This window comes from Ornithorhynchus anatinus, chromosome 4, assembly GCF_004115215.2.
Source record: "Ornithorhynchus anatinus isolate Pmale09 chromosome 4, mOrnAna1.pri.v4, whole genome shotgun sequence".
NCBI lineage: Eukaryota > Metazoa > Chordata > Mammalia > Monotremata > Ornithorhynchidae > Ornithorhynchus > Ornithorhynchus anatinus.
In genome coordinates, this window is record NC_041731.1 from 14,915,827 (window position 1) to 15,052,996 (window position 137,170).

The following is a 137,170-nucleotide window of genomic DNA, read 5'->3' on the forward strand; positions in this document are numbered from 1 at the left end:
CTGGTGCTTGGCACATAGTAAACACTTAATAAATGCCACCATTATATTATTCACTGACTAAAGACCTTGGTGCACATGGCTGAATTTAGTAAATGAAGGTGATGATGTGCCTTAATTTTGTTTTCCTTCACATGCCCATTCTTTTACACTATCACTTACTCCACCAGATAATTCTTTGGTGAAGGTCCCTGGGTAGTATAACAGACTGAGGTGATAAATCTTGAACGATCAATCAATCATATTTATTGAGCACTTATTGTGTGCAGGGCACTCTACTAAACACTTGGGGAAGTACAATATAACAATACAACAGAGTTGGTGGACATGTGACCTGCTGATGAGGATCAAAAGAAGCAAATTTTCTTTAGAAGGACCGGGCCTAGTGCTGTTCAGCTGGGCCCAAGGTAGCTGAAGCCACTCGAATCACACACAACCATTTATCAAGAACTTAAAGGAAAAGATGAAAATTTCTACAGACAAGGGCTCCCACCACAATGCTTTTGTAAAACTTCCCAGGAAGGAAACCCTGTCAACTTTTCTAAGTTCCTCATCCATCCAGACATTTCAGTTAGAGCTGTGTTTTTGTGTATAATAAATTGCTTCTAGTTGGCTGAAAATCATTTTTTAGCCCTTATCTCTGTGATCGGTTACCTCTGCGGTTCTTTAATGGTCTTCACCTCATTATGCGACTAGTCATTAAAAGCTTAGTACCCAGTACAATGGTATCTTATGTAAAGTGATCTATGAGAGCTTTATATAGGCTTACCAGCCTCAGCCTTAATTTTACTCATTCGTCTTAATTTTTTGTAATCATTTTTTGTAAAGAGGGTATAATGTCAGGCATACTTCCCTGCTACTGACAGATCCAATCTAACAGATAATTACCATAAGGAAATTGATGCTTTAGTGTGCAGGAGAGAATTTAATTTACTCAGACATCCCACAGTACAATGCATTCCAAAAGATATGAGGATTTAAGTTTTTAAGAAATTAAATTTTACTATTTAACATGACTACTTATGTTGAACACCATTAACTAGCTTATTTAACTGTTGGATATCATTACAAGCACACTGATTTCACCTAAAATCCAAAGTTTTCTTTAAATTCGGGTTAAAGATCCAGGAAATAGAAAAGAGACACTAGGTCCATTTTTCTACTCGGGAAACCGCATTTGAAATCCGATAGAGATGGACTGTGGAGTTGCATTCTTTGAAATATAGGGCCTTTTCCTCCAGGATGTTTCAGTAGATGCTCTCTCCTAAGTTATTCCGTTTCACTGGTCTGGGGAACAAAAACCAAAAAAACAACCAGTATTGTCAAATGCCAGAGGATCTTGCCAAAGAAGGCAGAATGGCAGAAATTCAATCAGTCAACCAGTCAGTGGTATTTATTGGGCACTTATTTTGTGCAGGGCACTGTACTATGTGCTTGGGAAGCTGCAATACAACAGAGCTGGTGGGTGGAGAAGATATTTGCAGGATCTTGAAGGACTGCCTGGTAGGAATTTTTAGGGGAGACTGCTGGCAGAACCTGACTGTAACACTGTGCAGGCTTCTACTGAAGGCAGAGCTGGGGCCAAGGGACTGAAGTAGGAAACTCTTTGAGAACCACTTTGTCCAGAAGATAAAGACCTATACTTCCTTGAGTTACCAGTAAATTAGAGCCAATCGAAATTGATGATTGTGTTTTTTTAATAGGGGAGAGGGAATTCTTTGGAACTCCCTCTGGTTCTTTCTGCTTCTCATTCATTTGGGTGAACTTCTTTTGGCTCTGGGCATAGAGTTAGTGCTGCAGGCTGTAAGATTGTTGTGGACAGGGAATGCGTTTATCAACTCTCTGGTACTGCACTCTCCCAAGAGCTTACTAGGCACATAGTAAGTTCTCAGTAAATAACCTTGATGACGATGTAGAAGATCCTACTGTGTCGGTGAATATACGAGTTCAGAATAGGGTCTGTTTAGCTAAGGAACTTTGCATGTACAAGTTATATAATTATTATTAATAGAAACCAGTATATCTAAAGGTTTGTAGATATTTGGAGCTGGTTCAGTTTAACCCTCCTCAGTGAATCAATCTGTTAATTATATCAATTTGCACCTTTTATTCACCCCACCCTCAGCCCCACAGCACTTATGCACACATCTGTAATTTATTTATATTAATATCTGTCCCCCCTCTAGACTTTAAGCTCTTTGTGGGCAGGGACTGTGCCTATCAACTCTGTTACATTAGACTCTCCCAAGTTTTTGGTACAGTGCTTTGCTCACAGTAAGAGCTCATTAAATATGCTTAATTGGTTGATTGATTGATTGATTGATTGATTGATCTACTGAGCACTTGCTCTGCTTGGGAGAGTACAAAAGAGTTCATAGACCCTGGGAATTTATAATTCAGTTGGGGAGACAGATGGTAAAATAAATTGCAGGTGGAGGGAAGCAACCAAGTATATACATATGTGCATAAGTGCTAGAGGGAGGAGGAGGGGATAGGGTAAGTACCTACACCCTTAGCGGGTGAGGACTCAAATGCATAGCGGAGGGGGAGATGTTGAAGAAGCAGCTGAGAAAGGAAATGGGGTGGGGAAATGAGATTAGCCAGAGCAGGCCTAAACCGACCTCACACACTTCAAATTTATCCTTTCCTGCCTTAACTCTGCCCTCTCCTCCGCCAGGCAAAGCTTCTTCTCCTCCCTCATTGACACCCACGCCCGTCACCCCCGCCGATTGTTCCGGACCTTTAACTCTCTCCTTAGGCCCCCTGTTCCTCCCCCTCCCCCATCTCTCACCCCCAATGATCTGGCCACCGATTTCCTCACGAAAATCAACACGATCAGTTCTGAGCTCCCCAAAGTCACCCCTGCTCCTCTCCCCTCCCCCCCACCAACCCCCTCCCCTACTTTCCCATCCTTCCCTGCAGTATCCTCAGAGGAGATCTCCTCCCTCCTCGCAAATGCCACCCCCTCCACCTGCGCCTCGGACCCCATTCCCTCTCACCTTATTAAAACCATCGCCCCTGCCCTCCTACCTTCCTTAACTTCTATTTTATTTTATCTTTATTATTATCCCTGTGTGATAATACTCATTATCTGGTGTATACACTGCAGCATTCTCCAAGGGCTCCTTCCCCTCTGCCTTCAAACATGCCCACGTCTCCCCCATCCTAAAAAAACCCGCTCTCGACCCCACTTCCCCCTCCAGTTATCGGCCTATCTCCCTACTACCCTTCCTTTCCAAAATCCTAGAACGAGTCGTCTACAATCGATGCTTAGAATTCCTTAACTCCCATTCTCTCCTAGATCCCCTCCGATCTGGCTTCCGTCCCCTCCACTCTACAGAGACTGCTCTCTCTAAGATCACCCGTGACCTCCTTCTTGCCAAATCCAATGGCTCCTACTCCATTCTGATCCTCCTTGACCTCTCTGCTGCCTTTGACACTGTCGACCATCCCCTCCTCCTCCATACCTTATCTCACCTTGGCTTCACAGACTCTGTCCTCTCCTGGTTCTCCTCTTACCTCTCTGGCCGGTCATTCTCAGTCTCCTTCGCTGGAGCCTCCTCCCCCTCCCATCCTTTAACTGTTGGAGTTCCTCAAGGGTCAGTTCTTGGCCCTCTTCTGTTCTCCATTTACACTCACTCCCTCGGTGAACTCATTCGCTCTCACGGCTTTGACTACCATCTCTACGCAGATGACACACAGATCTACATCTCCGCCCCTGTCCTCTCCCCCTCCCTTCAGGCTCGCATCTCCTCCTGCCTCCAGGACGTCTCCACCTGGATGTCGGCCCGCCACCTAAAACTCAACATGAGCGAGACTGAGCTCCTCATCTTCCCTCCCAAACCCGGTCCTCTCCCAGACTTCTCTATCACCGTGGATGGCACGACCATCCTTCCCGTCTCTCGGGCCCGCAATCTCGGTGTCATCCTTGACTCGTCTCTCTCGTTCACCCCACACATCCTATCCGTTACCGAGACCTGCTGGTTTCACCTCTACAATATCGCCAAGATCCGCCCTTTCCTCTCCACCCAAACTGCTACCTTACTGTTACGGGCTCTCGTTATATCCCGGCTAGACTACTGTGTCAGCCTTCTCTCTGACCTCCCTTCCTCCTCTCTTGCCCCGCTCCGGTCTATTCTTCACTCCGCTGCCTGGCTCATCTTCCTGCAGAAACGATCTGGGCATGTCACTCCCCTTCTTAAACAACTCCAGTGGTTGCCTATCAACCTCCGCTCCAAACAAAAACTCCTCACTCTAGGCTTCAAGGCTCTCCATCACCTTGCCCCTTCCTACCTCTCCTCCCTTCTCTCTTTCTACCACCCACCCTGCATGCTCCGCTCCTCTGCCGCCCACCTCCTCACCTTCCCTCGGTTTCACCTATCCCGCCATCGACCCCTGGGTCACGTCCTCCCGCGGTCCTGGAACGCCCTCCCTCCTCACCTCCGCCAAACTGATTCTCTTTCCCTCTTCAAAACCCTACTTAAAACTCACCTCCTCCAAGAGGCCTTCCCAGACTGAGCTCCTCTTCTCCCTCTACTCCCTCTGCCATCCCCCCTTTACCTCTCCGCAGCTTAACCCTCTTTTTCCCCTTTTCCCTCTGCTCCTCCACCTCTCCCTTCCCATCCCCACAGCACTGTACTCGTCCGCTCAACTGTATATATTTTCGTTACCCTATTTATTTTGTTAATGAATTGTACATCGCCTCGATTCTATTCAGTTGCCATTGTTTTTACGAGATGTTCTTCCCCTTGACTCTATTTATTGCCATTGTTCTTGTCTGTCCGTCTCCCCCGATTAGACTGTAAGCCCGTCAAACGGCAGGGACTGTCTCTATCTGTTGCCGACTTGTTCATCCCAAGCGCTTAGTACAGTGCTCTGCACATAGTAAGTGCTCAATAAATACTATTGAATGAATGAATGAAAGGCCTCCTGGAGATGTGATTTTAGAGAGGTTTTGAAGATTGAGGAGAGCAGTATGGCTTAGTGGCAAGAGCACGGGCTTGGGAGGCAGAAGTTGTGGGTTCTAATTCTGGCTCTGCCACTAATCAGCTGTGTGACTTTGAGCAAGTCACCTTACTTCTCTGTGTCTCAGTTATCTCATCTGTAAAATAGGGATTTAGACTGTTAGCCCCACGAAGGACAACCTGATCACCTTGTATTTACCCCAGCGCTTAGAACAGTGCTTGGCACATTGTAAGCGCTTCACGATATCATTATTATTGTCATCCAAGCAAGAGGGAGAGTATGAACCAAAGGTCAAAGGCAAAAAAGCATGAATGAGGCCCAGCGAGAGTCAGTTATCTTTAGAGGAGAGAAGTGTGTAAGCTGGGTTGTAGTGCGAGAGGAGCGGGGCTAAGTGGAGGGGAAAGAACTAATTGAGAGTTTGATGCGGAGAGGAACTGGCAACGATTTCTCATCCTCTGTCTCATTTCTGATAGTTACCAAATGACTGGAGATATCATGGATTTCTCTGAAGATCAACTCATGGTTACACTAATGAGGTAAGGAGTGTGACTACAGTCCTGTGGCTTTGAATCAAGACCTGAGATATCTTAAAGAATTTGGAATTTCACACATTTCAAGACTGAAGGGACAAAAGAAAATGTTTCATGAGTTTTGGTAAAATTTTTGCCTCCCGCAGATATACAGCTTTGCTTTACTGCTGATAGTCATGGTCAAGGTGGGGTAAAAAGACTGTCCAGATAGATGATCTGAGTGTATAAGACAGGTGTAGGTCTTTAGCATTTATGGCAGGGTGGCTGTCTGTGTACTGGCAGAAAGATAATAGTAATAGTGTCAGTGATAGCCATGCTAATATATATTGTGCCTGCTATGTACAGAACAAGAGATGTAGCGTGGCCTATTGTCAAGAGCACAGGCCTGGGAGTTAGAAGGATCTGGATTCTAATTTCAGCTCTGCCAATTCCTTGCTGTGTGACCCTGAGCAAGTCACTTCATTTCTCTGAGCCTCAGTTTTCTCAACTGTAAAATGGGGATTAAACACCTATTCTCCCTCCTAACATAAACTCCATGTGGGACAAGCATCGGCCTAATTAATCGGTACGTACCCCGGGGCTTAGAACAGTGTTTGATGCTTAGTGAACACTGAACAGATACCATAAAAAACTCCAACACACTATACTATGTACTGGAAAAAAATACACAGGAAAAAGGGGAGAAAAGGGACAGGGCAGTCTCAAAGCAGGCTGCAGATCAGCCCCAGTCATTTATCATTCGTTCATTTATTCATTCATTCATTCATTCACCACAGTCCCCCTCCAGGGACCTTACTCAGCCCTGGCCCTGCCCAGGCCCTCACCTGCACCCAGAACACTAATTGTCCCCAGTGGGTCAGCCGGGGTGAAGGTTGAGAAAGCGGGAATGTCTCTCCAACCGCAGGGTCATTCGTTGTAGGCTTGTTTGCTTTTAAGGTGTAAATTTAGATGACCAAATTCCGGTGCGCCTCTCGAGCCCTTCCTAGAGATGAAGTGAAACATTTCTGATGGAAAATTTCTGGGCAAAGATTGCCCAGAACTTCCGTTTATCCAACTGTCTCTACCCAATAAGGTTTCCTAAGTGGGGGTATTTCAAAAAAGGCCCTCGCTAGCCCGTGTGCGTGGCTGATCCTGTGATAGCTTGGCTAAGAGCTGGGGATTTCCCTCGTGTCCTTGTTCAAATTCCCCCTCTCCTTCCTGTGGTGCAGCTGAGGGCTGCTGCCTTTGATCCCTGATAGGGGGCCCTATTTCTATGAGACTTCAGAAAAAAGATTAAACTATATTTCCCGATTTGACCTTCTTCCCTCCATGTTTTAAAATTTCTTATCTCACCCAGATCGATTCTTCCAAAACAAGTATGAGGGGCGGCCCTAGTCTTCCAGGACAGAAAGAATGTTTTGAATGTCATTATTAGTCCTTGCTTTGGCCATTTCAGTCTGACCCACTGAGTTACCCAGCTAGGATATTTTTAAGGAATAAGAAAGAAAACGGGAAGCAAAATCTCAGGCAATATGAAAATGCAACTAATAGAGCAGCTAGGTTTGAAGTGTTCAAGGTTGAATAACCCTAGTGCTGAAATATGGGGATATTTACTACAAATTGTTACTACTCAGTCAATCAGTGGTATTTATTGAGCACCTACTATGTGCAGAGTTCTGGCCTAAGAGCTTGGGAGATCACAATACAACAGAATTAACAAGCACGTTCCCTGCCTATTAAAAAACTTACTGTCTAGAGGAGGAGACTGATATTGATGTGAATAAATAATAATTTATAAAATATAATTTAAGGATATGTACATAGCGCTTTGGGTTGTGGCGGGGGCACAAATATGACAATTTATTCCCAAATTTCAAGTCGTATAGATAGTTTTGTCATTGAAAAGTTACTTCAGTCAATTTTATTTTTAAGACAAATAGAGAAATCCAGTGTGTTCTTTTTAGCTGCTTCTTTTCCTGATTTTCTCCTGTTTGAGCAAACACCTACTCTGCCACTCTTGCACACCCCTGTGCCCTGCTCATGAGCCCACCCTCCCACCCCCAGCCTCAACCACACAAGCACAATCCGAACTTCCTCTTCTGCCGCTATATCCTCCTCTCGGAATGTGGTCTCCTCACTTCTGTGATCATGGACGTTTCTGTTGGTCTGACACTCGGTGTTAACCATCGCCTTGCTGCTTTTCTACCTCAGTCACACTGGCCAGAGATGGTATCTTTGACCAAAACCACTAACTGCCTGAAAATCTGCAGTATTTCTCATCTGTCTTAAGTTCGATTTTGGCTGAGCTTTGACTTTTATCGGAGTGCTGCCTGGACACTGAGAGCATTCTTCAGGATACAAATCATCTCATCTTCTTTAGGAGAAAGGAAGGCATTGTGTCTACTGACTCTGCTATCCTGTAATCAATCAATGGATCAATCGAATTTACTGAGCGCTTCCTGTGCAGAACACTTTACTAAGCACTTGAGAGAGTACAATATGACAATTTAACAGATGAGTTTCCTACCCACAATGACCTTGCAGTCTAGAGGGGGAAGGAGATATTAATATAAATGAATAAATTACAAATATGTATATAAGTGCCTTGGGGCTGGGAGGGGGAATTAATTAGGGAATAAGTCAGGGCCCAGAAGGCACTGGGAGAAGAGGAAAAGGGGGCTTATTCAGGGAAGGCCTCTTGGAAGAGATATGCCTTCAGTAAGGTTCTGAAGTTGGGGGAGAGTAATTGTCTGGTGGATTTGAGAAGAGCGGGTGTGCCAGGCCAGAGGCAGGACATGGATGAGAGGTTGGTGGCGAGAGAGGCGAGACTGAGGTACAGTGAGTAGGTTGGCATTAGAGAAGGAAATTGTGCAGTCTGGGTTTTAGCTGGAAAATAGTAAGATGAAGTGGGATGGGTCCAGGTGATTGAGTACTTTGTACTTTCTTACTTTGTACTTTTGTGTACTTTCCCAAGTGCTTAAGGGGTGTTCTGCACACAGTAAGCACTGAATAAATACCCATTAATTGACCGATTAACTGCTGTTCAAGGAGAGGAGAGTCCATCGATTTCCTGTTTGTGGTTCTAAGCATCAGAAAGAATGACTGGTACGCAGATGTTGATGGTTTGTTTCATTTTCTACCGGCATGATCAAATTTTTGGTTGTTTTTACATTCACGTCATGCAGCGTAAAACATTTGACCAGAAATACGGTGCAACGTTTTCTAGTGAAAACATTATGGAGAGTATAGTAAGAGGTTGGCTCTGACACACAGACACACACTTTAAATATTCATTCATTCAATAGTATTTATTGAGCGCTTACTATGTGCAGAGCACTGTACTAAGCGCTTGCAATGTACAAGTCGGCAACAGGTAGAGACAGTCCCTGTCCTCTGATGGGCTTACAGTCTAATTGGGGGAGACAGGCAGACATGAACAATGGCAATAAATAGAGTCAAGGGGAAGAACATCTCATAAAAACAATGGCAAATAAATAGAATCAAGGTGATGTACATCTCATTAAACAAAATAAACAAAATAAATAGGGTGATGTAGATATATACAGTTGAGTGGACGAGTACAGTGCTGAGGGCGTGGGATGGGAGTGGAGTGGGGAGGAGGAGAGGGAAAGGGGGGAGAAGAGGGTTTAGTTGCGGAGAGGTGAAGGGGGGGTAGAGGGAGCAGAGGGAAAAAAAGGGGGGAGCTCAGTCTGGGAAGGCCTCTTGGAGGAGGTGAGCTTTAAGTAGGGATTTGAAGAAGGGAAGAGAATTAAATTGTCGGAGGTGAGGAGGGAGGGCATTCCGGGACCACGGGAGGACGTGGCCCAGGCGTTGACGGCGGGATAGGCGAGACCGAGGGGCGGAGAGGAGGTGGGCGGCAGAGGAGCGGAGCGTGCGGGGTGGACAGTAGAAAGAGAGAAGGGAGGATAGGTAGGAAGGGGCAAGGTGATGGAGAGCCTCGAAGCCTAGAGTGAGGAGTTTTTGTTTGGAGCAGAGGTCGATAGGAGGTGTTTAAGAAGGGGAGTGACATGCCCAGAACGTTTCTGCAGGAAGATGAGCTGGGCAGCGGAGTGAAGAATAGACTGGAGCGAGGCGAGAGAGGAGGAAGGGAGATCAGAGAGAATGTATATAATGTATATGTATAGATGTATACATACATATGAATGTATGAATGTATAAATACATATAGAATGCATAGATATTAAATACATAAATGCATAAATATGCATGTTTATATGTATATATATATTCTCTTTACATATATATTGTATATATGGAGAGAGAGAGTAAGAGAGAGAGAGAGAGAGAGAGAGAGAAAGTGAAAGGATGGAGCAAGGGGGAATTCAGGATACAGTTGAGTTGAGCTCCATGCTGGCCTGAGGAGGCTGGGCTGCTCTAAATTGCTTATTCTGAGCTGGGCTTTCTCCCTCAGGATCCACCTCCCCCCGAATCCAGGAGGGCAGGGTACCTCCTGGTGAGGACGCTTACTTGGAACAGAAGAGTCTGCAGGAACCTGGGAAACTAGAAGCCAGGAGGGGCTAGGGAAGACAAACGATAACCGCTCAATAACTATGACTAACTGACCAACCGTCCCCCTCGACGCTGGCCTGGTCTTCTCAGCCATCGTGGGGTCCTTCTGCTTTGGCAGGGTATCATACAGTCCTCCTGCTCAGGTTCACCCCTGCCGCCCTCCCCACCCCCGGGGCACCATTTCCTCTGGCCTGACCGACACCACTGATTCAAACTGCTGAACGTGAAGCAACTTCTGTTTTCTAGCCAGCTAGAGTCCCTTGAATCCTATCACAAGAATACACTTCAGCTACTCTGAACTTAGTGCGTTCAATCTGATTTTGTCTGGTTCCTTGCATTTTAAATGAATGAGGTTTGATTGTTTTTATTACTATTCAAAAAAATTTAATATTCTAAATGCATCGCTGGCTTTCAAAGTGATAGGGGCATTTTTTGAAATCACAGTAATGAAGGAATAAATACCAATAAGTAACCAGTAAGGGCTATAATGCTTTTTTTTTTTTTTTTTGAAAATCACTATGCCTGTCTCTTTTGCTTTGGATGCACCCCAATTAACCGAAAGGGTGGTCATTTGTCCAGTTTACTACTGGACAGTCAGTATTTCAGCAGGTCTATCCCATACCATACTGATTCGGCCCTGGGTGTGTTTTTGTCAGAAATATCTATTTAGACACTAACCAAGAGTACAGATTGTTGGATTTTCCAGATAGAACCTTTTCCTGTGGACCCCAACGATGTCCTTACTTAGGCAAAGTTATATTACATCTGTTGCTTGTACTATAATGAATGAGAGGGGTTGTCTTGTGACTTGCAGAGAAAAAACTTTTGAATGTTGCCAGGAAAGGACAAGATGGACAATACTAGTTCTTCAAAAGGTAAATACACACTGGTTTACATTTTGGATATTTTTAATCAACCAGTGGTATTTATTGAGTACTTACTCTGTGTTAAAATTGTACTCTCCCATGCGCTTAGTACAGTGTTCTACACACAGTAAGCACTCCATAAAAAGCATTGATTGATTAATATAATAAAAATGGGGTGGGTGTTGGCTCTTATTGCCGCCTGTGACTGACATGTTTAACCATGCCATCCACTTTGACCCTCTATCCTTATGCTGTTCCTCTTAGAAGATAAAACAAGCAAAATCCATCCTGAGTTCCAAAACATACACACATGCACAATATGTCCTTGAAAAATAAGACCAAGAGGAGGGACAGAGTAGATGGCTCATTGCTTTCCATTAAACAAAGTTTCTGTTTCTTACTGTTTACTATGCACTTGGGAGAGCACAATCTAACCGAGTTGGTAGACATGTTCCTCGCCCACAAGGAGTTTTCAGTTTAGATGGGGTTGTCCTCTAAAGTCTGGGCATGTACACCAGTGCTTATTTACATTAAATAATGTTGTTTGTTAAGTGCTTTATTATGTGCCAAGTCCCTATCCCACAGGAGGCTCACAGGCTATGGGGGGGAGGGGAACAGTAACACCCCCATTTTACAGATTAGGAAACTGAGGCACAGAGAAGTAAAGTGACTTGCCCCAGTTCACAAAGCAGGCAAGTGGCAGAGCCAAAATAAGAATCTAGGTCTCAATCCTATTCATTGAGCGCTTACTGCATGCAGAGCACTGTACCACGTTCCCTGCCCACAGTGAGATTTCCTGATTTCCTATCATGTGCTCTTTCCAATAGGCCACCTTGTTTCTCACGACTTCTACTTGATTCGATCACAGAGAATATGCCATTGGGACCTCTCATAGTTCACGCCCAACAAGCTGGAAATCGAAAGTTTGGTCCCAGCTGCAGAAGAGATCAGGACATAAGAAGTCAGCTCTGTCTCACTCCGCCCCTCCCCAGCTCCATTGCACTCTGGCTACTCCCAGCCCATATCTTTCCCTGATTCCCCAACTGCATTTCTAGCCTCCCCCTTAGTCTCTCTTGTCGACCCAAATGGAAGAATGTTTGGGATGTGAGCATTTGAGTGTCATATGCTGGGGAGCTGTGTCCGAGGTGATCTGGGTGTGGGCCTTGGAATCTGTCTCAGCTGAGAGTATATATGAGAGTGTCGAGGATATCTGTTGATGGACATCACAGTGTGTGAGCTTGTGGGTTTCTGAGTGTTCATTAGTATGTGCATGAGTGTAAAATTCAATTAAAAAATATCAATTCCTCCCAATACATCAGCTTTTTATTTGTGTGTTTTCAGAACAGATATTCTCACGTACTACAACTATTTGATTGTCAATATTTGGGGAGCTTTGATCATTTTAAATAATAAGGAACAGTGTTCCTTTATTTCATTTTGCAGCTAACAACTCAAAGGACTGAACATAAAGACTGAAGACTCACTTTTCCTGAGAGATAAAGGTCATATTGGAAGCTTTAATTTATTAAAGTTGAAAAACAATCCAGCAGACTCAATGAAAATATTAACTTCTCTTTTAAACTGCACTTCATTGATCTCTTTGTGGAATTTCAAATTCACATCCTGAAATTAACTATGGACAAACACCGCTAAGGATTCTAGAAAGATAGACGAAATTAGTTTAACCAAATGTTGATCATCCAAACTGCAAATAAATGGGGCTCAAAGTCTTGATTCCCATTTTACAGATGAGGGAACTGGGCCCCAGAGAAGTTAAGTGACTTGTCCAAAGTCACGCAGCAGACAAGTGGAGGAGCCGGGATCAGAATCCAGTTCCTTCTGATTTCCAGGCCCATGCTCTATCCACTAGGCCATGTGGCTTCTTCTGACTTCCTAAATGAAGTGGAGCATTTAGCAAACACAAATGGAGTTTGCCCACGAAGAGCTGAACTTAACAAGATAGCAACCTGATAGGCTCAGTTTCAGGGTCAGGGTTTGGTTCAGGGTTAGGGTCAGGGTCAGGGATAGGTGTAGACTTGATTTGCCTCATCTTCTCCAAAGTTCAAACATCCCCACGTATAAGCAGCACGATACTGTGCAGAAGCAGCATGATATAGTGGATTTAGCAAGGACCGGGGAGTCAGAATGTCATGGGTTCTAATTCCGGCTCCACCACTTGTGTGCTGCGGAACCTTGGGCAAATCACTTTACTTCTCTGTGCCTCAGCTACCTCATCTGTAAAATGGAGATTGAGACTATGAGCCGCACATGGGACGGGCACTGTGTCCAACCCAATTTGCTTGTATCCCACCCCAGTGCTTAGTACAGTGACTGTCACATAGTAAGCGCTTACCATATATACCATAATTATTATTTTTAATTATTATAATGGGACATCTAGATTCACATTTACTTTGTAATATAGGAGAGCAATAAGTGAAGTTTGCAGTGTACTTGCAAGACATTAAATCTCGATCAGACATCAGATGGATAAATTGATGCAAATTGGGATTGGGTTGTATTAAATGAGAGATCTGGGCATCAAAAGGAACTACTGCTGTTAGTTTTGGCATGTTAATTTATACCACACTTAGTTCAGAAATCTCCACCCTTGTTCTTCTATTGTGAAACTTTCAAATCATCCTTTAAGCCTGTACACGCCTTACTGTTTTCTCAAGCGCTTTTCTTGGTTTGATTCACGTGCAACTGCCAGTAGTGTTTTAACGTAAACAGCTGGCAACATTTAAATGTAAATGTACAGCTCCGCAGTTTTGAGGCATTATGGGCCTTCATTTAAAAGAGGTGTCTACACAGATCTTTTACCTGGCTTCATAAGTGCTGCCCTTTGCCTCTGCTGGAACTAGTCTCCCCCACTGTTTACAGGGTTATGGGAAATGGATTTACAACTTTGAATAATATATTTTCATTGTTAAATTTACCAGGTTGGAAAGATTAGGTCCCATAGAGGATTTCTTTTCTCTGGCTCTCTCTCTCTCTCTACATATGAAAGATCCCATAGAGGACCATGTACATATTTTTCTTTTTATCAGACCAGTTTATCACATTCGGTTCAAATCATTTTCACCACGTCAGATCAGAAAGGCACAATCCCATCCTTCTCCACCCTGCCCGCTTTGCAATTGTTTCTGTGTGTGGTTTATAGACTCTTTTCCTATTGTTAAATTCATTATGAAATAATTCTGTGAGAAGATACAGGCCACTGATTTTTTGCAATTTGCATCACCACACTTTAACTTATGTTGAAAGCTGAATTTTTTGGTCCTTTTGCTTCATAAGGACATTAATATTTCTGTGACCTTTACAGGATGGCAGCTGAGGAGCATTAAATAACCCAACAAACCTAAGAAAGTCAATAATTTAAGATGCATATTCTGATCTGGGTCTTAAAAAAGTCCCAGAGGAAGTGATTCCTTTCCAAAAGGAAAGATAGGGTGGCTACAACATTTACTTATGGCACCCTGACACTTATAGGTTCCTCTTGTTCAACTTCCCTTTACATGAAATCTAAGTGCTGAGAACACCCCGGTGGCTTGGGCAGTGCTGGGGTAGGGGACGGGAAGGATGCTGTCTTTCTGGCTTGGCTACTGAGCTGATTATGCCCCTGCTGGGACCAAGGTGATAAACATTGAAATCAGGTGGGGTCTTCTGCTTCCTCTGGAATGAGCAGGGAGACGCGGGAGGGGCAGAGGCCCCTATTTCCATTCTTTGGAGCAGCGTCAGCTACAGGCAGTATCTGAAGGCCTACACATTCCACTGTTCAGGTGACAGACTGTCCCTTGGGTGGCTTTGACGCAGGGAGGTCTGCATGGCTGGTGTTGTGATTCTGAGTGGGTGATGGCTGGGTGATGGGGAAGGTATGGGCAGTGGATGGGGCCGGGGGTGGCATCCTGGCCACTGTCAGTCTGTGGGCCGACCTCTGCCCAGCTGAACCACACTGGATCAGCTCCACTGCCCTGTCTGTTTCTGACGACCATCGGATCTGGCTCTGGGCAGGCAGTGAAGTAAACTGCCTAAACTGTAAACTCTTTGAGGACAAGGGATCATATCTACCAAGCACTAAGGGCAGTGCTCTGCACACAGTAAGCACTCAATGAATACCAGTAATTGATCAATCAGTCAATCAATCAATCGTATTTATTGAGCACTTACTGCATGCAGAGCATCAACTTTTGGATTCTGCCCTATAGCTCAAGACCTCTGTAGTATTTTATTTTGTGTATCTGTTTTTTACGTTGCCTTGATGTTTTGCTTCCTTCTCCCATGTGTCTGTCACCAGATCCTTCTCCCCCTTTATCGTCTTAGATTGTGAGCTCTCGAAGTGGCCAGAGACCATGTCTAATTCCCACATGTGTATGCTTTCTCAACATTTAGTACCGTGTCGTGCATGCAATAAGCTTAATAAATACTACAGCTATCACTATATACAGTTACTACTACTGAGAAGCAGCATGATTGAGTGGGAAGCACAGGGGCCTGAGAGTAAGAGGACCTGGGTTCTAATCCTTGCTCTGCCAAGTCATTGAACTTCTCTTTGCCTTAGTTTCCTCATCTGTAAAACAGGGATTCAACACCCATTGTCCCTCCCCTTAGACCTAGGACTCTTTGCAGGCCAGCAAATGTATCTGATTATCTTAAAGGCCAGGTTTAGTACAGTGCTTGGTGCACACCATGACCATATAACAAATATTGCCATTATTTGTATTATTATTATTAGTATTACTACAGTGGAAAGGATGAGTGTTTCCAAGTGCTTTCTATATCCATGTGGAAAACCCTTTTGGCATGATTCAGCTTTTGCCGCAACTCAAAAGGATGAAAACTTTCTAGTTGACTGGTTCATCTGTCTGGTTGTCCATGGGACAGACCCCGGACTGGACTAGGCAGCAGGGTTTGCCTGGAGGGACAATGCTGAGGAAAATTTGCCCAGGCTCACACGTAAGGGGCAAGGGGAGGGAGTGGGGAAAGAAACATGCTTCCCCCTGGATTAAACAATGGAGGTCTTCCCTACGTGACTTTATGACTGGCCAGTGGATACAACACGGACTTGACTTGGGAATCAGAAGGAGCTGGGTTCTAAATCTGGCTCTGCTGTGTGACCTTGAGCAAGACACTTAACTTCTTTGTGCCTCAGTGTCCTCAACTTTAAAATGGAGATTGAGATTGGAAGCCCTATGTGGGACAGGGACTGTGTCCAACCCAACTATCTTCGATCTACCCCGGTGCTTAGTACAGTGCCTGGCACAGAGTAAGCACTTAAGAAATACCACAAATATTATTATTATCAATATTATTACTGGAGCCTTTCTTTGCCATAGTGGGGAGAGTTGGGCCCACTGGGTGATATTACTTATAAAACCCTAAGTTGTACATCCCAATAGACCTCAGTTGACTTTCTTAAGAGTAATGATTTTTTGACAAAACAACATTTGTATCAAGAAATGGAATTTGTGAAAGAAATAGAATCTATCCCAAGAGTATGCAGAGTTGCCGTATATATTTAAAGCTAAAATATGCTCACAGTGACAGGGAAATGATTTTATACTGAGTGACTTCGGGTTAATTCATTTTCCAAGGGTACATGTAAAGCACTAAAACTGCCACTGCAAGTTATATGTGGAATGACTTTTCCTTTTTGTTCTTTGAAAGAACAGTTTTAAAATGCTCATGAATAAACTAAGGCCAGACAATTTTACCCAGGAAACCCACTCTGGCTAAAGCAGCATTGTTTTTCAGACATTGACTACACACAGGAAGCCAGCTCTGTTCCTCCTGTACATCTATAATCAGTAGGTAGAAAGAACGGGTCTAAGGGTGACTTTTCAGTGGCAGAAAATTTCAGTGGTTTATAAGCAGCACAAATTTATTTGGGTTGGAATGGAACTCGCTTTGACAATAGTTATTTGGGAATATTCTCAGATGGTAGGTATAAATGACATATAAATGTGTCACAAAAGAAGAGTATGGGTCTTTTTGAGGGTCTTTTTGATAGCAACACGTAGAAACTGCTGTGAAGCGAGGTCAGAAAACAGCACCCAAAACTCCGGCCATCCATTGAGAACAAATAGGTTTACTTTCAGAAAATATCAAAATAAATTAATCGGCTGATTTTTAAACAAAAAATACTACCAAATGGCATTACTATAGAAATAAGATTTAAGGTTTTCTTCTGTGACGGTTTCTAATGAGCAGAGTTCAACTGTCCTTTGCCTACGTACTTATGGTTGTATATGCATGCACCATTTTATAATCAGGTTAAAAATGACTTTGGCTATTTAAGTGCAATTGTTTATTTTTTTATTTAAATGAGAGTAAGCTTCAACTTGAAATTTAGTTTCTCTATTTGTCTTTTAGGATAAGACAGGATGGATCTTTAGAGCTAAATAGCTGGTAAAATATTGAAGTGTAATTTTGCAGTCCACCTAAATTAATCTTTTATTCAAAAGCCAAGTTGTTGCTGTTGTTTTTTAACATTTCCTCCACTTTGTTCTTTCCTATTTGGAGCATTTTATCATCCTTAGGAAAAAAAAATGTTTAATCCCCTGAGTCTGAACTAATCAGTGATTAGTGATAACCTCCTTGTACTGTAAATCTCACTGTCTAGAATTCATGAAATACTGAATCGGTTTACAGTTTGGAAGAAAGAATTCCGGACCACCTAATCTGTGTTGTTTATGACATATCAGGTGTTCCCCACTAATTCAATGAATGTTCTAAGGATAGTGGATTTGTTTTCAAAGTTAGGGTCTAGGAGTGCAGAGACCCACTCTTGCGATTGCTACCTTCTGCTTGACTTAGAGTGGAAGTGTCCCCTTTTGTGTATGAGGGACCCATTTGCTTTTACTTCATAGTGTATATCATGCAGGGAAATGTGTTTAATGGACTGCTTTTTGACCCAACGGTAAAATCGCAAGTCACTAAGTTTTAAGACCCCTTGTGTTTGCTGGCTTGCAAATATCCTTAAGAAACATTAAGCTCTATTTGGAATTATATAAAAAAAAATCTATTGTTTTCCTGGTGGAAGGTACAATGTAGCTGGGACTGTGGGTTCTGATTGGTGGAGTGGATGGAGCATGGGCCTGGGAGTCAGAAGGCCATGGGTACTAATTCCGGCTCCACCACTTGTCTGCTGGATGTCCTTAGGCAAGTCACTTCATTTCTCTGGGCCTCGGTTACCTCATCTGTAAAATGGTGATTGAAACTGTGAGTCCCATATGGGACAGGGATTGTTTCCACTCTGATTTGCTTTATATCCACCCCAGTGCTTAGTACAGTGCTTGGCACATAGAAAGTGCTTCACAAAAAACATAACAGTTATTATTATTATTTGACCTTTTCAGTCAGAGACAGGTACTCACACTTTCTCTCTCCCTCTCCCTCCATCCCTCAGGTTTCACTCTCCTAAACACTTAGTACAGTGCTCTGCACATAGTAAGCACTCAATAAATACCACTGCTTGATTGACTGAGTGAACCTCACTCCAGGGGTGTCTTCTTCAAAGATGGAAGGACAAAGAGAGAGAGAGAGAGCATGAGATCACTGTGGTAAAAGGCTTCTATGAGGAAACATCAACAAGAGCTGGATCTGTGAATAAATGCAATGTAGTGACAAGAGGACATCAGAGGAAGGGAAATTTTCCAACCATCTTTCTCCAAACACTTTTTCTTTATAATGGATGAGGGCTGATTATAGGGATGGGATAATTTCAGTGCTTGTGATGGCAACCTTGGCTAATCTGTGTTTAATAATTTGCCACTCCCAGGTCCTCCTCATGCAAAAGATACATGGGATGGTAAATTAGGCACTTTTGGAAGGTGCCTTAAACTCTTTCAAGCCGGCTGGTTCCTGACATTCTAAAGTGGTAAATAACTCACCAAATAGTTCTCAAAGCCATGACCGAAAAACCACAAAATAGTTTAACCCCCGGGAGAATCTGAGCCAATGACGAACAATTAATTGCTACTAATTACATGATGTGACAGATCTTTTCTCACACACAAAAACATTGCAGGCTGCTTTTACTTTAGTTCACATACCCCATCCATTTGCTTCTTCATTCTCTTTCCAGAGCCTTTCTGAAATTGAGGAGATAGGCTTATTTTAAAAGTCAACAGATTCTTTAAGGTATACCTTATTTAAGGTATATTCATTCAATTGTAGTTATTGAGTGCTTACTGTGTGCAGAACACTGTACTAAGAGCATGGAATGTTCAATCTGGCAATTGATAGAGACAATCCCTGCCCAACATCGGGCTCCCAGATTAGGGAGAGCCTTTTTCTCAATTCCACTTAAGGTTCTGTAATGCTGGGAAGAAAGCAGTTAATAAATAGTAATAAAATTCTCATAACCACTCCATGAGGTAATGATTTTGTTCTACAGGTGCATGCATAATGGCAAACATCATCAAATAAAGTGACAGTCATTAACTGCTTATACTCTATGCTAAGCGTTGGGGTAGAGATGAGTTCATCAGAATGGACAGAGTTCCTGTCCCCTACGGAGTTCAATCAAGCAGTCCATCAATGGTATTTTTTTGAGTGCCTAGTTTATGTAAAGCACTGAATTAAACACTTGGGAGAGGAGGAGCAAGAAGACACGATCTCCCTTAAGAGCTTTTTATCCTCAATTTACAAAGGAGAAATGGGAGATTCAGAGAAGATTAGAGATTTTCCCAAGGTCATTCAGCAGACCAGTGGCAGAGCTGGAACTAAAACTGGGTTCTAGTCCTGTGTTCCAGCTACCTGCACTTTCCACTAGGCAACTCTTCCTAATCCCTCTTCCTATGACCTCTGGAGGTGTCCAGGGAAGTTGGCAGGCCACGGTCCACTCTGAGAATCTCCTCTTTGGGCACTCTATGCCTGGCTGGGGGGAAAACCCTGAGAGAGATACTGAATGAGCAGCTTTGGGAAGAGAAGTAAAGATATGTCCACAGAGCTGCCCAACAGACTTCAACAGTCCTACCCAGCCAGTTCCAGGACCCTGCACACACTAAGTGCTCAATAAATACTTCTGATGATGATGGCCTAGTGGCAAGAGCATCAAGGCCTAGTGACAAGAGCAAGAGTATGGGAGTCAGAGGACATGGGTTCTAATCCCGGCTCTGCCACTTGTCTGTTCTGTGACTTTGGGCAAGTCACTTACCTTCTCTGTGCCTCTGTTACCTCCTCCGTAAAATGGGGATTAAGACTGTGAGCCCCGGGTGGGACAGGGACTTTGTCCAGCCTGATTATCTTCTATCTACCCCAGTGCTCAGAACAGTGTTTGGTACATAGGAAGCACTTAACAAATACCATACTTATTATTACATGCTATCCTTTTCCTGAGCCTGGGTGGCAGCCGCATATGATTTGCTGAGTTAATAATAATTGTAGATTTATTAAGCACTTATTCTGTGCCAAGCACTTTATTCAGGTCTGGGGTAGACATGAGATTATGCAATTAGCAACAGTCCCTGTCCCTCAGGGGGTTCACAGTCTAAGTAAGAAGGTGGGGGACAGGTCTTGAATCTCCATTTTGCAGATGAGGAAAATGAGACTGAGAGAAGTCAAGTGACTTTATAATAATTATGGCCCTTGATAAGCACTTACTATGTGTCAAACACTGTTCTAAGCACTCAGGTAGGTACAAATTAATCAGGTTGGACACAGTCCCTGTCCCACATAGGGCTCAAACTCTTAATCCCCATTCTATCGATGAATCTCAGAAAAGTTAAGCGACTTGCCCAAGGTCAAACAGCAGACTTGTGGCAAAGCTGAGATTAGAACCCAGGTCCTTCCGACTCCCAGGTGCGTGCTCTATCCACTAAGCCATATTGCTTCTCTGCTAGAGGATTAGATAGTGAATCAAAGAAGCCGGGTTGTAAACAATATTAAGTACTACTGATAACAATTCCACCCACAGAACACAGGTCCGTATTTATTCAATGCGTGGGATAAATGGTCACCCAGTGGCTCTCTTGGAACATGATTACTAACCCCACATTTAAATATGTTTACCCATACCTCATTTAAAGAATTAAGCCCAGTTTTCAAGTGATTTTAACAAAAAATACTCCTAAATTTTCAGAGCTCAAGAGTATTTTTTTTAAAAACCAATATACAAATTCTCTATTCAAATTAAAGGAACATTACATTTGTTTTTGAGTATTGTCAGGTGAATCTCTCCATGAGTTTTTGACCTAAATTCTGTTCACATAATATTAAGAATGACCGAACCCTCTTTAAGTTAAATGTAATTACCCCCAAGTAAAAATGAAATTCCGGTAGGTATTGCCTGATGTCACTTCTTTAAATTCCAATGAATAAATCACCTGACAACCCCAAAGTGCTTCAGACATCATCAAAGGACTGAGGAACTCAGATCTTTATTGGCCAGAAGACCTGGTAGGAGGAAGCTCTTTTGACATTTAGATTATCGAGCCTGGAGCTAAAAAACTTTTCTAAAAATATCCAAAAGTCACCTATTGGGGAGTTGAAAAGTAACAGAAATCAGTGACTGAAGGGGGAACCTGAAACTGCCCCATAAAGGTCTCAACGTGGTAAAAGACCCTCGTGCATCAAAAAGACTAAGCACAGCAATACTGAGTCCACTTCCACATCTTGATTAGAGTGTTCTAACTCAGCAGGGTGATTTTCTTTGTTAACCTTTCTTTTCACAGTTCATTAAGTGCTATCTCACTGTAAAGCACCACTATTTTTGAACAGTTTCACTGTCAGAAATCCAAAGCAATTTTTAGAATGCTGAATAGGTTCTAATTGTTAGAAAGGTGGGAGTTAAGTCCAGATCTCCAAACTGGGTTGCAGTAGGCTATGAATGCGGTAGGAAGGAATAAAGACGACTTATTCAGAGGGTGCTGGGTAAAATTCTTTGGAACTCTTAGATGGAAGGAACAAAATGCAGCATATAAAGAATGATTCAAAATTTTGAAACGATACGTGATTCTGGAATTTCACTTCCTTTGGAAAGCCTAGATCCCTTTTTTCGAGTATGAGAAACCTGTTCCTGTTAAAACTTGACAAAGTAGTTTTCTGTAAAATAGGTGAAAAAAATTCCAACTCTGCATACATAAAATTTTCAGTAGTTTTTCTTCAGATACTTCTCCATAACGAATAACTTTTAAAAATTGGATTCTGGGACATTCTTACTGAATTATTTTATTTCTGCACAATGTTATAACAACATTAAATGATTAGTAAATTCACAGCTCCGAATCCTGCACCTAAATCCTGTCTCTTGAAATCTTCTACTGATGCGCTGCTCCTAAGAGATCTTTCTAAAGACTCATTTGTAGTTTGTGTGGGACAGTTAAAAAAGCAACTTGGATTTAGAGCTAATGGTTGAGTTCCACTCAGTCTAGAAAACACCAAAATCTTTCTTATTTTTCAGTTCCTTTCTCCTACTTCTGTTCAGATTATCTACAGCCTGCATAACATGCAAACAACTAGTTCACTTATATTCAACTACAGTTTGATCCTCTAATCAAGAATCTAGGAGGGTCTCAGAGAGACAGAAAGAAATTCAGGCATTTAAATTCCACGGTAAAAAGCGGGGCGGGGGGGAGGGGGTGTTCAGACGACTTTCTACAGTGAAGCCCTTGTAATATCTGCAGTGGAGCTGAATGTATCGTATATAGTGCTTCGCACACAGTAAGCGCTCAATAAATACGATTGAATGAATGAATAATTGCAGTACTTGTTAAGCACTTACTATATGCCAAGCAGTGTTCTAAATTGCTGGGGTAGATACAAGCTAATCAGGTTGGACATAATCCCTGTCCTACAAAGGGCTCATACTCTTTATCCCCATTTTACAGATGAGGTAACTGAGGCCCAGAGAAGTTAAGTGACATGCACAAGGTCACACAGCAGACACATGGGTCTATTACAGCCATGCCATTGACCAAACAGGATTAGCAGCTGGGAAGCCTGATTTTTCTGAAGGTTGTAGCCTTCTAAGGGCAGGTCATAGATATGTTTATTTATTTGTACACTCAATTATTGATCTTGACTCCTCTATTTGGAAAGAGGTTCTGTCTATCTCCCCTTTACAGTGGACGCTCCTTGTGGAAAGAGAACATGTCCTTTCTTTGTAATTACCCAAGCACATAGAAACTGCTAACCATATGCTTTAAGGTGCTCAATCAGCTCTCTCTCATAATCCTGGCCTTGCCACTTTGCTGTGTGGCTTTGGGCAAGTCATTTCATTTCTCTGTGCCTCAGTTACCTCATCTGTAAAATGGGGATGAAGGTCACTCAGCAGAGAAATGGCAGAGCCAGGATTAGAACCCATGACCTTCTGACTTCCCTGGCCTGTGCTCTGTCCAATATGCCATGCTGCTTTTCCTACTGTGACCATAAATATTGCTATTACTCTACACTGTCGATACAAACATCCTCCCAAATTGAAGCGGACAGTTAGAGGTGGAAACCTTTTAAAGAAAAGAAAATTTCTTGAGTAGCAAACCCCTGACTCTGAAGGTTGTATCCTTCAGTCCCATTTTTATTCTGACCCCCAGTCAGAACACGAGACCCAGGTATCCATCCCCTCCCCTTGGGGATGTGGCTTTCAAACCTTCCAAATTCCCCCCTCAAGACTGGAATTTTGCCTTGAAATGGGCATGATTTGTTTTTGTACTTTAGAAAGTGATTTGTTTACAAAAATATAAAGTGATTTGGTTTCATATCAGAGTTAAATATTGTGCATCGGTGCTAAATGTGTTAGCTCATGCAAAATAATGAGAGTAAGCAAGAAGGAGGCCAATCTGAAAAAGCATGAACATCCTAGAATTATTACTTTCCTCCCACATTATCTTTCCTTTTTGGTAAAATTAACAAAAATGTGAGCAAACTGATATTCCTTCTGCGCAACAGAAATAGAGTTAGCCCTTTTTGTTAAAGAGCTCAACTCAACTGTTCTTTTGAAAGCCAACGAAAAGAAAGTCATTCTTAATATTAATTGTTTAATGAAATAACAGTAATTAGGATTTTTCCTCTAATCTCACTGAACAAATTGAGTAATACACTTCACACTTACTGATGCCGTTCTGGAATTGTTGATGGGGTTGTTGACGGAAGATTAGAATTTTCTGGGTGGGTGGCTGTGAAATGAACCTTCCCCATATATCCAGGAATATGTGGAGTGCTGAAGGGAAAAAAGGGAAAAGAGGAAGATGGGAGAAATTAGAAGAATTGTGGTGGCTCACTGGTAATAAATAAAATGGTTGTGCTTTGTGGTTTCCATCACAAAGTTGGGACAAGGGCATCTGACTGACTAAAAAAATGTGAGCATGTGATATGATACTCTAAACAACATCAGGATTCTGGGTCAAAATAATGACTTTCAATATCCTAATATTTCTTTTTGTTTTTAAATTTGAATAGCAGATCATTCACAGAGGTACCTGTGGTTTATTAGACAGAAGTCATATAGAATTCTGGAAAGTAAATTTGAATGCGTCCTTAGCAACTTATGTTTTCATGTTTCATTGTTTATCAAATTGCTGCAGGGTCAAACTGCAAATTCTCTTCTATTTAGTACAGGCAATTTCAGATAATCTCCCATAATGTAACACAATAATTTGATTTTTGAATAAAGAAGCATATGATTACATATTGTTGAGTTTAACTTAATCTCATTTAATCCTCCACACCAAAAAGAAAATAAATTGGGTTGTATGCTGGTACAACCCAATTTCTTTCATTAAAGATTTGTCATTTGACTTCTTTAGTTCATCCTAAAGAATCATCTGAATAGTAGTTCAAAGAGTAGATGGAAGAGTAATAGATGAAATTCCACAGGACTTCAAAGAGGAAATAATAGTAATAATATTTATTAAGCTCTTACTATGTGTCAACTACTGTTCTAAATGCTTGGGTAGATAGAAGGTAATTATTTTCAACAGAATCCCTGTCCCAGATAGGGCTCACAGTCTAAATAGAAGGAAGAACAAGTATTGAATACCCATTTTACAATTGAGGAGACTGAGGCCCAAAGAAGTTACGCGACTTCATTTATTCATTCAATCGTATTTATTAAGTGCTTACTGTGTGCAGAGCACTGTACTAAGTGCTTGGGAAAATATGATACAGCATTAAAGAGTGACAATCCCTGCACACAACGAGCTCACAGTCTGGGGGCTGGGGGAGACAGACATCAGTACAAGTAAACAGACATTAATATAAATAAATAAAATTACAGATATATACATAAGTGCTGTGGGGAGGGGGTGGGAAGAGCAAAGGGAGTAAGTCAGAGTGATGTAGAAGGGAGTGGGAGATGAGGAAAAGTGGGACTTAGTCTGGGCAAGCCTCTTGGAAGAGATGTGCCTTCAGTAAGACTCTGAGCGGGGCAGAGTAACTGTCTGATGGATTTGAGCAGGGAGGGTGTTCCAGGCCAGAGGTAGGACGTGGGCCAGGGCGGAGAGACAGGCAAGATGGAGGCACATCAAGAAGGTTAGTACCAGAGGAGTGAAGTGTGTGGGCTGGGTTGTAGAAGGAGAGAAATGAGGTGAGGTAGGAGGGGGTGAGGTGATGGAGTGCTTTAAAGCCAATGGTGAGGAGTTTTTGTTTGCTATGGAGGTGGATAGGCAACCACTGGAGATTTTTGAGGAGTGGTGTGACATGTACTGAACGTTTCTGTAGAAAGATGATCCGGGCAGCAGAGTGAAGTTTGGACTGGAGTCAGGAGAGGCAGGAGGTTAGGAGATCAGCAAGGAGGCTGATGCAGCAATCTAGGTGGGATAGGATGAGTGATTGCCCAAGGTCACACAGCAAGCCAAGTCCTCCGACTCCTAGGCCCGGGCTCTTTCCGCGAGGCATGCCATCAATAGTATTTATTACCGGCAGAGCAATATTTGGGGTTAGTCACATAGAATAGAAATGGTCTCTGCACTCGAGAAATTTACAAATTTCAAGAAAAAGGAGAAGTGAATGTGGAAATGTCACAGATATTTCACTGGTCTCCATTGCCAATAAGATCCTAGCAAGAGACCTTCTAGTCCAGCTATTAAAGATGATCATCAACCAGGCCCTGGCTGCCATCAAAAATGTGGTTACAGACCAATATATCTTCATCACCCTATTTATTTTGTTAATGAGATGTACATCACCTTGATTCTATTTATTTGCTATTGTTTTAATGAGACGTTCATCCCCTTGATTCTATTTATTGCTATTGTTCTTGTCTGTCTGTCTCCCCCGATTAGACTGTAAGCCCATCAAAGGGCAGGGACTGTCTCTATCTGTTGCCGATTTGTACATTCCAAGCGCTTAGTACAGTGCTCTGCACATAGTAAGCGCTCAATAAATAATATTGAGTGAATGAATAAAAGACAAGTTCTTCACAGCACCTCAGAATCCAAGATGAGTCCAGGGAGTAAGCCCAAGACCTTAATACACTACCTTTGACCCCATCAGCAGAAAATTGTTCTGGACATTCCTAAGGATATTTGGCAGGATGGCAGATTCAAACTGATTGAGAGTTGAAGGTACCCAATCTGATCCTTTCCCAGACCGTGAGTCCGTTCTGGGTGGGGATTGCCTCTCTTTATTGCTGTGCTGTACTATCTATGTGCCTAGTGCTGTGCTCTGCACATAGTAGGTGCTCAATAAATACAACTGAATGAGAGAATAAATGAATGAATCACCACTCGAATAAGGCAGTCCCTTTAAATTTATTTATAGTACTATACTAAAAACACGAGGATCCCGGGAGTTGGTGTCTGAAGAGCAAAAGGAGTCTACTGGGGAACTTTTCAAATCCTACAGGCAGCATCGAAAGTCTTTGAAACCATCATTCAGGCATAGTTATACTGGTGCTTTGGAGGTAAGCTACTGACAAATCCTGCAGATTCTTCCTACCTAATATTTCCTGTATCCATCTCTTCCACTCTACCCAAACAGCTACCAAAGACAGCTATCACCAGGCCCAAGCCCCAGTCCCCTATCACAACTAGATTGTTGCATCAGCCTCCTTGTCAGTCTCCCTGCCTCTGGCCTCTCCCCTTTCCTCCAATACTCCACACTGGTGCACGAATCATCGCCTCGAAATGTCACTCAGCACACATCTCTTCACTTCTCCAAAACCTGAACTGGCTTCCCCTTACAACCTGCATCAGACAAAAATTTCTCAAAACTGGCTTCAAGGTATCCACTAATTCTATCCATCTTACTCATCCGCTCCCTCCACCAGCTCCTCCCCAGCAGCCTTAGCTCCTTCTCAAGCTAACCACCTACCTGCGTTTCATTCTCCGCTCTCCGTCTTGTCGCTCGTGAAGCTTTCCTACCTTGGCTCTCCACACTCAATCTGACAGACCACCCACAGCTCTCCCATGCCTAGAGTCCTCCCCAGATCCCACCTCCTACAAAAGAGTCCCAAGCTTTGCTCCTAGCAATTTAAATCATATCATCTCACAAGTCACCTCTAGCACCAATGTCATTATTCCCATCCCCAGCACTTGTGTATACATTAATTCAACTGGCTATTCAATGATTTATTCTGGTTACTCCGTATGTAAATACCTCTACGTCCGTCTCCGCCATTAGATCGCAAGCTCCTTTTGGGCAGGGAACTTGTGGCCTTGTGGAAAGAACACGGGCCTGGAAGTAAGAGGAACTGGGTCCTAATCCTGGATTTGATGCTTGCCTGCTATTTGATGTTGGGCGAGTCACTTCACTTCTCTGTGCCTCAGTTCCCTCATTGGCCAAATGGGGATTGAGACTGTGAGCCTCACATGGAACAAGGGACTGTATCCAACCCAATTTGCTTGTATAAATCCCAGTGCTTAGTACAGTGCCTGGCACATAATAAGTGATTTACAAATACCGTAATAATAATTATTATTGTTATTAATGCCCAGCTAGATGAAGCAGTAGAAAATAGTTATGCCCTTTGGGGGATTGATAGACAGTTATGCCCTTTGGTGGCAATAGGACATCATTCTTCCTACCAAACTGAAAGTGGTGGTGTCTACAGCTGTGAGACTTGAACTCTACTGCTCCTCCTGCAACTTCTTCAGCTATTACCTAGGAAGTCTTGGGATCCAGTCAGCTCACCACCACTGAGACAATGCACAACCCAAAGCAGCATCGTTAGATGGGCCATGTAAGAAGAATAAATAGTAGCATCTTTTGTAGGCGGAAATGAAATGGGGTAGGCCCAGAGAACAAATCTAAAACAGTGAAGAAGAAGCACAGAGTGGAGAAGCAATTCTAGCAGAAAGATCAGCCCACATCAGAACAATCGAGAGAGGGACTGCTGTCTTTGAAGAGAGACAACCTGCAACTTCCTTCGGTGGGTCGAACTGATGGATGCCCACAACTCTATTTAATCATGTCTGCAACCATGAATAGGCTCCTCCATAGATCAGTCATCTTCAAATGTGAAGGACTGATAGATCGAAATTGTGATTTCTCTCTACAGTGTAAGAGAAAAATAGTACCCCTACCCAAAATAATGGTATTTGCTAAATTCTATGCAAAACTAATTACATTTGTAAAGCATTTACTGTGTGCCAAGCATTAGGGTAGGTACAGTTGGATCAAGCAGTACCTGTCCCATCTGATCGTCACAGTCTAAGGGGAGGGAGAATAGGTATTTATTTAATCCCCATTTTACAAGGGGATGTGACAGAAAGGAGAAGTCAAGTGGCTTGTCCAAGGATGCACAGCAGGCAAGTGGTAGAACCAAGATTTAGAACTCAGCTCCTCTGACTCCCAGGCTCAGGTTTTTTCTGCTAGGCCACACTGCTCCTCTCTGCCAAGGATTGGGTTAATTGACTGTAAGCCCGTCAAAGGGCAGGGACTGTCTCTATCTGTTACCGATTTGTATATTCCAAGTGCTTAGTACAGTGCTCTGCAGATAGTAAGCCCCCCAATAAATACTATTGAATGAATGCATAATACAAGATATGCGATAGATCAGACACAGCTTCTGCCCCTCACGGACTCACCCTCTAAGAGGGAGTGAAAACACTTGGGGGAGACGTGGGCATGTTTGAAGGCAGAGGGGAAGGAGCCCTTGGAGATTGAGTGGTTAAAAATAGAAGTTAAGGAAGGGAGGAGGGCAGGGGCGATGGTTTTAAGAAGGTGAGAGGGAATGGGGTCCGAGGCGCAGGTGGAGGGGGTGGCACTTGCGAGGAGGGAGGAGATCTCCTCTGAGGATACTGCAGGAAAGGATGGGAAAGTAGGGGAGGGGGTTGTTGGGGGGGAGGGGAGAGGCGGAGGGGTGACTTTGGGGAGCTCAGACCTGATCGTGTTGATTTTCGTGAGGAAATAGGTGGTCAGATCATTAGGGGTGAGAGATGGGGGAGGGGGAGGAACCGGGGGCCTAAGGAGAGAGTTAAAGGTCCGGAACAATCGGCGGGGGTGACGGGCATGGGTGTCGATGAGGGAGGAGAAGAAGCTTTGCCTGGCGGAGGAGAGGGCAGAGTTAAGGCAGGAAAGGATAAATTTGAAGTGTGTGAGGTCGGCTCGGTGCTTGGACTTTCGCCAGCAGCGCTCAGCAGCTCGAGCATAGGAGCGTAGGAGGCGGACGGAGGAGGTGATCCAGGCCTGTGGGTTAGTGGAGCGAGAGCGGCGGAGGGAAAGGGGGGCGAGAGAGTCGAGATGAGTAGAGAGGGTGGAGTTGAGAGCGGAGACCTGATCGTCGAGAGTGGGAAGAGAGGACAGGGCGGCAAGGTGAGGAGAGATGCTATTGGAAAGACGGATGGGATCGAGAGAGCGGAGGTCTCTGTGGGGCCGTAGCGAAGATTTGCAGGGGGAGGGAGTGTGAGAGATGAGGCAGGTGAGAAGGTTATGGTCAGAGAGAGGGATTTCAGAGTTGGTGAGTGAGGAGATAGTGCAGTGGTAGGAGATGACGAGATCGAGGGTGTGACCGAGTCGGTGAGTGGGCGCGGTATGGTGGAGGAGGAGGTCGGCAGAGTCGAGGAGGGATAGCAGGCGGGCGGTAGAGGAGTCGTCGGGTACATCCGTATGGATGTTGAAGTCTCCAAGGATCAGAGTGGGCAGAGAGAAGGAGAGGAGGAAGGTGAGAAAGGGGTCAAGGTGGTTGAAGAAGTCGGAGGTGGGACCGGGAGGGCGGTAGATGACGGCGACAAGTAACTGGAGTGGGTGGTAGAGGCGAATGATATGGGCTTCGAAAGAGGGGAAGGAGAGGGAGGGGGGAGGAGGGATAGTGCGGAAGCGGCATCGGGGCGAGAGGAGGAAGCCGACTCCTCCTCCCTTACCGGTGAGTCTGGGGGAGTGGGAGAAGGAGAGACCTCCGCTGAAGAGAGCGGCGGCGGAGACCGTGTCTTCGGGAGAGAGCCACGTTTCCGAAAGGGCGAGGAGGAGGAGAGAGCGGGAGAGGACAAGGTCAGAGAAGGCTGACACAGTAGTCTAGCCGGGATATAACGAGAGCCCGTAATAGTAAGGTAGCCGTTTGGGTGGAGAGGAAAGGGCGGATCTTGGCGATATTGTAGAGGTGAAACCGGCAGGTCTTGGTAACGGATAGGATGTGTGGGGTGAACGAGAGGGACGAGTCAAGGATGACACCGAGATTGCGGGCCTGCGGGACGGGAAGGATGGTCGTGCCATCCACGGTGATGGAGAAGTCTGGGAGCGGACCGGGTTTGGGAGGGAAGATGAGGAGCTCAGTCTTGCTCATGTTGAGTTTTAGGTGGCGGGCCGACATCCAGGTGGAGACGTCCCGGAGGCAGGAGGAGATGCGAGCCTGAAGGGAGGGGGAGAGGACAGGGGCGGAGATGTAGATCTGCGTGTCATCTGCGTAGAGATGGTAGTCAAAGCCGTGAGAGCGGATGAGTTCACCGAGGGAGTGAGTGTAAATGGAGAACAGAAGAGGGCCAAGAACTGACCCTTGAGGAACTCCAACAGTTAAAGGATGGGAGGGGGAGGAGGCTCCAGCGTAGGAGACCGAGAATGATCGGCCAGAGAGGTAAGAGGAGAACCAGGAGAGGACAGAGTCCGTGAAGCCAAGGTGAGATAAGGTATGGAGGAGGAGGGGATGGTCGACAGTGTCAAAGGCAGCAGAGAGGTCAAGGAGGATCAGAATGGAGTAGGAGCCATTGGATTTGGCAAGAAGGAGGTCATGGGTGACCTTAGAGAGAGCAGTCTCGGTAGAGTGGAGGGGACGGAAGCCAGATCGGAGGGGGTCTAGGAGAGAATGGGAGTTAAGGAATTCTAGGCATCGATTGTAGACGACTCGTTCTAAGATTTTGGAAAGGAAGGGTAGTAGGGAGATAGGACGATAACTGGAGGGGGAAGTGGGGTCAAGAGCGGGTTTTTTTAGGATGGGGGAGATGTGGGCATGTTTGAAGGCAGAGGGGAAGGAGCCCTTGGAGATTGAGTGGTTATACTACTGTGTCAGCCTTCTCTCTGACCTCCCTTCCTCTTCTCTCGCCCCGCTCCGGTCTATTCTTCACTCCGCTGCCCGGCTCATCTTCCTGCAGAAACGATCTGGGCATGTCACTCCCCTTCTTAAACAACTCCAGTGGTTGCCTATCGACCTCCGCTCCAAACAAAAACTCCTCACTCTAGGCTTCAAGGCTCTCCATCACCTTGCCCCTTCCTACCTCTCCTCCCTTCTCTCTTTCTACCGCCCACCCCGCACGCTCCGCTCCTCTGCCGCCCACCTCCTCGCCGGCCCTCGGTCTCGCCTATCCCGCCGTCGACCCCTGGGTCACGTCCTCCCGCGGTCCTGGAACGCCCTCCCTCCTCACCTCCGCCAAACTGATTCTCTTTCCCTCTTCAAAACCTTACTTAAAAATCACCTCCTCCAAGAGGCCTTCCCAGACTGAGCTCCTCTTCCCCCTCTACTCCCTCTGCCATCCCCCCTTTACCTCTCCGCAGCTAAAGCCTCATTTTCCCCTTTTCCCTCTGCTCCTCCACCTCTCCCTTCCCATCCCCACAGCACTGTACTCGTCCGCTCAACTGTATATATTTTCGTTACCCTATTTATTTTGTTAATGAATTGTACATCACCTTTATTCTATTTAGTTGCCATTGTTTTTACGAGATGTTCTTCCCCTTGACTCTATTTATTGCCATTGTTCTCGTCTGTCCGTCTCCCCCGATTAGACTGTAAGCCCGTCAAACGGCAGGGACTGTCTCTATCTGTTGCCGACTTGTTCATCCCAAGCGCTTAGTACAGTGCTCTGCACATAGTAAGCGCTCAATAAATACTACTGAATGAATGAATGAATGAATGAATGAAACAGTGGTTGGTGAAAAATATTGGCAGAACAGAGTAAAAGGAGGGTGGAAAAGGGAGGAGTGAAATCAAACAACTGCGGAGGGCATGAATGCAGTCATGAACTACAGTCAAACTCTAGTAAAGAGAGCTCTTGAAACTGCATCTCTTAGGTCTACCATACTCTCCTCTGTGCCGCATACAATAGGCATTCAGTGAATTACCTCCCCCAGCTTTGTTATCCCATTTTCACCCTTTTGCTCCTTCTCCAACCTGTGGTGGCTGCTTACATGGATGTGGTACAGAAATAATTTTTTATTTCCTCCTCAAAAATTGTGGTGGGGCAATTATGCAAGAAAAATTCGGTACATCTTGTACCAAAGATATGGATCTCTGGGACTAGGATGTATGTTTCAATTTCAGTTAATACTGCTAATCACTATCACCACAATCATTTCCTTCATACAGGTTCTCTGTCCCGAAGTCAAAGACCAAATCTCGTCTTGTTCTCAGTGGAAGATTCCATTATGGTCAGAACATTTAGAGGCTGCATAGAATGATAAGGTCTATGTAACCATCAACTCAAAGGTGAAACAAAAAGCAGAGCTTTTAGGGTTTAATTAGATCTAGGAAATCATTTGGAGCCATGAAGACTTTTCAAAGAAATGCAAACCATAAAAAGGAAGGGACTGGGCAAGGCCAAAACAACAATCATCATCGTCATCAAATTGGATGATAATAATAATAATAGTGGTATTTGTTAAGGTAATCAGGTTGGACACAGTCCCTGTCCTACAGTGGGCTCATAGTCTTACTCCCCATTTTACAGATGAATTAACTAAGGCACAGAAAAGTTAAGCGACTTGCCTGAGGTAATACAGCAGACATTTGGTGGAGTTGGGTTTAGAGCCCAGGTCCTCTGATTCCCAGGCCCGTCCTCTTTCCATTAGGCCACACAGCTTCCCCAGTGCTTATTATGTGCCGAGCACTTTGTGAAACTCTGGGGGTAGACACCAGAGAATCAGGTCGAGCACAGTCTCTGGATCCCATGGAGTTCACGGTCCAAGTAAGAGGTGAACAGGTATTGAATCCCCATATTTCAATTGAGGAAACTGAGGCCCAGAAAAGTTAAAGGACTTGCCCCAGGTCACACAGCAGGCAAGTGGGATTAGAATCCAGGTCCTTTGACTTTGAGGCTCAGGCTCTTCCATGGAAATGCAGGAGGCTGCAAACACATGGGTATTAGAGACTTGTTGGGACTACCTGGGTATAATAATAATAGTGTTGGTATCTGTTAAGCGCTTACTATGTGCAGAGCACTGTTCTAAGCGCTGGGGTAGATACACGGTAATCAGGTTGTCCCACGCAAGGCTCACAATTAATCCTCATTTTACAGATGAGGGAACTGAGTCACAGAGAAGTGACTTTCCCACAGTCACACAGCTGACAAGTGGCAGAGCCGGAATTCGAACCCAAGATCTCTGACTCCCAAGCCCGGGTTTTTTCCACTGAGCCATGCTGGTATATGTGAATTGGGATTGTTTAATAAATTGGGTGGGCCCAATGTGGGGAGCTTGGGTTTAGGTTGGGATTCTTCATGCGTCAATGTAGTAGGGGAGTGAAATAATTAGTGAGATTATTCAACTATGTCTCCCCAAGTCTTCACTAGAGTTTTACAAGAATGCTATAAAGGAAACCCCCATCAGCTGGGTGGAAGTTTTTTACACTGACCCTAAAACACCTGCAGAGCAGAAATATAACTTCGAACTCAGTCAGAAATATCCCTTTGAACTCAGTCTCTCCTTGTCATGGCTAGTGAGCCAACTAAATACAAAAGAATGTTGTTCGTCACTGTGAATACATGGAGTCACTAAGAGGAAGGTAATTAACAACCTAGAACAAGGTGGTAAGTGGAATTGAGGACTAAATAGACATTTGGTATTCACCCCTCCCCAGCTCCAAGGAACTTCTGTACATATTCATCGGCCACGTATTTTAATGTGTGTCTCCTCCTCTAGTCTGAATACTCCTTATGAAAGGGGATCATCTATACCTACTCGATTGCACTGTACTCTCCCAAAGGTTTAGTACAGTGCTGTACACACAGTTAATGCTCTAAAAATACTTTTATTTGATTGATTGGTTTTGAAAACAAGTAGAAGAATAACGTGCAGTACACATATAGTGAGCCCGTGTTCTTTCCACTGAGCCACGCAGTATCTCCGGAGTCTGTCCCTGCCCCTGTCATGTCTGGGAGAAGCAGTATTGCATAGTGGATGGAGGACGGCCCTGGAAGTCAGAAGGTCGTGAGTTCTAATCCTGGCTCCCCCGCTTGTCTGCCGTGTGACCCTGGGCAACTCACTTCATTTCTCTGGGCCTCAGTTCTCTCATCTGTAAAGTGAGGATAGAGACTGTGAGCCCCTATGTGGGACAGGGACTGTGTCCAACCACATTAACTTGTATCTACCCTAGTGCATAGAACAGTGCTTGGCACATAGTAAGTGCTTAACAAGTACCAGACTTACTATTACTGTGGTGTGGTCACTAGCCAAGGTGAATCAACAAGGATCCAGTCATAAAGCTCCCCCATTTAGATTGTGAGCCCGTTACTGGGCAGGGATTGTCTCTATCTGTTGCCGAATTGTACATTCCAAGCGCTTAGTACAGTGCTCTGCACATAGTAAGCGCTCAATAAATACTATTGAATGAATGAAATGCAAGTTCTCGTAACAGAGAATGAAGTCTCATTTTTACTGTCTATAATTCATTATCATTAAGATATGCTGGTGTGGAAAAATGATTGTTTACCATCTTGACGCAACACCATTCCCCCATGTCACCAAGCTTACATGCAATACAGTGGCACTGTGGGCAGCTATTAGCACATGTATGTTGCTTACTGTGTTAGTTGCGATGTTCAGATTATGTGCAGGATAGAATTCTGTCTCTGAGGGGAGGAGGCCAGAGACCCAGGGACAAGATTCAATAAACAAGTCGACGCTGGTTTGAACGGTTGCACATACATTTTAATCTTGTCCCGCTACTTGGATGAGCCCGTTATTTGTATTGTGTAACAACTTCAGTTCACGAACATGATCATCTTTCATAATGTGCCCTGCTTTGGATTTCCAAACAGGAATAATGATGAGAAGCAGTGTTGCCTAGTGGCTAAAGCACAGGCCTAGGGATCAGAGGACCTGGGTTCAAAACCCAGTTCTGCCACTTGCTTGCTGTGTGACTTTGGGTGAGTCACTTAACTTCTCTGTGCCTCAGTTTCCTCATCTGTAAAGTGGGCACCTGTTCACCTGTTCTCCCTCCTATTTAGACTGTGGGCCAGAGACTCTATTCAGTGGATTATCTTGAATCTACCCTAGTGCTTAGTACAATGCTTGCCACATGCCGAACACTTAACAAATACACTAATTGTTATAATCATATTTTATAGTAATACATTATTTCCTATGAAGTAGCAAAGAATAAATAGGAAAAAGTTTGGAAGCTAGACAAATAACTGTAGGAGTTAGAAGTTAGGAAAAAGCCAGAGAGAAATTATTGGGGAAAAAGTGTGGAAATTGATAAAGATTAAAAGGAAGAAATAAATAGAAAAGTTACTAAATTAGTAATTGTTCTTTCCTAGGGACTAATGCATTTGTTTTCTTCTAAAATAATTTACAAGACCACAGTTTTAACTGTTTGTGCCTGGCAAACTCTAGATATGGGTTAGCAAAAACTGCTAGTTTCTCCAAATCTGAGAAGAAACTTCCTGACCAGATATAACATGTGGTACAGTCTTAGGGATGTTTCTGAAAGAAATGAACATTCAAATGAGACATTTAGACAACTCAGACTTAACGTGGGCATAACAAAACACTAAGTGCACCACTCTGGGTAAGCTATTGTAAAAAAACATTTTGGAATATGGTGAGAATGGCATATTTTCCATCTGATTTTCACAAATATGTTCACATGTGGTTTGCACTGTGGTCTGAGATGCGATTCGTTCCCTTCACTTCAAGGTAAGCACTCACTAATCTCTGGATGCTTACTAGAGCACAATTACACACAAGGAGGATGTCACGCTCTATTGAAGGAGACACACCCAGGATTTTGTCGCTAATCTGGTGCTGAGGCTCCGCATTAATAATTGTGGCATTTGTTAAGAGCTTACTGTGTGCCAGGCACTGTACTAAACGCTGGGGTGGATACAAGCAAATAGAGTTGGACACAGTCCCTGTCCCACATGGGGCTCACAGTCTCAATCTTCACTTTGTAAATGAGGTAACTGAGTCTCAGGGAAGTGAAGTGACTTGCCTAAAATCACACAGTCGACAAGTGGCAGAGCCGGGATTCAAACCCATGACCCTTTGACTCCCAGGCCCGTCTGCGCTCGATCCACTACGCGTTCTCTCTTTACTCCTCCAGCACCTCCAGTGGTGGCCCACTCATTTCTGCATGAAGCAGAAACCTCTCACCATTACATTCAACACAACTCAGTCAGCTCACTCCCCATTACTTATACTCACTCCTCTCAATCAGTCAATCAGAGGTATTTATTGATTGCTTATTCTTTCCAGAGTACCCAACTAAGCACTTGGGACAATACAATTCAGCAAAGTTGGTAGACACATTTCCTGCCCACAAGGAGCTTACAGTCTAGAGGGGGTAGAGAGACATTACAATAAATTATGGATATGTACATAAGTGCTGTGGGGTGAATTGTTTGGTTGTCTGTCTTCCCCCTTCTGTGAGCCCTTTGGGTAGGGATTGTCTCTATTTGTTGCCGTATTGTACTTTCCAAGCGCTTAGTACAATGGCTGCACACAGTAATATACTCTTAATATACTCTCCCAAGAGTTTAGTACAGTATTCTGCACATAGTAAGTGCTCAATAAACACCATGAAAAACATTCATTCATTCATTCAATAGTATTTATTGAGCACTTACTATGTGCAGAGCACTGTACTAAGCGCTTGGTATGTACAAATCGGCAACAGATAGAGACAATCCCTGCCCTCTGACAGGCTTACAGTCTAATCGGGGGAGACAGGCAGACAAGAACAATGGTAACAAATAGAGTCAAGGGGAAGAACATCTCATAAAAACAATGGCAAATAAATAGAATCAGGGTGATGTACATCTCATTAAACAAAATAAATAGGGTGATGAAGATATATACAGTATATAAAACATAAAAAGGAAGGCCACTTGGAGGAAATAGAATGCTGATTGGTACTTAGCAAATATTTAAAAAATACCCTTGTCATTATTAGTAAGATTTTCAAGGTGGGTCGAGTGGTGGTCTGTCTCATATGAAAGGGGAGGGAGTTCCAGGCCAGAGAGAGGATGCGGGTGAGGGGACAAAGGTGAGATAGACTACATTAAGTTACACGGAGTAGGTTAGCAATAGAGTGAAGTGTGTGGGCTGGGTCGTAGTAGGAAATCAGCGAGGTAAGGTGGAGGGGGGCGGTGAGCTGAATGAGTGCTTTAACACAGATGGTAAAGAATTTCTGTTGGTTGCAGAGGTGGATGGGTGGCCACTGGAGGTTCTTGAGGCATGGGGAGATGTGGACTGACTTTTTTTTAGAAAAAATGATCCAAGCATCAGAGAAAAGTATGCACTGGAGTGGGGAGAGACAGGTGGCAGGAAGATCAGCAAGGAGGCAGATGAAATAGTCAGGGTGGGATATGGTTAGTGCTTGGATCAGTATAATAGTTTGGATGGAGAGGAAAGGGGGCTTTAAACAAGGTTGTAAAGATAGGACTGACAGTTTTGATGACATATTGAATATGTGGGTTGAATGTGAGATGAGTGCAAGATAGCACAAAAGTTATGGGGTTGTAAGATAGGGAGGATAGTGGTGTTGTCTAGAGTGATGGGGAGGGCAAGGTTTGGGTTTGGGTGATCAGTTAAGGAGTTCTGTTTGGGATATACTAAGTTTGAGGAGTCAGCAGGACATCCAAGTAGAGATGTCCTGAAGGCAGAAGAAAATGTGAGACTGCAGAGGAGAGAGGTCAGGACTGAGGAGGTATATCTGGGAATCATTCACATAGAGATGGTGCTTGAAGCCATGGGAGCAAATAAGTTTTCTGAGGGAATGGGTACAGATAATAATAATGTTGGTATTTGTTAAGTGCTTACTATGTGCAAAGCACTGTTCTAAGCGCTGGGGAGGATACAAGATGATCAGGTTTTCCCATGTGGGGCTCACAGGCTTCATCCCCATTTTACAGATGAGGTAACTGAGGTCCAGAGAAGTGAAGTGACTTGCCTAAAGTTACACAGCTGACAAGCAGGGGAGCCGGGATTAGAACCCGTAACCTCTGACTCCCAAGCCCATTCTCTATCCACTGAGCCAAGCTGCTTCTATGCTCCCTCTACAGATGGAGAGGAGAAGGGGATCTGGAACTGAAACCTGAGGGACTCCAACAGTTTGGGGGTGGGAGGTGGAGGAGGCGCCCATGAAAGAGATTGAGAAGGAGAGGCCAGAGAGATGGGAGTAGAACCAAGAGAGAACAATGTCAGTGAAGCCAAAGTTAGACGTTTCCAGGACAAGGGGGTGGTTCTACAGTGTGGAAGGCAGCTGAGAGGTCGAGAAGGATAAGGATGGAAATCACAGGACTTGGCAAGAAGGAGATCATTGGTGATCTTTGAGGGGGTGGTTTCTGTGGGATAAAGGGGGTGGAAACCAGATTAGAAGGGGTCGAGAAGAGAATTGGAGGAGAGGTGGAGACAGGAGTCTCCACTGAAGGAGTTTGGAGAGGAATGATAGGAGGGAACTGAGCAGTAACTGGTCATTATAAATGCAAAGGGATGGGGTCAGAGATCAGGTGGAGGGAGTAGATTCTGAGAGGAGGCAGGAGATTTCTTGAGATACTTCTTGTGAAGATGGGAGAGTTGAAGATGGGGTGGGAGGAGGAAGGGGCTGCAGAGGAGCAGGTGAGATTTTAGAGAGATAATACCTGATGGTTTCAATTTTATCAGTTAAGTCTATGGTCACATCACTGGGGTAAGAGTAGGGAGGGGAGACAAGGGGGGCAAATCTAGCTCACACATTTCCTTCCCGTGATTCCATTCTACTCACTTTCCCTAGCTCTGCCCTCACCTGCTGTCAATCCCTTCCTCATCTTCTTCCTCCTTCCTGGAATTTCCTTCCATTTTCACATCTGACAGACAGCACTCTATTTTCAAAGTCCTCCTGAAATCACATCTCTTTCCTCTCCATCCAGACTGCTACACATTAATCCAATCACTTTTCCTATCCTGCCTTGATTACTGCATCAGCCTCCTCACTGACGTCCTGCCCTCCTACTCCTGTCCACAATTCACTCTGCTGCCTGGATCAGTTTCTAAAAAAAAAAAATTCAGTCCATGACTCCCCAATCTTTAAGAACTTCCAGTGGTTGCCCATCCACCTCTACATCGAACTATAATCTTTAAAAAAATCACCTAGCCCCATCCCTTCTGGATTACTGCATCAGTCTCCTTGCTGATCTCCCACCCCCCATCTCTCCCAACTCTAATCCATACTTCACTCTGTTGCCCAGATAATATTTCTACAAAAACATTCTGGACGTATCACCCTGCTGCTCAAAAATATACGGTGATAGCCCATCCACCTCCATATCAAACAAAAACTCCTCTCCACTGACTTTAAAGCACTCTAACACCTTGCCCCCTCTTACCTCATCTCGCTTCTCTCCTTCTACAACCCAGTCGGCACACTTTACTCCTCTAGTGCTAACCTTTTCATTGTGCCTCGATGTCACTTGTCTCGCTGCGATCCCCTAATCCATGTCCTGCCTCTGGCCTGGAACATCCTCCCTCCTCTAATCCGACGGACAGCCACTCTCCCAGGCTTCAAAGCCTTATTGAAGGCACATCTCCTCCAAGAAGCCTTCACAGACTGAGCCCCACTTTTCCTCATCTCCCACTCCCTTCTTTGTCACCCTGACTTGCTCCCTTCGTTCTTCCCCGCTCCCAGACCCAATGACCTTAGGTACATATCTGTAATTTCATTTATTTATATTGATGTCTGTCTCCTCCCCTCTGGACTATGAGCTCCTTGTGGGCAGGGAATGTCACTTTCATTGTTGCCTTGTACTTTCCCAAGTGCTTAGTAAGTGCTCTGCACACAGTAAGTGCTCAATAATTACAAGTGACTGAATGAACGAATGAATATCTTACCTCTCTGATTTCTTGCTGATACAGCACACTCACTTTGCTCCTCTAACTCCAACCCATTCACTGTCCCATCATTGATTCCCTCACCCACATCCTCCCTCTGGCCTGGAATATCCCCCTGCTTCATATCTGACAGAACATCACTCTCCCCATCTTCAAAACCTTATTAAAATCACACCTCCTCCAAGAGGCCTTCCCCAACTAAGTCTTCATTTTCTGTACTCCCTCTACCTTCTGCTTCACCCTTATGCTTGGATTTGTGCTTTTTAAATATCTTATAGTTACCCAACTCTCAGCCCCACACAATTTAGGTTCATCTCTGTAATTTATTTTAATGACTGTCTCAGTTCTAGACTGTAAGGTCGTTTTGGGCAGGGAATGTGCCAGCTCTCTTATATTGTACTCTCCCAAGCACTTGGGTATGGTGCTCACCACACAGTAAGTGCTCTATAAATACGATTGTTTGATTGATTCCAGGAAGCCTTCCCAGACTAAACTTTCATCACCCAACCCTGTTTTCTCTCTCTATTGCCTCTCTCATGCATTTAATCCCACCCACAAGTACTTAGGTACTCCCGCATATCCCTTTTGTACAAATCTGTGTACTTGGTGACTTCCCTTACTGCTAATTTATTTTAATATTCATCTCCACCCCCATTAGACTCTAAACTACTTTGGGACAAGGATTGTATCTAGCAACTGTCTTGTATTCTCCCAAGTGCTTAATACAGTGCTCTCTGCACAAAGTAAGCACTCAAAAAACCCAACTGATTGATGGATTGTTAATTGCACTCAATAGGCTTTGATCATTTCACTGAATAAAGATTATGACTCTGCTGATTACAGCAAAAAGGTGTTAGGAGATTAACAGGTTTCTAAAGGCCTTCAGGGCTAATACTCTCACCAGTCAGTAGCATTCATTGATTGCTTACCGTTTGCAGAGCACTTTACTAAGCGCCTGGGAGAGTAGGATATAAGAATAAACAGACATCCTTAGACTAGATGATCATTCTGAGGGCTACGGAGACATCGGACCCACATTCTATACTCCATAATCAATCAATCATATATATTGAGCACTTACTGGGGGCAGACCACTGTAATAATAATAATAATGTTGGTATTTATTAAGCGCTTACTATGTGCTGAGCACTGTTCTAAGTGCTGGGGTAGATACAGGGTAATCAGGTTGTCCCACATGAGACTCACAGTTAATCCCCATTTTACGGATGAGGTCACTGAGGCACAGAGAAGTGAAGTGACTTGCCCACAGTCACACAGCTGACAAATGGCAGAGCTGGGAGTCGAACCCATGACCTCTGACTCCCAAGCCCAGGCTCTTTCCACTGAGCCGCGCTGCTTCCCACTGTACTAAGTACTTGGGAGAGTACAATAACAACAGTACTTAGTAATGTTATCACAATATACTGTAAATGCCCCAACCAGGGATCCGCCTCCTTCTCACATCCCTTTCCAGTATTCTCAGCAGGGAAAGGGAATAATATTGATGTGAAGTATCTCATGCTCCTGTTCCCTTTTTTCCTGCAGGTACCGTCTGGTGTTTTGGGTTTTGCTTTTTTTTTGTTTTTGCAACCAGCCACCAGCTGGTTGGGGAAGTGCTGAACTTCTTCTTATGTGCGAGGATGCGGCCGGAGCTAGGAACCCCCATGCAGCTGCACTGGTGCAGCTTGACTGAATTGACTAAGCCAGTCCCGCCTCTGTTCTAAGTGGACATAAATGTGGATTCATGAACGGTGGGTTAAAAGAAGCAGTGTGGCTCAGTGGAAAGAGCCTGGTCTTGGGACTCAGAGGTCCCGGCTCTGCCACTTGTCAGCTGTGTGACTGTGGGCAAGTCTCTTAACTTCTCTGTGCCTCAGTTACCTCATCTGTAAAATGAGGATTAACTGTGAGCCTCACGTGGGACAACCTGATGACCCTGTATCTCCCCCAGTGCTTAGAACAGTGCTCTACACATAGCGCTTAACAAATACCAACATTATTAAAGCAACTTCATATTTGAATGCAAATGTAACTGAGGGTGAACGCAGCATGTGAAAACTCCTTGCTTTTTGTCCTTTAAGTTACAAGTTGCGTGAGTCTCTGTCCCTCTTCCACCTCAACTTGGCCTGGAAAACTCCACATCGCAGCGAGGCGTGCTGCTCTTCTGCGGCTACTACTTGACTCTTCATCGCAGATACCTCGTTTTCCATTTCCTCTGCCGCCGCTGGCTGTTTTATCATCTTTGCGGCAGGACCACTTTCTTCCTCACCCACCCACCAGTGGTGGCTCTGCTCCTCCTGGCCCTTTGTGTGAGCCCTTATGGAGCAAAGAAGGAGACTAAGCAGTTGGGAGAAGCGAGAAGCCGCGTGGCTTAGTAGTTAGAGCATGGGCCCGAGAGTTAGAAAGACCTGGGTTCTAATCCCGACTCTGCCCCTTTCCTGCTGTGTGACTTTGGGAAAGTCACTTAACTTCTCTGTCCCTCAATTACTTCATCTGTAAAATGGGGATTGAGACTCTAAGGCCCAAGTGGGACAGGGATGGTGTTCAACACAACTTGCTTGTATCCACCCCAGCACTTAGTACAGTGCCTGGCACATAGTGAGTGCTTAACAAATACCACAATTATTATTACTAACGCAAAACAGTAGGTTCTTTGATAATTCCATTCTTTAAAATTCCTTGACCAAGAACACTGCTCCAGAGATTGGATAGTTTAGCATTTTGTTTTGCTATAGAAACTGTAGGTCGACCCTTCAATATCTTTCAGGACGTCACTCTCAACATCTCCCATTCTTTAGCCTCACTCTACTGATGAGTGTTAGCATCACATTTTAAAGCTACAGAGAATTATTTGAAGTGTCACTGTTCATTATTTTAAAAAAGGTAAGGATTATCGCATTACAGAAATATGTCAACCAATACACTGAGCACTAGAATAGTAGTAATAATATTGATTAAGTACTTACTGTGTACAGAGCACTCCACTAAGCACTGGGAAACAATGCACAGGTAAGAATTAGACCCTGTATTTTGAGGGGAATCAAATAATGGGCATCTTGGGTCAGTTCCACCTTTGATTTTCTCTGTGACTTTGAGCATACTGCATAGTTTCTTTGGGTCTCAGTTTCCCCAAATATGAAATAAAGGGGAAACCTGCTACATCAAATGGTAATGAATTTCTCAGGATCTAAGTTTTTTCATTCTTAGATGTTAGTTTGATGTTCTAAATCAAACTCTAACAAAGTAGTTAGTCATGCTAGTCTGGAAGGTAAAGAAAGCTTTTAAGAGAAGTATCTATTTGTCCAATTCCACACTAAAACAGTCAATCATATTATTATTATTGTATTTTTAAGCACTTAACTATGTGTCAAGAACTGTTCTAAGCCCTGGAGTAGATCTTCTAGACTGTGAGCCAGTTGTGGGGAGGGATTGTTGCTGAACTGTACTTTCCAAGTGCTTAGACCAGTGCTCTGCACACACTAAGTGCTCAATAAATACAATTGAATGAATGAATCAATACAAGTTAATCAGGTGAGTCACAGTCCCAGTGGGGGCTCAGAGTCTAACTAGGAATGAGAACCGGCACTGAATTTCCATTTTACAGATGAGGAAACTGATCCATAGAGAAATTAAGTGACAAACCCAAGGTCACACGGAGGCAATATGGCAAAGCCCAAGTTAGAACCCAGATCCTTTGACTCCTAGGCCCGTGCTCCTTCCACTAGGCAACACGGCTCCTTCTTACTTTAAGCTTTTTGGGGGTGAGGATTGTCCGTGTCTACCAATTCTGTTCTATTGTACTCTCCCAAGTGTGTAGTACAGTGCTCTGCATACAGTAAGTGCTCAATAAATACCATCGCTTGATTAAGGATAAAGAGACTGGTCTGAATGGGAACCACTTTAACCCAGTGGGATAGTGCAGGGAAAATGGTATTGGAAAGCCATGCCTCAACTTAAGGTCTGCTATTGCGGTGTCACCTCATGTCTCCTGGGTTATATTACCAAGATAAGCCATCTTGGCTGGATAAGTAAATATTGCTAAGCATGTGCCTTAAGGAATATTTTGAAGCTAACCCAAAAACAAAGAAACAAAAATGCAACAATCCCCAAAACGTGTTGCTATGAAGGTCAAGATTCCCCAGTAAAGGGACACATTTATTCCTTCTAAGGAACTTTTGCAACCTTGGAGGACATCTAGTGTCCAAATTAGATCATCACATTTTACGTTTTCAGCAAACTCTGTACATTTTTATCAAAATGAATGTTAGAAATTCATTCATTCGATCGCATTTATCGAGCGCTTTCTGTGTGCAGAACACTGTATTAAGCGCTTGGAAAGTACAATTTGGCAACAGAGGCAATCCCTACCCAACAGTGGGCTCACAGTCTAGAAATCATACCCCACGTTTGAAAATAAAATTAAATATGCCTGCACTTGACATCAGATTAAACGATTGTGCTTAGAAAATACCACCCTTTCAGAAAATAAAAAGGTTTAGAGCTTCTGATGAAATTAGGACCCTTGAGAGCTGTAGATAGTAAAACCACCTCGCTCTGCTCATTCCCTTATTTGCCAGTAGAAACATTTGATTCTCAGTGAAAGGAGAATCTATCCCTTGGCTGCCCCTATCTCCCCTGCTGCCCATTCCCAATATTCCTTTCGGCTCCTAAAATCCTGGAGGTCCCGGATCACGTCTACCTGCTCTACTGCACTCTCCCCTGGGGCTTTGTATGCAGCACTCAGCCCTGAATAAATACCATTTATTAGTGATTGCTTGATGGTTTGGGAAGAGTTGCTCAAGGGGGAAGAGACAGCAGGGATTGGGCTGCTGGCAAAATCAGTAGGACTGTCTGTCTGCTTCTTGTCTCTCTCCAGGCCACCCTCTAGGACCAAATAGTGATTTTCAAATACCTCTGAAAAGTGACAGAATAATAATAATAATTGTGGCATTTGTCAAGCGCTTACTGTGTGTTTAACACTGTGTTAACACTGGGGTCATTTTAAGCTAATCGGGTTGGACACAGTTCCTTTCCCTCATGGGGCTCACGATATTAATCCCCATTTTACAGGTGAGAGAACTGAGGCACAGAAAAGTGAAGTGATTGCCCAAGGTCGCAGCAGACAAGTGGCAGAGTCAGGATTAGAACTTAGGTCCTTCTGACTCCCAGGCCCATGTTCTATCCATAGGTCCCGCTTTCTTGTTCTAATGAAGACTATATCAGAAGCGGAAAAGAGATTTGTTGTATTTAATTACATCGTTACCTCCACTGACTAATTCCATACCCAACCCCCAAGCCCAGCCCTGCCAGTGAGTGAATAAAACAAGGGGTCTTTTTTTGTTGGTGGTAGTTTGTTTTTTTTTAAAGCAGTGTTGGCAGCACCGGCTGGCATAGGAGAAAAACGAAGGATCAGAATGCCGTGGATACGGGCTCAAGCCTTGGAGGTTTCTTGTTTTAAAGGTGAGAAGCGGCAGTAGGTGGAGGAGGTGAAAGGAAAAGGGGAGAACATAATTCACTGTGTCTATTATATGCAGCACTTGGGAGAGTGTAATGGAAAGAAGTGGGCAGGGAACGTGTCTAACAAATAAGTTATATGTTACTCTCCCAAGCGTTTAGTAGAGTGCTCTGCACATACAGGAAACACTCAATAAATGTAATTGATTGATAGTCTCAAGAACCTATCTTTCTCTTTCTCCTCCTCTCCTCCTATTTATTTGCTCATCTTTGTTCTTCAGCTCACCTTACTGCTCCACGTAAATAACTCGCCCCTTTTTCTCCAATTCAAAAATCAGGCAAAACAAGGGGTAATTATATAAACATGGCAATTTTAATTCTAATTCTTTTGCCTCTATTATCTAGATATTTCGGTTGGAAAAAATCGGGGCTTGATTAATGTGGAAATTAACATTGGCTCTCCAAGTCAGCCTTCTAGGGGACACACCTGGCTCAATCAATCTCAATCAATTTTTGGGTTTTTTTTTTGAGCTCTTACTGTGTGCAGAACACTTGGGAGAGTAAAATACAGTCGGTAGCCACGATCCCTGCCCTCGAGGAGACAGATGCTAAAATAAATTACAGAAAATGAAGCAACCGAGTATGCTGATGGGGTGGGACTAAGTGGATGGGACAATTTGTTGGGGAGATGAGAGCTTAGTCTGGAAAGGCTTCCTGGCGGTGTTGTGATTTCAGGAGGGTTTTGAAGATGGGGAGAGTGCTGATCTGTTGAATAGAAAGGGAGAGGTAGTTTCAGGCCGGAAGGAGGGCGTGAACAAAACGTTGATGGCAGGTGAAGTGAGAGGCAAGGCAGTGAATGAGTTGGTAAAACAGGAGCGCAGTGAGAGGGCTGGTTTGTAGTGGGAGAGGAACAAGGAGGAAAAAGGGTGTGGAGGTTTGACCTAGTGCCTTGAATGTGGTGAGAAGTGTCTGATGTGGAGATGGATGGACATCTTACAGCTCTGCTCTTCTTTCAGCTGGCCCACTCAATACAAGGGCCTGCCTTTCTCCTCGGCTCCCCAGATACTACTGACCTGATGGTCCTTCTGATCTCTCCACCCTGGACCTCTGAGGACGGCGGGTGGTCCCTCACTCATAATAGAATCCAGACTCCCGTGCTTGTCCTTTGGTCTCAGGGTATTTCCTCGGCCTAATGTTCCCGCCCTGTCTCTACCCCTTCCTTCCTGTGCTTACATGCGTGTATCCTGGACACTGAAATACAGAATAGCTGCTGCGACACATCATATGCTGATTCCGATTCAATACCCCACATTTTATAAAGTGAACGTCGTATTCTCAGTCGAACAGTTGCTATCCCTAGGGTACTTTTTTTCTGAGACATTCTGTAAGAGATGCTTGTGTTCTATTTTTGGGCCCAAAATAAATCTGACTTGATTTGAATTTGACTTAAATACCTGCTTTCTCTCCTTCATAGATTGTGAGTCTCCAGTGGGAAAGGAACTGTGTCCAACCATATTATCATACATCTAACCCAGTGTTCAGTACATAGCTTGGCATATAGTAAAGTGCTTAACAAATACCACAATTATCATTATTATTATTATTACTACTATTATTTAAATCCTTCATCTTCATGCAACTCACAAACAAAATGCTTTTGAGAACAGACTAGAAAGTCTATTTAGTTGACATTATGTTATAATACTCAAGGGAATTCCTTGTTTCTGGGCCAGTAGACTACGAAAGTGCTCAGTCAGCAATCTGGAGAGTTGCCTCCTGGGTCTCAGAGAAGCAGCATGGCCTCGTGGAAAGAGCCTGGGCCTGGGTTCTAATTTTGAGCCTGCCACGTGCCTGCTGGGTGACCTTGGCTCAATCACTTCACTTCTCTGGGCCTCAGTTACCTCATCTGTAAAATGGGGATTAAATCCTACTTCTTCCTACTTAGACTGTGAGCTCTACGTGGGGAGGGGACTGTCCGACCTGATGAACCTTCTAGACTGTGAGCCCGTTTTTGGGTAGGGACTGTCTCTATGTGTTGCTGAACTGTACTTTCCAAGCGGTTAGTACAGTGCTCCGCACACAGTAAGCGCTCAATAAATACAGTTGAATGAATGAACGAACCTGTATCTTCCCCTGCATTTAGAACAGTGCTTGGCACGTAGTAAGCTCTTAACAAGTACCATTATTACAAGCTCTAGTCATCTCATTTGGGGAATAGGGAGGCTCCACCCCCTCTTCTTCCTTCCCTTTGATCTATCACTCGGCCAGAATATTCTTGTCCATCAAACCAAGCCATCCTCAGAAGTTTTAATAAAAAGGCAGCCGGAGGTAACTTACTAGCTTGAAGTTGTAAAACGAGGTTTGGAAGATCTAGGCTTGCCCAAAGACGAAATATCTCCATAAGGATTGTCTATGTCATCTGCAGACAATGACTCAACACAGCCACTGTTGGATGAAAAAGAAAAGAAATGGTCCTTGCATTATTTAGGAAACAGATGGTTTGAGGCAGCTGATGGATGTTCAAAATTCCAAAACTACCAAGAGGTTTTTAATTCAAATGATCCACAAGGATAAAACAGAAAGATATACTCTCTTGTCCCCTTTTGCAGGGTCCCGGGATTCAATCCAAAGAAGTAGGAGAATAAAATTTGCGAACAACTTCACTACACTTGGGGAAGGTATCCACTCTGGAAAAAATGGAAATAAAGTGAGAAAAATGCTACTCTTCTTTGCCTTCCATCCTGAAAATAACCTGCTGTAGCCAATCATGCTACAGGGACACATCTAGCTGCGTAAAAAAAAGAAATCTGTAAAAGCGTAGGCTGTCTTACAGCTGAACCACCAGCATGTCCCAAGGGAGCCGAGACCAAACTGCTATTTAGATGAGATTAAAAATATTTATATTTACAGTGTCAAGAATCAACTTACGTGTAAAGAGGAATATACCGTGTTCGGGAACTTGGGCTCACACTGGGAATTGCAAAAAAAGAAAAATCTTAAATCATATTGGCCGTATACAAATTTAATATCCTTCAAAAAGATTATAGCTTTGATTTGCAGCAAATGGTAGAAAGGAAATTCTTCAGCAGATTCATGAAACAATGTCAGGATTGAAAGCTTCAACAGAAGCAGAGTGGCCTAGTGGATATAGCATGGCCTGAGAGTCAGAAGGATCTGGGTTTTAAAACCAGCTCTGCCACTTGTCTGCTGTGAGACCCTGGGTAAGTCACTTCACTTCCTCTATGCCTCTTTTACCTCCTCTGTAAAATGGAGATTAAGACTGTGACCCCCATGTGGGACAGGGACTGTGTTCAACCCTATTTGCTTGTATCCATCTCAGTGCTTAGTGCAGTACCTGGCACATGGTAAGTGCTAAACAAATACCACAATTATTATTATTACTATTATTTAACTTCTCTGTGCCTCAGTTACTTCATCTGTAAAATGAGCATTAAGACTGTGAGCCTCATGTGGGACATGGGCTTTGTCCAACCTGATTAGCTTGTATCTATCCCAGCGCCTGGCATGCAGTTAGGGCTTAGCAAATACCACACACACACACAAAAACAGAACAAGTTTGATGGTTTTGGTCATCATTTTTTCTGGAGAAATAAGTGGCAGTGGATCACAGCCTCCAGCCGTCCTTTAGCGAGTTTGGTTTGGGTAGTCAGTTGATCACAAGCAGCTTTGAACAGCCGTGAGCAGTGGGGAGCTAACTTGAAGGGTCTGAATGTCGTTTAAATGCTATTTGTCTCTTGGCAGACCCAAGGCTGGAAGTTCAACCCAACCGGGTTCCCTCTTCGTCCTACGTTAATTTCTCCCACCTCCTTCAGGAAATGGGGGTTGTCAGTCCCCACGGTTCCCAGTGGCTTTGGAGAGGATTCAGCCAAGGTGGAGAGAGGGCATAATTTGAGCGATCCCTAGCGATCTTTGTATTTATTCTGCTGTATAGTACACCCAGGATGCCAGTCCCTGGGGAGCCCCAGCTAGAATCCACAGGATCTGGGATGAAGTCAATGGCTTCTCTAGGCTGCAAGTTCATTGTGGGCAGGGAACATGTCTACCAACACTGCTGCTTTGTGCTCTCCCAAACGCTTAGTACAGTGCTCTGCCCACATCAAGTGCTAAATCAGTACCCTTGGTGAATGATGGCTCTGCACATAGTAAGTGCTCAATAAATACCACCGACTGACCGATAGATCAAGTCAGTCAGTTAATACTATGTTTCGAGCCTTACTGTATGCAGAACACTGTAGTAAACACTGGGGAGACTACGCCACAACATGCGCTTAGTTCAGTGCTCTTCACATGGTAAGCGGTCAATAAATACGGTTGAATGAAGGAATGAACAATGTAACAGGTATATTCCCTGCCCACAACAAGCTTACTAGTCTAGAGGGGGATGATGTGTAATATGCAGTAATTTCAGTTTCAGACTTCTTAAGAGAGACTTAAGGAAATGAGCTCCTGGAAGTCTTCGGAAGCAGGCCGCAACTGGTTCCTAAAAATCATTCGCTCATTCAATGGTATTTATATTTATTATACGATCGATGGTATTTAGTACTTATAGTGGTATTTAATAATAATGGTATTTTGTTAAGCGCTTACTATTTGCCCAGCACTCTTCTAAGTGCTAGAGTAGATACAAGGTAATCAGGTTGTCCAAAGTGGGGCTCACAGTCTTAATCCCCATTTTACAGATGAGGTAACTGAGGCACAGAGAGGTTAAATGACTTGCCCAAAGTCACACAGCTGATAAGTGGCCGAGCCAGGATTAGAACCCACAACCTCTGACTCCCAAGCCCGTGCTCTTGCCACTAAGCCTAAGTGCCAAGCACTGTACTAAGCTCTGGGATAGATACAAGATAAGCAGGTCCCAAATGGGTCTCATAGTCTACATAAGTGGGAGAACAGTTATTTATTGAGTGCTTATTGAGTGCAGAGCACTGTACTAAACAACAGCATTTTAAGTTGAAATATAAGTCGTAAACTATTTTCTCATAGGAAGAATGGAATCGGATAACCAATTTTTACCAGAATTACCCTGAACTGGGTGCTCAATCAATCACTGAAGAGTAATATAACTATATTAATGCATTACTCAGATCACATCTCCTCCAAGAGTCCTTCCCTGATCAAGCCCTCTTTTCCCTGGCTCACTCTCCCTTTGGCATTGTCTTTACACTTGGATCTGTGGACTTTGAACATCTGATATTCACCCTAGTCCTAACTCTACAACACTCACATACATGTCTTTATATATTATAAATTGCTTAGTGGAGTCAGAAGGACCTGGCTTGTAATCCTAACAGGACTGTATGACTTTGGACAAGTGGTTGAACTTCTCCGTGCCTCAGTTCTCTCATCTGAAAAATGGGGATTATGATTGTGAGCCTCATGTGGGACATGGACTATGTCCAACCTGATTAACTTGTATCTACACCAGGGATAAGTACAGCACCTGGCACCTAGCAAGCGCTTAACAAATGCCATAAAAAAATATTAATGTCTCTCTCCCCCTCTAGACTGTAAGCCCATAAAGGGCAGGGGACATTTGTGCTGATTCTGTTGTATCGTATTTTCCCAAGTGTTAAGTAAAGTTCTCCATGCACAGTAAGTGCTCAATAAATACCACTGATGAATTGATTGATCAATTAATGGATCTATATTGAGCCAAAGAGGTTCCATGGCAGATACTTCCCTGAATGTTTGACCTCCTCTGGAGATTCCGCAGGGCAATCAGGCAACCTCTCTCCATCCCTGACTGCTCCACATGCCCACCCTCTTTAAACTTATCTGCTCTCCCAACCCCCATTTGTGGCTTTTAAAAACTATTTCCTCATTTCTCCAAGGCTCCTCTGCATGTTTCCTGTGGGAGTCCCCGGACCCAGTGCTCTGAAGGAGGCTCTAAACTTTAAAGTCTGAAGCAGAGGGGGCTCAGAGCTGAAACAGCGTGTAAATTTAGAAATGTAAATATTGTCTGAAATCAAACCTCCTCAGATCAAGAATTGCCAGTATTTGCATTCAAGTGAAAAGGGGGTGGTTGGGTAAGCGCAGAATTACTCCTTTCCCCTCTTTTCATCCCTGTGTCTTAGTTAACAAGAGGTAAAAATACACTTTAGGTCATATTTGCAGTCCTAATCTGGTAACCACACACTGCATGTCAACAGGAGCAAAATATACTATATTATATTTAATCAATTACATGATATTTAAAATAAAAGGTTCAGCTGAATATCACTCCTATATCAAATGTGTGAATTGATTCAATATTCCTTCTTTTAACAGCAATTTATCCTTAAAAGATACTCTAGATGGTAAACTATAATTCAGACATAAAACAGAGCGGCAGTGTGAGCTGATACAGTAATGAGTAGATTCATAAACGTTATTGTTAATTCCAGTTATTTCACTGATTTTCTATGGAAACCTGGGCAAAATTTATGACTCCTTTTCCAACTCATCAAGAGGAATTGTTCCTCAAAAGAGGTACTTTGTACATTCAAGGATTACTACTTTTAAATGGCAGGGGTGGGGGGTGGGGGAACATCTAAGAAACCAATATCAAAAATGGAAACTTACAAATTAATGGGTTTAGCTGCTGACGTGAAGTGTCTTGTTTGAAATCGGTCCCAAAGGCCCCCAACAATCTAAAAATGTAATCGGGATGATGGAAAAAGAGTTTTCATTGTAGATTATATAAAAATCATAGGTTGCCCAAAATAATCCCTCCCATCCTAAAGTTCCTGCAGACTGGCCAAGCTGGGGGCTGGGGGCTTGGGTCCCTACCCACAGGGTGGTCTTCATTTCGCCTGGCTGGGCCATCTCTGGCCTGCCATCACTTGGAGATGTGGGGCCTGAGTCATTAGCGCTCCGGAGGATGGGAGGCCGGATCCATTTGGGTCCTACTCTGAAGGTTTCCCTGGTCCTGTCCGAAATGGATTTAGGAGCGAACCTGGTAGGTCTAGCGTACTGACTTCAGGCTTTCCTTGTCAGAGAGATGATCTGGCCCTAGGTAATCAGCTGGGCCAACTTTTCTGGACTAGGGCAGATCCAATTTCCAGAGTTCGGAAGGATGAGGAGCAAATCACCTCATGATATTTGGTGCCAAGTCATTTTATGTTGAGGGCATTCAAACAGCTATTGACATGGTTTGGGCATGGTTTGGGCTCACTTCCTCTAACAAACCTTCCCTCCTAGCAAGAGTTCCAGCATCATTTTACCCAAAGGTTTCATCAGTACAAATCTTAATAATGTTGGTATTTGTTAAGCGCTTACTATGTGCAGAGCACTGTTCTAAGCGCTGGGGTAGATACAGGGTCATCAGGTTGTCCCACGTGAGGCTCACAGTTAATCCCCATTTTACAGATGAGGTAACTGAGGCACAGAGAAGTGAAGTGACTTAGCTTTTGGTTTTCAACCAATATTCAATTTTATGGTATTTATTAAACATTTACTATGCGCCGGGCCTTGTAATAAGTACTGGGAAGCGAACATTGGCTATCTTTCATGGAACTTCTTTGGCTCAAGATAGATCTGTTAATCAATCAATCAATCAATGGTATTTATCGGGCACTTACAGTTTACAGAGCACTGTACTTAAACAAGCTAATCAGGTTGAACACAGTCATGTCCCACATGGGACTCACAGTCTTAATCTCCATTTTACAGATGAGATGACTAAGGCACAGAGAAGCAAAGTGACTTGCCCAAGGTCACCCAGCATACCAGTGGCAGAGCTGGAGTGAGAACTCAAGTCCTTCTGACTCCCAGACCCATGCTCTAGCCACACTGGGCCATGCTGTTTCTCAATGGTATTACTTCATACCATTTTCTGGAATGTTCCAGAACTCCTGGACATCTACCACAGATATGTATGTTCCTAATGCATCTATGAGTGCATGTGTGGCTGAAAAGCTCAATGAGAGATCTACTGTCCCAGCCTATGAGGCACACAGATCTGTTGCCCCTTGTTATGTTGCTAATGTTTGCAGTATCTGGTGCTGTTTTACCTTTTGCCTCTTAGACACTCTTTCCATGAACAGCTTTTATTAAGCCTTACTGTGTGCAGGACACTGTTCTAAGCATTTGGGAGAGTACAATCCAACAGACTAGGTAGACGTAATCCTTGCCCACAAGGAGCTTACAAACTAAAGGGGCAGACAGACATTAAAATTAATTACAGTTGGGCATGCCCGTTGCCCTTACCTGTTGTTTCCGATTCATTCATTCGGTCGTATTTATTGAGTGCTTATTATGTGCAAAGCACTGTACTAAGTGCTTGGGAGAGTACAATTCAACAATAAACAGATACATTCCCTCCTCACAATGAGTTTAACTCCCTCCTTAAATCCTCAGTCCCCCCACCTTCTCCCCAATCTCTTGCCCTTAATGACCTGGCCATGTAACATATTGATAAAATTGAAACCATCAAGCTTAATCTCCCTATAATCTCTTCCGCTCTTCTCCAGTACCTCTCTCCTCCTGCCCCTTCTTCAACTGCCCTATGTTTCCCAGAAGCATCTCAAGAGAAGATCTCCCATCTCGTCTCAAAATCTATCTCTTCCCTCTACCTCTGTGACTGACCCCATTCCCTTTGCACTTTATCAAAGTACTTGTCCTCTCCCTTTGTCCCTTCCTGACCGCCATCTTCAACTGTTCACTCTATAACGGCTTCTTCCCCACTGATCTCAAAGAGTGCTCTTGCTCTTAAATTGCTCTTCTCATGTAATCTGATACTGAGTCCGGTCAGTAAGTGATGCCGGTGGAGCGGCTCACAGAACTGGATGGGGCATGGGATTGGGCATTGGACAGGACACCTGAGCCTCATCCAGTTCTCATACTCGGCTGGAAGGTTGGACAACATTACAGCTCTGGAGACTGGGGTCTGCTCTGGGGACTGATACTGTGTTGCAGCCACACTCTGACAGTTTCCCGAAGGATGTGCTGGCCCTCTTGATTCTGTTTTCTATTTCTTTATTTATCACTGCATCACTGGTAAGTGCCTTTTTAAGGTATCAGAATTCTGTCACAACATTTCTTGTTACCCAGAATAGCTTCTTGTGGGCAGAGAACCTGTCTACCAACTGTATTACAGTGTACTCTCCCAAGTGCTTAGTACAGTGCTCTGCCCACAGTAAACACTCCATAAATTGCCTTGGGGTCTGTGGAAAAGAAGTCATGTGATAAATTAAAGGGGGATGCAGTCAATCCATCAGTCAATCATGTTTGTTATTATTAACATTATTATATTTATATGTGTTATGACTTACTATGTGCCCGGCACAGTACTAAGTGCTGGGTTAGAAACAAGATGATCAGGTTGACCACAGTCCCTGTCCCACATGGAGCTCACAGTTGAAATAGAAGGGACACATTCCAGCTCACATTATTACTCCATTATTACTTTGGTGGGTTTTCTACTTGGAGATTATGAGCACCCTTTGAATATGAAATAGTTCTTGCACCTTTCTCCAGCACTTAATATGGTGTTATCAACAAAATAATGCACGCAATAATCACAATCTAAAAATTACCTGCCCCGACCCATAATGTTTATGTGCAACCACTACCAACTCTGACTACAAAACTATGGAGCATTCATATATTTGACAAGTAGAACTAATATTAATACATATATATTAATACATGCATGTATACACACACAAATGTATACATAAACTTGAGGCATATGGAACATATGGCTAGAATGAAATTATGTTTACAGCTCTGAGCTATATTTCCATGGATGGCTTTTGTGGTTACAAAATGTTTTAGCTTCACTTCCTTCAATGTTACAAACTGTCTGACTCATTTACTATGTCCTCTTCAGTATACTACGTATCATAGTGCAGCCATTAAGGTGGACCTCACTGCATTAACCAAGAAGGGTGACCTGTTGAAACGTATGACTAACTTGGCTTATTTCTGGCATCCGTTCATATCTTCCTACTGTGAAACAATGAGAGACGAGATCAGCCTTCTTTTCTACCGTTGAAACTGGTGGTCTCAGTTTTGGAAGCAGAATCTTATCCCATGGGACATCTTCATAACTTCTACGACATTAACACAGAAGGAAGATTTTATGAATCGGTCTTCAGTGCCTCGAGGATTAAAGGCGACACACAGCAACAGAATTGTAATGAGGGGTCACCCGAAGACTTAACTTGTCCCCAAACCATCTATCCATTCATAAATAATTCATGAGAATGTGAACATAAGACCATGGAAATGCCATTCTGAAGTAAGGTCATTAGTATATCCACGATTGCCTGAACATCCATCCTTACAGTTAGAGAAGTACATCTAACATCCCTAACTTTTCCATTTTCCTCTATAACTTTCCCTGCTAGGAAGGACTTTTCATGAAGCTACCTTCAGCCTGCCTCATTTTTCCTCAAGTACTGTCGATTACCACCTGTTTCTCTCTCCCACCTTATGTCCGGACACAATGACCGTGAGAGCTGCTTGGAGAGCCAGACAGCTTGGTTATGGAGAGGGAGGACAGGTTTAGGAAGTCAAGCACAGTAAGCACTCAGTAAATAAGACTGATTGATTGACTGACTGTAGAATGACATCTCTCCTCCCCTGTCTTCCCTTAGTAATGATGACTGTGGTATTTGTTGAGTGTTTAGTATTTGCCAAGCACTGTACTAAATACTGGAGTTGATATGAGATGGTCAAGTGGGCTAGGCCCTATCCCCAAAGGGGTTCACAGTGGTAAGTAAGAGGGAGAACCAGTACTGAATCCCCATTTTACTGATGAGGAAATAGAGGCACAGAGAAGTTTAATGACTCACCCAGGATCACACAGCAGGCAAGTGGTGGAGCCAGGATTAGAACCTACAACTTCTGGCTCCCAGGCCCGTGCCCTTTCCACTGGGCCATTCTGAAGGTCAAATTTTTCCACCCCTGGCCTCTCCTGCCACAGCAAGCAGATGTTCACTACGTCTCCTAGCAATCTGAGTGGTGTGCCCTTCCTACATTGGCCTTCTCATAAGAGTTGGGGAGGGAAACATGAAACGTGAATCTGGGCTGTGGAAAGCAATAGCCTCCCAAATGGGCTAGCAGGAATCTGAGCCAGTCTGGGTGAGGAAAAATAAATTGGCCAATGAAGAAAAAAAAAAAAAAATTGGCCAATCTAGGCCCAGAGTGGATTTTTATCAGTATGAGAGACTCTAATCAGAGAAGCAGCATGGCTCAGTGGAAAGAGCACGGGCTTTGGAGTCAGAGGTCATGGGTTCGAATCCCTGCTCGGCCACTTGTCAGCTGTGTGACTTTGGGCAAGTCACTTAACTTCTTGGTGCCTCAGTTACCTCATCTGTAAAATGGGGATTAAGATTGTGAGCCCCAAGTGGGACAACCTGATTCCCCTGTGTCTACCCCAGCGTTTAGAACAGTACTCGGCACATAGTAAGCGCTTAACAAATACCAACATTATTAATCAGTCCCTGAATCAATCAGTGATATTTGTTAAGTGCTTACTATGTACAGAGCACTGTAATAAGCGCTAGGGAGAGTACAGTATAACAGAATTGGTGAATGCATTTCCTACCCATAATCCTTTCTCTATTTGATATAGGTAGTGAGAAACCCTGGCTAGGTTGTTAGAGAAGCAGCATGGCTTGCTGGAAAGAGCCCGGACTTGATGAACAAGAGGTCGTGGGGTCTAATTCCGACACTGCCACTTGTCAGCTGTGTGACTTTGGGCAAGTCACTTCACTTCTCTGTGACTCAGTTACCTCATCTGTAAAATGGAGATTAAGACTGTGAGCCCCATGTGGGAGAACCTGATTACCTTGTATCTACCCCAGTGCTTAGAACAGTGCTTTGCACATGGTAAGCACTTAACAAATACCATAACTAATTAATTGCTAGAGTGGCTATTCCCAGCCCGGATGCTAATTTCACTTCTTTTATTCGCTCATTAATTAACTAATTCATTCATTAAATTGTATTTTTTGAGCAATTATTGTGTTCAAAGCACTGTGCTAAGCGCTTGAGATAGTATGGTATAACAATAAACAGACACATTCCCTTCCCACAGTGAGCTCACAGTCTTTGTGTTTGTGCGGCTCTGCTTTTGAGGCTTCTGCTCTGAAGTGCCTCTCTCCATCTGTAATTGCTGTAGGCCAGACTGACCTCCCTGCCACAGAATTGTTTGTAGCAACACCTCATCGTTCCAGGTTTTGCTTCATTAAAATATTTCTTCTGTTTTCTAAGTTTATTGTTTCCTCATTTTAGGTCGCCATGAAGTAACTGAGTAGAGAGGGAGACCAGACTTTTAGAGGTTCAAACTGGGATGGGGAGGAGAATAACATGGGGCAAAACCAGGAGGGGAATGGAAAGGTCGAAAGAAAAGAGAAGGGCTAAGGTGAGGGGAAAATGTTAGAGAAGAGAAAGGGAAAGGGAAGTAGAAGAATGAAAAAGAAAGAGAAGAAAAAGGGAAAGTTTACAGTATACTCTCCCAAGTGCTTAGTACAGTGCTCTGCACTCACTAAGTGCTCAGTAAATACCATTGATGAGAACAGTAATGATAATGATAATAATTGTGATATTTATAAAGCACTTACTATATGCCGTGCATTGTGATACATTAGAACCAGAATAGATCCAGTCCCTGTCCCACGTGGGGTTCACAGGTGAGGGTGAAGGAATACAAGTATTGAATCCCCATTCTACAAATGAGGAAATGGAGGTACAGAGAAAGTGAGTGATTTGCCCAAGGTCACACAGCAGGCAAGTGGCAGAGCTGGGATTAGAACGAGTTCTTCTGACATCCAGCCCTCTGCCTGTTAGATTACATCATGCTGCTCCTCAAGTAAGGGGAAACTGAGGATAAGGGGATGGAGAAAGATGAGAGATTTATGACCATCATTTCTACCTACCTCTTACTGAGTGCTTTCTTTGTGCAGAGGCACTTGGGACAGCATGAAAGAGTCAGTATACACGATCTCTGCCCTCATGGAGTTTCAGTCTACCGGATTCAAAACACTTCAACTCACGATTCTTTGTCCATTAAGAAAGCAAAGAAAGCATTCGAAGGGGGAAAATTTCGGTAAAACTAACAAGCTTTCTCTGTGCCTGTTGCCTGGAGCTGTTGGGAAATATGTCTCTGCCTATAGAGGACATTTGTAAATTTCATTTAATCAAAACTCTGAAATATAAAAATGTTTCCTACATGTCCTGTTTAGGAAATGGAGAAGGAAGAGAAAGATAAAAAGGAGAAAGGGTCAAATTGGAGAAGAATTAGAATCATGCTCTTCAGAGAGAGTGGCTCTGAGAAGCAGTGTGGCCTAGTGGAAAGAGCAGGGGCCTGGAAGTCAGAAGATGTGGGTTCCAATCTCAGTCCACCACCTGTCTGCTGTGTGAACTGGGACAAATCACTTAATTTCTCTGTGCCTCAGTTCCCTCCACTGTAAAATGGGGATTAAGACTGTGAGCCCTGTGTGGGACAAGGACTGTGTCTGACCTAATTAACTTCTATCTACCCTAGCACTTAGAACAGTGCTTGGCACATAGTAAGCTCTTAACATATACCACGATTATTATTATCATTATTATTAGTGGCTCACTTTTGTGTGGAAGACTTGTATATAAAGCCCCTTGCTCTATCTGCAGCTTGTTCCACAGAAGAAGGTTCATCTGAGTCCTGTTGAAAACATGGAGAAAAGAGGAACATGAGAAAATGCCCTGTGTCAGTTGGTAAATGGAGGACAAAGATCCAATGAAGCTTGAAGTGGATTATGTTTCTGATGGACTTGGGGCCGTACCCCTTAAGTACCTTGATACTCACCCCACCTTTTGTGTAAATGAGAAGCAGTGTGGGCTGGGACTCAGGGGACCTGAGTTCAAATCCTTGAACCAACCCTGCCTATTATGTGACCTTGGGCAAGTCACTTAGCTTTTCTGCACCTCAGTTTCCTCATCTTTAAAATGGTGACTTAATACTCATGCTCCTCCTACTTAGACTGTGAGCCCCATGTGGGACAGGAACTGTGTCTGACCTAATTATCTTGTGTCAACCCCAATGCCTAATGCAGTGTTTCATTTATGGTGAGGTCATTATAATCATCATAACTAGTATCATCTCTTAGACTCTACGACCTCTCATCTATAATTTCTTTTAATGTCTGCTTCCCCCACGAGATCATAAGCTTTCTGAGGGAAGAGATCATGTCTACCAACTGTATTATACTGTACTCTGCCAAGCCATTCATCCATCCATTCATTCATTCAGTTGCATTTATTGAGCACTTACTGTGTGCAGAGCACTGTACTAGCACTTGAGAGAGTACAATATAATAACAGACACATTCCTTCCCCACAGCAAGCCTACAGTCTAGAGGGGGAAGCAGATGATTAATATAAATAAATTACAGCTATGTACATAAGTGCTGTAGGGCTGGGAGGGGGGATGAGTAAAGGGAGCAAGTCAGGGTGACGCAGAAGGGAGTAGGAGAAGAGGAAAGGAGGGCTTAGTCAGGGAAGGCCTCTTAGCGGGGATGTGCCCTCAATAAGGCTTTGAAGATGGGGAGAGTAATCGTCTGTGGGATTTGAGGAGGGAGGGTGCTCCGGGCCAGAGGCAGGAAATGTGTGAGGAGCTGGCAGCGAGATAGGTGAGACTGAGGCCCAGGGAGAAGGTTAGAAGTCCTTAGGACAGTGCTCTGCAAACAATAAGCCCTCAACAAATACTATAGATTGAAGGTCATGGGTTCGAATTCCGGCTCCGCCACTTGTCAGCTGGGTGACTGTGGGCAAGTCCCTTAACTTCTCTGGGCCTAAATCCCCTCATCTGTAAAATGGGGATTAACTGTGAGCCTCACGTGGGACAACTTGATTACCCTGTATCTACCTCAGCGCTTAGAACAGTGCTTTGCACATAGTAAGCGCTTAACAAATACCAGCATTATTATTATTATTATTGATTCTAAACACTAAAAATAAAAGACATGTATTCATTTGCTCTTTTAGAGTTTCAGTTTCTTGTTCACGAGGGTTTTTTAATGGTTTTTGTTAAAGTGCTTACTATGTGTCAAAAACTGTTCTAAGCCCTGGGGGTAAGTACAAATTAATTAGGTCAGAAATAGTCCTTGACCTGCATGGGGTTCATAGTATAAGTAGGAGGGAGAACAGGTATCCCTATTTTATAGTTGAGGAAACTGAGGCACAGAGAAGTTAAGTGTCTTTCCCAAGGTCACACAGAGAGCAAATGGAACAGCTGGGATTAGAACCTGGGTGTTTGTGATTCCCAGGCCTCTTTCCTCTAGGCCACAAATGCTTCTCATCTATTTTCCTACAGGAATCCCTTATAATGACACATGATGCTCAATATGTCTAAAACCGAAACCATCATTTTCCTTCCAAAATCCTCTTCTCCACATGGAACTTTTTCAATATCCATTTCTGTGGTTGTGGATTGAGAATGCTTAAAACAATACATCCTATAGAAGGTGAAAGCTTAAATAAGTAATTTACTTAATAAAAGATGAATCCAAACAGATCCAAATTATGGGTTTACATTCATAGATGTTCAGAATGGTCTTTAGATATACTAACATAACATGTACATAATATATATGATATAAATACGTATATGACAAATGTGATATAAATGTATATTACCAACATATAATATGGTATATCCTATAATATATAGTAAAGATATATAATAAATATATAATATTTACTATTAAATATGTAATACAGATAATAATCAGGGGAAAATTACACATATTACCTCAAGAGCCAGGTCTCTTTTAGGTAATTTTTTATTTGTGAGTACACTATCCTCATGTCTACCCGGAGCAGGTGTTACTCTTGATGAACTTGTCCAACCTAGGAGGGAAAAAAAACAAGTTTTTAAAAGAAAAGCAGAGTGGCCTAGTGGAAAGCATACATGAATTCCCAGTTAGTTGGCCTGGGTTCTGTAGAAACACATATATACAGTGCAGTGGATAGAGCACGGGCCTGAGAATCAGAAGGTCATGGGTTCTGATCCCATCTTTGTCACATGTCTACTATGTGACCTTGGGCAAGTTTCTTTACTTCTCTGGACCTCAGTTATCTCATCTGTAAACTGGGGATTTAGGCTGTGAGCCTCACATAATAATAATAATAATGTGGATATTTGTTAATAATAATAATGTTGGTATTTGTTAAGCGCTTACTATGTGCCGAGTACTGTTCTAAGTGCTGGGGTAGACACAGGGGAATCAGGTTGTCCCACGTGGGGCTCACAGTCTTAATCCCCATTTTACAGATGAGGTAACTGAGGCACAGAGAAGTTAAGTGACTTGCCCATAGTCACACAGCTGACAAGTGGCCGAGCTGGAATTCGAACCCATGAACTCTGACTCCAAAGCCCATGCTCTTTCCACTGAGCCACGTTGTTAACCACTTACTATGTGCAGAGCACTGTTCTAAGCGCTGAGGTAGATAGAGGGTGGGTAATCAGGTTGTCCCACGTGGGGCTCACAGTAAATCCCCATTTTACAGATAAGGTAACTGAGGCCCAGAGAAGTTAAGTGACTTGCCCACAGTCACACAGCTGACAAGTGGCAGAGTTGGAATTTGAACCCATGACCTCTGACTCCCAAGCCCGGGCTCCTTCCACTGAGCCACGCTACTTCCAATCCAATTTGCTTGTTTCCACCCCAGAGCTCAGTACAGTGCTTGGCAACTAGTACCGCTTAACTAATACCACAATTATCATTACTGTTATTATTGTTAAAATGAGAGTTAGAGAGAGGGAGAGAGAGGGAAGGGTTCGTCTCTTCTACTCCCTTCTGGGAAGCCCTGATTTACTCTCTTCATCCAACCCCCTTCCGAGCTCCACAGCGCTTACGTACATATCTGTAATTTATTTATTTATATAAATGTCGGTCTATCCCTCTAGACTCTAAGGTCGCTCTGGGCAGGGAATGTGCCTATCATATTGTTATAGCGTACTCTCCCAAGCGCATAGTACAGTGGTCTGCACACAGTAAGCGCTCAATAAATATGATTGAATGAATAAATGAACGGTAGACAATGAATGCAATTGATTGATAAATACCATTTAGTAGGGACTCTATACATCAGTTCCCCAGGCCTCTGATTGACATATGTCAGGGCTCATAAGCATTCCTTCTGGATGAGCAGTCAATGTCCTAAATGACAAGAGTTTGGAGCCAAGCTCCCTGCCCTGAACCCATCCCTCCCTGAGTTGTTGTGGTGGCCATTCTCCATAGCCCTGACAGGGGGAGACTGAAAAGGAATCACCTCACCTGCCCTGGGGACCTTGGGCTTTCAGCCGGAGGACGACATTCCTAGAAAAGAAACCAAGGAACCACGGCTGGACTAGATCGCCGGCGCCATCGTAGCCCAGACATATGGCTTGAGGGAGGGCCGGGGGGATGATAGAGCCCCATAGCTGTATTTCAGGGTGCAGTTTTGGGATCCTCAACAGCCTGGATAATCTTATTGGTGCATAGTGGATGCCACCTCTTTTGACTTCTGACCAAAGGCCCAAATGCAACCTGAGGAAAGCTAGACGGCCATAATTCTGTGGCACGGCTGGGTACTGATTGCTCTGGGGAACCAGTTAGTCAGTCGTATTTATTGAGTATTTACTGTGTGCAGAGCACTGTACTAAGTGCTTGGGAGGGTACTATACAACAATACAACACACATTCCCTGCCCACCACAAACTTACAGTCTAGAGGGGGAGAGAGTCAACACTGACACTCGTTTTTCAGAAATTTGACTTACTATCTGATGGACTCGATGAGACATGAATGTGCGGTGAACATCGATATGTGAAAATGTTTCTATATGTAAAGGTACTAATCAACCCCAGTTAGTATCAGTACTTTTTAATTTATTTATCTATCTATAGACACATAAGCACATGCATATATCTATGTAAACATACATAAACATATGTAGATAGATACACACGCATTCATTGAAGTTGATTTCCCTGGTTAGGGCTCTTAATGGGTTCTCCTAAAAAAATGTGTTGAATGAAACAGCTCTAAATGAAGGATAGTTTCTCCTACAGCCAACAACTTAAACTAATGAAAAATGCATGAATCTCTTCACAAGATCCAAAATATTGATCCAAATAAAATACATCTCATTTGAGAGTGATAAAAACACAGAATTAACCCAAGTATGAATTTACATGATCATATATGTAAATGTATGGGTAATAAAAGATTATGAATCTACATAATTATATATTCCTATATGCGGCTGCAAAAAAGCTCAGAAAAGCATATTTGTCCACAGGATAGGTCTTGTCAAACCCAGAGTTTTGCATACATCACCCTGACGCTCACCTGAGTCCAGACCTTTCAGCACGTCTGATTTAACCGTCAGAACTGAGATCTTGGGGGTATTTTCAAACTGCCCTTGCAACGGTAGTTTTCGTAGCCAGCTCTGAAGGCTCAGTGTACTGGACTGGACTTATCTGAGAAGTATATTGGATGCAAATACGGCAGCTGCATGCGTTGGGGCCTGACAGATGTGCAGTCAGCCCCTGAAAGCCCAACACATGGAATGCAAGTTTGCTGATCTGAGCACAAGCCGGACAAGACTGGACGATGTTATCACACAGTGAGACGGCACCCTGAGAAATACCGGCGTTAGCATCCACGAACGCGATTTTGGAAAAAGCACTGAAAAGAAAACGTTTTAACAGGAGTTGGCTATGACTGTCCGAGGGCACTAAATAAACTGCATATTCACTACGCTCCTTAAAAAGCTACTTACACAGCTGATAAGTCAACACGCCTTCCTCAAACTACTGGATGCTGCCACCAAATCATTTTATATGTGAAGAAAAGAAATGACAACGAATTAATGGAAATTGTAATATTTCATAAAAATGAGCTTGGCTTCAATCCAAAAGCAACCACTTCCAATATTACAACTGTAGCTGAAGTACCACTAATAATGTAGTAATGAAATAAATACATTTCAAACAGTTTGTTACTAATGAGACCACAAAGCAGAACTCAAAAGGCAAGCAGATGGTAACATGGTTTTCGCACTTTCACTTCCAGATAAAACCCATATTTGGAAACTCAACTGACATACTCGTCATTAATGGGTAAGGGAAATAAGTCATTCCGTGTCACAGACTTCTACCCCAGGAACCAGCTCAGGTAAAAAAGCACATTATTTTCAGAATATCAGCTGGTACCAAATTCAGAGTCTGGGCGGGTTTAAGGAGAAAAACTCCCTCTATTTTCTATTTCTATATGGGCACATTTTTAAGAGTTTAGAATGTTAATCTGTTCCCAGTTCAACGAATAAAAAACAGTGGACAAATCAAAAGCTACATCTGTCCGTCTACCCATTTTCTTCACAGATGCTGTAAAAATCGATATTCAATGTTGCATAGACATAAATATGTTCGATTGAATGATTGACTGACTAAATGTTTTTAATATTATTATCTTGGGACCTTACGATAGAGTGGTCCAGAGGGTTTATCCCATGGGACTGTGTGTCAGATGAGTTCCGCCTAGGGAATTCCTTTTCCCTATTTACATGAGGGTCGGCGTGTGGGGAATTCCTCTCCCTTAACCCTGCAGAGCACTGGGGATTCCCTGGGGGAAATTTGAGAGCCAAGGTGGACTTGCTTTAGGCACAGCTCTATCCCGTGTTATTGCTGAGTCCGGCGGTGCACCCAGGAATGATCCACACAACTCCACACAGCCGACACGCACAGGGAAGCAGCATGACCTAGCAGAAAGCACATCCGAATGAGAGTCAGGAGACCCATGTTCTAACCCTAGCTCCACCCCGTTCCTGTTGAGTGACCTGGGGCAATCATTTGCCTCTTCTGCACCTCAGTTTCCTCATCTGTAAATGGGTTTCAAACACCTATTCTCTCTCACTCAGACTGTGAGCTCCATGTAAGACTGAAACTATATATGTTCTGACTGCACTGCATCTATTTCAGTGCTGGGCACATAATAACTACCCAACAAATATCACAATTATTATAGGCATAGATTTTCACTGATAACATTTCTATTTTCTGCAGTCATCAAATTCTGCTACTAGTATTCAATCCCATGATACATGGATAGTTAAATCAGTAGAAAACACAATAGAAAAATGGCTTTATTAGAGGACTGGGTGTAAGAGATGCACTTATCGAGTAGTAAACTCCATATAAAGATGAAGTTCTCCAATGCTGTTGGTATGTTCAACTATCTATCTATCTGGTTGGACATACCTATCTATCTATATAGCTATAGATATATACATCTGCATATGCTACTCCCTCCTACTTAGACTGTCAGTCCCATGTGGGACCTGATGATCTTGTATCTACCTCAGTGCTTAGTACAGTAAGCACATAGTAAGCTCTCAACAAATATTGTTTTTATTCTTAATCTTCTAGGCTTTATAAAAACACTGGCCTGAAAAATAAAGGCAGGTCCTGTGCCAGACAAATCTAGTTATACAGGAAGGATGAATAAACCATCAATCACCTGATCAGTCATACTTACTAAGCACTTACTGTGTGCACAGCACTATACTAAACTGCTTTTTTAAATGGTATTCATTAAGCTCTTACTATGTGCCAGACACGGTTCTAAGTACTGGGGTAGATACAAGCTAATCAAGATGGACACAGTCCATCTCTTACATGGGGCTCCCACGGTCTTAATCCCCATTTTACAGATGAGGCCATTGAGTCACGGAGAAGTGAAGTGACTTGCTCAAGGTCACAGCAGACAAGCGAAGGAGCAGGATTAGAACCCAGGTCCTTCTGACACCCTGCCCCCTGCTCCAGCCACTAGGCCAGAGTTGGTAGACATATTCCCCCTGTCCACATGCAGTTTACAGACTAGATGGCGAGGCAGGCATTAATATAAATCGATAAATTAGGGATATGTACATAAATTCTGGGGGGCTGAGATTGGGGTGAATAAAGGGATGAATAAAAGGGATCTATTCTGATTCGCGTACAAGGTTGCGGGAGGGTTAGACACACCAGACTGACACCAGTAGTGTCTCCAAAAAAAATGAAGCCAAGGTGAATATGTAAAATGTTTCAAAATATCTCTTATACTGTGAGCTCTGGACTCTGAGCTTGCTGTGGGCAGAAATGTGTCTGTTACATTATACTCTCCGAAGCGCTTAGTACAGTGCTTTGCACGCAGTAAGCACTCCATAAGTACGATTGAATGAATGAATATCATTTGCTCCTAATCTAGTAATGATTTTCCAACATCACCCAAGAGCTCTTGAATTTATGACTTTTGAACAAATACATTTTCACAAAACATCCCCGTGCCTCTATCCATATTCCCGATTTCCACCGAAGATTGCGTTTTTTAATCGTGAATGAGGTTCGCGTTTGGTTTTAAATCTGCTTCAGAGCAATTGCAGTGCTATTGCATCAATAGTGAGCACAGAGAGTCTAGTTTTGTGCTTGTGTATGCATCTTCTGCCCCCTACTGCACAGAATCCTGCTTATTCTCCGCATTTAAACTCCCTTTTTGTGCTCTCAGACCCAATCTACGCCTTTAACCCTCTTGACAGAGATCTGAATCTCTGAAGTCGAAGGTTGTAATTCTGATCCTCACAGTTTACACACAGTTAACTGACAGTTAGAACAGTTATGTGTGGAGTTGACCTCAGATGACGATGATTTTACATTTACTTTAATTGTTACACATTAGTTTTTGATTAACATAATATACATTCCTTGAACAGTTAATTAGCTCCACAGACCTCTCTTACTCTATCATGGCAGATTTTAATTTCCTTTTTTTAGCATCTGGCAGCTGTCATTGCTGAGACACTTAATCTTCCATGAAATCTATTTTCTTTTGGTTGTTGGTGTCAAGAGGAGGCAGTGTAATTGTATTTACTCTCAAGTTCGCCTGCCTGACAGCTTTCCATGCGCCAGAACCGTCCAAAACTCCTCCTTATCTACGTTCCCTGACTGCAGTGACCCTTTATTTTGCTTTGGATTAAGGTCTCTTGGATTTGGGTATCATTCCAAGAATACACCAGTATTCTTCCAGAGGAGGCTGTAAATTCAATCTGGTGTACAGCAAAATGGGGAGGGGGACTGGAGTATTTTCCATTTTTAAAGGGGAGACAAAGTTGAAATTTCAGAAAATTAGCAGCAATTATAATATTTTTTGGATTATTTTGGCATTATTCACCCTATAAGAACAAGTATGAATAGGGTTTGTAGTCACTGGGCAACTTGTATAGAATGCTGGTAGGGAATTTCAGAACATTCCTACACAGACTGGATGGAAAGTGAGTTCTATTGGCTCAAACGGCGTTTCAATGTTGAAACTCTTGTGCGCTTGAAAGTAGTTTTGGTCTTTTGTCCCCAAGTGCTTAGAACGGTGCTCACAAAGTAGACACTCAATAAATAAAAATGACTGTTCACAGGGGGGTTTTTCAGCCTCTCCCTCACCTGTATGACACCACCCTCCAAGCACTTACTGCGCCCTATGTGGGTTTTTTTTGGTTTTTTCTTCAATGTCGTAGTGCAATATCCAAGACAATTAACAACACTTTCTGAATGTTGTTATAAAGGAATGCATGACACAGGATATCAACATATGAATTTGTATTTAAAAACACCAGCCATGATTTATTTGAACCCAATGCCTCAGCCCATTAATTCTTGTTCAATTCACAATTTATTTAAGATGATTCTCCCATAGTGGGTGGAACACAACTAGAACATTATAGCAGTCTTAATATATGAGCTAAGTAGAAGAAGGACAACATAGGATTGACTCATTCATTAGCTAAAGAAGATATGAGCAGGTGTGAGCAGCAGTGTGACTTAGTGGATAGAACTAAGTGGGAGTCAGGTGGCTCTGGGTTTTAATCCTTGTCTCTGCCTCAAGTCTGCCTCAAGTCTCAGTCTGTCTAGTCTGGCTCTGTCTCAAGTTAAGTCAAGTTACTTAACTTCTTTGGGTCTCAGTTATCTCATCTGTAAAATGGGGATTAAGAGTGTGAGCCCCATGTGGGACGGGGACTGTGTTCAACCTGATGAACTTGTATCTACCCCAGTGCTGCCCTCTCAGGATCGCACCAGGAGAGTTTCCTGTACTCTACTAGTCTCAGCTGTGGGAGGGAGAGGCAAGTGGAGGCATACCCATTCCATTCCTAGCTTGGGCAGTGGCTAGCTAGAGGAAGGCAATCAGCTACAAGTCAAAGTTCATCTGTGCTGGGCAGCGGCAGCACACGGAGAGAGCCGAGGGAAGAGACTCAAGTTTACTGTGTGGAAGAAGGTGAGGGTAAGCCACTTCCATATTTTTACAAGGAAACTCTATGGATACACTGCTGAAATGATGGCAGACGGAGGTGGGGTGTTCTGGGAGAGATGTGTCCTTGGAGTCGCTGTGTGTCGGGGATGACTCAACAGCATAAGGCAAGACAAGACCCCAATGCAAACAGTGTTTGGCACATAGTAAGTGCTTAACAGGTACTATGTTTATTGTTATTATTGTTATTTTTAGTTCCGTTGAAAAGACATATAACATTTCTGGGAGGAAAGGTTCATCGATCCAATGGAAACTCAGCTGGCTGAATGGAGATTATGTGAGTGACATCACATGAAAACCACTAGCCCTAGAATCAATTGCTCTGAGCAGGTTTTCAGTCCCAAAGTCTTCATGCCTGGACTGCAGCTTGTCTGTCATTTCTGACGGGAGACTCTATCGGCAGTGGCATCACTTCATTCTGCAGCCATTTTTCTCGTTCTGAAGCTTACAAGATGTTTCTACATTTTATATTACCGGGTCTTGTCAATGTGCTACAGACTGGGCGTTTTCTCTGATGGACAGTAGGGTGCTTCATTCCATCATATTTATTGAGCACTTACTGTGTGCAGAGCACTGTACTGAGCACTTGGAAAGTAAAATTCAGCAACAGAGAAGGACAATCCCTACCCAGGAACGGGCTCACAGTCTAGAAGGGGGAGACAAACAACAAAACCAAACAAATAGGCAGTCCTCGTCAGCTTTTGGAAAGAACTGAACTGAGAAGAAAGAGATTGAAAGGGAACCACTCTCAGGAGGTATTATTTCTTTTTGTGCTATGCTTTCTGAATCCGGATCTAAGTTCTAGGAAGTCCTTCTAATAATAATAATATCTTCTAATAATAATAATAATAATCATGGTATTTGTGAAGTGCTTACTATGTGCCAAGCACTGTTCTAAGCACTGGGATAGATGCAAGGTAATTAGGTTGTCCCACGTGCGGCTCACAGTCTTAATCCCCATTTTATACAGATGAGGTAACTGAGGTGCAGAGAAGTTAAGTGGCTTGCCCAAGGTCACACAACAGACAAGTGGCAGAGTCGGGATTAAAATTCAAATCCTCTGTCTCCCAAGCCCATGCTCTTCCCACTGAGCCACACTGCTTCTTAAACCTTTCTCACTCATTAAGAAATGAATCTTTACAAAAACAAAAAAAGGCCTGTCAGGGAAGAAACTGATGTATATACATATATCATACATATATAACTGTGAGAAGAGGTGTTTTTAAATAACACTGAATATAGCTTTCACAGATGTTTCCATATGACTGTTTCTGCTATATTTAACTATATTCTACTTTATTCCAGCCAAAAGCCTTCTTATTGGCTCTTCCTGGATCAGATTTTTTTGTCCTTCTTATCTTGTAACACTGTCAGTAACTCCATGTGGACAAGATATAAGAAAAATTGAATGGTAATCTTTGAAACTCTCATTTAGCCCCTGTTGAAGATAATTCACCAAAACAGATTTTATTGAAATAAAGAACTGAAATTTTCAAATTTTCTTTAAAAGCTGAGACATACCAATTATTCGGGAGTTTTAAGTCTGAAATGTGCATTTTTGACACTATAATAATAAAGTCTCATGGGGAAATAGCTATTTTTACAACAGTGAAGAAAATTCTGCAAAATTATTTGTGAAGCTAGTAAAGAATAGATGCTTTTGGTATCCCCTTGAGAAAATGCAATTAACTTTCAAGAATGGGAATAAAATGGATACCTTCAGCCTTAAAGCACCTAGAGAATTTAACTTAGGACCATCCTCCCCAGTTCTTCTGGTTAGGGGAAATTTGGGGATTGAGAACAGGTAGGCAGGATGCAGTTGGAAAGTTGCATGGTGCTCAGAAAGGTTGGATTGAGCCTGTAATTAGGAGGGTGAATTCACAGGAAAGAGAATTAGCTACCACACTGCTCTGAAACTTTGATGCTCCAATAAATTAAGATAGGCACCTACTATAATGATTATAGCAGTTAAGTCTTTAACAGTTTAGGCACAGGCCTAAATGCAAAGCTGGATAAAAAAAAAAGAATCATATTGGACACAATTTCTGCCCCACAAGCGACTTGCATCTAACATGTAGGGAGAACAGGTATCTTATCCCCATTTTACAATGGACGAAACTGAGGCAAGAGAGGTTAAATGATCACCCTACGTCACAGAGCAGGCCAGAAATGGAATTGAGACTAGAACCCAGGTTGCTTGTCTTCCAGCCAGCCCCACCCTCTTCCCACTAGGATCACATGCAACAGTTGTTCATCCTTCTACACTTTCAGATGGACTGCGTGACAACCTTTGCTCCTCAGCGATGTAGAGTTGCATGTCATCGCCTGCTACTATCCTCAGTTGGCAACCAGATAAATCCTACTCTCACCTGCTCCCCCAGTCCTACCCTCGCTGCCCCTCTCTCAGACTTTCTACTCTCTGCAGCTCCCATGCTCACACCCTAACCCTGTGCCCTGATATTCACATGCCTACTCCAAACGTTATGGTCAGTCTCACATCTGTCGCCTTCTCACCAGACTCTCCCTGTACCACAACGGGATGCTTCGGGCAGGGGGGGCGACTTTGTCATTTCACATGTTTCCTGGACACCCCCTGCCATCCTTCCCCTCTCTCAAATACCGCCTGGGACCAGGTGGAAGCGATCTCCTTCCAGGACACCCCCGGGATTCTCCCAGATCCCTTTCTTTGACGTTTTGGTGGTCCTGAAAGCAGTGGCTTGCAACAGAGGGTTATTAATATTATTATAATATTAACAAAGGTTTATTAATATTAATACTATTGTTAATAATAATAATAAAACACACTAGGTTGGTCTTGTTAAGGACCAGAGCCTACCTGCTGTAAGGAAATAGAGGAATGAGGAATTGATGGTGGACTGCGGTAACTGGGATGAAGAAGGAGCTGGATTCAGGAGCATTAGGGAGACATTCATTCAATCGTATTTATTGAGTGCTTACTGTGTGCAGAGCACTGTACCAAGCGCTTGAGAGAGATCAATACAATGATAAAGAGACACTTCCCCTGCCCACAGTGAGCTTACATCTAGAGACATGCCTGGAAGACTCTTTTTAAAAGTCTTGAGGGTGGGGGCTGGGGGGAGAGACACCCAAGGATGGGAGGAAGAAGATGAGAGAGTGAGGGGTGATGGGGCTTACTGATTGCCACCAGGGATGCTATACTAACTCTACTGCGTAATAGTCTCCCAAACACTTAATACAGTGCTTTGCACCCAGAAAGCACTCAACAAATACCATCGATTGACTTGATTGACTGATAACCTGCTAAAAATAATTTGTCCAGAATAATACTAATAATTATGCTATTAATTAATCGCTTACTATGTCTCAGTAAACTCACCAACTGTCACTGAACCAACTCAGTGTCTTCAATCTGTCTTCCATTTCCCTATGTTGCTCTTCCGATTAAAAAAAAATAAAAGATCTGATTCCCTTGCTTTTTCCTCGGGACTTATTCCTTTCATGTGACTTCAAGAAAAGTGTCACTTCTTTATAACTGTACTTCCCAAACCCCTGGTACAGCCGGTACTTCACTCCAAGTGGGTGTTGAATAAGCACGATTACTATAGCCACTACTATATTTTTCTTATGACATCATTCCTAATCTTTGATAGTTTTAGCACTTTTTATTGCAACACAGAGCTAGACTTGTTATGCACCATGTTTCTCACCTGAACTTTTATTGTTGCGAGACAGGAGGAATTGGCTGCCTTATATTGATATATGATATATATATATATAGAGAGAGAGAGACTGAGAGCCCTTTGTTGAGTAGAGATTGTCTGTGTTGCCAAATTGTACTTTTCAAGCATTTATAACAGTGGTCTGCACACAGTAAGTGCTCAATAAATACGATTGAATGATTGAATGAATGAAGGAATATTCCCAAAGTCTAGATTCAGGTGGGGAAGAAAATATGGCCCTGTCAACTCCCTGTGGGATTCAGCTCCCTTTAGTAGCATTTGTGGAGAATAAGTTGCAGCAGTCAGTCAGTCACTCATATTAACTGAGCGCTTATTGCATACAGAGCACTGTCCTAAGTGCTTGGGAGAGTACGATAAAACAGTGACCTGATACATTCCCTGCCTACAGTGAGTTTACAGTCTAGGGCAGCGGCAGGAGAGGGAGTAAGAGAGTGACACAGTGAGGAGGAAGAGTTAGTAGAGCAGTCACAGAGAAGGGAACCAAAAAGTAGAAGTCCCATTTCCGTGGAGTAAATTGCAGGTTGCTGTGGTGGGGAAATAACCGAATTTTTTATGCCGCCGTTGAAAGAGTTTACGACTCCCGCAGTCTCTACCTGATCTTGGATTAACCAATTTGTGGACATAGATTTTTTGAAGGATGAAAAAAAACATTTCACAGCCCCGTTCCATCCTTTCCGCTCTTTTCACAAAGTGTCTAACTAGTAGGGCACCTAAAGCCCAAGAAGGAACACAAATTCACCTCGCTAGGTCTCCTCCTCTTCCCCATCTCACCTTCCCCTACCTCACCCTATTGCCCCCAAACTCACCGCCACCCACAAGGTTTCCGGCTGCTTTGTGAACCTGGTATGAGAGAGGAAGCATTTGGTGGAACTCAAGAACTTGGGTTGAAGTTTAGTGCTAAGTCCCCGAGGGCTGAGGTTGCTAACTCCCCCGAGGGCTGAGGAGCAGAGAGGACTCCTCCTGCTACCCCAGGCTTGAATAATGAGGGTAAGATGACTATTTCCATGGCGTAGTGGAGAGAGCACTGGCCTAGGAGTCAGGTTGTGGGTTCTAATCCCAGCTCTGCCACTTGTCTGCCACGTGACCTGGGGCAAGGCACTTAACTTCTCTGTGCCTCAGTTACCTCAACTGGAAAATGGAAATTAAGACTGTGAGCCCCACGTCAAACTTGCCCTGGTTATGGAAAAATGTCATTTACTTGTTGATTGATATTTGTACCTTTCTGCTGTAAATGGTGCTGAAAAGCTTATTGTCCAAGTTGGAATATTGAGCAGTTGTCATTCCTAACACCTGAATATCCAACTGTTAAGCGTTGGGAACTTAAACAAACAATTGATTTTATTCTGCACTCAAGATTGGGATGAGCTCTTCAATTTGCTGCCTGCTGTTTGATTGCTTTTGCACAATATAAACTGTTCCAGTGGTTTTGATTCCGTGAGTAAATAAAAGTGATGAAGAATTAGAAATCCCCAGTACCCAGGCCGCAAGCTGACATCCCTGGTGGTTCAGCCTGGCAGGCTGGCCTGAGACTGGCACTTGTCTGTTGCTTTGGGGGACTGTGCCCCTGTCCCCCAACCTACTGCTGGCATTCCAGCTGGGCACCCAGACAAGTCTAAGAGACAATCCCTAAACAGCAGTGTGGTCTAATGGAGAGAGCACAGGTCTTGGAATAATAATAATAATAATGATACTTGTTAAATGGTTTCTGTGTGCCATACTAAGCGCTGGGGTGGATACAAGCAAATTGGGTTAGACACAGTCCCTGTCCCGTAAAGGGCTGTCAATCGCTATTTTACCGATGAGGTAACTGAGGCCCAGTGGACATGTCCAAGGCCACACAGCAGACAGTGGCAGAGCTGGGATTAGAACTGAGGTCTTTCTGACTCTCAAGCCCGTGTTCTCTCCACTAAGCCATGGATCAGGGAAACGGGGCTCCAAATCTAGCTCTGCCACTTGCCTGCTGGTGACCTTGGGCAAGTCATTTAACTTCTCCATTCCTCAGTTTCCTGATCTGTAAAACAGGGACTAAACATCTGTTCTCCCTCCCACTTGGACGGCGAAGCCTCGAACGGGAATCAGATCGAATCTGATGATCTTGTATTTAACCCAGTACTCAGCACAGCACTCGACACATAGTAAGTGTTTAACAAGTACTAATATTATCATTATTATTATTATGAGTTATGTCTGTAAACCCAGAACACTATGTGAGGTGTGTGAACATAATAGGAATATTAATAATGATATCTGTAGTATTTGCTAATTACTTCCTATGTGCCAAGCACTCTAAGTGCTGAGGTAGATAGAAGATAATCATGTTAGACACTGCCCCTATTCTAGATGGGGCTCACAGTCTTCATCCTCATTTAACAGATGAGGGCACTGAGAAGTGAAGCGACTTGCCTAAGGTCACACAGCAGGCAAGTGGCGGAACCAGGATTAGAACGCAGATCCTCCCGGGATCTTTCGGCTAGGCCATCCTGCCTTGGGTGGCCATGACCCAGGGGAGTGGAGGGAGAAATCCTGGAGGTCTCCCACCACCGGCCCTTGGCTCAGAGGGGCGGGGGGCTTGGAGGGGACCCGGGGCAGTGGTTCATTCACTTATTCAATCGTATTTATTGAGTGCTTACTATGTGCAGAGGACTGTACTAAGCATGTGGAATGTACAATTCGGCAACAGATAGAGACAGTCTGCCCAACAACGGGCTCACAGTTCAAATGGAGGAGACAGAAAACAAAACAAAGATTTAGACTGCCCCATGTGGGACATGGACTGTGTCCAACCTGATTAGCTTGTATCTACCCCAGAACTTAGTACAGTTCCTGGCATATAGTAAACACTTGACTAATCCCATAAGTACGTGAATAGCTGGAGACAGCAGAAGAAAGATCAGCAAAGTGTAATCGGAAACAGAAATAGGACGACTCTCTTGGTGAGGTTTCATGATATCTGTGAAACCAAGAGAAATGGAAATGGCACCGGACACCGTGGCTAACAAAATCAACAGTGCACCAAAAATAATCTTTATGTTACTCAGTGCCAATTCTGTGTTTGTCCCAGCCACCCTGACAAAAATCTCCGTGGTTGCAGTGCCATCTTGAAAACAAAAACAGTCAATCGATGATATTTATTGAGCCCTTACCATAGGCAAATAATGATATGAAGTGTTGGGAAAGTGCAATACGATGCAGTTGATTGACACAATCCCCGCCAGCAGCGTGGCTTAGTGGAAAGGCACGGGCTTGGGAGTCAGAGTTTGTGGGTTCTAATTCCAACTCTGCCACTTATCAGCTGTATGACGTTAGGCAAGTCACTTAACTTCTCTGTCACTCAGTTACCTCATCTGTAAATTGGGGATTAAGACTGTGAGCCCAACGTGGGACAACCTGATTACCTTGTATCTGCCCCAGTGCTTAGAACAGTGCTTGGCACGTCGTAAGTGCTTAACAAATACCATCATCATTATTATTATTACGACAGGGGGTGATAGCCACTAAAATGAACTAGAGACTAAAGCCGTACATATATATCTAACACACTACTAATAGATATTACCGGCCACGGGTTCCGTTTTGCCAGAGTCTTCGTTTGGTGACTCGACAACTGCACTAAGACCCAAATCTTTTAATAGCCATTTCTCCTCCTCTCCCTCCACGTGGCTGGAAAACATTCTACATTTTTGATTTACCTCCGAGCCTGGCCCTGAGGGCGGCATCTGATACTGCCCTGGAATTCCAAAGTCTGCTCCGCTTCAGCTCTTCCATCAGTTTTGCTTCCCTTCTGACTTTCCAAAGACTGTCATCTGGAGGAGGGATGCGGAGCTGAGCTTTCAGCTTGTCGAGTTCCCCGGGGGTCGGGACGGGCCTGTCCACCTCGGCCTCCAATTCGGCCCGGCCTCCTGCGCTCAAGAAGCCCGAGCAAGGGTCGCCTAAGGGACTGTCATCCCTGTGCGGGGCTAAAGGAGATGAATGAGGGTGGAATTTCAGAAAAGCCGGGCTGCCCTTCTCTTCGAAGCTGCCGTAGTTGTGTCGATTTTCGGGGCCCCGTACGGAAGGCATGTTCGTATTCTTTAAAGAGCCTGTGGTAGTGAGATTAATTATCTTCAGAAAGGGCTCTTCGGCCGGGGCAGAATCCAGTCGGAAGGGTAAGTCAACACGGCAGTTGGGGATCGGCGATGTTTCCCTGCAGGGCTGTTCGAGATCGCTGGAAATGGAAGAGATCCTTCTACCTCAAACTCTCTAGCATCTCATCTTACATCTAGAGGTCATTTAGGAGACATGTTCTGTTAAAAAAACAAACACCGAAATGCCCGAAAGATAGTTTAGTTTGTAAATAAAGGAGTTTCTCCACCAAACGAGGAGCTAGTCAGCACCGTGATGGCCGAAAGAGCTAGGAGTCATGCTGTTGCTTGGCAACACTCAGAACATTAGAAAGTTCTGAAACACGGATTTGCACTTATCCTAATGACCTATTCTCTTGAGACAACACCCTTAGTATGGGGGCAATATTACTGTGATCTAATCCTCATTACTGCCTGCACTGAAAAGCAAAATATTTTCCCTTTTTCCCAAAATGAATGAAAGTAAACTGTACAGTCAACTGTACGTTGAAATTTCAACAACACACCATATTTAACTGCCCTCCATGGAATAATCGTTTCAATTATAATACAAAATAATAAATGTATATCATTTTCAATTTACATGTTTCATGTTTTGAGTTTTTTTGATAATATTTAAGCTCTTATTATATCTTAACCATTGTTCTAACCACAGAATATATTCAAGCATACCCTATAACACAACTGAGGAGCCGAATAATCTTGATAGAAAGAGCATAGGCCAAGGAGTCGAAGGACCTGGGTTCTAATCAGGGTTACACTTGCTTACTGTGTGACTTTAGACACGTCACCTAATTTCTCTGTGCCTCAATTTCCTCATCTGTAAAATGGGGGGGGATTTAATCCCTGTTCTCCCTCCTACTTAGATTGTGAATCCCATGGGGGACAGAGACTGTGTCTGATCTGATGATCTTGCACCAATTCTTAGGACAGTGCTTGGCACATAGTAGGCACTGAACAAATACTGTCATTTATTACGATATCGGAAGATGTGATTGTTTTGGGAACAGTTGTATAGTGGGGTACATTTTCGTACAGATCCACAAGTTAATAAATGAGGATCCTTTCCCCAACCAAGTCCAATAATTCCAAGTCCCCCTCCTCTCCCCATCGCCCCGACTCTCTCCCTTTGCTCTACCCTCCTCCCCGTCCCACAGCACTTGTATATACATGTACATATCTATAATTCTATTTATTTGTATGAATGCCTGTCTACTTGTTTTGCTGTGTATATATCTAATTCTATTCATTTATATTGATACCCATTTACTTGTTTTGATACGTACATATCTCTAATTCTATTTATATATCTCGAATTCTATTCATTTATATTGATACCCGTTTACTTGTTTTGATACCTACATAGCTCTAATTCTATTTATTTATATTCATGCTTGTTTGTTTTGGTGGGTATATATCTCTAACTCTATTTATTTATATTCATGCCTGTTTACTTGTTTTGATGTGCATATATCTCTAATTCTACTTATTTATATTGATACCTGTTAACATGATTTGATGTGTAGCTATCTATAGTTCTATTCATTTCTATTCAAGACTGTTTTGATGTGTATAAATCTCTAAATCTATTTATTTATATCTACGCCTTTTTACGTGCTTTGCTGTGTACATACCTACAATTCTATTTATTTATGTTGTTGCCCGTTTCCTCGTTTTGATAATGATAATGGTGGTATTTGTTAAGCACTTACTACGCGTAGAGCACTGTTCTAAGCGCTGGGGGGATACAAGATGATCAGGTTGTCCCACGTGGGGCTCACAGTTTTAATCCCCATTTTACAGATGAGGTATGGATCTCTAATTCCATTTATTTATATTGATGCTATTGGTTCCCGTTTACTTGTTTTGGTGTCCGTCTCCTTCCTTCTAGACTGTGAGCCCTCTGTGGGCAGCGATTGTCGCTCTTTATTGCTGAATTGGATTTTCCCAGAGCTTAGTACAGTGCTTTACAGTAAGCACTCAATCAATACTTCCTCCCCTCCCCTTCCCCCCTCCCGCCCTCCGCTCCTCCCCCTTCCCCTCCCCTCAGCACAGTGCGTACTTGTATATATTATTTATTACTCTATTTTGTTAATGAGGTGTATATCTCCTTGATTCTATTTATCTTGATGATGTTGTTTTGACTTGTTTTGATCTGTTTTGCTTTGCTGTCTCCCCTGTTTAGACTGTGAGCCTGTCATTGGGTAGGGATTGTCTCCATCTGTTGCCAGATTGCACATTCCAAGGGCTTAGTAGTGCTCTGCACATAGTAAGCGCTCGATAAATATTATTGAATGAATGAGTGAATGAATGAATAAGTGAATGAATGAATGACCTTTTGGACTGTGAGCCTGTTGTTGGATAGGGATTGTCTCTATTTGTTGCTGAATTGGACTTTCCAAGTGTTTAGTACAGGGATCTTCACACAGTAAGAGCTTAATCAAGATGAATGAATGAATGAATGAATGAATGAATGATTGAATGAAGCCCGTTGTTGGGAAGGAATTGTCTCTGTTGCTGACTTGGCCTTTCTAGGTGCTTGGCACAGCGCTCTGCACACAATAAGAGCTTAATCAATACGAATGAGTGAAGCCCCTGGTTGGGTAGGGATTGTCTCTGTTGCCGAATTGGCCTTTCTAAGCGCTTAGCACAGCGCTCTGCACACAGTAAGAGCTTACTCGATATGAATGAATGAATGAATGAAGCCCCTGGTTGGGTAGGGATTGTCTCTGTTGCCGAATTGGCCTTTCTAAGCGCTTAGCACAGTGCTCTGCACACAGTAAGAGCTTACTCGATAGGAATGAATGAATGAATGAATGAAGCCCGTGGTTGGGTAGGGATTGTCTCTGTTGCCGAATTGGCCTTTCTAAGCGCTTAGCACAGCGCTCTGCACACAGTAAGAGCTTACTCGATAGGAATGAATGAATGAATGAATGAAGCCCCTGGTTGGGTAGGGATTGTCTCTGTTGCCGAATTGGCCTTTCTAAGCGCTTAGCACAGCGCTCTGCACGCAGTAAGAGCTTAATCAATAGGAATGAATGAATGAAGCCGGTGGTTGGGTAGGGATCGCCTCTGTTGCCGAATTAGGCTTTCTAGGCGGTGGGCAGAGCGCTCTGCACAGAGTCACAGCTTCCTCGATCTGTCCGCCTGGCAACGAGCGCGCGCGGGGGGCGAGGGCGCTAAGAGGCGAAGGGGCGCGGCGGCGCATGCGCGCGCGCGCGCGCGGGAGGTGGGGGGTAACGGCCTCCGGGGCCGGTAGGCGGCGACGTTGAGCGATGGCGGGCCGGGGCCGGGGCCGGGCTCGGCCTCGGGGCCCGGGACCCGCCCTCCTCCTCTCCCTCCTCGTCTCCGTCCTCCGGGCGCCCCCTACCGGTAAGAGGCGGCGGCGCCGGCGGCCCCGGACTCCGACAGCGCCCCCCAGCGGGGACCCGAGCAACTACCCCGACCTCCGCCGCCCCCACCGCCGCATCGTCTGGTGGCTCGGTGGAAACGGCCTGGCCTTCGGACTCAGAGGTCATGGGTTCGAATCCCCGCTCTGCCACGTAGCCGTGTGACCGTGGGCAAGGCACTTCACTTCTCTGGGCCTCAGTTACCTCCTCTGGAAAATGGGGATGAAGACTGGGAGCCCCACGTGGGACAACCTGATGACCCTGTATCTACCCCAGCGCTTAGAACAGTGCTCTGCGCACAGTAAGCGCTTAACAGACACGAACATAGGGTCCCGCCGTCTGGTCCCACATGGGATCTCTTAAACGCTTGCTACGTGCCAAGCACTGTTCTAAGCGCCGGGGTGGATAAGAAGGTGATCAGGTGGGCCCAGGTGGGGCTCATGGACTTAATGGTCATTTTCCAGGTGAGGGAACCGAGGCACAGAGAAGTGAAGTGTGTCACACGGCTGACGAGTGGCAGGGCCGGGATTAGAACCCACGACCTCTGGCTCACCAAGCCCGGGCTCTTGCCACTAAGCCACAGTGGGTTCTGATCCTACCTCCGCCACGCGTCTGTTCTGTGTCATTTGACGTCCCCGGGCCTCAGTGCCCTCATCTATAAAATAGGCGTTAAGACTGAGCCCTACGTGGGACACCGGACCGTGTCCCACCTGATTAGCTTGGATTTATTCAGTCGTATTTATTGAGCGCTTACTGGGTGCAGAGAGCGCTTGGGAGAGTACGTCGTAGCGAGGCGCAGACACATTCCCTGCCCACAGTGAGTGTATCTGTCCCGGCTCTCAGTACAGTGCCCGGCGCATAGTAAACGACTCACATCATACCATTGTAAAATAGAGTTAAATAAGGGCACTTTCTTGATCGCTAATGTCTTCGTATCGGCAGGTGCAGTTAGAAAGCAACCAGCTAATGGTAACTGAGGGCTTTTTTTTTTTTACCACCTAGTATGTGCCAAGCACTGTACTGAGTGCTGGGGTAGATGCAAGATAATCAGGTCCCAGATACAGTCTAAGTAAGAAGGAGAACAGATATTGAATCTCCATTCTGCAGATGAGGAAATTGAGGCACAGAGTGGTTTTTTTTTTGTTTATGGTATTGGTTTTCCACTTACTATATGCAGTACTGCGCTCAGCTCTGGGACAGATACAAGGGAATCAGGTTGTGCCCGATTCCTGTCCCACATGGGGCTCACGGTTTGAATCCCCATTTTACAGACGAGGTGACCGCTCCACAGGGAAGTGACTCGCCCGAGGTCGCACAGCAGACGTACGGAAGAGCTGGGTTTAGAACCCGGGTCCTCTGACTCCTAGGCCTGGGCTCTTTCTACCAGCCACAATGCTTCCCAAATGCAGAAGCACAGCAAAGGACCATCAGTATATGCACTTCGCAAGGAGGAGACTGTTGATTTAAATTACCCTTGCATAGATGGTTCAACTTTATCAGATGTGAAATATTCAGATTATGGATTGTGAAATTTTGATAGAAATATTCACGGTGCAGGAGCTCCCCCTATGGCTCTCAAGACTACATCGGAAAAAAACAACGTAAAAGAGAAGCTAAGCCTTTTTTCCGCTGGGGTAGTCTTCCTCTCAAGCTGGTTTCAAATCAGTTTTGACGAATGATTCCAGTTTCCTGGAAGAAAAGAAGAAGACTGCAGACAATACAGGACTGTTTTATTACATTCTCCGGCGATCTCGTGAGAAATTGATAAGAGATGGCTTTAATCAACTCTAATCTCCTAGTACACCCTAACTGGCGAGAGCCCATCGTAGTTGATTCTGTATTTGTTAGACACTTATAAAAGCTCACACAGAATAAAATGAAATGCACTGAGGAAATTTTACCAAAGGTGGGGTTAGGAGCTTGCAAACCGGGGGGTCTGGAGAAAGCAGGTGACCTGAGCCCCAGAATTAGGTCAATTTGGCTCAAATCCCAACCAATGTAACAACCAGCCTCAGGATGAGTTTTAATGACCCTCTGGTCCCCTGAGCTTTTCTGCAGCATGGCAGTTGGCCGACAGCACGATAGCCACTGTTTCTGCTGCTTCTTAAAATCGGCCGGATCAACCCAAATGAGGCCTGAGATTCATTTCTAGGTGCCCCCAATTAGCATTAACCTGACCTACTTATGGTTCAGTGGTTCTTCATTCTCTGTGGGCTGGTCTGGGTTTTTTTTTTAATCAGATTTGTTAAGCGCTTACTATGTTCCAGGCACTCTACTGAGGACTGTGGTAGATACAAGCTAATCAGGTTGTACACAGTCCAAGTCCCACATGGGGCTCACAGTCTTAATCTCCATTTTACAGATGAGAGAATTGAGGCCCAGAGAAGCAAAGTGACTTGCCCGAGGTCACACAGCAGACACGTGGCAAATCTGGGATTAGAACCGAGATCCTTTTGACTCCCAGGCCCGTACCCTATGCACTAGGCCAGACTGGTACTCGGTGGCAAAGAAGGGCATGGACGGAGTCTGGTCAAGAGGCCCCAGATTTCCAGTTCCATAAAGAATTGTGACTAAATACGGAATGGGGGTGTGAATAGCTGGGGCTAGTTCTTCCATTCACTGTTAGAAATCAGAAGTGTTAATGATGAAGCCTCCTAGAGATTTCTGTAGTGCTCAGAGAACTAGGAAAAATGAGAAGAGTGGTTTATGTAAGTAAAAGTGCTCCCAAATTCATCATCATTAATCAATTGTGATTCCTCTCTGTGAATTGGAGACTGGAAATCGATCAAAGTGAGAAGTGGATTTTGTTAACGTTGAACACAGATCCTGCCTTGGGGCTGGTGAAAGTTTGGTTGGGAGGCATCCAAATAAAGTAGAATAGAGCAAAACATAGAAGCAAAAGAGGGCATAAATAAAAATAGCATAGAGAACTGATGGGAATTGGGCTGCTTTGGGGTGGTAGAATCAGGAAAACTTCCTGTAAACAGGTGCTACATGTGGAGGGGAGGGCAAGCTACATTATACCGAGGATAATTTGAATACAGGATTAAATGCAGAAAATGTTTTTATGTCTGTTTCCCTCAGCGTATGAGGAGAACCGTTTTGTCAGGAATCATGGCTCTGCTTCTGTTGCTCCTTACCAAGTTCTTCGTGCTCTTCCCCCAGTGGGGTGGGTGTCTTGTTACTATTAGAAAGGTCTGTTTTATGGGCACCCATAATAGTAAGCATGCCTGGATGAAGTGGAAAGTGTGGGTCCAGTGGTAGGAAAGGTTGGATTAGGCCGTAAGCTTGTTGTGGGCAGGGAACATGTCCACCAACTCTGTATTGGGCTCTCCCAAGTGCTTAGTACAGTGCTCTGCACACAGCAAGCGCTCAGTAAATGCCACTGATTGATTAGAAGAGTTCTGCGATGCCCTGCGTAGGAGTTTATACTGGACCCCTTGGGCAACAAACAGGGCATGCAGAATATGATCTGATTGGCTAGATGGGTGCCTAGGTGACCTATAGTAATAATAATAATAATAGTAATGATATTTGTTAAGCGCTCACTAAAGCCGAGCCCTGTTCTAAGCGCTATCCTTACTGGAGTATAGATCTTTTTGAGTCTTGCACTTCATGAGCCCTACGGGGGACATTGGATGTGGTATTTATTGAGCATTTGCTGTGCGCAGAGCATTGTACTGGTTGGAAGGGGGAAGAGCCTGAAGATGAAGGAAACCTTCAACACTCTCCCATTTACACTCCCACTCCGGAAGAACTGTCAGTGTTGGCTTTGGGACGGAAGAACATCCAGGATACGTTATCTGCTCATAGAGTTATTGGGGTTTAAAAATGCTCTATCAAAAAAAAAAAAGCACATGTCAAATAATGTAGTCTTAGCTGGTTTTAGGGCTCTCCCCACTCTAGGTAGCTGCGGGGTAGGGAGGGGGCAGTGGTTTCATTTTGGCCTCATTTTGTCTCCCTACGTAGCTGTTGTGAAGGTCTCTCTGTCTCTCTATGAATCTAGTTGTGTGGGGCTAGCCATCAGTGGGAGAATCTGAGTATGTATGGCAAAGTCCGCAGGTTTTAGTGGTTGTGTCTGTAGATCACCGCCCGTCTGACTCGTACTGGACCCAGAGGCCGCTATGAAACAAGGCAGACAGCTCCAAGGCCAGAGCCATCCGTCTTGTTGGATTGTTGCCTCTCGGACTAGTGGGACTCCCCTGGAAATAATAATGGCATTTGTTAAGCGCTTACTATGGGCAGAGCACTGTTCTAAGCGCTGGGATAGATACAGGGTAATCGGGTTGTCCCACATGAGGCTCACAGTTAATCCCCATTTTCCAGATGAGGTAACTGAGGCACAGAGAAGTGAAGTGACTTGCCCACAGTCACACAGCTGACAAGTGGTAGAGCCGGAATTCGAACCCATGACCTCTGACTCCCAAGCCCATGCTCTTTCCACTGAGCCACGCTGCTTCTGGATGGGCCACTTAACTGATGCCGAAAGCCAGAGGGGGTAGCCTAGGGGGCCTAAAAGGAGATTCATTTGAAGACATCTGATGTAGCACAAATATTGCCATTAACATTGACCATGGTAGGACTTTCTTGTAATTTTAATTTATTTAATGAGGCTCATGATAGGGGGAGTTTCACGATCGTGAGGATGATGATAGGTTGATTTCTTTGAGAGAAATCAACAACCTGTTCAGGATTTCTGATATTTTAATGCAGGGCAAAAAGGCTTAATGTTCTCAGCCCTTCAGTCCTTCCTCAAAAAAACCCTGCAAAGTGTTACCTTGCCAAATTGTTTTTCCTTTGCTACAGAGGATATGAAAGACAATTCCTTCAAATTGTTTATTTGACTGGTATGCACTTTGGGGAATACAGTCTAATGAAAATTTTGAAGTATCTTTTGAAATTTAAAATGTTCCTTTTTTTCCTACAAAGGACAAGGTGAAGTTGGAAATTGTTTTAGTTCAAGAGGTAATATGTAATGTGTTGTGCTGAAAGAAGGAAGCTGAGATGGTATTCTTTAACAGCGAATTGACCGATAAACTAAAGAGATGGATTTTTAATTTAATTTCTTTCAATTGGCTAATTTAGTTTCTTAATACAGTAGAACCTGGTTAAACCAACATTCGTTTATTCAAAATAGTGTGAAATTCAAAACAGCTGATGTTTTCCCCAGACAATTACATGCTCTGTTGTTACTTAATTATCAGATAATCTGAACCCAGTTAATTTGATCTGTTTTCTCTGGTTCCTTAGCATTTAAATAAATACAATTTTACAATAGACTAGACCGAATATTAAGAACTAATTATTCCTCTATGTTTCAAATGTTGGTTTACTCTCATTTTGGGTTTCAGGAGAATATTTTTTACAAGGTTGTTTTATTTCAGTCATGAAATTTTAGGGGATCACTGTGGTAGCATAGCTCCTGCTCTCAAGGAGTGTACACTTTACTAGGAGAGATTTACTAGGAGGAAGGAGAAAATGGATATAAAATGGATTTTACAGTTGAGGAAACTGAAGCACAGACAAGTTAGGTGACTTACCCAAGTTAGGGCTTAAATAGTAGAGTGTGCAGGATGTAAGAGATGTGCTTTCATGCTGTACAAGGTTGGTGGTTCACAAGTGCTCAGAGGCTGCTGAGTGGCAGTTGGCGGGGAAGTAAGGTGGGGAAATAGGATATTAATAATAATAATGTTGGTATTTGTTAAGCGCTTACTATGTGCAGAGCACTGTTCTAAGCGCTGGGGGAGATACAGGGTAATCAGGTTGTCCCACGTGAGGCTCACAGTTAATGCCCATTTTACAGATGAGGTAACTGAGGCCCAGAGAAGTGAAGTGACTTGCCCACAGTCACACAGCTGACAAGTGGCAGAGCCGGGAGTCGAACCCATGACCTCTGACTCCAAAGCCCAGGCTCTTTCCACTGAACCACGCTGCTTCCCGCTGCTTAAGTAAAAGCAATGTGGCCTAGTCGATATAGTATGGGCCAGGAAGTCAGAAGGACCTGGGTTCTAATCTCAGCTCTGCCACTTGTCTGCTGTGTGGCCTTGGGGAAGTCACTTAACTTCCCTGTGTCTCAGTTACCTCAACTAAATAATAGGTATTAAGATTGTGAGCCCCCTGTGGGACTGGGACTGTGCCCAACCTGATTAACTTGTATCTACCCTAGTGCTTAGAACAGTGCTTGGTGCATAGTAAGCATTTAAGTACCATTATTAATACTAATTATTATCATTAAATGGGGAAGGCCTCCTAGAGGAGATTTAATTTCAGGTGAGTTTTGAAGATGTGGAGATCTGTGGTCCGGCAGACTCAAAGCAGAAGGAAGGTCGGCAGGGACAAGGGCTTGGGCAAAGAGTTAACGATGGATCCTAGAGATATTTGGAAGGAAAAAGCACAGAAGTTGGCCATTAAATTGAATATTCCAGTTGCAACACAGAGGCATTGAGGATAACGTCATGGTTGGTCCAGTTGCAAGACGGCGGCGTTGAGGATAATGTCATGTTTTCAGGCTTCAGCAACGAGGAGGATGATAGGATTGTCAACGGTGATGGGAAAATTAGGTAGAGGAAACAATATGGAAGGGAAGATCCGTAGTTGGAGGGTGGGAGTCTGAGGAAGAGCCAGTGATAGAGGCTGAGAAGGAGCACCAGAGAAGTCAGAGGATTCTGATACTTGGGAAAATTAGAAATGGTTCAGCCAGTTCTGCCAGTGTACAGATTTGCACTCCGTGCTTTGACTAGAGTGTGACAGCGGAATTAGTGAACGTTCATCCACGTTGAATATACTGAGTGCTAACAAGCTAGTTTTCTTTAACATGAGGGAGCTTGCAAAATCAGAGGCCCCTCATTTTGGGGAGAAAGAGATGTACTAAGGAGTGTAGCTAAGAAATCTCACTTTTGAAGTAAACGCCTTTAAATGCTTATGTGAGGAAGGAAGTAACTCTAAGTTGTCATTCATCTTAGCACAGAGTAAGCACTTGAGGGCTGTAATTGTTATTCTTCATTATTATTCGATGTGTTGTTTAAAATCTCACTGCTAATAGTGTCATCTTTGAACCCGATGGGCAGTTTTATATTCTTATGTTGTATGGGATAACTGCTAATTGAGAAGCAGCGCGGCTCAGTGGAAAGAGCCCGGGCTTGGGAGTCAGAGGTCATAGGTTCGAATGCCGCCTCTGCCACTTGTCAGCTGTGTGACTGTGGGGAAGTCACTTCACTTCTCTGTGCCTCAGGTACCTCATCTGGAAAATGGGGATTAACTGTAAGCCTCACGTGGGGCAAGCTGATTACTTTGTATCTACCCCAGTGCTTAGAGCAGTGCTCTGCACTTAGTAAGCGCTTAACAAGTACCAACATTATTATTAATAGTTTTTTGTGTGCTGATGGAAATGGAATAATTTATTGTATAGAAAGTGTCAAACAGGTGTGTTCATGATTTTGTTATATTTCACTTCCATCAGCATTAGATTTTTTCGCAGTGGCCTTCAGTGCTGTTTAATTATTTTTTATTTCGTATTTTGACAGTTGAATATCAAGGACCGATGAATAGTGCTGATGCAGAACGGGGATTGCTCAAAATAACAGGATCAACAGTCTTCCCAGGTATGAAAAAAATGAAATAATTCTCAGGGAGTAGTGTGACCTGATTTGTACAGTAAAGTCTTTGCACTGTCTTCGAGCATTCCTTTCTCCCATACTCCTTCTACAACATTCTGCACACTGTAGACACTTATAATATGCTATTGATTGATTGAATTAAACTCCCTAACTCCTTAGATATGATGAGAAGCTGTGAAAATGCAGTTCCAGCCAAGAATGCTTATCCACCCCCACACCTTCTGACCACTGACTCAAGTCCCCTCTTTAATGTCCCTGTCATTTGCCCACACAGAGAGAGTGAAATTGAGGGTCTGAACTATTTTCTTTGTCTACCACTTGACTCTAGCAGCCTTAAATGAAAGTAATTGAGATGCACCAAAGGCGCAAATGTGGAGTTAGAGCTCCTCCTGAGCTGAAAATCAGCGGCCTGCAATGATCTGTCCTTTCCTGCCCCTATCTGCTGTGACCTGCTCTGCCCTGGCCAGCTCTTCTGTGACCTGCCCTGCCCACACAGGAAATGCTTTCTCTCAGACAGATGTGAAATCATCTCAGTTAGGCGGAAAAAAAAATCAGAGAGGCAGGGATTCACTTGATGGTTTCTCCATCCCTGCGGGTTCCGTTGGCATTTAAATCGTACAGGAGCGGGTCAGTCACCAGGGGAGTTGAGGCTGGCAGCACGTGCCCCCGGGAGCCCCAATTTAGATCATGTCCGGGGACTTTTCGGGAATTAACCCTCCACATCCACCTGCCAGAGACTCACCTTGGGCTGGACCAAGCATACCCACCGCTTGCAAAACTAGAAATTGCTTCAGTCAATCAATCAATCTGTCATATTGAGCCCTTCCTATGTGCAGAGGGACTGTACTAAGCCCACAAGGAGTGTATGTCTAGAGGAGTAAACAGACAATATAAATAAAAAAATTATGGATGAGTACATAAGTGCTGTGGGGTGAATAAATGGTAAAAATCCAAGTGTCAGGGCAACATAGAAGAGAGTGGGAAAAGAGGAAATAAAGGCTTAGTCAGGGAAGACCTCTTGGAGGAGAGGGCCATGTAATCTTGGGGTTCTTTCCCCCAACACTCAACTGGGAACTGTCCTCTCCCCCTCCCTTCAGGCTCGCATTTCCTCCTGCCTCCAGGATATCTCCACCTGGATGTCGGCCCGCCACCTAAAACAACCTGAGCAAGACTGAGCTCCTCATCTTCCCTCCCAAACCCAGTCCTCTGCCAGACTTCCCTATCACCATGGATGGCATGACCATCCTTCCCGTCTCTCGGGCCTGCGATCTCGGTGTCATCCTTGACTCGTCTCTCTCATTCACCCCACACATCCTATCCGTTACCGAGACCTGCCGGTTTCACCTTTACAGTATCGCCAAGATCCGCCCTTTCCTCTCCACCCAAATGGCTACCTTACTGCTACGCGCTCTCGTTATATCCCGGCTAGACTACTGTGTCAGCCTTCTCTCTGACCTCCCTTCCTCCTCTCTCTCCCTGCTCCAGTCTATTCTTCACTGCGCTGCCCGGCTCATCTTCCTGCAGAAACGATCTGGGCCTGTCACTCCCCTTCTTAAACCCCTCCAGTGGTTACCTATCAACCTTCACTCCAAACAAAAACTCCTCACTCTAGGCTTCGAGGCTCTACATCACCTTGCCCCTTCCTACCTCTCTTCCCTTCTCTCTTTCTACCGCCCACCCCGCACGCTCTGCTCCTCCGTTGCCCACCTCCTCACCGTCCCTCGGTCTCGCCTATCCCGCCGCCGACCCCCGGCCACGTCCTCCCGCGGTCCCGGAACGCCCTCCCTCCTCACCTCCGCCAAACTGATTCTCTTCCCCTCTTCAAAACCCTACTTAAAACTCACCTCCTCCAAGAGGCCTTCCCAGACTGAGCTCCTCTTCTCCCTCTACTCCCTCTACCACCCCCCCTTCACCTCTCCGCAGCTTAACCCTCTTTTCCCCCCATTTCCCTCTGCTCCTCCCCCTCTCCCTTCCCATCCCCTCAGCACTGTACTCGTCTGCTCAACTGTATATATTTTCTTTACCCTATTTATTTTGTTAATGAATTGTACATCGCCTTGATTCTATTTAGTTGCCATTGTTTTTACGAGATGTTCTTCCCCTTGACTCTATTTATTGCCATTGTTCTTGTCTGTCCGTCTCCCCCGATTAGACTGTAAGCCCGTCAAACGGCAGGGACTGTCTCTTCTGTTGCTGACTTGTTCATTCCAAGCTCTTAGTACAGTGCTCTGCACATAGTAAGCGCTCAATAAATACTATTGAATGAATGAATGAATGAAAGTGTTTAGTGACCCCAAGATGACTGTCACACAGTAAACACTCAAATATGATTGATTAGTGAGCATGGTATTCCTGGCAGACCCTATTTTTTGTTTGTTGTTTGGTTTTTTTCTCCTCACATCCTTCCTCATAGCATCCAGCGTTTTGTTAGCCCTTTCAGCTGCTGTTGCACAAAGGGACAATAACTTTAGGGAACGCTTGGCAATTGTTCCAAGATTCCTAGTTTGGATCCCTTTTCCAGTTCTTTTTGGTTGATAGTGGTAATCATACTTACTTGGGAATTCTAATGGTGGAACCAAAGGAAAAACAGTTTTCAAAATTCCCCTCATGCGCTCTGTCATCAATAACTGATTTCATCCATATCATGGAAATAAGAAACATCTTTTCCCTTTTATTTTTGGTAAGAACTGTAATAAGTAGACCCAGAATTCATTTTTCCTCATGATCATAATGAAAACATTAATGGGTAGGTAATCGCTAGTATTTGCATAATGCAGAGGAGTAGTATTCCTTAGGGAAGGTTATTCATAATTTAACATGCTGTACTTTCAGTCAAAGTTTATGTCCAGCTGGATCACTCCAGTCCTCGTATTCTGTGTATTACGAATCGGCTGAGAAACGCAGAGCTAATTGACCCACTGTTCCTGTGGCATGGACCCAAAGGGGACGTTGTTTCAGGTAGGATTGTCTTTTTATAGTTGCAATAAACTCAATTTGTCCATAAGTGCGATCGGCCTAAGAATGCAAATTCCCCGTGCTTCATCAATTAATCCTTTTTTCAATTACTTAAACTGTTTAGCACCTACTTTTGTAATACACTTTCTTTGGTGAGGTTGGATGACGTTTTCAAGAAAACCCAAAGAGAAAATTATCAACAAAATATGCCAGTAGGTTTCTAGGGCAGGTTTTATAAGGGTCTGAGTTACTGAATGTTTAGACGATTCCAGAGTTGTCAGGATATCGTGCAGTTCCATGCAGTGGCAAAGCAGAATTCACCAAAGGCACCTTTATTTAACACAGTCTAAAAAACAAAGTTTCCCAGGCAAACAAAATTCTACCCAGTCAGGCAAGATTTTTACCCAAAGATTATGTTTTAAACTCTGACACACTTTTCCCTAGTACCTGAAACCACTTGGAGACCACTGTAACTGCCTTCTAAGCTTTTTGTTTTTCAGGTTAATCAGTAATTCTTGAGGGCCACAAGTAGGTGATTGGGTTGTTGGGACGAGGGGAGAAAGGGAAGGGGAAAAAGCTGTGTGTGATTAACAACCAACATCTTTATCCAAAACACTTTTCCTTTCCATAGTGCCTTTCATTTTCAGATTTCAAAAAGTAGCCAAACATAATTGTCAACTCACTTGGCAAGTTAGGAATTCAAATCAGCCTTTCAAAGAAAACAATAGATCAGCCATCTTTCAATTGATCTAAAATGCAGTATGTTGGGGACAGGATCTGATCTGATCTTGCTTCATTCTGTCAGCTTTGGTTTCTGTTGCAGTGGTGTGGGGGTTTGGTCATCGCTCCTGTCCCTTTTTACAGGTGTACACACAAGTTTAAAAGTAAAATGACTAGGTTTGAAATTGCAGATTATTGTATCCATTAATGGTATCTCTTCCTGGACATCTCCACCCCTCAGTATTGCTTAATTCAAATGCAAAAATGGGCAGGTATTTTTCGTTATCGCTTTCTCCCACTGCTTAGTTTACTTTTCTGCTTCTTCCTCTTGTACTCCAGTTAACTCCTTGCTCATTCCCCGTGGTTCTCCTCTCTCTGCTATTTGCACACGGTTGTTACTTTCTTTTCCTGCCAGCCTCCTTGCTCCCTACCTACAGCTTGGCCTACCAAGTCTTTTTAACTTGGTATTTCTGCTCATTCTCTCTCTCTGACGTGCTGTTTCCAGAGTTCTTACTCTGCTCTGTCTTACTGACCCTTAAACGTTTCTTGGTTTTTTCCCCTGCTCTTACTTTCCTTTTTCCTGGATTCCAGCAGTTCTTTCCTCAGAGCTAGAGAACATTTAGTAAAATGTCACCTTATTTGTCTGTCCTGCAAACTCTTCAATATTGTAGAACTTTAACCTCTTTCACTTCCCAGCTTGGGAAAGGGATTGCACCCATTTCTCTGCTTTCTCCCCCCAATCCTCACTTCACCTACACCACTCTTTCCAGTTGTCATTTTTAATTTTTCCCTCAGTTCAAAGAAGAGGCAATGTAGATTGTACCTACTCTCCCTTAGTATTGAGGAATCATAGCATAACAGTTTTTATTTTAAAATGACAGAAATGTACACTGCCCAAGATTTATTCCAGAGAGATCCTAATGTTAGGAGTCTTGACTTTGGTTTTACTTGAGAAACGATTAATGAAATAACATCATTTTCAGTTGAAAATTAAAGTTGAAGAATTCACTTTGGGTTAACTCGATTTTCTAATACTGCTTGGTTAATACTTTGATTAGTAAATCATATTCTAATCATTTGAAGAGAATTAACAAAAAATGTGGGTACAGTTACACAGAACGAATGGATATGAGACAGACCTGGGTGAGGGTTGTATGTTCATTTGAATTGATAGCATCCAAACTATCATCTCATCTGTAAAGTGATGAGCTGTTTGATATTTGTATCAAACATGACAGATGGTTTATTTCAATTATTTCTCTTCATCACTGAAGTGCGTTTAAGTTTTATTCTAGTTTTTTTTTTTTTACTTTGCAGAAAATTAATCATTGTACTTTTAAAAAAAAACACACTAAATTAACAGAATTGTTTCTGTGTTCAGGCTTGCCACAAATCCAGATTGGTGGGTTGTCCTCCTAGTGACCTGTTGGCAGAAGCATCCAGTCATCTTTTCCTGCCCTCTGGGGAAGAATTTCTTTTTATCATTCAGTTCGCCTGTTTTTTTATTTTTTATGTTGTTTTTTTTTCACCCGCTCTGTTGGCATTGTGAAGCTCTGCCTGAGGATAAAAATTTCTACATATCTGTAAGTTTATTTGATTATTTTCTGTGGAGAAAACGAGAGACAAAAACAGCATGTGGAAAGATGTTCTGCAACAAAAAAATTGATTACAAATGTTTGTCTCTTGGGACCCAAGCCCATCTCATATTTTATACAGTTGCAGAAACTAATAATGCTGAACAATTTAATTGGAAATTTCCATATTTTTATATTGACTTTAAAATGGCACAAGCCCCAAAAGATTTGCTATACCAGATCAGACCACATTTTCTAAATAAAGGCCAGTATCACAAAAAGGCAAAATAATATCATAATGTGATTCTACAGTTGCACTGTGTTCTTCAAAGGGTAATGATTTTATTTAAGATAATGACAATGATAAACTTAGCGGTATGGGCAGGGAATGTGTCTGCTAATTCTGTTGTATTGTACTCTCCCAAGCCCTTAGTACAGTGCTCTGCACTTAGAAAGCGCTCAATAAATACCATTGATTTGTTGATCATGGTGTGTAACTCCAATTCTTCATCCCTGGTAAAAATAGGATGTGAATACTACAAATAAAATTTCATTTTTTCTGAGAAACCTGAAAGTCCTCTCCATCTCAGTGTTATATGTCATCAACCTATCATTAAGGTCGTGAGTCCTCCCACAAAAGTATGATTATCTGATGTAGATAGCCTATGTACGATTCAGTTGAATCTTAGAGTCTAATGGCCAGTTAAATCTTGTAATTGTAATCTTGTAATTGTAAGCTCACTGTGGGCAGGGAATGTGTCTGTTGTCATATTGTACTCTCCCAAGCGCTTAGTACAGTACTCTGTGTACAGTAAGTGCTCAATAAATATGATAGAATGAATAAGAGGGAATGATCCTCTTTAAAAACTTACTGAGAACTTTTCTTCTAATTAAGCTAGTGAGAACCGTATAACATAGCTGTTTGGAATTGAAATGTTACAATGATACAATTCATATTACTAATGCTTAGATAATTTCAACTGAAGTTTATTTGAGACAAGAACTTCTTTTCATGCAACTATTAAAAAAATAATTCTGGTGTCTAAAAGAAAAGTAAGAGCCATGCCTCATTCAGCCTATTTAGATTCTCTGGCAAATATGTTTGGCTTGTGCATTCTCTAGACACTTTATCAGTTAAGTACTTAGTACTGTACAGTGTAATTCTAAATTTTATCACAAGAACAAAGACAAAACTTTTAAATGCTGTGAAGAAAGAGGAAAAGTCAAGTTAAACAATATTTAAACAATCCATGTAAAAGTGTATTAGGAAGAACAATATAATAAGGTAAAGATAAAAAAGTTTACCCCTCTCTCCAGTCCATTGGTTCTGTATATGAAGACTTGATTCAGTACTGGAGTTTTTCATAATTTCAATAAGAAATTTTCAAGTCAATAATTTTGCTTTAGAGTCTGTTCTTGCTAGATTGGTGAAAAGTAGAGAAGCAGTGTTGCTTAGTGGAAAGACCACAGGCCTGGGAGTCAGGGGACCTGGATTCCAATCCTGACTCTGCCATTTACTTGCAATGTGACCTTGGGCAAGTCACTTCACTTCTCTGTGCCTCAGTTTCCCTCATCTGCAAAATGGGAAATCAATACTTGTTCTCCCTCGGATTGAAAATGTGATCAAATTGTCAGTGGCTGTTTGGTGGGATGCCTTTTCCTGTAGATTTACATGTTACCAATTGAGATGCATTCCAGAACCCCTGGAAAAAACAATATAAAATTACTTTACACTGTGTAACGCCCACTATGACTAAATTATTTAATTTCTGTTAAATTAATTCAAGGAGCCCTACACATGATCACAGTTCTTTGCAGGAGGCTGAAAGTTGGTTCTGCTGGCTCTGGTAATGTTTTTTTTTTTAACTCTAGCAAAGTATTTGTCCACATTAGTTTGCAAGGCAACTTCCTTTCCTTAGGAAAGTACCACATAGCTGGCTAATTCATTCTAAGCCCTTTGCCGTACTTTTGAACTCCTCTGTCTCTTAAGGTCATCTTCCATCATTTTGAAAAAATTCATCTGCTTTTCTTGAAGGTGGATGCAAGATTTTATGATCCCCCAATTTTGGCCAGTGGCAGAGGGACCATTAGTTAGTTTTTGTCTCTTTGGCAGTTGGCCATGATCCATTGGATGGTCATAGATCGACAAGGCCCTCAGTGACAAAGGTGTTTCCCCCTGCCCCAATAAGATCCAGTCAGCCCTTGAATATCTGCATCATTCACTTCTAAATTTAGTTGCCCTTGTAGTTCAATGCTGGGGAGAAGCAATGTGGCCTAGTGGCAAGAGCACGGGCTTGGGAGTCAGAGGTCGTGGGTTCTAATCCCAGCTCCCCCACTTGTCCACTGTGTGACCTTGGGCAAGTCACTTAACTTGTCTATGCCTCAGTTACCTCATCTTTAAAATGGGGATTTAGACTGTGAGCCCCACTTGGAACAACCTGATTACCTTGTATCTACCCCAGCACTTAGAACGGTGCTTTGCACGTAGTAAGTGCTTAATAGATACCATTATTATTATTATTGACATTGTGTTAGGCTCTTTTGAAAATTCATCACAAACTTTGAGGAGAACTTCTTCCAAGAGGTATTCGGTGTTAAATGCCTCATCTCAGATGACAGCGGGGAGAAGTCAGGGCAGGGTTTACTTACCTGTATCACTCAGCTGCAACTTCGGGGTGGTTGGGTTTTGATGTGTACCAAGACAGCAAACGTTAGCGATTGTAATCCCGGACTGGTGGCTGTTTTCATGGCAGTATTGTAGCCCGGTGTAAGCTATCAAACAATACTGGCTGAATCTCCTGATGGTAGGCATCGTGGAATAGTTGTTACCAGGGTAAGGTAGTGAACGAAACAGTAAAATGCCTCTGATTAATCCCTCAGTCATATGTGTTCCGTGGAGGCTGTAACTTCCTGTAGACCTGCCTTTGTGTTTACTTTTATTTGGATCAAAGATTAGATTCTCTTTTCCTGGATGTTGGAACAGGGTGGGCACAAGATTCTTCTAAATGCATCCCATTCTTTTCTCGTCTCCTCTTCTCCTTACTTTAAAAATATGTGCATGCAATACAGAATTGTGAGCCTCTTTTCTAAAACAGATACAAATTTAGAAGGAAATGATAATTACAAAATAATGCAAATTAACATTGTGGAGCAGTGTGGCCTAAGTGAAAGAGCATAGGCCTTGGAGTCAGAGGACCTGGGTTCTAATCCCGGCTCCACCACTTGCCTGCTATGTGAACTTGGGCAAGTCACTTAACTTCTCTGTGCCTCAGTTACCTCATCTGGAAAATGGGGCCTAAGACTGTGAGTCCCATGTGGAACAGGGAATGTGTCCAACCTGATTATCTTGTATGTGTCTGGCATGTAGAGCTTAAGGAATACCACAATTATTATTATTTTTGTTAGTATTTGCTTCAGTTCATCATTTGTCAAATGGGTATTAAATACCTGTTTACCTCCTACTTAGATTATGGACCCCATGTGGGACAGGGATTGTGCCTGGCTTGATTAACATATCTACCCCAATGCTTAGTGCAGTGCTTGGCACATAAGCGCTTCACAAATAAGACAGTTATTGTTATTCCTCTTCCCATCAAGATGAAATTGGTTCCACTAATTTCCTACTGTCTTCCACTACACCACAGATCGCACTCTTTGTTCCTCAAGCTAACCTACTCCCTTTGTCTCATTCTTGCCTCCAATTCCTTACTTAGACCCTTCTCCCTGCCAATCTTCAGCTCTCCCCCCTCTTCATACCCTGCTGAAGTCCCTGCTCTTCCAGGCAGGCTTTTCAGATTAATCCTTCTTCTCTGAAAATGCCCTCCCAACTACCCTTTAAACACTTTCATGCCATCCCAGTATTTATGCACTCATGGTCGCCGTTATATTGCACTTTTGTACTGACTTGAGTAACATGGCCAGGTGGAAAGAGCACTGGCCTGGAAGTCAGAGGACTGGGTTTTAATCCTAACTTTGGCCGCTTGCCTGCTGTGTGACTTTGGGCAGGACACTTTGAATCAATGCCTCAATTTCCTCAGACATAAAATGGGGATTCATTAGCTGTTCTCCCTCCTGCTAAGACTGTAAGCCCCATGTGGGACAGGGTCTGCATCAAAAATGATGAACTATTATCGACCCTGGCTCTTAGAGCAATGTGTGATACCATAATTATTATTATCATTATTATTATTACTGACTTACTCTACTATTTAAACACTTTCTTCTCCATATAGCCATTATTCCATTGTCCTGTTCCACCTTTATTTTGTGGTGTTCCTAGTCCTACACTAGCTTGTAAATTCCTTGAAAATAGGAGTCATATTTTCTATCGTATGCTCCCAAGAGCCAAGTACATCGGTATGCATCCATGGATGCCCAGTAATTACTACTGATTGATTAATCGGCTAAATATTTTACGTGTCATTTCACTTAGTATTGAAGTACCAGATTCTGGTCCGCAGGTGGATTATTGATCTGATCTGGTGTGGTGATTCTAAAATTGCTAACATGGCTGTGTGTTTTAAAATGTCCAGCCATTGTAGCTCTTCTTGGTCATGACTTCATTTGTGTGCATAAACCTGAACCCAGTGGCTCTTACAAAGATGACTACATTTTTTGCAACATTTGATTGGCAGGGTCAGTGAGTAGCTTCACTTTGCCATTTTGAAGATATGTAGAAAATTCAGAGAGGCAAAAATGGATTTGTGTGCGGATCTGAATCCACAGATCTTGTGTGTGTGAACTTCACGGCTAAATCCTCTGATTGGATGCCTTTGCCGACAGGTCATCTGGAGGACAACCAATCAGTCTGGATTAGTGACAGCCCACAAACATGGAGGTAAGAAATTACCTTTCCTTCATAATAGAACTAAAAGATCATACAGCTTCTCACTACACATATTTAAAGATATATATCTCAATCAGTGGTATTTATCCAGTGCTTACTGCATGCAGAGCACTGTACTGAGTGCTTGGGGGAGTACAATGTAACAGAGTTGGTAGACACATTCCTTGGCCACAAGGAGCTTGCATACAAAATCTTCTGGGAGTCTAACGACTCCCAGCTTCTGAGCAGTGCTTAGGTGGCTGATGCCCCTGGGTGATTGGGAGAGTTGGACCCTCTGCATGGCCTGAAAAAGTCTAAAATGGCAGCCCAACCTCAGTGCCCAAGATCCAGGGGGAGCCAGAGCCACCACCAAGAATATATCAGGGTTTGGACTGCAATAGGACACTGACATCACCTTTGAATTTTACAGGCTAGCATGCACACATACTCTCTCTCTCTCGCTACCTCTTGCTCTCTCTCACTCTTTCTTCCTCCCCCCTTCTCCCTCTCTTTCTCTCTAATATTTTATGTGTCTATCTGTGGGTTAAAGAAAGTGAGTCAGGAAGATTGTGGTGAGGGGGGACTCAGATGGAGGCAGGGCAAAAAAGAGAGAAGCCCTGAGGAGGAAGGGAAGGGAGACTTGTAGAAGAAGCAGAAGATGCTTGGGAGGTGGGATTGGACATAAGGATAAAAGAGAGGGGAAGGGGAATCTGAAGAGGAGGGGTCAAGGAAACAATAAGGGTGAGAAAGTCATAAAAAGACGACAGAGAGAGTGTCGGTGGGAGGGGAGGAAGAGAAGAACTGGAAGGGGAAAAAAATACAGGGCGGAAAATAAGAGGTATGGAGACCAGAGGAGATAAACTCAAGAGAAGAGGGTGAAATAGCACTGGGAGAGGAACAGAAGAGAAAAGCATCATTAAAGTGGGACAACAGTGAGGGACAGAAAGAGAGGAATAGGGGAAAGAATGAGTAGAAGGATCCATAAAAACTGAGGGAGCAAAAAGAGAATAGATTAAATTAGGAGGATGTATAAAACACATTTGAATTCAGTTAGTTCTTGAATCAAATTATCTTCCCTGGGCTGGTGGCATGAATAAGTTGTAGAAGTGAACAAAGAAGACATGGCAGATACAGAACCACAGATCTATGGCCCAAATATTATCCCGGACACTAAAAGGTGACTGTCCAACATGTCCTAGCCATGGACAAGCACATGAACTGCACATACAACTTGGTTTTGATGGTTTAATTTGGACATATGCTTTTTCATTTATATGGTCCAACTTTCATTTTGAGGACTTCTAGTCAGTGTCATTTTTAGAGGATGTTAAAGTGGCTAAGGGAAAGTCATCCTAGGCAGTCAGGCTATATTTGTGTGTGTGTGTGTTTTGAGAGAGAGAGAGCTCAATTTTTTACATTTTTTGAGATTAACTCTTATACTGAATTTGTTTATATTCGATGAGCCCCTTTTGGGGGCACCAGTTTTATACTGCCTCTATTAAATTTGGCTTAGTGGAAATTTTTTCACTTCTACTTCTGATGATTGCTTTTTAAAATTGGTAAGAATGGCTGAAAAACTAAAGAGACGTTCAGGGAGTGTGAGGTGTACTGGCAATTGGCAGAGCACTGGAGGTTCTTGAGCAGTGGAGGAGACATGAACTGAATGCTTTTAGCGATAGATGCAGTAGTCAAGTTGGGAAAGGATAAGTGCTTAGATCAATATGGAAGCAGTTTGAATGGAGAGGAAAGGTCAGATTTTAGCCAAGTTGTGAAGGTAGAACCAACAGGATTGGTCACAGTGAATATGTGGGTGGAGAAATGAGCCAAGGACAACGCCAAGGCTTGTGAGGTTGGAAGGATAGTGGTGATATCTACAATGATGGGAAACACCAGGGAGGACAGTGTGGGTGGGAAGATAAGGAATTCAGTTTTGGACATGAACTCTTCTCTGAGTGGAAAAAATAGTGAGGCAGCAGGCCATGTGAATGAAGAAAAGCCCATGTTTGTTTCCCTCAAAATTCCAAATTTAGATTTTTTTAATTGGCTCAACATGAACCGTTCTCTTCTATTCAAGTAATAAAGGCAATTGGCCAGCTGTTAATTCTTGCAGAATATTTCATTGAATTTTGCAGTAGCTGTTTATTTGGGTTACATAAAAATCAAGTTGAAATTCAAGTAATGAAGATTGAAATCTTATTTCTTTATCAGGAAACAACAGTGTAAAAGTCACCCCAACAGGAACCCTTTCATTCAAAGACTTCAAAGAGCCTATGAGTGGAGTTTACACATGTTCCCTTGAATATAAACCTACAGCAGAGCAATCTGAAAAAACCCTTCTACTCAAATATATTATTTTCGGTAAGACTTTCCCTTATTTTGTACTTACAATTTGTACTATTTCTGCTTTTAAAATACGTTTTGGATTAAAATGTGAGATCAGCTGTTGTCGTCCATTAAGTTTCCACTATATCAATCATTGGTATTCATTGAGCACTTACTATGTGCAAAGCACTGTACTAAGCACAAAAGTACTTAGTATTTAGAACTTAACTCCCCAGATTTCACTCAGTACTTAGTACTAAGTACTAAGAATACAAGGCAACTGAACTAGCGGACACGTTCTCTGCCCGAAATAAGCTTACAGTCTAGTGGGGGAGACAGACATTAATATAAATGAATAATTTATAATGTGTAACTCAAAGATATGTATGTAAGTGCTGTGGGATTCGGTGGAGCATATATCAGATGCCCCAAAATCATCGGTCCAAATGTATAGACGATGCTGAAATGAGAGGAAGCTGGGGAAAATAGGACTTAATAATAATAATTACGGTATTTGTTAAGTGCTTACTCTGTGCCAAACACTGTTCTAAGTTCTGGGGTAAATACAAGTTAATCAGATTGTCCCACGTGGGGCTCACAGTCTCAAGCCCCAGTTTATAGATGAGGTAACTGAGGCACCCAGAAGTGACTTGCCCAAGGTCACACAACAGACAAGTGGTGAAACTGGGTTTAGAACTCACCACCTCTGATTCCCAAGCCCGTGCTATTGCCACTAGGCCATGCTGCTTCCATGCTGCTCCATGCTGCTTCCACAGACTTAACTGTGGAAGATTTCTTGGAGGAGATAAGACCTTACAAAAGCTCTGAAGATTATAGTTATGGAAGAGTTTTAATTCCTAAAGGCCGTATTCTTTGTAAGAAGAACATAGGCATATACTAGTAATTTCAAGTCTTTTAATGACGAGAAAGAGCAAAGCCAGCGGTTAGACTCCAAACCCCTGATTTCATAAAATTCATCAGACATCCCTAAGGAATCTGTAGGAAATTTAGAATTGTAAAAAGTACATTTATTCATGATGAAAATTTGACTTTTACTTCTTATGTGGGCAAGTGAATCTTACTTGGGCTTTCTTTATCTTGCAGCCTATGCTGAACCAAATTTTTACTACCAATTCTCAGCCCGATATCATTCAGCACCCTGCAACAGTATCTACAATGTTTCCTTTGAGAAGAAACTGCTTCAGATTTTAAGCAAGTTGGTTGCTGACCTGTCTTGTGAGATCGCTCTACTGAAATCAGACTGTCATCATGTTAAAATGCAGAGAGCTGGTCTTCAAAATGAATTGTTCTTTACATTTTCAGGTAAATATCCATCTTTTCCAAGTCCAGCTTAGTGTTCAAAAGAATCGTTTAAAAGAATTTGTTGCGACTGAAGTCCTGAATAGATTTTTGATTTTTTTAAAAATTTTAATACACTTCAGGTATATTTTATGGCACCGTGAGCATGTGTATATAGTCTTGTAAAAATAATGAAAAGGTGAATTTAGGAATCAAAAGCATCTTTTCACAGTTCCGTAGTGCCTAGTTAGCATGCTCTGGAAAGGAAACATCTTCTGGGGAGCCTGAGGCTTTTTACCGCACTCCAGCAAAAATAATCGTACAAATTGTGGAATCTAGGCTGGTGGGAGGTTGGGCAAACAGTAGGAGAGTAGCCTATTTTCGTAATCTCTTCTAACAAGGCTGGTGTCCATCGATCATGGAAAGAGCATGGCTTAGCAGATAGAGCATGGGCCTGGGAGTCAGAAGGTCATGGTTGAAATCCTGGCTCCACCACTTGTCTGTTCTGTGACCTCGGACAGGCCACTTCACATCTTTGTGCCTCAGTTACCCCATCTGTAAAATTGGGCTAGAGACGGACTGTGTCCAACCCGAGTTGCCTTTATCCATCCTAGCACTTAGTACAGTGCTTGGCACATAGTAAGCATTTAACAAATACCATCATTATTATTATTGTTCTTAGAGTAATCAATCAATCATCAATCAATGGTATGCACTGAGCTCTTACTATGTTCAGAGCACTGTACTAAGCATAGGAGAGTCCAGTATAACAGAATTGGCAGACACATTCCTTGCCTGTAATTAGCTTACAGTCTAGAGAGGGAGGCAGTCAATATGAATGCATAAACAATTTTTAAATATATAATTATATATACTATATATAATTTTAAGATATGTACATTAGTGCTATAGGGTTCGGAGATGGGCTTAAGCTTTAGAATGGGAAGAAGGTGATCCAGACTGATTGGGGAGATGTAAAGAGCAGCATGCCTTCAAGAAGCATGATGCAATTCTGTGCTCTTGCTATGCTGCACCTTGCGTAGGTCAAAGCAGAAACCAGATAGATACCCTAGAGGATTAGGTTCACCCCTAATCTCTGGCTCCCCAGATTTCTTTTTTCTTGTCACTGATAAGGCTCAAAAACCATCAACTATTAAGGAAAGTGAAAGGGGAGATTGCAATTTCACATACTGGTGAAGTGACACTGGGCGGATTCAGACACCAGATCCGGGTTTGTTTGAAATTGTACTCCTTTTTTTTTCTATACCCCCATCCTTATGAGCCAGAAGGGCTTTGAGCTTTTTAGCTTTCAAGGACAGGAATCATCAGAAGCATCATGAGAAGCAGCATGGCTCAATGGAAAGAGCCTGGGCTTCGGAGTCAGAGGTCATGGGTTCGACTCCCGGCTCTGCCACTTGTCAGCTGTGTGACTGTGGGCAAGTCTCTTAACTTCTCTGTGCCTCAGTTTCCTCATCTGTAAAATGGGGATTAACTGTGAGCCTCACGTGGGACAACCTGATGACCCTGTATCTCCCCCAGCGCTTAGAACAGTGCTCTGCACGTAGTAAGCACTTAACAAATACCAACATTATTATTATTATTATTATCAGGGCATTAATGTTCTCAGATCTTATGAACCTGAACCTCACCCTGGGGCTGGATCTTGTTCCCCAAGTCATCTGTGCAAGCCTGTCTTCCAATTCACTCCTCTCCTCTCTGTTATAATAATAATAATAGTAATTGTGATATTTGTTAAGCACTTACTACATGCCAGGCACTGTACTAAGCGTTGGGGTGGATACAAGCAAATTGGGTTTGGCACAGCCCCTGCCCCATGTGCCCCAGAGTCTCAATCTCCACTTTTTGTTCTGTCTCTGTATCAGCTGATGACTTAGGATCCGGGATGAGAGGATCTCGGCAAACAGGATTGCTGTGTGCTAGGTTCATCAAATCATAGGAACCTAAGAGAGTGCTATATGAGGCCAGATTAGTGGATCTTCTAGTAAAAACCTTCCTTCCAAGAACAACTTTCTTACATAATGGGTTCCCATACACTTAGCATCACTGTCCCCTTTCCCAAAGTAGAACCTTGCCTACCTCATCAGTTAGCAGAGACAAGATTAGTTAGAAAAATACTCCCCACCAGGAGCACCAGAGTGGAGGAAGTATTCTGTGGGGGTCAACCAGACCTGGGGGTCGATGGAGCAGAACTGATAATGTGGGCAGGAAATGGAGTTTGTTAGAGAGGGAGGAGTTTAGGGTGTGAATCTGTGCATCGAGAGAGGGGATGTTGGGTAGGAAATCCAAGTAGGACATGATGACCTGGAAGAAGTGAAAGGGTTCAATGATCGGAGGTGTCTTTAGGAAGAGAGGAGAGTTCTGCAGGAACTGAGATGAGGGAGAGAAGACGGGTTAGAAAGTTGTGGTCAGAATGGTAATTGAGTTGGCCAGGTTAGGGGTGGTACAATGACTAGAGTTGCTGAGTTGCAGTGGATGTCCAGGTTGGTGAATAAGTGATGTGGGATGTAACAGGAGGTGTGCAGCATTGAGGAGCGAGAGGAAATGGGCGATTGATTTTGTTACTGGGAACATTCATGTTGATATTAAAAGTCCCCAAAGATAGGTGTTGGAGAGCAGAAAGAGAAAGAAAGTGAGAAAGCCATCAATATTGCTCAGAAAATCGGAGGTTGGGTCAGAGGGGCAGAAGTTGACTGCAACAAGTAGTTGAGGTGGGTGATAGGGGCAAATGACTTGGACCTCAAAGGAATAAGGATGATGGATGGAGGATTGGGAGGTTGAGAGAGCCTCATTGGAGGTCAAGAAGCACGCTAACACCTCCCTCTTTCTTTGGGAGCAAATGGATCTCAGCCCTACTGTGTTGTAGGTTTGTGGCTCTGTAGAACACAAGACTTGGCCAGCTCTGGTATAGCTGTGAGATCGGCTGCAGTTGTCATCGGAATGATCACACAAATAGCAACCTTTCATCTAGTCAGCAGGGAAAAGAGTTCACTTAGTGTCCTCCTATTCCTGTTGACTGCTCCCTGATATTTTTCATCAAATATGTTGTCTTGAAGTCATTTGGTGGTCAGCAGCCTCCTATTCCTGCATTTTTACACCCTCCGCCCACCTGTCCCTCTCCCCCCATCTTTCATTCCTCCACTTCTCCATCCTACTGTCCCTCCTCCGAAAATCATCATCCTTATCCTCATCGATATTTATGGAATGGCCACTCTTTGCTGAGCACTACACAGGGAACTTGGTAGTATAGAGAAGAAATCAGAGGCACAGTTCCACCACCTGGAGGAATACGGGGCCAGGCGGCAGACCCACTGGTGTCAGTGTTCTTGGATATCTAGAGAATGTGAAGTACATATCGATTTATAGCTAGCCATGTAGGTGATTTAACATACCTTATGTTCCTTTATTAATGGGAAATGTGGCTTTAGATATGTGGTATATTGAAACATTTCTTTTAGTTTCCTCTCTAGAGTCTGTGAAAAGAAAAGATCCTTGTGCAATGAAATCTTGTGATACTGCCAAAAGACTAGGCAAGGTATGTATAACATATGAGGGCGGAAAATAATGATGATGATGATGGTATTTGTTTAGTGCTTACTATGTGCCAAGCACTGTTCTACGCACTGGGGTAGATACAAAGTAATCAGGTTATCCCACGTGAGACTCACAGACTTAATCCCCATTTTACAGATGAGGTAACTGAGGCACCAAAAAGTTAAATGACTTGCCCAAAGTCGCACACCTGATAAGTGGTGGAGCCGGGATTAGGACCCACAACCTTTGACTCCCAAGCCTGTGATCTTGCCACTAGGCCATGCTGCTTCACAGAAGAAATATCTATATCTTTGATATGATATGAACTTAAAAAGGTGGAGAAGTAGGGAAGGATTTGAAGGTGGGGATAGCTGGGGCCTGAATGCTGAGGAAAGGGGGGTGGGGCGGGGGTTCCCAATCAGGAGAACAGTGAGGGCAAGGAGTTGGAGACAAATGTCTATCTCTGTTGTATTTAGTTCTTTCCTCACCTCACTTCTTTTCTTTCCATTCCTTTCCCCCTTTCCCTCCTCTCTTCTTTCCTTCTTCATCCTTTCTTGATCAGTTGGCCTTCTCTGATTCCTCCCCACCTTATCCCACTTCCCTGTATTTTTGATCCTGTCCCCCGAGGGGTTTGTCCTTCCCTCTCCCTTCTTCCCCAGAGAAACTAGGTACCTTGCCCTGTTGCCAATTAAGTTAATTTCCTTGTTCTGTCTTCAGTAGAAATAACATGACTCTTTATACCAACTGTCCCGTGCTTCTCCCATTATGCACTCTACTTTTATACGTGTACTCGTATTCCAAGCTAGGCACTGCCAGAAATACAAGCAGTTAGCTAGCCATCCCTCCTTTAAAGAATTTCAAAGAAAAATGTTTTAATTTATTGTTTAGAATAGTTTTAAAACATCTTTGCTGCTGATTTACTGTAGTGCAAACAGGAAATAAAAATTCCAGCTTCCTTTTCAACAAAATCTTATTCATAGGAAAGTAGGAAAGATTTCTCTCGCACTTCTTCATCATTACTTAATGAGAAGATCAGGGCAGCTGTTCATGGCATCGGGGAACAGAATCCACGGTTCAGTGAAGTGCAGTTCCATTCTCCAGCCTAGCGAGTATACATTGCAATGACTTGTGGTTTACCAGCTCTGTCTACTTTCCATTCTAACCTTGTGGTATTTTCAGAATGTCAGAAACACACAGAGACTTGTCCAGTCAGAGCTGAGGCTTAGTCGTGTCCTAGATCATCAGTGACTTTATGCCTAAAGCTATGTGCCCCCACCTCCAATTCTCTCCACCACCTCACTTTCTCATCCCAGTTGACAGCACTACCAGCCTCCCTTGTCTCTCAGGCTTTCCTCCTTAGCATTATTCTTGACTCCTGCCACTCTTTCAATCTCCACAGTCACTCTGTCACCGTATCCTGTAGGTTCTTCCTCCACAATGTTTACAGAAGCAGTCCTTCTCTAGCCATTTGGTAATCACGCTGGTCCAGGCACTTGCCGTATCCCAGCTTGATCAAACAATGGCATTTATTGAGCGCTCTCTGTGCAGAGCACTGTACTAAGTGCTGGGACAGTACAATATTAACAGAGTTGGTAGACACATTCCCTGCCCACAATGAGTTTACCGTCTAACTTGAGCCTTCTGGCGGATCTCCCTGTCTGCGGCTTCTCCTTTCTCCAGTCCCTACTTCACTCTGCTGCCCGGCTCCTGTTAATATGCGCAAGTCTCCCCACTCCTCAAAAAACCAGTGGTTGCCTGCTCTTTTCTGCATCAAGCAGATACTCCTGGCCACTGGCTTTAGTGATTTGTGGTTTATCCCATAGATTATACTGAAGAGGCTATAGCCCATCAATAAATGAAAATCAGATTTCAAGCATTCTCTGAAAAGATTAGGAAAAAAAATTTCTAGGGCATTATTATTATATACTAATTAGCTGAAGTTGAAGTTAATCCACGGTTCAAGATTTTTTTTTTCCAACTGTTACTTAATGACATCTAAATATCTAATTTAAATAGCCGAGGTATGTCATCATTGATTCCCTGTTATTAATATCATCTGAATATTTAATTCAAGTAAGCGAGAGATAGTCATACATGATTGAAATTTTCGAATTCTACTAGGCTTTGAAAAAACTACTTTACTTGCGCTGTCAGGCGGATCAGAAAATGAAAACATAAGCAAAATTCATGTTTATTTCCACCGGTAATTGAGAAGGAGTTAAAAAAAGAGTTTCCTAAAATATTGCGTACTCTAGATGATCTTTAATTGAGGTGACAAATATAAACTTAAGTTAGTTGAAAAATCCTTCACAGTATAAAAAAAATTGAAAAATTCTGCCAAACATGCTCCTGTAGTTTCACCTACCATTTCTATTGCTTTGGAAACCACTTTTGATTCTGCGGAGATCTTTCTGCAGTTAACTTGATAAGCATTCTGACATCACAAAGGATTTTCATTTTTTCTTTTTTTAATGGTATTTTTTAAGCACTTACTATGTGCCAGGCACTATATTAAGCGCTTATGAGCTAATCAGTTGCACACAGTCCATGTGCCACGTGGAACTCATGGTCTTAATCCCCATTTTACAGAAGGGGGAACTGAGGCATGGTCAAGTGAGATGCCCATGGTCACACAAGCAGACATATGATGGAGCTGGAATTGGAATCCAGATCCTTCTGACTCTCAGGTCTACACTCTACTAGGGCATGCTACTTTTCATTTACATTCATTTATATGCCCTTACTCTGTGCAAAGTAGTGTACTAACCTCTTGGAAGAGATCTAAAAAATAAGGTGAGACTAGTAAAGAGTATATAAAATCCTGCCTTAGTAGCTCTGGTAACTCAAGGCTCAGATGGAGTGGAAGGGCTAGGATAGAAATTGGTGGAGTCAGTGAGAAGATAAGAGAGTATTCAGACAAGGCCTCTTGGAGGAGATGTGATCTCTGAAGATTTTGAAGATATAGAGAGCTATGCTCTGTCAGATACAAAGGGGGAGGGAGTTCCAAGCCTGAGAGAGAACTTGGGCAAGGGATCAGTGATGGGTTTGATGTGAATAAGACACAGTGATTAGGGCAGCTTGAGAGGAAGAAAGTTTGTGTGTTGAGTTAAGTGGGAGAGAAAGTGGATAGTGGGAAGAGTGGATAAAGGGGAGAGAGAGAACTGATTGCCTTAAAAGCCAATGTTCAGGAGACAATTGATGTGGAGAAGATTGGGCAAACATTAGAGGGTTTTGAGAGGATTGGGCAGCCGTGTTCCCCTTCATATGTTTCTTCAAAGCTGATTGCCTGAGCCCGATGCCATCTTCCTAGGAGTGATTTTCATAGCCCTGCAGCATCTGGGATGGCTCTTCCTGGAGATTGCAATCTCCTCCCTCATCTAAAGAGACAGAGAGCTATCCTGGCCCATCTTTCTAGGTACTGGGGCAGCCAGGGAACATCCTAGGACAGGGTGGGGTCAGGCCTCACTCTGAACTGGGTTCTTGAAACACATCTTCCAGTTTTGAATAACAGAAAATAACAGGAGGTGATAATTGTTAGGGTGGAGTAAGAAAGTTTGGAATTCTAGACATGACATAGCTTACTAGAAGGCCTGAATAGAATGCCAGCCTTTTTAGCACATATTCAAATGCATAGTATTTGCAAGTCTCTGATTTTTGTAGCAATCGAGCACAAAGGATATTTCCAGTCCACAGCTAATTATAACAATTAAAGATTAGAGATCCTGAGGAAACCCTTGACCCCAGTGTTTTGAAGATATAGATCCATATCGAATATGGAATAGATCCAATACTCTCCATTACTGCAGAGTCGAGTGGGTGAAGTTGTTTTCTTTACATTTAGTTTTTTAACCCCAAAATATGAATCGAGTCCTTAAAGGGAACTTCCTTGGGAATTTTCAAAGTGTTGGGAATTTGATCTAAGCACTGGGTTAGATACAACACATTCAAATCAAACGGTTCCTGAAATGCATGGGAATCACAGCATAGGGGACCTTTAATATTAAATAACTCCTTAATGCTTTAATAATTACTTATATTATTACAACAATAACATGCAGGATCTAATAACTTAACCCGAGTGTATCAGCATTATTGATCTTTATGTGGTTTTTGTTGATGTAGGTTTTAAGTTGTCAAATCCAGCCAATTATTGTTTTTCCATTTGCTTGGGGCCACCTCATAGACTGTGGACAAGGTGTTAGTAAGTGTCCATATATTCTCCAAGGGCTTAATATAGGTGTGGCACATTGTTAAGTGCTTAATAAATGCTGTGATTGAGTCTGTTGGACAGGGGTGGGCAAGACCACAGGTAAATAGTTTTGTCCATTTGAAAATTGACCAAACTACTTTTCTTTGAACTATGTTCTTGTTTTTCAGGCTAAAAATCTTATAGAGAGATTTTTTAACCAACAAGTGGAAGTCCTGGGGAAACGTACAGATCCATTGCCTGAAATATACTATATCGAAGGAACTCTCAAAATGGTGTGGATTAATCGCTGCTATCCAGGATATGGGATCAATATTCAGTTGCATCCAAATTGTCCTGATTGTTGTGGTATGTGACAGATTTTACAAATTCAAATTATTAGAGTTAATGATGGGCAGGGGTCTCAGATAGAACAAGGCATAATTGGATGACCTGGTAATCAGACCTCTAGCTTGGCCAACCGTCCGAATCTCCGGGAGCTGTAAATAATGCACTGCAGCCCTCTTCCTTCCTTAATGTCCTCAGTTATGATTATTCCCATTAATGTTATTAATTAAAGCCTGATTTTTTTAATCTGTCCTAGTTTAGGAAGTTTGGGTCCTACACAGAACTTTCAGCTGTTGTCATGTACTCTCCCAAGTGTTCTGCACAGTAAACAATCAATAAATACCATCTATCGATTTCAGTTGGATTCTGGATGGAGTTCCTAATTCCATAACTTCTTTTGGTAGCTCTAAATGCAGACTGGCTGGTAATAAGCCCTGATTTATGGCTGACTGCCTAATAACACAGCCCCAAATTTGATCTGCCGGAGTGATATCTCCCTATATTCTTGCAGTCTTATTCTTTTATGAAATTACAAATAAAAAACTGTATACACCTAAAAATGTCAGATTGCTATCTGCCAATTCAGAAGGTTTGAGGAAAGATACTGCTAATAGAGACCTCTGTTTTCATGGTCGTTAGAAAGGAAAAAAGGTGATTTCATTAAGCATGTTTTTTGTGACTCAATGTACTGCACATTAATAGAGTGTAAGCTCTTTGTGAGAGGGAATCTGTCTTGTGCTTCTGATGTATTGCCCAAACATATATTATAGTGCATTGCACTAAGAAATTTGAAATAATAAAATGAAAAGTCCAACATAACATTCATCTCCTACCTTTTAAAATTTGAAATATATACCCTTTTGAAATAATGTAAGTGCAGTCTTTGAAATTTGAATAAGATTTCCTCATTTTTCTGATGTATTTCATTCTTTCAGGAAAATTATTTTGACTGTTTTGTTATGAAATCATATACTTTCATCATTTCATTTTAGCATTTAGAAATAATGATCATAAAATAGCTCTTTGATTTTGCTCACCTTGAGAATCATGGACTTAGACAGGAAAATTATTAGAGTATAAATCTTTACCAGATTTTGATCTATTCATGCAATTTAATATCCATTTCTCTGGATTATGAGATAATTAAAACCATTAGTGGCTTTATGCACCTATGATTTGTAACCTTATGGTGAATGGTTTTCAGTCAAATTTTGAATTAGCTATCTGGAGTCATACTAGTTTATTTTGTTTCCTTTAATGTGGGTAAATTGGAGTCTCTATTTTAAATGGGCCTCATTTAGGCTTTAACTTGCTTATGTGTTCGTTATACCTGCAACATGCAAATGATTGCGGCTTAAAATTTAAAAAAGACGATGACCCATCTATGATGATATTTTAAGATTTCACCAAATTGGAAAATATAATAAAATATTGCTAGGTTTTATGTGTAGAAACACTAGGTTTCAATAAAACTAGTGTTTTATGGAAGAACAAATATAATAAAGCTAAAACTTGATGAGAACTGAAATGTAAACAGAATAAAAGAGAGAAATAAATGGTAACTAGAAGTATAATTTTGCTGCAGGTACTATTCTTATGGCAGATGTAACTCTAAAATTAATACTGAACAGAAATGATTTAAAGAATAGTATTTCTGTTGAAAGAATCTACTCTTGTAGCAGTAGACTGAAAAGTAGTGCTCATTAAAATTCTTCCCAGACTTCTTTCTCCTCTTTTCAAGCTTTCCCCTAGATGGCAGGCAAAGATTGACTAATAACAAAATCGCTGTACCCAAAAAATTCCACATACCATTCTAACACATTACTCACATATATTAAAAAATACAAAGTGGTCATATGTGCATGTTATTGTTGTAATAATATAAGTAATTATTAAAGCATTAAGGAGTTATTTAATATTAAAGGTCCCCTATGCTGTGATTCCCATGGATTACAGGAACTTTTGATTTGAATGTTCATTCATTCAATTCATTCAATAGTATTTATTGAGCGCTTACTATGTGCAGAGCACTGTACTAAGCGCTTGGAATGAACAAGTCGGCAACAGATACAGTCCTTGCCATTTGACGGGCTTACAGTCTAATCGGGGGAGATGGACAGACAAGAACAATAGCAATAAATAGAGTCAAGGGGAAGAACATCTCGTAAAAACAATGGCAACTAAATAGAATCAAGGCAATGTACATTTCATTAACAAAATAAATAGGGTAATGGAAATATATACAGTTGAGCGGACGAGTACAGTGCTGTGGGGATGGGAAGGGAGAGGTGGAGGAGCAGAGGGAAAGGGGGAAAAGAGGGTTTAGCTGCGGAGAGGTAAAGGGGGGGTGGCAGAGGGAGTAGAGGGAGAAGAGGAGCTCAGTCTGGGAAGGCCTCTTGGAGGAGGTGAGTTTTAAGTAGGGTTTTGAAGAGGGGAAGAGAATCAGTTTGGCGGAGGTGAGGAGGGAGGGCGTTCCAGGACCGCGGGAGGACGTGGCCCAGGGGTCGACGGCGGGATAGGCGAGACCCCAGTGCTTAGCATATAGTATGCACTTAAATGCCACAGTTATTGTTAGTGTTAGTAATAATTTAAAATGTGTACATTTGCTGAATTCATTTTCACCATCTTCTACTATTTCTGTCTCAGAATTATTTACTGAATGTGTGTCTTAGATTTATAAAGAGTGGCCAGTTTCAAAAGTGCCCACTTTGCGATTGGCGCCAAATTATTCTTTCACCATTTCAGCATAGTGGAGCTCCAGTATAAGCTTACTAAATAGAAAACTGGAAATTAAAAAAACAGGAAGTAAACACAGACAAAGTAAATTTCATCATAAAAATCCCCTGATAGAAATCTGGGTGGTATATTTGCTACATTCCTGCTCTCAGGAGGTGGTCCTCAAATCCAAACTTGCCCCTGTCCCTTAACTTCCAGTTTTGTTGGATGACTAAGAGTTGGGGTCAGAGGTTCATGGGGTCATGGGGTCATTCTGGGTTCAGGGTGTGAACTGAAGGTTTGGTGACGGTATTTCCCAGGCTTCACTTCCAAGTGGTGGAGCAAGAACCGAAGTAGAAGGAGGAGACAGTGTTTAAATTTTAAATGGCCCACATAAAACCGTCAGGTTCCATATCAATACTAGATGGGACAGGTGAGGCAAAAAGCAGTTTGGACTCTGTAAAACTGGACAGCAGGCCACCCCGATCCATAATTGGTATTGACTGAGTGCTTACCTTGTGCAGAGCACTGTACTAAATGTTTAGGAGAGTACAATAGAATAAACACAATCCCTGCCCTCAAAAATCCTAAGAAACTTGTAGGGAAATTACAGGTACCTAAATGCTTAGAGAGTTCAGATTCAAGGGAATGAGTGACCCATAAAGGAGGGAAAATAGGATGGAGAGATGAGAGATTAGTTAAGGAGAGATTCCTGGAGAAGATGTGGCTTTAGTAGTGATTTGAAAATAGGGAGTACAGTGGTCTGTTGGGTATGAAAGGGAGGGAGGATGTGAGCAAAGAGTGGACTACAAGAGAGATGAGTGTGAGGCATAGTCAGTATATTGGCACTAGAGAATAATGTGGGGATGAATGGGAAACCATTGGAGGTTTTTGAGGAATGGGAAGATGTGCACAGAACAACGTTTTAGAAAAATAATCCGGCAACATAGTGAAATATGGGTGGGAGAAGGGAAAAGTTGAAGGCGGAGGGAGATTGGTGAGAAGACTGGTGTATGGTTGGATTGGGTTATGACAAATGCTTGGACCAGCCCAGAGGGTGTCTGGATGGAGAGGAAAGGGAGACGCTGGAGAGGTTATCAAGATAGAACTGACGAGATTTGATGACACTGGAAGTGGAAAGAGAGAGAAGTCAAGGATTATGCCAAGGCTGTGGTTTATGAAACAGGGAAGATGATAATATCAGTAATATCAAGAGTGATGGGAAAGTCAGGGGGAGGGGTGGATATGGGAGACAAGATAAGTTCTCTACCCACAGGTGAGCATTGCTGTCACCAGGTGAGCTATCAAAGCACACGGCTGTCTTCCCCGCAGCAAATACCAGCCTCGGATTTACTGATGTTTTCTTGTTCTTTGTTTTATAGTTAGGAATTGGAGTTGGGGCTGGGGGCGTGGGGCGGAGAACAAAGCCCATAGCCAGCAACATGGGGATCTGCCCTATTTCTGTAGTAATGGTGATTGTGTGTGCTGAGCCATCGGCACTCTCTCACCCTACTTCGTGTGTCTAGCAGGATGCATTGCAAGACAATTGTAGTTGACAAAGAAAAAAACAAATTTCTTTCGATCACCATTTTGTGAGCCAGCAAACTTAACTAGTTTATCAGGCCTTTAAAATGAATCTAAATATTTTCAAAAACATTTTTGACTTTGAACTTGATTTTCCTTTTGGAAATGATCATGCCCAAGGGAGTGGAGAAGACTCTAGAGCCTAGAACAGATTTTAGAATATTTTAAGTCCATGCTTTGATTCTGCCAGAGTAAGCCATTCCTGTGAGCTACACTATTTGTAAAACAGTTCATAAGTAGCATTTAATGCTTGAAGAGTTCATGGAGAAATAATGACATAGACATATTGGGGAAATGAGTTTTGTAAATGTAAAGATGCAGAATTAAAGGTTATTAAGCTTATGTTATAGAAACCCTTTGATTTTTATCTAGGTCAGTGTAAGTTGATTATATAGGGTCCAAGCCTGAAACTTTTACCTCTTTATAACTTCCCGCAGATTTAGGAAGGAAACTTGCATTACTGAATTAGACTACATTAAGTTTACGATTCTCTTAGGCGCTTTTTTGCTAGGCCTCCTCTATAGTCAATATGCCCTATGTGGGTAATGATTTGAACAGTGCAGCAGACACTTGAGCTCATTTAATAATTAAAATGCCTTCCAGTTTCTGAAATTAAATATTGAGCAGCGATGATCCAAATGGGAGAGGGCAAAACACATCCAGATTTTCAGTGCAACTGGGAGGCAGGAAGGTCTAGTGGTAAGAGCACAGATTGGGAATCAGGAGGCCTGACTTCTAGTCTTAGCTGTTTCTGGCCTGCTGTGTGATCATGGGCAAGTCATGTAACCTCTCTGTGTCTCTGTTTCTTCCTCCGTAAAATGGAAATAAGATAGATTATAAACCACGTGTGAGCCAGGGACTGTGTTTGATCTGATTTCCTTGTACCCAGCTCATCACTTAGCACACAGTGGGCACTTAATACCATAACTGGTTCCTGAAACTGCATCTCAAGTTAAAACGTAAGTTGATACTAACGTTCCCCTAAGGAAAACATTTTTAAGTGAGGGAGTGGTTCCCGAACCATGACCGGACACCCCACTCTTACCAGAGATACACAGAACGGTGTACTTAATCAACTAAAGTTGAGTAATGTAGCTAAATTAATGAATTATGTATTGTAAATAGCAATCAGACTTACATAGTTAAAAATGCAGTTCACAAAGAGAGTACAGTTAAAAGTGCATTAGTTCCTAACTAGAAATGATCTAAAATACCTAGAAATTTAAAACCTTATATTTTTACAGAAAATGGGGTTGTGGAATAGATTTAACTGGGTGAGAGTATGTGTGGTGAGGGGAAGAGGGAAAGGAGAGAGAGAGAGGGCACTTCTTAGTTTTTGTTTAAGAAGGTGGGCGGGTAAAAGGCAGTATTGATAGTCTAGTTTCCATGCCTCTGGAAAGCATCATTATCTAGGTATGTACCTCCACAACCCTCATCATAGTTGACATACCACCACCATTCATTCAGTTGTATTTACTGAGTGCTTACTGTGTGCAAAGCACTGTATCAGGCACTTGGGAGAGTATAGTATAACAATAAACAGACACATTCCTTGTCCACCCAAGTTTACAGTCCTTCCACTGTCCAAATCCGGAAACCTCGGCCTTGTCCTTGACTCCTCCCTCTCTTCAATTCCCCATATTTAGACTGTCCCTAAAACCATCAGTGTTCCTCCCCAACATTTCCAGGATCTGCATCTTCCAGTCCATCCAAATGGGCACCATTGTCACTCGGCAGGGAGGGAGGACAGGAAAACCAGGAAGATGGCACGGGTGGGGTTACCTAATGTGTAAGTCACCTTTCTGGCTTCATAAAGCCAGACCTGATATCAGAAATGTAGAGGCATCTTGAGTGTTCTCTTTCTTAGTGTGGAGAGTTATAAATTGAGGTCTGCCTTTAGTCTCTCTGGGAATTCCTGAAACTTTGTCATCTTGTTAAGTAATTTGTTTCAAAGTTAAATTTACTTATCTCCCTGAGCTGTCATTTTAGAATTGATTTTTTTTTTATTGTTATTTCAGTGATCTGCAGCCCAGGAACATTCAATCCCCAAGATGGAGTTCATTGTCTTCAATGCAACAACAGCTCAATATTCGGAGCAAGGAATTGCTAAACTATCAGGATTTTGTGCATCTTAATGGTTCCCAGTTTCTTTAATTTAACATGGTAATATAACCATTTCAGCTCTAGGTAACAGTTATTTTTTGTTACGTCAGTAAATAAGTTCACTGAAAAACCAAATGACTCATCATTTCGGTCACCTACTTTACAGAGATATGTTATAGGTGTAAAATTTGTTTGTGAAAGATGTAAATATTCCTAAAAGGTTGAAAGCCAGGCTCAGCCATCTCTTTATCCACACAAGTGGTTTTCACCTTGCCAAATTGCTTTGGCATGATTTGTTTATAGTCTACACTGAACTGTGTAGAGTATGCTGTAGAAACATACTAGAGCCAGAGAATCCACATCATGAAAACTTGTTTTTTGCCACTGGGATTAGCTAGAATAGCCTAATAAAAGTAATAATGATTGTGGTATTTGTTAAGCACTTACTGGGATAGATACAAGATAATCAGGTTGGTCACAGACCCTGTCCCACATGGTGTTCACAGTCTAAGAGGAAGAGATCAGAATTATTTAATCCCCATTTTATAGATGAGGAAACTGAAGCCCAGAGAAATGAAATGACTTACCCTAGGTCCCACCGCAAGCAATTGGAAAATCCGGGATTAGAACCCAGATCCTCTCTCTGCTTCTTTATCAACTTTAATCAATCATATTTATTGAGCACTTACTGTGTGCAGAGTTCTGTGACTAGAGCATAGGCCTGGGAGTCAGTAGGTCATGGGTTCTAATTCCAGCTCCGCCACTTGACTGCCATTTGATCTTGGGCAAGTCACCTCACTTCTCTGGGCCTCAGTTACCTCATCTGTAAAATGGGGATTAAGACTGTGAGTCCCACCTGGAACAACCTGATTACCTTGTATCTATCCCAGCACTTAGAACAGTGCCTGGTACATAGTAAGCACTTAACAAATACCATAATTATTATTATTATTATTATTACCATTTGAAAACAATTGGTAGACACATCCCCTGCCCACAATGAGTTTACAGACAGTCCATGTTTCCCCACTCCTCAAGAACCTCCAGTTGTTGCCCATCCATCTCTGTGTCATACAGAAACTCCTAACCATCAGCTTTAAAGCACTCAACAGCCTTACCCCCTCCTACCTTACCTCACTGCTTTCCTACTGAAAGCCAGTCCACCCACTTCGCTACTCTAATGTACCCTGATCTCATCTGTCTCTCCACCAGCCTCTTTCCAGTGTCCTGCCCCTGGGCCCGGAATGTACTCCCTCTTCGTATCTGACAGTCATTGACTCTCCCCACCTTCAAAACCTTATTGAAGACACATCTCGTCCTAGAGCCTTCCCTGACTAAGCCCTCATTTCCTCTTCTCCCACTCCCTCTGGGTTGCTCTTGCACTTCATTTTGTACCCTTTACTCATCCCTCCCTCAGCTCCAAGCACTTATGCGCATGTCCATAATTATTTATATTAATGACTGCTTGGAACTGGGTTAAATGATAAATGGAGGAAGTGGGAAAGGTTTAATATAGGGACATTGAGGAGATGGGATTGGCTTTACATAGGGACATCAGGGGAAGTGGAAATGGGTTTATGTAGGGACATATGGGAAGCAGAACTGGATTTGCACAGGAAACTGGAAGTGACAGGACCGGATTAACCTAGGGGCATGGTGGAGGTTTCAACTGAGTTTACATAGTGCCATGGAGGATCAGGGAATGTGTTTAAATTGAATCATAGAGGAGGCAGGACTTGGTTTATGCAAGAATCTGGAGGTGATGGGACTGGGTTAATTTAGAGATAGGGAAGAGAAGACAGTCCCCCGGGGATTGACCAATGGTTGTGGCCCCAATGGGTAAATGTCTTATGGAGGGTGGAGAGCAAGAGGCAACCAGGCCGAGCCAAGGGAGAGAGCAGGGTCAGATCACCTCCCCGACTTCTCAATAGGCCTGGGGACCCCCCACTTAGTGCCTCGACCCTGCCCCCCCCCATTGCAGCAGGGTGGATCCGAGCTGTATCTTGGCAGGAGAGCCCCCCCCCTTGCCCCCATGAAGCTGCCATATCTGCAGGCTGTTGCCCGAGGGCTTCTCTCCCCGCAGGCATAGGACTCAGTCCCTGTTGCTAGTCCCCCCCTCTGCCAGGCGGTGGGGAGAGGGGGCTGGGAGGGGCCCGTGCCCAGAGACCAAGAAGAGCCACTGCTCCAGACTCCCTCCCCCGACCCCTCTGAACCAGGAAATGGCTATGGGAGATTTCCAGGATTTCTCCCTCCTCTCCCCTTGCTGGTGGCCACCCGTGCTCGCACACATCAAATAATGTTCTGGGCTTTCAGATTTGGCACTTGATTTTCCTTTGGAGATGATCTTGCCCAAGGGAGCAGAGAAGACTCCAGAGCCTAGATCAGATTTCAGAATATTTTGAGCCATTGTTTGATTCTGCCAGAGCAAGCCATTCCCTTGAAGTACACTGTGTTTACATAGGGACATGGAGGATGTGGGACTGGGTTTATGGAGGGACATGCAGGAGGTGGGCCCAAGTTTTATAATAGCTTAATGTCTAGACAGAGAGACAGTCATTAATATGAATAATTACAGATATAATAATAATAATAATAATGTTGGTATTTGTTAAGCGCTTACTATGTGCAGAGCACTGTTCTAAGCACTGGGGGAGACACGGGGGAATCAGGTTGTCCCACATGGGGCTCACAGTCTTAATCCCCATTTTTACAGATGGGGTAACTGAGGCCCAGAGAAGTGAAGTGACTTGCCCACAGTCACACAGCTGACAAGTGGCAGAGCTGGGATTCGAACTCATGATCTCTGACTCCAAAGCCCATGCTCTTTCCACTGAGCCACGAGATATGTACATAGCTCAGGAGCTGGAGGGGTGGGGTGGTGAATAAAGGGTGCGAATCCAAGTGAAGCAGAAAGGAGCCAGAGAAGAGGAAATGAGGGTTTAGGGAAGGGCTCTTGGCAAAGATGAGCTTGTGATTTGAAGGTGGGAAGTGTTAGCCAGAGGTAGGACATGAAATGTCCCCAGCAAGATAGACGAGATGGAGGTACAGTGAATAGGTTGGCATTAGAGGAGAGAAGTGTATGGACTGAACTGTAGTAAGAAAACAGCTAGGTAAGGTATGAGGGGCCAAGGAGATTGAGTGCCTTGAAGCTAAGGGTAAGGAGTTTCGGTTTGATGCAGAAGTAGATAGGCAACCACTGGAGGTTCTTGAGGAGTGGAGAAACATGGCTTGAATGGTTTTCTAGTAAAATGATCTGGGCAGCAGAGTGAAGTGACGAGAGACAAGAGCCAGAGAGATCAGCGAGGAAGCTGATACAGTAATCAAGGTGGGGTAGGATAAGTACCTGGATTAATGTGGTAGTTTGGCTGGAAAGGAAAGGGCGGACTTTACCAATGTTGTGAAGGCAGAACTGACAGGATTTGGTGGATTGGAGAATGGATTTGTGTGTTGTAGGAGAGAGATATTACAGATAAAGCCAAGGGCACAGGTTTGTGAGATAGGGAGGATGGTGGTCATGTCTACGATGATGAGAAAGTCACGGGGAGGACAGGGTTTTGGAGGGAAGATAAAAAGTTCTGTTTCAGACATGTCAAGTTTGAGTTGTCAGCTGGAAATCCAAGTAGAGATGTCCTGAGGTAGGAGGAGATGTGAGACTGCAGAGAAGGAAAGAGATCCAGGCTGAAGATATAGATTTGGGAATCATCTGCATAGAGATGGTAGTTGAAACCATGAGAGCAATATAGTTGTCCTAGAAAGAGTGTGTAGATGAAGAATAAAAGGGGACCCAGAATTGAGCCTTGAAGGGATTCCACATTTAAGGGTTGAGAGGCAGAGGAGGAGTCCACAGAAGAGTCTGAGAAGGAGAAGCTAGAGAGATAAGAGGAGAACCAGAAGATGAGAGGTCAGTGAAGCCAATGTTGGATAATATTTCCAGGAGAAGTGGGTGGTTGACTGTGTCAAAGGCATCTGAGAGGTTCAGGAGGATTAGGATGGAGTAGAGGCCATTGAATTTGGTGACCTCTGAGAGAGTACTTTCCATGGAGCAAAATGGGTTGAAGCCACATAGTGGAGAAAGGGGAAAGAGTGGGTATAGACAACTCACTCAAGAGGTTTGGAGAGACGTTGATAGGAGGGCAATAATATTGATGGTATTTGTTTAGCACTTACTATTTTCTAAGCATTGTAACCGCTGAGCACTCTTCTAAGCGCTGAAGATGGGGTGATAACTGGAGAAAGGCAAGGAGTCAAAGGCAGTATGATAGGGGATACTTAGCATGTTTGAAAACAGTGGGAAAGAAGCCATTGGTGAGTGAACAGTTGAAAATGCTCTGAGAGATTCTTTGATAGTTTTACCTGTTGAGAGAGATCCAGGAGAAAGAAAATGAAAGGGTAGATGATGCCCTAGTTAAAATTAAAGAACAAATGAATAAGGGAGATTTTGCAGAGAAAATTAGGGATAGAAGCAGTGTGACCTAATGGAAAGAGCCTGAATTGGGATACAGAGGACCTGGGTTCTAATCCCAGATCTACCACATGACTACTGCGTGACCTTGGACAAGTCACTTAACTTCTTGTGCCCCAGTTCCCTTATCTATAAATGGGGGTTAAGATTGTGAGTCCCATATGGGACGTGGACTGTGTTCAACCTGATTATCTTGCATCTCCCCTAGTGCTTATTACAGTGCCCTTCACATGGTAAGTACTTAGCAGATACCATTTAAAAAAAGAGTAAAGATCAAATGACAGAAAAACAGAAAAGCCAGCTAATGTCTCAGATTCATGAATAACTGAACTAAGGGAAGAAATAAACCTATCTTTGATTTAGCTTGAATTTCAAATATAGTGAAAACGTTGCTTTAATCATCCTCTGTGGGAATGGGGTCTGTACGATTCAGGAACTCTCTGTCTCCATAGAGTCTGTCTGATCCACCAGTGGGAGCTCAAGGCCTGTTAATTAAATCTTGAGCAGGATAAAGTAGGGTGGGGAATTCAAGTCCTCTGCTTTCAAAGCAGATGTCTTAAAAAACCACATAAGGAGGAGTCGTGGTGACAGCATGAGCTGGAACTGCTCAAAGTTCAATATTTATTGAAACCCCTCAGTGTGTCCTAGCCAATTTCCTGGGAATAATAGAGACTTTTCCAGATCTCTCTGAGGATATTTACTGGAAATACAGTGTATCAAATAAATTGTTTCCCTACACTTTTGCCAAGATTGCATGGCCATTTCTGTGAAATCTTTCCTTAAAAGATGACTTTTTATTTTATCAAAGCATTGTCACCACAATAGGATGTGATGTATATAAGGAATAGCACTAGTTTAAATGACAAGTTCGTGTTGATATTTTGATGAAATTTCCCCTTAGGAAACCTGCATCTTGATGGGTATGGTAAAGTCTTTCCCCTAAGGTATAAATAGGTGTCAGCAGACAATCTCAGTTGATAACTTCGGAGAGAAAGGTATTTCACAAGAATTTAAATAAGAATTTTCTTAACTAGGCACTGTTTCTTGGATTCTTCATTATAAAACAAATCTTGGTATAAAATACAGATTTCATAAAGACTATTTTTAAATTGAGACACCTGCTCACTCCTCGGATTCAAGTCTATTGTCATGTAATTCACATCATTTAGAATCCATCTTGACATAGAATGGTAGGCTACCAGTGTCTCAAAGAGTTAATTTAATATCTAATCTACACACTTGCACTGAGACCAAAAAAGGAAGGTCTCTGTTTCTGTTTGGAACTGAAAAGAAAAAGCCTCCCTATCTGTAATTTCAGGTTTTACCTTGCCCGCAAGACATATCTATATGGATATCTCATCAGCACCTCAAGTGAACTCAACTTTCCTCCTAAAACCTCTCTTACAATCAACCGATGGTACTTTATTGAGTCCTTCTCTATGCAGAGTACTGTATTAAACACTTGGAAGAGTTCAATGCATCAGTTAGTTCGCCTGCCCACAATGAACTTACAGTGTAGAGGGGGAAACAGACAATATAAATAAGTAAATTATTGATGTTGACATAAGTCCTATGGGGCTGAGGTTGAGGTATTAAGTGCTTAAACGGTGTAAATCAAAGTGCATAAGTGACTCAGAAGGGAGAGGGAGTAAGGGAAATGAGGGCTTAGACAGGGGAAACCTCTTGGAAGAAATGTGATTTTAATAAAGCTGTGAAGTTAGAGAGCATGGTGGTCTGTCGAATATGAAAGCGGGGAGGGAGTTCCGGGTCAGAGGGAGGATGGCAGAGTCGACGGCAAGATAGATGAGATTGAGGTAGAGTGAGTAGTTTGGCATTAAAGGAGTGAAATGTGCAGGCTGGGCTGAGGTGAGGTAGGAGGGGCCCGGGGGTGGGGGGTGACCTGATTGAGTGCTTTAAAGCCAATAGGAAGGAGTTTCTGTTTGATGTAGAGATGGATGAGCAACCACTGGAGGTTTTTGAGGAGTAGGGAACTGTGAACTGAACTTTTTTTTAGAAAAATGATCCAGACAGCAGAGTTAAGTGTGGACTGGTGTGGGCATCACACAGGAGGCAAGGAAGGTCAGCAAGGAGGCTCAAGCAGGAGTCAAGGAGGGATATGATAAGACCTTGGATTAACATAGCAGTTTGGATGGGGAGGAAAGGGTGGATTTTAATGATGTTATGAAGGTAGAACCAACGGAATTTGGTGACGGATTGAATACATTTTTTTCCGGCAATCTCTATCTCTGAGTCTGTATGTCTATCATTCTGTGCCTCGGGGTAGATTTCTCGGTCTACTTTGTCTTTCTATTTGATTCTCTTTAGCTGTCAATCCATCAGTGGTATTTATTGAGCACTTACTGTGTGCAGAGCAGATTTTTCTCTCTTTCACACTTTTTCTTTGAGAGTTCCCTCTTTGTTTTCCCCATGGTCTGTCTCTGGTTTTTTTTATCTGTAGTGCCCTCTTTACCTCTTACATTCTCAATATTTCTTCTCTCTCTCATGCTATCTCCTCCTGACTCTGTTCCTGACTCTCCCTTTCTCATTCTTCCTTTTGATGTAAGTTGTTGCCTTGTCTGTCATTCTCTCTGTTCCTGGGTATCTCGCCTGATCCCTGTCCAATCTGAGAAAACCTCCAACTGTCATTGCAGCAAACAAGTGAAAAATAGAAGGGAGAAAACGTATCTGTTAAAAGGAAAAAAAAAATGGTGAAAGGTACTGGAAAGGATTATCAGTGGGGTGACTGACAATGATGATCTAATTGATAGATGCACAGAGGTTTGGGGAACAATAAATGGAGAAGTCGTTCAATTTTTAAAACTGAAGCATGAATGAGTCCTCTTAAATGTACGTTTGTCTAGGTTGGCATTAAACAGGAAGTGGCTTTTATGCTGAAAGTGCTGCCTAAGAGACATCTTAGTTTATCCTCAATCAATTAATCAATCATATTTATTGAGTGGCTACTGTGTGCAGAACACTGTATTAAACACTTGGAAGAGTACAGTATAACAGAGCTAGTGAACATGTTCCTTGCCCTCAGTGAGCTTACAGTTTAGAGGGGGTGACAGATATTAATGTAAATAAATAAATTACAGATACGTACCTCAGTGCTTTGGGTCTGAGGGGTCAAAGAAGAGTGCAAATTCAAGTGCAAGGGTGACACAGAAGCGAGTGGGAGAAGAGGAAAGGAGGGCTTAATCAGGGAAGGTCTTTTGGAGGAGATGTGCCTTCAGTAAGACTTTGAAGGTAGGGAGAGTGATTGTCAGTCAGGTATGAAGAGGGAAGGAGTTTTAGACCAGAGGCAGGATGTGTGCGAGAGGTTGGTGGAGAGATGGAGGTACAGTGAGTAGGTTGGCATTAGAGGAGCCATGTATGTGAGCTGGGTTGTAGGAAATCAGGGAGGGAAAGTAGGAGGGGCAAGGTGATTGCTTTAAAGCTGGTGGTAAGGAGTTTCCATTTAAGGATGAGGTGGATGGGCAACCACCGGAGGTTCTTGAGAAGTGGGGAAACATGGACTGAACATTTCTGTAGAAAAATGATCTGGCAGCAGAGTCAAGTTTGGACTGTAGTGGGGAGAGAAAGGAGGAAGGGAGGTCAGCAAGGAGGTTGATGCAGTAATCAAGGGGGGATAGGATAAATGCTTGGATTTAAGATGGTAATGGTTTGGATGGAGATTAAAGGGCATATTTTATTGATGTTGTGTAGCTTGAACCAAAGGGATCTGTTGACAGATTGAATATGTGGATTGAATGAGAGAGATGAGTTGAAGATAAAACCAAGGTTACGGGCTTATGAGACAGGGAGGGTGGTGGTGCTATCTGTGGTGATGGGAAAGTCAGGGGGAGGACAGGGTTTGGGAGAGAGGATAAGCAGTTCTGTTTTGGACACATCAAATCTGAGTTCTTGGTGGGAAAGCCAAGTAAAGATGTTCCGAAGGCAGGAGGAAATGCGAGACTGCAAGAAAAGGATCAGGGCTAGACATGTAGATTTGGGAATCATTCATTCAGTTGTATTTATTCATCCACATAGTTGAAGTCCTGGGAGCAAATTTGTTCTCCAAGGGAATGGATGCAGATGGAGAACAGAAGGGGACCCAAAATTGAGCCTCGAGGGACTTTCACAGTTAGAGGATGGGAGGTAGCAGAGGAGCCTGCGAAGTAGACTGAGAAGGAGGGGCCAGAGAACCACGGGAGGACAATGTCAGTGAAGTTAAGTTTGGATCATGTTTCCAGGTGAATGGGGAGATTGACAGTGTCAAAGGCAGCTGAGAGGTCTAGGAGAATTAGGATCGAGTCCAGGCTGTTTGGCAAGAAGAAGATCAGTGGTGACCTTTGAGAGGGCAGTTTCTGTGAAGTGAAGGTGGTGGAAGCCACATCGGAGGGGATTAAAGAGAGAACTGGAGAAGAGAAACTGGAAAGAGAAGCCGTGTGGCCTAGTGGATAGAACATGGAGCCTGAGAGTCAGAAGGAACAGGTTTCTAAAACCAGCTCCACCATTAGTCTGCTATGTAATCTCAGGCAAGTCACTTCACTTCTCTGTGCCTCAGTTACCTCATCTGAAAAATGGGGATTAAGACTGGGAGACCCATGTGGGTCATGAACTGTGTCCAACCTGATTAGCTTCTATCTACCCCATTGTTTAGTACAGTGCTTGACACATAGTAAGCAGTGAACATATACCATTTTTAAAAAAAGAATCCTTGGCAAATATCTATTTTTTTGCTTTATGCCTACAATTTAGTGATTTCTTTTTCCCCACCACATTTACCTTTAACATTTTCTGATATTTCACTACAGCCTCTTAGGTGTTAAGAATGGAAAGACAGATGATGTAGTTTTTTTAAATTTTTAATGGTATTTAAGTGCTTACTAGGTGGCAAGTACTGTTCTAAGCACGGGGGTATAAAATACAAGTGAATTAGGTTGGACAAATTCCCTGAGCCACATGGGGCTCACAGTCTCGCTACTAACCTTCATTCACAGACAATAGCTATTTGTAGCCAACCTTTCCTTTAGAGTTAGGGATTTTGTTCATTTCTTTGGCCTATTTCATTTTCTTCAAAAAGAAACTAGAATTTAAGGAGTCTCTTGTTTTTGAGCCTCAGTTCTGGGCTTGGTGATTTATAGCATTAAAATCAGATTTATTCATGTTTCAGTCCCAAAACAGCATTCACTGAATAAGGAGCAAAATCAGGGGACAAAATATAGCTCCTACTCTTTAATACTAGAAACCTTAGGTGACTTTTGTTTGAGGGGAAAAAAGAGAAATAAAAAATAAAGACTACTTTAGCAAATATAAAAATTATGTGAAAAATTGCACAGGGCATTAAAGGGAATATATTTTGAATATTCTCAGTACACTGCCTCTTCTGCTTCTTTAGTTGAAATTGTCATGAAATCTATATTCATAATGATTGCAAATTTTCCAGAAGTGAAAACATACAGCTTGAAAATTGTAACTCCTTTAGTTACCATTTTTCTCATTTCACACTCTATTTCACACAAAGTATGTATACCTATTAACAAAAAGAAAAGGAGGTTCCATATAATTAGGATTTACCATTGTGATATTTTTATTTCTGAAACATTAGTATAAACAGCATACATAATATTAGCAGAATATATAAAATAGCTATTTTTATCAAATGCCATTTTCAAATAAGTAGCTGTGAAAAAGCAGTGTTGAAAAGTCTTTAGCAGTAAGTTTAGAAATTCACCTCCACTCAATTGGAATCATCAAAGAGATCAAACCTTGGTTATTCTTCATTCCCATGTAGTAAATAGGATTAAAACAGATTACAAACTGACATTGTAGCTACCCATGATGGAAATATGTTGCAATGACTTGAAAAATACAGCACATAAATATGTAATCGCCATAATTGCCAATCACAGTAACACTAAATAACTTACCATTCACTTCATTAATAAAGCATAGGCAACAGTGAGGATTGCAGTAACAAATACATCGGCTTTCTGTTGGAAGAACATGCTGCAAATATAACCATATGGAAATTAATACAGTGCCTAAATCTTTCCCAGGATTATTCGTCAAAAATAAATTCAAAGTATTTCTAAATCTGTTCTTATATAGCATGAGCAGAAATTTGGTTTATTAATTGAAAAAGTGTTTTAATCACATACCCTTTAGAAATCCATTCTCTACACCATGCTCCAGATTTATACATAAAATCCCATGAAGTTTGATGAGAATTTCAGACATAGAATGAGAGGAGGATTTGATCATCAACTGGTCATTAGATCAATTCACTGAAACCCATGTATAAAATTCCAATTTCCTTCCATGAATCCAGATTTTTAAAAATATAAATATAATTTAAAAATGTTTTACTGCAGTAGTTTTTGTAATCTTCCCCTTCCCCCAGCTGTACCAATGCATGATAGTCCTAAAAAGGGATTTTCGTTATGGTCCATTCAATCCATCCAGAACACTTACTATAGGATGCTATATAAAAATAACTATTAATAGTACAAGTTGGTTGCTTTTTTCCTACTACCGAGAATGCTATATAAATACCTCATGGGATGACTTTTATCATCTCTAGATTCAGCGCATGAAAATAATTCTTGTACATTTTTTTTTCTGATTGACCGGCAAAGAAATATGGTGTCCAAACTCAAAGCATGTCTGTGAGCTGGAGGGGGTTTTAATGGGAGAATTATACTAAGATCCTTCAACCAATTCAGTAAAACTCAAAGATAATTTCTTTTTGAGGGCCCTTGCACAGTACCTACTGTGGATTTCACGTCATAGTTAAACTCACTTGGCATAAGGGATACTAGTGGCTTCACAGAAGGATTGATGAATCCACTTGTAAATGCTACAGTCTTAGATGTACCTGTTATTCGTGCATATGTCTAATTTGAGAGGGTGCCACTGAGGTATGATTCCATTCCCTGATGCTTAACCCAGGTTTTAATGGACATCTTTTGGGGGTTTCTGGGACTTTGGATATCTAGGACTCAGTGGTGCCATCTGCTTGGAGTTAAATGCCCTGTTCATGTCGTCATCTGGGTGTACTCTCGTTTTTTGAACTGGACAATGGAATTGTCAGGCTGACTCATTCCAGTGCTTAGTAGAATGCCTGGCACATAGTAATCGCTTTAAAAATGCCATAATTATATATGTTGTCAGGTTGAATCCACATATTGACATACTGAAATTATGAGAAATCCTCATTGAGTGGTTGTCCTGAATAATTAACCAGAGTCCAGGAGTGTATGTATGTGTGTTTGTAGATGTTTATATATGTTTATATTTTATGTAGAACATTTTATATATGTATAATATGCACTACATCAAAGCATATGTGGACTTGATTATTTTTCTCCAGTTTTGGTTTACTCAACAAAATTTGCTGTCCTCTCATTGTGCTTGACTTGGTCAATATTAAATATCCTTAAATATCTTGGCCCAAAATGCCTGTGAGATCTGTGATATATGAAAACTGATCATCTCTCCTTTATTAGATTTTAGTAGTATTGCACTTTTCTAGGGTTTCATTTTGGTTCCCAGTTGGGGTCACTATTACAAACCTCTGCTTGTATTTATTCCAAACAGACTTATCTTGAATTTCTCTTAGATTTTCCTCCCTGACTTCAATTCTTTATAGCATTTGATTTCCTTACTCCTATTTTTTAATTTACTTATTCATCAAACAAAATTTAGATTTTTTTTAAAGTTTCAAAAATTTCTACCTTGAGGCAGCATACATTCCACTAGAAAAATCATTTGCCCAAATATACCTTAAACTACGTAGACCTCACTATTATGTCATGGACAGCATGAAGCTTCAGATACATGATTACGATATTCTTGGCTTACCAAAGATCGTAAGCTTCCTTAGGGAAACATTTATACCATATATTCATTTTGAATTTGTTTTTTTAACTTTATGAAACCTTAAATGGCCACCTTGCAGTTTGGTACTTGGTGAAATCTACTAGGTTTAATTAAACAGCTACGAATTTGGATTTCTTTTCATCATCATTGTGTGGTAGGTGAACTGCATTAGCTCTAATAGGGTTGAAAGTCAAAAAACAATCTTTTCTAACCAGAGAGAGTATTTTCGTAGGGAACAGGGAGGGGAAAGAAGGATGGGGGAGGAGGGGAAGGACCCACCTTGCACCCTCATGAGGTAGGAGGGGGTGGCCAGGTACCACAGTGACCTACATTCTGTTATTATTATTATTATGGTATTTGTTAAGCACTTACTATGTACCAGGCACTGAACTAAGCGCTGGGGTAGATTCAAGCAAATCAGGTTGGATACAGTCCCTGTCCCACATGGGGCTCAAAGTCTCAATCCCCATTTTACACCTGAGGTAACTGAGGCACAGAGAAGTTAAGGGATTTGCTCAAAGTCACACAGCAGACAAGTGGTGGAGTCAGTATTAGAATCCATGACCTTCTGACTCGCGGGCCAGTGCTCTACCCACTACACCATGCTGCTTTGCCTACCAGAATAGCCTGCTCCGGTTTATTTCTACCCCTGTGTTAGACACAATTTACACTGACATTCCCTTGAATGGACAGTGATTTAGAAAAGTGTCCATTTCAACACAGATTCGAAGCAGGGGCAAATGGAAACCATTCCATTTTCCCAAACGGTAGAGGATCCAGTTATTTTATTAATTGTAGATGTATATAGGATTTTTATATTCACTCTCTGAAATTAAAATGTGCAATAATCTCTGCTCTGGCTATTTTAAGGGGCAAATCACTGTTGCCAAAGATTAAAATTATTTTTCACTATTACGGAGTCTCTGCCCACAAACTCATTGTTTTAGTCCTCCCATGCATGACAGATACAGACACACACAATGAATAACAACAACATTGTTGTTGTTATTCATTCATTCGATCAGATTTATTGAGCACTTACTGTGTGCAGAGCACTGTACTAAGTGCTTGGGAAAGTACAATAAAACAATAAGCAGGAAGGGAGTGGTGAGCAAGGAGCTGATATTCCTCCACTGCAAGAACCTGGCTTCTCAACCACAGGGGATCCCATTGATAGTCATGTGAAGTTTTTAATACTTCTTGGGTTTTTTGGCCCTGGCAGAATTTGGCTGAAATAGGAGCAAGTACTGCAGTGACAGAGACAGATGGGGACTCAGAGACCGGAATACAGGAAGTTGGAAGAACAAAATGAGAATCCAAACAAGAGACCAGTGGAAACAGAAATGGAGATGGTGCAAGACAGAGAACGATTTATATAGATAGACCCACAGAGAGAAGCAGGATAAATATTGAAAGAATCAGTGGAAAACTTAGGGACATGACAAAACAGAGAAGACAAGACTAAATCAGAATGAGGTTGGGGAAACATGCAAAAACAGTCATGGAGAGAGACCTACAACAGGAAATAGAAACTGACATATCATGAGATAGCCACCCTTTAAAGCGACGAGAGGCCAAGGGACACAGAGTCAGGATCAGGAAGGAACAGAAGCTGACAGAGATAAAAAGAGGTACCCGGCAAAGATAGCCACAGAGAGACCAAGCTAGAGAAAGACATAGGCGAAGCCAGCAAGACAGGGGCATTATGGTGGGTAAAGAAACTATGAGGTATTTAAAAATAATAGTTATAATTATGGTACTTGTTAAGTGCTTACTATGTGCCAGGAACTGTTGTAAGCGCTGGAATAGATACAAGTTAATCATATTGGACACAGTCCTTGTTACACATGGAGCTCACGCTCTTAATCCCCATTTTACAGATGAGGTAACTGAGGCCCAGAGAAGTTAAGTGACTTACCTAAGGTCATCCAGCAGGCATGTGGCAGAGCTGGAATTAGAACCCAGTTCCTTCTGACTCCCAGGCCCATGCTCTATCCACTAAGCCACATTCCTTAGCCATTTTCATCTGCAACAATTAGGCTGCCCACACAGTGAACTATAGACGCTAAGAGGATAGGTTTTTGCTACCTATTTCTCTGAAGACATCGTCACAAAATACATCCAGGAAACAAAAGCCCCTGGGACTGATAGTTTAATATTGATATTTATAGTATTTAATACATTTTTATTTTCACATTTGGGGAGTGCTTAGAGGGAGGGCCTAGGGGTATATGGCTCTATCTAAGTGGGCTTCTCTACTTTGGCTTTGATTGAATGAAGCAGGAAATGGCTGCTGCCAAGTCTGCATTCTGGAGCTACTCTTAGAGGGTTTTATCACGTTCAGAAGCAGGTCTGAGGGCCCACCCATGCCAACTGGCAAAGGAGTAGAAGGGGTGAATCCAGCAAGAGCATACAGCTGTAAACCACCTTGGCAAAAAGAGCATAAACACCATTAATCAGTGGCACATTCACTGCCTTCGTCCAATCCATTAGGTGCTTTGTCTGCCAATGTGGGATCACTTTCATTGGCTCCAGATTGAGCTGTGGCCAGTTTATTTTCAGCCCACTCTTTATCTCAGTCAAACACAGGGAGAATAATGAGACTATGGAATTTGTGTTCTATGAATAATAGTTGACTCGAAACCGGCGAACTTAGCCTATTGATGCCTCTGAGCCGCAAATGATGCAAACTGATCCTTAAGCTTAACATACATATTGAACGAGAAAGATGATGAAGTAAAACTCTACCGTAGTCTGCCAGCCAGAGGAAAGGAAATGCTGAATTACATTGTTTCACTTTGCGAAGTCTGTCGAGAGGCTTCCTGGCCAGTAACTGCCCGGAAATCAGCAATCTGTGCCCCACCGACTCTCAGCAATTGATCAAATTACTTTTCCCCTCAGAACTCAGTCCTGCAGGAAAAATCCTGGAAAACAACCTGCCTCAGAGGAGAAGATCCTGGAGAAGTGAGTTGCAATTGAAAAACAAAGCTACCTGAAGCTTGGTCCCCCCCCTCCTCAGTTTGCGGCAAAATCATGGAGTATAGCCCACTCTGGCAATCTTTCGGCCCCTACTCAGAAAGGAAGGTGCCAAGTTTGGTGAACTTCCACCAACGGTGGAAGACTCGGTGGCTGAATGGTTCATTTCAAAGGATTCTGAGATATTTCAATAATTCAATAGTATTTATTCAATAGTATTTATTGAGCGCTTACTATGTGCAGAGCACTGTACTAAGAGCTTGGAATGTACAATTGGGCACAATAATGCTCTTCCTGGTTCCGTGGCACTGCTGATCTCCTCAGGCTCTCATTGTTTTTTCATTTCAGTCTTTTCTTGTGTGACTGTCACCATTTCCCCCTTCCCCTTCACAGACTGTGGGCTCATGAAAGCCAAGGGCAGTGTTTAATTTAGTCTCCACTGTACTCTTTCCCAAGGCTAAGTACAGTGCTCTGCCTGATATATAAAGAGGCAGTATGGCTTAGTGGCAAGAGCATGGGACAGGGAGTCAGGGTTCTGGGTTCTAGTCCTAACTTTACCTCTTGTCATTTGTGTGACCTTTTTCAAGTCACTTAAATTCTCGGTGCCTCAGTTTCTTCATATGTAAAATGGAGATAAAGCACCAGATCTCCTTCAGACTTTGAGCCCCGTATGGGACAAGGGATTGCGTCTGATCTGATTATATTGGAGTTTCCCCAGTGCTTATCCCAGGATGTAGCACACAGTAAGTGCTTAATCCATGTCATTATTACTAGATACTACTGAATGAATAAGTGAAAGGTGTAATTTCCATTGAATGGAAACCAAAGAAATGTAAGATATCATAATAAGCCTTATCACCTTTCCACCTTCCTCCTCTTCCTCCTCACTGTTTACAGAACATCTAAATTGGGCAAAGCACTGTACTAGATGGGCAATTAATCAGTGGCATCTATTCAATGTTTACTATGTGCAAAGCACAGTACTAAGCACTTGGGAGAGTATAATGTAGTTAGTAGAAAGAATCTCTGCCTTTAAAAAGCTTACAGTCTGAGTAGAATTACAAAAGAAGGGTAGGATGTTCCTGCTTTTGAGTTTGCATTTTAATGGTACTGACAGGCAAGCACAAAGGAGGCAGGATGATTTAATTGGACGAAAGCACAAGCACTTAATGTATATTCTTAAACAGGAGCTATACATAGTTGCTGGCGTTCCTCTAATGGAGAGTGTGATGGTTTATGTTAAGGGCAATCTGAGAAGACAGGTGTTAAAATTTAAGAGCTTTGAAGGAGGACAGATTTGATGTGGTGAAATGGAGAGGAAAAGACAAGTGAAATGATGGAATCCAGAAAGTCCTTTAAAGGAATTGTGACTATGTCTGGGCAGAGCAACAGTCATGAGCTGCAGTGTAGCAGGAGATGAAAAGGTTACCTGGGGAAGATCCTTGAAATTCAGGCAGAAGTATATTTAGATGCAAATGGCAACAGTGCCACTGAAACATTTAAAGGGAGAGGTATAGTGTAATCAGACCAGCAAGGCAGTGTGACCTACTGGAAAGAGCATGGGACTGGGAGTCGAGAGGACCAGGTTCTAGTCCTAGCTCTGCCACTTGCCCAGCAGGCAATAGCTCTGTGCCTCAGTTGCCTCATCTGTAAAATGGACATAAAATACCTAATCTCCTTCCCTCATAGACTCTGAGCTGTGTATGTGGTAGGAACTGTATCTGATTATCTTGTTTCTTCTCCAGTAATTGGCCCATAATAAGGACTTAATAAATACCATTAGAATGATGATAAGCCCTATGAGGATTAATGCCTGGGAAAGATGGTTCTTGCTGCTCTATGGGGGGCAAATTGAAGTGGATAAACCTTGGAGGCCGGGAGGCAAAAAAGCTATTACAAACGTCCAGTTGTCATAAGGGGACGAGACGTAGAAAGGGAGAATACTTGAAATATTGCTGAGGAATGATGAATGGGATATGGGAAGAGTGAATGTGGGGGGACCAATGAGAGGAGTTTAAAGTAACTCCAGTGTTGAATATACAGGGTAAAAGAAGTGTGAGGTTGCATCGGTTTCTGGAAGGGAAATTTAGTGGGAAAGGGCAGTTCTGCACAGACAGGTTATGTTTGAGGTGGTGGCAGGATATTCAAGTAGTGATGTGCTGGAGAGAAATTAAGAGGTCAGATCTGAAGAAATTGATTTGTGAATTCTCCACAGTGGGAAGTGTGCTATCTCTACCGGTAGTAGTGGAAACTGAAACTAAGACAAGTCCAGAGGACCCAAATAGAGATTTGAGATATACTCTGATTTAAAGGAGGTTTAAGGAAAAAGAACTGAAAAAGCAAGCAAAGAAGTGTGAGAGGTGAATGAGAATGGGATGAAATTGTATCCCTGATATTGAGGCAAGAAAGGATTTCAAAGTTAGTAGGCTGTTGGCAGTGATGAAAGCAAAAACAACCAAGAAGAAATAGAATGGAGAAGTCATTAGATTTGGCCCGAAGGAAGTCAGTGAGACCTTTAGTAAAAGAGAGTGACAAGGATAAAATCTACTTTGAAGGAGGCCAAGGAGGGAGTGAACAAGTAGAAGTGGAGACAGCAAATTTAGCCAGAATATTAGAGTTAGGCATGAAAGAGAGAAGCAAGATGTGTTGAAATGGGCAAGTTAGCAGGATGGAGGTGGAGAGAACAGTGTCTGTGTTTTCCAGAGTGAAGCAGCATCTGAGATGATGAGGCTTAAAGTGTATTGGCTTTGATGAGCAGCTTATGTGGAGAGAAATTGGCAGTCTGGCGAGTCCGGGAAAGAACAAATCAAGAAGCCAGGATGTCTACAGAATTATCAGCAAGAATGCTGAGGGACTGATGGTTTGAGAGGAATATGAAAGTTGAAGGTAGGGATATCACGTTCTCCTAAGCACTTAGGATAGTGCCGTGGACACTGTAAGTACTCTTGGTGATGGCAATAAATTCCCACGGGATAAGGGTAATGGTAGAGGAGAACAGAGATGTGATAAGCAGTGTGTAGGTAGTGGGGGCTGAGGCCATGGCAGATATGGTACAATGTTCTGTATATAGTAAGCGCTCAATAAATGCTACTGAATGAATATGGGTGGAAGAAGCAGGGGCAGTGGGGTGGAAATGGGGGGCAGTGATTGGTCTTGTGCAGGGCCGACTTTTCATCTCAAATTGAAGCTGTTGGAGAGAACCAGAATCAAGAAGTGGAGACATCGGTTTCTGGAGGGACTAGAGAAGAAGTAATAATGATAATAATGATGGTATTTGTTAAGAGCTTACTATGTGTCAAGAATTGTTCTAAGCACTGGAGTAGATACAAGCTAGTCAGGTTGGACCCAATCCCTGTCCCACATGGGGCTCACAGGCTCAATCCCCATTTTACAGATGAGGGAATTGAGGCCCAGAGAAGTAAAGTGACTTGCCCAAAGTCACCCAACAGACAAGGGGCAGAGCCGAGTTTAGAATCCAGACCCTTCTCACTCCCAGACCCATGCGCCTTCCACTAGGCCATGCGTAAAGTCCACTAGTTGATCTAGCCTGGGCGCATATGGATAAAATGATACATTGAGGAAGGAGAGACCGGACAGAGGAGAAGGGAGAATCCCGGGACCCTGGTGAGTTTTCTGTGGAATTCTAAAGGTGACCTAGGGGCAAAAAATACTTGCTTGGCACTCAGTAAGTGCTCAGTAAATATAATTGCCTGACTGACTGACTTATTGCAGGGAGCTTCTAGTGAGGCTGCCAGAGCCCAGGAGGCTGGATTGGGCCAAGAGGTGGGGATCTTAGTAAAAAACCATCAGATGGCAGTGAGAGGGCCCTTCCTCCTTTCCCAGCTCACAAGTGGCTTCTGATAAGGCCACCAATTTGGGGATGAATGGAGCTGACCTCAGGCCTGAGATCATCCAGGCTGACCAAAGTCTTTCCCAAGGCTTTTTCAAGAGTCTATCATCGATCAGGCTTACATTTTCAATATGAAGCAGAATCACATCCTCAGATCTAGCCAATAAAGACTGCTTCAATTTACATGTTCCTTCTATTACATTCATCCTAAGCCAATCAGTTTCCCCTATAAAGGTACGGTGTGTGGAAAATCTTCAAAAGAGGTCTTTATCTCTAATGCTAGATTAAGATCTAATCCCGAAGTAATTGTCATCATACCCACAAAACTGGAAAGTTGTTTGGAGCTCCCAGGCTCTTGCTTTTAGATGAAACCATATTTTGGAGACTGCTATTTCTCTGGAGTGTCTTGAATTTCTGGTTTGAGTTTGCTTGAATGCTAAGGGGAAGTATCCTAAATCAGTATATGAAGGTGTATTTCACGAACTCAGAAATCTTTCTTGAGGGTGAGAATTGAGGTGAGAAGCAAGTATGGGTTCTTTGATGGCCAGTGAAACTTTTGATACAGAAAAGGCAAATGTCCTTGCATTTCTTAAGAAATTAGCAGGCTTTTTTTTTTGTAGTAAGTGCAAGATCAAAAGCCTTAAAGTCTTCCTTTAATGGAGAAAGGGAGACTTTTAAGACTTCTGATCCTGAACTTACTACACTTCTGCAATTACTACAAGAAAGACAGCATGCTAACCTACTCTGTTCTTCAGGCTCTGCCTATCAAAACCTCTAAGAACAATTTCAAGGAGTCTCCATAGTCATTCTTAACTTAGTCTGTCTTTGGAACCTCAGATTTGGGGATTGTAATGATATGAACAATCGTCTCCTAGAAATTGGGTCGACAACACTGGCTCATTTATCATAGGCTTCCTTGCTGCCATCCAATGAGGACCATTTATAATCCGTAGCCATGCGATCTGGGTTTATTTAGGTGTCCTATCAGTGAGAGTATACAGAGCTCTGCCATCATCAATCCTTTACTGACACCTAAATAATTCCTCTGTCCCAAACAGAAGGAATGCCTTGTTGAATTTAAACCACCCTGAAAGCATGGAGAGATAAGACTAACCCTCCCAAGGATTTGGAAGTATCAGGAAAGTCCTAGTTTCTGAATTAGTAAATTAGTAAATTTCTTCATGGATTACCTATCTAGGAAACAGCTTTGACAGTTATGAAAGTACAGTGCTTAGTGCAGTGCTGTGCACACAGTAAGTACTTAATAAATATGATTGAATGAATGAATGGAAGGGAGAAGAGAGTGACTGTAAACATCTGAAACACACATAAATATCATAAAATGGAGAAAAGCTTTGAACATGAAGCTCTTCAGCTTGCTAGTAATCTAGCCAAGGTATACAGTAGCACTTTTCCCTAAAGACAGCGATGGAGAAGCCGTCAATTCTTGATTATTCAAGATCATGGGAAAGAAGCCTGGAAAGATGTAATCAAAACTCATTAATAATCCAAAGCAACAACCCCTGGAGTACAAATTATGTTGATTATGCCAATCTATTTCACCAGAAACCATAAAAGTCATGAGTAGGATATATAGGTAAAAAGGAAGGTGAACTGTGAGTTATCCAACTGGGTATGTCAGCCAAGTGCCAACTGGGGAATCCACATCCTCCCTGGCAAACCACATTTGGGAGGTAGGGGCAGGGGAGTCCGTCAATGCATGGTGAGCTGAAGAAACTCAGCTATGGGCGTCATGTTGGTTAATCCCAGATCTCTGCCAGGAGAGCTCTGGAAATGGAAGTGCAAAGCCAGCTTTCTGTTGGCTTTGTATTGTCTGAGAGATGGGTGATGGAGTCCTTGTAATCCAACCTGCCCCGCTCCCCTGGGTACGTGTGGTCTGGTGAATCCTGAGGGTTTCTTTCCTCTGTCTTTTTCTTCCTATGCTGAAGTGGAAGCAGCAGACTACTATATGGGAG

General features: G+C 42.9%; 2 protein-coding genes across 6 annotated transcripts; one reads left to right on the forward strand and one right to left on the reverse strand.

Moving 5' to 3' along the window:
* Nucleotides 1-939: 939 nt before the first annotated feature.
* SPATA48 (spermatogenesis associated 48) lies at nt 940-77,164 on the reverse strand. 4 transcript variants are annotated; one of them, XM_029062308.2, is made up of 9 exons: nt 76,424-77,164; nt 61,443-61,543; nt 59,281-59,357; nt 55,623-55,761; nt 52,289-52,356; nt 48,635-48,676; nt 48,044-48,151; nt 23,919-24,026; nt 940-1,284 (listed from the first exon to the last, which is right to left on the reverse strand). In XM_029062308.2, the coding sequence occupies exons 1-9, from the start codon at nt 76,791-76,793 to the stop codon at nt 1,245-1,247; spliced, it is 1,053 nt and encodes a 350-aa protein (XP_028918141.1). In that variant the 5' UTR covers nt 76,794-77,164; the 3' UTR covers nt 940-1,244. The 4 variants fall into 4 exon arrangements, with proteins under 4 accessions (XP_028918141.1, XP_028918144.1, XP_028918142.1 ...); XM_029062309.2 differs by having other exon boundaries at nt 942-1,284; nt 61,446-61,543; nt 76,424-77,163; XM_029062310.2 differs by lacking the exon at nt 940-1,284 and adding an exon at nt 18,887-18,960.
* A 2,928-nt stretch (nt 77,165-80,092) lies between these two features.
* Nucleotides 80,093-116,173, forward strand: LOC100074827 (zona pellucida binding protein). Of its 2 annotated transcripts, none has more exons than XM_029062238.2 (8): nt 80,093-80,227; nt 87,768-87,845; nt 90,693-90,818; nt 100,143-100,292; nt 101,361-101,579; nt 105,032-105,108; nt 109,485-109,662; nt 115,959-116,173. In XM_029062238.2, exons 1-8 carry the CDS (start codon nt 80,131-80,133, stop codon nt 116,048-116,050), a joined length of 1,017 nt encoding a protein of 338 aa, XP_028918071.1. In that variant the 5' UTR covers nt 80,093-80,130; the 3' UTR covers nt 116,051-116,173. The 2 variants fall into 2 exon arrangements, with proteins under 2 accessions (XP_028918071.1, XP_028918072.1); XM_029062239.1 differs by lacking the exons at nt 80,093-80,227; nt 87,768-87,845 and adding exons at nt 92,917-93,118; nt 97,892-97,946 and having other exon boundaries at nt 90,732-90,818.
* The last annotated feature ends 20,997 nt before the right edge of the window (nt 116,174-137,170 follow it).

Coding starts and splice junctions, on each gene's coding strand:
- SPATA48 (XM_029062308.2), bottom strand. CDS start 76,793: ATGCCTTCCGTACGGGGCCCCGAAAATCGACACAACTACGGCAGCTTC. Junction 48,677..52,288: donor GCAGCTAAACCCATTAATTT/GTAAGTTTCCAT, acceptor TGCAATTCCCAG/TGTGAGCCCAAGTTCCCGAA. Junction 1,285..23,918: donor ACAATTCCAGAACGGCATCA/GTAAGTGTGAAG, acceptor TTTGTTCCCCAG/ACCAGTGAAACGGAATAACT.
- LOC100074827 (XM_029062238.2), top strand. CDS start 80,131: ATGGCGGGCCGGGGCCGGGGCCGGGCTCGGCCTCGGGGCCCGGGACCC. Junction 100,293..101,360: donor ACTCAAATATATTATTTTCG/GTAAGACTTTCC, acceptor TTTATCTTGCAG/CCTATGCTGAACCAAATTTT. Junction 101,580..105,031: donor ATTGTTCTTTACATTTTCAG/GTAAATATCCAT, acceptor CATTTCTTTTAG/TTTCCTCTCTAGAGTCTGTG.